Consider the following 144,179-nt stretch of genomic DNA (forward strand, 5'->3'; position numbering starts at 1 on the left):
CAGCTGAGTTCAAATTGATGCTGACATGGTGGAATAAGTGAGGGAACTGCACTGTGGAAGTGAGTCTGACTGTTAGAGCTGAAATCAATCAGTAGCGTGGAAGGTCAGTGTTATAGCGTGATTTATAACATTCTACAATGCAGATCTTCTGCGCTGCAGATTGAATCCAGCCCCTAGGGTTGTATTGATAGGTAGCCTACCTCGGGAAGCTGTCTTAGGCTGCATTTACACAGGCAGCTCAATTCTGTTCTTTTTTTTCAGCTCTTTGGCCTATAATTGGCAAAATATCAGAATTGGGCTGCCTATGTAAATGTAGCCAGAAAGAGAGAGGATGTGACGTGATTGAACGAGGGGTTAGTGGTGGAGAAAGTACCCAATTTTCATACTAGAGTAAAAGTAAAGAATAGTACCTTAATAGAAAATGACTCAAGTAAAAGTGAAAGTCACCCAGCAAAATACTACTTGAGTAAAAAAAGTAAATGTTACTGCTAAAATAAACTTAAGTATCAAAAGTAACAGTATAAATCATATCAAATATTAAGCAAACCAGACAGCACAATGTTTTGTTTTAATAAGGTACAGATAGCCAAGGGCACATTCCAACACTCAGGTATAATTTACAAACTAAGCATTTGTGTTTAGTGAGTCCGTCCGCCAGATCAGATGCAGTAGGGATGACCAGGGATGTTCTCTTGATAAGTGTGTGAATTGGACCAGTTTCCTGTCCTGCTAAGCATTCAAAATGTAAAGAGTACTTTTGAGTTTCAGGGAAAATGTACGGAGTAGAAAGTACATTATTTTCTTTAGGAATGTAGTGGAGTAAAAGTTATCCAATTATATAGAGTAAAATACAGATCCCACAAAAACGACTTAAGTAGTACTTTAAAGTATTTTACCTAAGTACTTTACACCACTGATGACGTTCAAAAACTTTACGTCACCTTTAGGCCTCAAAGTTTAAGGTGAGAAACTTTAGGTCACCTTTAGGCCTCAAAGTTTAAGGTGAGAAACTATAGGTCACCTTTAGGCCTCAAAGTTTAAGGTGAGAAACTTTAGGTCACAGAGTTTAGTGTGACACTGATGTGACCTTTACAAGACATCTGTCAAGTTATGTAATTCAACCATATGGACCTTTACTTTTCATAATGTGGGTCTACTACACTCCGAAGACTTGACTGTTATGTGAACTTCAATATCTTTTAGCTCAGGCTCTTTCTCTGTCTCTTAAAATGATTCAAACAAATACCAGAGGAGAAGGTTCCATCACATGGTGCCACGGCTATGTTGGTAAACCTCTCAACAAAGAGAAAATTCTCTCAAACTGAGTTGCATTAAGAAAGCTGCTTCAGTTCAGAAGACTCTTGTTGCCCTCTCTCTCTCTCTTTCTCTCTCTCTTCTCTCTCTTTTCTTCTCTCTCTTCTCTCTCGCTCTTCCGCCTCTCTCTCTCTTTTCCACCTCGCTCTCACCCTTCCGCCTCTCTCTCTCTCTCTCTCTCTCTCTCTCTCTCCTCATAAACAAGTATCTTTCCGTCTCTGTTCTTGACATTATACACACCTTCACAAAAACATTTGCCACCAGAAATGAGGCATCGGATTGTGAAGACCCCCGTGAATATCCCTTTTATCTTTTCTATTAAATAACTCCTTTCATTCTAAAAATCCTTCCCAACTTTTCAAAGGTGAGACAGTGCACGACAACATCACAGCCAATGAATGCTAATTAAACCAGCATGAGTCCCAGTCAACTGTGGTAGGCCTAACTGATCCTCAGTCAGTCAATAGACAGCAAGCATTGCCGATGCAGACTGTCTGCTACCACTGAAGGTTTAATGTTAATGATATGGCACTGACCTGTCTAGAAGGGAGATTCAGAGATGCAGAAAATGCTCCTGAGGCTCTGTTCTGTGTGTGTGTGTGTGCGTGCGTGCATGAGTGAGTGCGTGAGTGCGTGAGTGCATGACTGTGGAGTAAAACGTACCCAATTGTCATGCTTGAGTATCAAAAGTAGAAATCATGTCAAATTGCTTATATTAAGCAAACCAGACAGCACAATTATATATATATATATATATATGTTAACTTATGGATAGCCAAGGGCACAATCCAGCACTTAGACATAATTTACAAATTAAGCATTTGTGTTTAGTGTGTCCACCTGATCAGAGGCAGGATGGGTTGATAAGCACATGAATTGGCCCATTTTCCTGTGCTGCTAAACATTTCAGATGCAAATAATAGTTTTCTGTGTCAGGGAAAATGTATGGAGTAAAAAGTACATTATTTTATTTTAGAATGTAGTGAAGTAAAAGTAGAAGTTGTCAAAATTATAAATAGTAAAGTAAAGTGCAGGTACCCCTAAAAAATGACTTAAGTAGTACTTTAAAGTATTTTTACTTAAGTACTTTACACCACTGGTTTTGGAGCAGTAAACAACAGCTCCTTGTCTTGCTATGGCTGGACAGGGACACGGGAAACTGGCACAGGCTAAAGCACTCACAAAAGTGCTACAGGACGAGGGACTGAGAAAGTGGGGGAGAAGGTAGAGAGAGACAGAGAGACGAGGGAGAAGGTAGAGAGAGACAGAGAGACGAGGGAGAAGGTAGAGAGAGACAGAGAGACGAGGGAGAAGGCAGAGAGAGACAGAGAGACGAGGGAGAAGGCCAGAGGGACGGAAGGGGAGAGAGAAGATAAAGGGACTATAGAGAGAGAGAGAAAGCAAAAGAAGGAATGAACGAGAGGAAATAGACAGAGGGCAGAGAGCTATAAAGAGGAATGAGAAGTGTCACACTCATATCCCAGTTGTTGTTGTTTCTTCTTCAGAAGCAGCTTTAATAAGTGCTCGCCCTCTCTTTACAACAATGGTCTGAGCCAGACATAAACCCATCATACACAGTAACACAACAATAACCTGCCTGACTAGAGCTGCACTCCCTCCCTGTTCCCACACACATTCTCAAGACAATTAGTCAGCAAAAGAAGGATGTGCAACCGGAAGATTTAGACCATTTCCCCCCGCTGCACCGTTCCTTTCTGCTGCTTTTACCAACCCCCTTTCAATGCAGCCCCCCTACCCTGCAGATAGAAGGCTCCAGAAAGGTTTTGTACGGCGCAGTCATGTGTGTGGAGGTGTGCTAGCGAGTAAACAGGTTTATTAAAGATCTGCTCAGTATGCTGAAATCCCCCTGTAGTTACCTTTGTTATTCCTGAACTAAAAGCATGAGCTTCTCTCCTAGGGGGTTGCACTAACAGAGCATGTGAATCTCCAGGCACATATTTCTATGCAGATGGAACAAATCCACCTGAGGGAAAACAGATGGCCCTGGATTTGTGCGATAAAATATATGATGTTTTTTTTTCCCTTTTCATTTAATGTTGTAGTGAGATTGGAAAATGTTTGGTTTGAATTACACACACACACACACACACACACACACACACACACACACACACACACACACACACACACACACACACACACACACACACACACACACACACACACACACACACACACACACACGCAGAGGTGTGAGTGAGCGAGCAAGCACACATAGGCGTGCACAAACCCACGCACACACGACAGATCACCTCCCCTGAGGTGTGTGATACAGTAGTATAGCATATCTATGGCACATCTAGAGAACAGATACAAGGATTACAGAACAGGAGGAGGAGAAAGGGCTGCATGGGTGATAAAGGAGAGTAAATGAAAGGAGCGGAGGATGGCTTTTCGTTAAACTCCTTTCTTCACATCAAACCCTCAACCTGACATTGGATTTGCCTCAAGTCTCCGTCCAACCACAGCACTTGCCTCCCGAAGAACAGTAAAGCTTGGGGGGGACAGCAGCTTCGCTCCGGGGGGGTAGAGAATTACGCTCCATTCCCAGTACACTGCACCATGAAATGAGATTCAATGTTGTGGCAGCGGAGCAGAGAGGTTTTCTGCTGTAGTACCGTAAAGCAATCTTCTGATGAGGAGCTCTGTTGTATATGAACCCAGGGCCAGTGCTTTCTGGAATAACATTGGGAACAGTTGGGAATAACTTCAGAAAATGACTTGGGAAGGAGGGGTCACTGGGAGGTCAGCGATCACAGGTGTGATGTATCGAGATTGGATAATATACACGAATGACATCTGTGCAGGGGCAAAAATAACTACTCCAAATCGGTATGCAAAAGCTCCTGTATCTGCTGTGTGCTTTCATCATCATACATCAACACAACCACAACACATGTGTTTTGTCTGGAGCAGGGTGATTAAAGGTATTTCTTCATTGTGTTACATTGTCCACAGAATAGGGCCCTGTTCCAATAACATTCACTGAGCCCTTCACTTCTTTACTTTTGTCACTTGAACTACTGATCTAGTGTGTTGGAGCAGTGATTACTTCAAGGCAGAGGGGATGGTTAAGGATGACGTTAAGTTTGAATGATTCGACTTTAGCCCGGTCCAACTCCATCTCCTTCTGTCTCTCCTTCCGTCTCTGTAGCTCTGCAAGGCCCAAGACAGGATATAGGTGGCGGATGTCCCATGAACTGTGTTTCAGTTCTCCGTTCCTCTCAGAAGCCTAGAGGGAGACAGCAGCACCTGTCTCCCCCCTGCTGTCCACCAGCATTACGCTCTAACCAACTCAATCAACACTGTGAAATTAGACTTCATCAAAGCCATGCCATGATCAGACGTTTTGCATCAAAAAGTCAGGTTTCTGGTGTACAAATCTGAATGTACGAGAATCAAATTGTTCAAAGATAATTACTTTGCAAACTTTCCTGCTTTGACTAAATGACAAAGAACATTTTTTATCAAACATCAATTAGTTTTAACAAGATTTATAGCATCAACTGTGTGTTCGTGCATGTGTAACCGATGTGAAATGGCTAGCTAGTTAGCTGTGGTGCTCGCTAATAGCATTTCAATCGGTGACGTCACTCGCTCTGAGTCCTTGAAGTAGTTGTTCCCCTTGCTCTGCAAGGGCCGTGGCGTTTGTGGAGCGATGGGTAACGATGCTTCGAGGGTGGCTGTTGTCAATGTGGGTTCCTAGTTCGAGCCCAGGTAGGGGTGAGGAGAGGGACGGAAGCTAAACTGTCACACATGCATGCTTGATCCTAAACATTTCCTGGGTATAGTTTTATCAATGCAATGGTCAGACAATGGTGAAACGGTGGTGATTTGAAATATTCTCTAAGGATTTTTTTGACCCAAACTTTATTTTGCAGTCCCCTCAGATTCTGCTGTGTCTTGGTCTGGGCTGTGGTAACCCAGGTTGCTGGCTATAAGTGGGCACAGTAGGTTCTGGCCAGGTCCTGGATCCGGTCGTAACCGGCCTGGGCCGTCAGCTCCTGCATCCAGAGAGTACCAGTGGTGTAAAGAGGGGGTGATGGGATGATGGGGGTGGCACTGCAAAAAGTCTGGTTGCCATTTGACCAGATGGTCAGGAGTCTTATGGCTTGGGGGTAGAAGCTGTTTAGAAGCCTTTTGGACCTAGACTTGGTGCTCTGGTACCGCTTGCCATGCGGTAGCAGAGAGAACAGTCTATGACTAGGGTGGCTGGAGTCTTTGACAATTTTTAGGACCTTCCTCTGACATCGCCTGGTATAGAGGCCCTGGGTGGCAGAAAGCTTGGCCCCAGTGATGTACTGGGCCATACGTACTACCCTCTGTAGTGCCTTGAGGTCGGAGGCCAAGCAGTTGCCATACCAGGCATTGATGCAACCATGCCCTCGATGGTGCAGCTGTAGAACCTTTTGAGGATCTGAGGACCCATGCCAAATCTTTTCAGTCTCCTGAAGGGAAATAGGTTTTGTCATGCTCTCTTCACGACTCTCTTGGTGTGCTTGTACCATGTTAGTTTGTTGGTGATATGGACACCAAGGAACTTGAAACTCTCAACCTGCTCCACTGCAGCCCCGTAGATGAGAATGGGGCGTGCTCAGTCCTCTTTTCCCTGTAGTCTACAAACATCTCCTTTTTGTCTTGAATTGATGATGATTATATGTACTATTATTATTGCTACTGAAAATAACTGTATTTCATTATCCTCATTGCATTGTACTGTATTTGCCTAAATGCTGTACCACTATATTGCTTTGGCAATATCTACAAATTGTATTTCATGCAATAAAACAGTTTGAATTTGAGAGAGAGAAAGACAATAGACTGTGAGTGTGTCAGAGAGAGAGAGAGTACACTATCACATTTCAGGTGGAGACAAGCACAAGGACAGGTGAAACAGATCAGGGAGTGACATACACAGCCAGTCCAGAACTCTTCACACTTTGTATCCAGACGGGCCCTTGACACCAGCCGGCAGCAATATTAGAAGAATTAACAGATTTATTCATCTGTATATTTACTTTGTGGGGACAGAGAAAGAGCCCACAGACTGGATGAGACACAGAGACCAGACAGACACACAGAGACTGGCACGAGTCATGAGAGATAGGAAACTAAGCATCCTGCCATTTCTCTCTTCTATCTGGTCTGTCAGAAGACTGTTTATTGCCTTTAGGAGAGGCTGGCACCAGGATGTCAGCCTGAGACTTAGACAGAGCCATTGTTTAGAAGTTCAGACCAAGGTTGCTCAAACTAACCCTGCCAGGGCTGGTGGGCTGCAGTCTTTAACTCCAGCCAAGCAGTAGCCTGCCTGATGATACTAATCAATGAATCATAGTCTTCATCGGCAACGGCAATGAGAAACTGTCTAAGCAGATGAAGAAAATATCCAACGATGTCAAAAAACATCTTGTTGTCTTAGGTATTCAGCATTCTGATGAGATACAACCTCCACTGTCACACCTGTTGTCTTTACAAGTCTGTATATCTGATATTTGATTGGAGGTTAACTTTACAGTAATGCGATTGGTCAACAACTCAACTTAATCCCTTACAATTTAGATGTTATAAATGGGTCTTAGATTCATTGCCCCTCTCTCTTTTTTGTTCCTGAACTGCTGTGGTGAGCTACTCTTTCTTTCTTTAACTCTTTCTTTCTTTAATTCTCTCTCTCTCTCTCTCTCTCTCTCTCTCTCTCTCTCTCTCTCTCTCTCTCTCTCTCTCTCTCTCTCTCTCTCTCATATGAGCTATGGCTCAAGCCATGGTTTCTTTGTCTCCATCTCTCTCTGACCATGCTGAGAATAATGCCTTGTAATGCTTGTTAATGTTTTGTAGCTTAAGCGTATGCCTGGTATAATGTTAGATGGACTCAGATAAAGATGATTAATGTAATGTACTAATTGCTTAGTGTTATTACGAGTCACATGTGAGGTATATATAATATCTTACATATCAAATATTACCTCACTACATGATTGACCCTGAGAGGGCTAACTTCTTCCTTTCCTTCTGCAAAAGAAAAAGAAAACAAGAGGTAGGCCTATCACGCTGGCCAGGACAAATGATCAATATAGGCCTATACTTTAGAAGTGTTTCATCTGTCTCAGAAGGCAGAACCAGCCCTAGACAGGACACTTTAATAAGAAGTACTATATTTACTTCACAAACACTAATTATAGAAGTTGACTGCACAGAGCAAGGACACATAGTGCTGACATTCACTCTGCAGTGGTTGGGAATGGGAGCTGAACACACTGCTGATGACTCTTTGAAAACATTTATAACAATACAATTAGTCTCCAAGATACAAATAACTATTTTATAATGATGGGGGACTACAATGCAATTTGAAGTACGTCAATGGAACGTAAAGGCAATCAGACTACCAACTATCACCCTTTGGTGCTCAAAGAGATTACGAATATTAAGGACATTTGGAATCGATGGAGGCTGAAAAACCTGTATCTCTAAAGATATATTTTCAGGAGGCTTCATCAAGCTAGTCGGATTGATTATTTTCCGGTATCCTTTTCTATGGTGCCAAAAGTGAAAAGAGTATGGATTGAGGATCGAATGCAATCAGAACAACAGCTTATAGCCCTCCATGTAACTACGACAGGCATTCCACGAGGGCGGGGATATTTGACCAGGATTTATTGACTGACACTAAAAAGAAACTAAGGAATCCATAAGACTTTTCCTGCACAATACAGGTTCAGTGGACCTACTTATCATATAGGATGCCTGTTAGTGTGCTTTTGGAGGCCGTTCAATTCAATATTCACCCCAAAAACAAAAACGGCCAACAGAGAAAAGACACAGTAGAAATAGAATGTCTAACATTACACATCAATGGTGTAGATAAATGTACTACAGAAGCAGTGAATAACTTTGTCTGATGACTCTAATGTGAAGGGGGGGTCGAATGAGACAGGAAACAGTCACCACTGCCACGAGTTGACCATGCTTTCACCATGCGCGTTCACAGGGGAAGGACCTGTGTTCCACCGGTCATCTGAAGTCATTCTATTTCTCCGGTTGGAACGTTATTCAAGATATATGTAAACAACATTCTAAAGATTGATTCAGTACATCGTTTGACATGTTTCTACTGACTGTTACGGAACTCTTGGACATTTCGTCACGTTATAGTGGACGTGCTTTGTGACTTTGGAATTGTTTACCAAACACACTAACTAAAGTAGCTAATTGGACATAAATAACGGACATTTCGAACAAATCAAACATTTATTGTGGACCTGGGATTCCTAGGACTGCATTCTGATGAAGTTATTCAAAGGTAAGGAAACACTTATCATGTATTTTCTGGTTTCTGTTGACTCCAACATGGCGGCTAATTTTGCTTCTGTTCTGAGCTCTGTCTCAGATTATTGCATGGGTTGCTTTTTCCGTAAACTTTTTTTGAAATCTGATACAGCGGTTGCATTAAGGAGAGGTATATCTATAATTCCATGTGTATAACTTGTATTATCATCTACATGTATGATGAGTATTTCTGTTGAAACGATGTGGCTATGCAAAATCACTTGATGTCTTTGGAACTAGTGAATCTAATAAGCCAATGTAAACTCAGATTTTTTTATATAAATATGAACTTTATCAAACAAAACATGCATGTATTGTGTAACATGAACTCCTATGAGTGTCATCTGATGAAGATAATTCAAGGTTAGTGATTCATTTTATCTCTATTTCTGCTTTTTGTGAATGCTATATTTCGCTGGAAAATGGCTGTGCTTATTGTGGTTTGGTGGAGACCTAACATAATCGTTTGTAGTGCTTTTGCTGAAAAGCATACTTGAAATCGGACACTTTGGTGGGATTAACAACGAGAATAGCTTTAAAATGGTATGTTTGAGGAATGTTTAACATGTATGTTTGAGGAATGTTAATTATGAGATTTTTGATGTTTTGAAAATGGCGCCCTACACTTTGACTGGCTGTTGTCAAATCGCTCCCGTTAACGGGATTGCAGCCACTTGGCCTTCAGACGAGATGACTGAAAATGTTGTTTTGTTGATTGATGCAAGAAACCACGTAATAAAAAAATAAATAAATGAGTTATTATTCCCATACCATTATTACAGAGAATCAGACAAATTATGCTACCCCCTGCCTATTTGCTACTTAGCTTATTCAAGCTTGTCTCAAAATAAAACACTGCCCCTTTAAGACAAAAAAAAATCTTTATCTGACTTGCTTTTCAAAGAAGTCTAGAAATGTACACGTTTTGTACTCTTATTTATAGGAAGCAAACACTGCCTTATTGTTGAATACAAATGATCTATAACTGGGCTAATAACTCACTAACAAAAAATATTAACAAAGTGTGCACACATGGCTACATGCAGATCTCGCTTTGATCCCAAAACAAGTGCATCTACTCAAGACTGTTCATGCTGTAAACAGTCCAGTTCAGAGTAAATGGAACAGATCCATATATAGCAATGACCTACTTGCATATAAGCCTACTGCAGCTCTGATTGGTTATGCCGCAATAGAATACCACTCCGATGCGCTCTGCCTTCAAAAAAATCTCTTGAGTAGTTAGTTTTGCATACTAAGTATTGCATAGTTTGTTTTGTTTCGGTATGTTGCACTGAAAGTGACTAATATTACATTGATTCGATCACAATTCCCACAGGAAAGGAAAACGTTGATAGTGTTAACTAAGGGGGAAAACTCTAGAAATTTGAGTGAAGTTCCATCTTGTGCAAGCACACATCTTAGTTGGAGCATTGGAGACCGGTAGCCCTTCTTTCTTTTCTTTCCAAAATACTTGAGCGTGCTGTCTCTGACCAACTCTCTTGCTATCTCTCTCAGAACAATTTTCTTGACCCTAACCAGTCAGGCTTCAAAACATCTCACGCAACCGAGAATGCTCTTCTCTGTGTCATGGAGACTCTCCATTCTGCCAAAGCTGACTCTCTCTCCTCTGTTCTCAACCTCCTAGATCTATCCACTGCCTTCGACACAGTGAACCATCAGATCCTCCACCACTCTCTCAGGGCTGAATGCCTCAGGCTTTGCACACTCTTGGATTGCATCCTACCTGGCAGGGCGCTCCTACCAGGTGACGTGGAGAGGATCTGTGTCTGCACCACATACTCTCACTACTGGTATTCCCCAGGGCTCGGTACTAGGCCCTCTCCTCTTCTCTCTATACACCAAGTCACTCGGCTCCGTCATATCCTCACATGGTCTCTCCTATTATTGCTATGCAGATGACACTGAACTACTCCCCCCCCCACCCACCCTTCTGACACCCAGGTGGTGACACACGTCTCTGCGTACCTGGCAGATAACTCAGCTTGGAAGTCGGCCCAGCACCTCAAGCTCATTTTCAACAAGATGGAGCTGATCTTCATCCTCAGGAAGGCCTGCCAGCTCCAAGACTTCTCTATCAAGGTTGACAACTCAGCGGTGTCCACCTTCCTGAGTGCAAAGAACCTTGGCGTTACCCTGGACAACACCCTGTCATTCTCTGCAAACATCAAAGCAGTTACTCGCTCTTGCAGGTTCATGCTCTACAACATCAATAGAGTATGACCCTACCTCACACAGAAATCGGCACAGGTCCAAGTGCAGGCAGTCATCTTTCGTCTGAACCAGCTTCCCCCTGAAGCTAGGACAGCAGAGTCCCTGCCCATCTTCCGAAAACATCTGAAACCCTAACTTGTCAGAGTATCTTTGAAAACTACCACCCCCCTTTAGGATGGGACCCTTTTTTTTCAATTTTCGCCTAAAATGACATGACCTAAATCTAACTGCCTGTCGCTCCAGACCTGAAGCAAGGATATGCATATTCTTGATACCATTTGAAAGGAAACACTTTGAAGTTTGTGGAAATGGGAAATTAATGTAAGAGAATATAACACATTAGATCTGGTGAAAGATAATACAAAGAAAAAAATGTTTTTTTGTATTGTTTTTGTTCCATCATCTTTGAAATGCAAGAGAGAGGCCATTATCTGACTTAGGACTCTAGGTACAATTTATTTCTTGGCCACTAGATGGCAGCAGTGTATGTGCAAAGTTTTAGAGTGATCCAATGAACCATTGCATTTATGTTCAAAATGTTGTATCAAGTCTGCCCAAATGTGCCTAATTGGTTTATTGATACATTTTCAAGTACATAACTGTGCACTCTCCTCAAACAGTAGCATGGTATTCTTTCACTGTAATAGCTACCGTAAATTGGACAGTGCAGTTAGATTAAATATATAAATAAAAAAGTATTTTGTGAACTAACACTCGCACTTGACTCTTTTCCCTGTTACTATCTCTGACAATGCTGAGAAAAATGTCTTACTATGACTGTGAAATGTGGATGTCCCACCTATCTATCTTACAATTTTGTGCGTCAATCTAATTAAAATAATACAAAAATCCCCATCAAAATCCGGCAATTTAAGATAGAAATATCTTGGGCTGCGTCTCAATCCACCACATCCTCATTTGTGGTGGAAGGTGGCCGAGCTACAGCAGTGTTTGTCAGACCATGTGGCATCCAGAAAATCATTATTCTCGTAAAAACGTCCGAACGGTTTGGCCTACATTTTATGACCACTATGGAAAAGGGAGACTCTCACGGACACAATGTTGTTCTCCGTTTTGCTCTACAACACCTAGAAGTGTCAACCCCCACACAAACAAATGGAAGTATGGAGGTAGTTCTGTGTCAACAAAAAGAAGGGGTTAAATATATGTCCCAATTTATTTATGTTTTTACCCTGAGCTTTACTATATCTCCTAGATATAGGATAGACACTTCAAAACCTTACTCCTTATGATACATCTTTTTTTGCCATTTATGAGTGTTCTTTATGTTAAAACAATTCCATATGTTAGAATTAGGAAAAACGAATTTAAAAAAATGAAACAATCTAGTGTTTGTGTGAGAGTCAGATAAAGAGAGAGAGGGAATGTTTGCTGTGTGTGTGAAAGAAATACAGGAGGATGTGTGTACGTGTGTGTTAAAAGCTTTCTGATCAGTGAGAGGAATCACAGAGACTGAGACATACTTTTTTTATGAGCAGTCTCCTCTCACTGACACCTTCACAAACACAATGAGATGAAAGACGGACGAGCAGAAGGAGGGAGAAGAGGTGTGACCCATTAGCCAATCAATACAACCATGGCTCGTTCAGATAGCAGTGGATCAGACCAGCCAATAAATCAGTAATCAATCAACCACGACACACACCGGTATGTGAGCTCACACACACACACAGCAATATGTAAACACCAGTGGAGGCTCCTCAGAGGAGGACCATCCTCCTCAGCGAATTTCATAAAAATAAAAATAGTTAAACATTACAATTTTTATCCTTTTTAGATAAAACTATACTAAGTATATTCATGTCACCAAATAATTTATTAAAACACACTGTTTTGCAATGAAGGTCTACAGTAGCCTCAACAGCACTCTGTAGGGTAGCACCATGGTGTAGCCAGAGGACAGCTAGCTTCAGTCCTCCTCTGGGTAAATTGACTTCAAAACAAAACCTAAGAAGCTCATGGTTCTCACCCCCTTCAATAGACGTGCACAGTAATTATGACAACTTCTGGAGGACGTCCTCCAACCTATCAGAGGTCTTGCATCATGAACTGACATGTTGTCCACCCAATCAAAGGATCCGAGAATTAATCTACTACTGAAAGAATACGCTACAGCTAGCTAGCACTGCAGTGCATAAAATGTGGTGAGTAGTTGATTCAAAGAGAGAGAAAGACAATAGTTTTGAACAAATACGTTTCTTCCAAAACGAAGAAGGAAGAGAGAGCTAGCTATATTTCTTTGTATTTTTTCCCCCACTTTCACTTACTTAGCAAGCTAATGCAGCTAGCAAATTTTGCCTACTCAAACATCCAGCTCAAACCGAGGGATGCTGTGTTAGCTAGCTGGCTATGGCTATCCAAAACTGGACGTTTTTGGTTGTATTAATTTATTGCTGTACACTGTACTGCATGATTTTAGGTGGTTTACTAACGCATTAGTTCTAGTAGCTATGTTGACAATGACGTTAGCTAATATGGTGCCAATGATGTAGGCTGTGTGTAGTGGTTAGCAGTTAAGGTATGAAGGTTTGGCTTGGAAAGGTTTTTTCACCTGGTCACAGACAGCTGTTGTATTGTGCACTGAAGTCCACAAGCGAAGGGAAAAGTTGAGAGGAGTAGAGAGTGTAGATGCGAGAAGGAATTAGCTATATATACCATCAAGCAAGATGATCATGCTGTTTGTATGTGGCTGCTAGCTCTGTGTTTGCGTGTGATCAGGTGTGCATTCATTCCACCAGTTCTGTGGAAAAAAGTTTTTTAAACAGAGAAAATGGATCAAAACGGGGATGAACGTACCTGAATTAGTCCAATATAAACTCTAATTTGCAACTGTCGGACTAATAATTAAAACCTAGATCAGCTAGATGCAGGCAAGAGTGTGCAAGGTGGTATTGAATGTGTCACTCTGTCCCCTTGATTACTCAAATGTATCTCTCAACCTGTTGTAGCAACCTCATGATGGGTACATGGGAAATGTTTGTATCATTTAGTAGCGTAAACCTATCGATGTTAGATTGAGCTGGGTGAAGGGAATATGAATGAGAGTCATCCAATATGATGTAATAGAAATAAGGCCATGCTCATAAAAAAGATGATCATCCTCCCTCATCTTAAACAGCATCGAACGCCACTGTTACACATATACACATAAATCAGGACCTGTATCATTTGTGTGCTTGTTTCACCCACTCCTCCTCACCAGACAGCCACTGTGTGATGTTTTGCTGGTGAAGGATTTACTCAGTGTAATGTGAACAGTCTGTCTGGCCGAGCCCTTCCCCCAGAGATCAAGCTGCAAGGACTAACACAACACTAACACAATACTCAGCAGATACCCCTGCTCCACATTGCAGCAATAACACTACACTGTCAATCACCTCTCCACCTCTCACAGCAAACCGGAATGAAATAAAATTCAATTCACGTCTGTCCTTAACTCCATTAGTCAGGTCATTACCAATGGATTATATATTCATCAGGATTAACAAAGCTTGGCTGTCTCAGAGACCAGTGTACTGGACTTTCTGTAATGAATGTCCTTTTTGCTTTACCCTTCACCAGCACCCTCTAATCTAATGCATAGATCATGTGTTTATATATCAGTAGACATGGAAGTTAATAAAGTAAGTTAAAAGGAAACTTTAGACATTTTAGAGCTTTTCAATAGGCAGAAATCTCTTTCAGATAAAGGACCAGTGCCCTCTATGGGAGATTCAGGGGTAGGGAACATTACATCCTCTTATTTCCTGCCTTCTACCATTTTCTGATCCACAATCTTCTTCTCTCTTCTCCTTGTCGTTCATCCTCTTCTTTCATCCTGTGCCTTCTCACATCCCCTCCATCTCACTCATCCTCTCCTTCTCTTCTCTCCTTCTCTTCTCTCCTCCCCTCCTCCTTCCATCATCCACCATCCTCTCTCCTCCCACCATCCTCTCTCCTTCGCTCCTCCGCGCCCTCTTCCACCATCCTCTCTTTCTCTCCTTCCACTCCTCCATCCACTATCCTCTCATTCTCTCCTCCTTCCACCATCCTCTCTCCTTCTCTCCTCTCCTCCTTACACCATCCTTCTCCTCCTCTCCTTCCCCTCCTCCTTCCAACATCCTCTCTCCTTCTCCTCCCCTCCTTCCAACATCCTCTCCTCTCCCCTTCCTCTCCTCCCCTCCTTCCACCATCCTCTCTCCTTCTCTCCTCCCCTCCCCCTTCCATCATCCTCTCCTTCTCTCCTCCCACTATCCTCTCTCCTTCCCTTCCACCATCCTCTATCCTTCTCTCCTCCCATCATACTCTCTCCTTCCACCATCCTCTCTCCTTCCCTTCCACCATCCTCTCTCCTTCTCTCCTCCCCTCCCCCTTCCATCATCCTCTCCTTCTCCCCTCCCACCATCCTCTCTCCTTCCACCATCCTCTCCCCCACTTTCTCTTAATGTGGGGATTTAGCTGCTGTAGTGAGAGTACCTGCTGTCGTTACAGTAACATTTTGTTTTTGAAATGAAGCTACAATTTCACACCATGTGTTGACAACTAACAAACCCCTAATCCATGTCTGACAAAGTTGTGGGTGTAAATGTAGAAAAGAAGTTGGCTAGTCTGTTCATTTACCCTCTCACAATCATCAACATAATTTGTACTGGTGATGGGGGCTGACAGCGTGTCTGTGAGGGAGCTAAAGTATTAGTCATATACTCTGATCAGATTGAGGCAAGCGAGTCCAATCAATCAAGTCAAGCTGCATGTTGACAGCTAGGTGTCATCAGATCCGTGGCAGACCGTGTCAATCCATTATCGATTGGCCTGAGTCAATCGGCAGCCAGCCAGACTGCATTTAAACAGCCAGACAGATCTATGGTGATAACCAGAGCCATTTGAGCATCCTTTTTTAAGTAACTGCACATTAAAAGTACTGCACATCCGTGCATCTCCTCAAGTTCAACAGACATGTGAGTAAGTTCAACAGACATGTGAGTAATGTGTCCCTGAACAAAGGGGGGTCAAAATCAAAAGTAAACAGTCAGTATCTGGCCTCCCGGGTGGCGCAGTGGTTAAGGGTGCTGTACTGCAGCGCCAGCTGTGCCATCAGAGACTCTGGGTTCGCCCCAGGCTCTGTCGTAACCGGCCGCGACCGGGAGGTCCAAGGGGCAACGCACAATTGGCCTAGCGTCGTCCTGGTTGGGGAGGGCTTGGCCGGTAGGGATGTCCTTGTCTCATCGCGCACCAGCAACTCCTGTGGCGGGCCGGGCGCAGTGCGCGCTAACCAACGTTGCCAGGTGCACGGTGTTTCCTCCGACACATTGGCGCGGCTGGCTTCCGGGTTGGATGTGTGCTGTGTTAAGAAGCAGTGCGGCTTGGTTGGGTTGTGTATCGGAGGACGCATGACTTTCAACCTTCGTCTCTCCCGAGCCCGTACGGGAGTTGTAGCGATGAGACAAGATAGTAGCTAATAAAAACAATTGGATACCACGAAATTGGGGAGAAAAAAAAGAGGTAAAATAAAAACACAAAAAAACAGTCAGTATCTGGTGTGGCCACCAGCTGCATTAAGTACTGCAGTGCATCTCCTCCTCATGAACTGTGCCAAATTTGACAATTCTGCTGTGAGATGTTAACCCACTTTTCCACTAAGACATCTGCAAGTTCCCAGCCATTTCTGGGGGTAATGGCCCTAGCCCTCACCCTCCGATCCAACAGGTCCCAGATGTCCTCAATGGGATTGAGATCTGGGCTCTTCGCTGGCCACACTGACATTTTTGTCTTGCAGGAAATCACGCGCAGAATGAGCAGTATGGCTGGTGGCATTGTCATGCTGGAGGGTCAGGTCAGGATGAGCCTACAGGAAGGGTACCACATGAGGGAGGAGGTCTTCCCTGTAACGCACAGCGTTGAGATTGCCTGCAATGACAACAAGCTCAGTCCGACGATGCTGTGACACACCGCCCCAGACCATGACGGACCCTCGGTGTAATCTTATTCCTTCGACGATAAACACGAATCCGACCATCACCCCTGGTGAGACAAAACCGCCCCTCATCAGTGAAGAGCACTTTTTGCCAGTCCTGTCTGGTCCAGCGACGGTGGGTTTGTGCCCATAGGCGACGTTGTTGCCGGTAATGTCTGGTGAGGACCTGCCTTACAACAGGCCTACAAGCCCTCAGTCCAGCCTCTCTCAGCATACTGCGGACAGTCAGCACTGATGGAGGGATTGTGAGTTCCTGGTGTAACTCAGGAAGTTGTTGTTGCCATCCTGTACCTGTCCCACAGGTGTGATGTTCGGATGTACCGATCCTGTGCAGGTATTGTTCCATGTTGGTCTTCCACTGTGAGGACAATCAGCTGTCCGTCCTGTCTCTGTAGCACTGTCTTAGGCGTCTCACACTACGGACATTGCAATGTATTGCACTGGCCACATCTGCAGTCCTCATGCCTCCTTGCAGCATGCCTAAGGCACGTTCACGCAGATGAGCAGGGACCCTGGGCATATTTCTTTTGGTGTTTTTCAGATTCAGTAGAAAGGCCCAAGTTTTCATAACTGTGAGCTTAATTGCCTACCGTCTGTAAGCTGCTAGAGTCTTACCGACCATTCCACAGGTGCAAGTTCATTCATTGTTTATGGTTCATTGAACAAGCATGGGAAACAGTGTTATAACCCTTTACAATGAAGATCTGTGAAGTTATTTGGATTTTTACTAATTATCTTTGAAAGACAGGGTCCCGAAAAATGTCTGTTTCTTTTATTGCTGAGTGTGTATTTTTCAGTCATGATTCTATGGAGAAATTGACTGCACATGCATTCTCAATGAAGTAAGCGTCACATGACAATAATATAGAAGAGCCAACTGAAGAGTGCAACAGAATATTTATTATTGCTCCCATCTGTCACATGGACTTATGTTAGCGTTTTCAAAAGCTTTAAAACTGGCAGCGATGATGTTCAAAGTAGTCCAACCTACAGAATAAACCATCAGACCACTTCAACTACATTAACATTCTCAGTAATGGTTACAGATCTGTATTTTTTCTTGTTATGACTGTGATATGTTTCTATACCTTAGTTGAACGCAATGACTGTCAGTCGCTCTGGATTAGAGTGTCTGCTGAATGACCAAAATGTAAACGTAAAAACAAATACTTGTAAAGCATACTGGTATTATTCGAATGACCTCCGCCACATACAAATATGGTCAGTGCGGACCAGATTCAAATCTGAACAAATCATAGACGGCTGTTTCCCAAGATTGAACTTCACATTACAGTACAGCAGTTTAGTACAGTAGCACAGTACAGTATGGTACAGGACAGTCAAGTTTTATTCAGTAGAGTAGATTACAGTAGAGTACAGTTTAATTCAGTAGAGTACAGTACATTACAGTACAGTAAAAACAGTATAGTACAGTACAGTTTAGTTCAGTAAAGTACATTAGAGTAAAGTAGGGTACAATCCAGTACCATACTGTACTCTGTGCTCTACGTTTCTTTACTGTGCTCTGCTGCGGTGCTTTACTGTACAGTGGACAATGGACATTGAAATCAAGGCCGGTCCAAACCGGACCAAATCTGAACCAAACAGAGGTCTATGATTAGTTCCAATTTGGTCCGGACCAAGAATCAACGTCCTTGGACAATGAAATGAAAGCCGGTCCAGACTGCCCCCCAAAAAATACGACCCCAAAAATATGGCCAAAAGACATGGGTATCGGTAAATGCTAAGTGGGAAGTGTAGGCCTATACTTGTTCACTACAGTACTCCCCACAAATCTAAAAGGAGGATACGTGGAATTCTGGGCTAGTAGGAGATTTCACCATATTGCTTAGGCTACCAGTCATGATGTTAAGGTCATAGCTGCCAACCCATTTCGGACACCAATGTAGCGACAGACAAACCCGGGTTGTGGCGTGAAAGGCAAACACCATACTGGACCAATCATACACGTCTATATTTGGGTCAAATCAAGGCCAATCCGAACCAATCACAGGTGTCTTTTTTGGGAGGTCAAATCAAGGACAAATATAGACGACAAATCAAGGCCAGTCCGGACAGCACCCCCCCAAAAAAAACACCACCGGTCAAGACAAGACAACAAAAAAAAAGCCGTCCAGAAGACATCGCCTAATGCTTAGTGGGCAGTTACATAGCAAGATATAAATATTCCCCATGTAATGTTAACGGGGCGCCAACATGGTTGAAATAGAATGTTATAGTGTCGTGTAAATGCATCATAATGCAGAAACCTCAATGGCAACTAGGTAAATACATGGCTCTGATGGTAACTATAGGGGAGAATAATAACGTGTTGTATCCATTCACTCCCAGAGACCAGCAACAATCACCACTTGTCGCACAGTACAACATCCGAGGCAGAAAGTGTAGACGCTGCCACACAGCCCATGATTTGAGTTAATTCTGCAAAAACTTTTATTGAACAAAAGTATTATAATTCCCACCACATCATTAGCGGCACAGTCCCGTAGGTTGGATCGAAATGATTCATATTACGTACCTCATCTTCTTCTGAATATATACATACAGTGGGAACAAGAATGAATTAACAATGCTCAATAACATTCAGATATATCAACTAGGAAAAGCTGAGAACCCCATGATCGATACATTGGTAAACAGACGCACAGAGCAAAAAGCAAATCAAAACAACAGTCAAAGTACTCTTGAATTAGTGCCTGCCGTCAGCTACATAAACACATACAGTGCATTCAGAAAGTATTCAGACCCCTTGACTTTCACATTTTGTTCAGTTACAGCCTTATTCTAAAATGGATTCAATAGATATAAATATTCAATCTACACACAATACCCCATAATGACAAAGTAAAAACAAGTTTTTAAAAATGTTTGCAAATGTAATACAAATAAAAAAACGATACCTTATTTACACAAGTATTCAGACCCTCCACTACAAGACTCGAAATTGAGCTCAAGTGCATCCTGTTTCCATTGATCATCCTTGAGATGTTTCAACAACTTGATTGGAGTCCATCTGTGGTAAATTCAATTGATTGGTCATGTTTTGGAAAGGCTCACACCTGTCTATGTGGTCCCACAGTTGACAGTGCATGTCAGGGGGAAAAAAAGTCATGAGGTGGAAGGAATTGTCCGTAGAGCTCCAAGACAGGATTGTGTCGAGGCACAGATCTGGGGAAGGGTACCAAAAAAAATGACTGCAGCATTGATTGTCCCCAAGAACACAGTGGCCTCTATCACTCTTAAATAGAAGAAGTTTAGAACCACAGAGACTCCTCCTGGAGCTGGCCGCCCGGCCAAACTGAGGAATCGGGGAGAAGAGCATTTGTCATGAAGGTGACCAAGAACCCGATGGTCCCTCTGACAAAGCGCCAGAGTTCCTCTGTGGAGATGGGAGAACCTTCCAGAAGGACAACCATGTCTGCAGCACTCTTCCAATCAAGCTTTTATAGTAGAGTGGCCAGACCCTCCTCGGTAAAAAGGCACATGACAGCCAGCTTAGAGTTTGCAAAAAGGTACCTAAAGATTCGCAGACCATGAGAAACAAGATTCTCTGGTCCGATTAAACCAAGATTGAACTCTATAGCATCATGTCTGGAGAAAACCTGGCACCATCCCTACGGTGAAGCACGGCGGTGGCAGCATCATGCTGTGGGGATGTTTTTCAGCGGCAGGGACTGGGAGACTAGTCATGATCAAGGGAAAGATGAACAGAGCAAAGTACAGAGAGATCCTTGATGAAAACCTGCTCCGGAGCACTCAGGATCTCAGACTGGGGCGAAGGTTCAGTTTCCAGCAGGACAACGACCCCTAAGCACACAGCCAAGACGACACAGGAGTGGCTTCGGGACAGGTTTCTGAATGTCCTTGAGTGAACCAGCCAGAGCCTGGACTTGAACGCGATCGAACATCTTTGGAGAGACCTGAAAATAGCTGTTCACCAACGCTCCTCATCCAACCTGACAGAGATTGAGAGGATCTGCAGAGAATGGGAGAAACTCCCCAAATACAGGTGTACCAAGCTTGTAGCGTCATACCCAAGAAGACTAGAGGCTGTAATCGCTGCTTCAACAAACTACTGACGGGTCTGAATACTTGATTTCAGTTTTCAGTTTTTTATATTTAATACATTTACAAACATTTCTACAAACCTGTTTTTACTTTGTCATTACGGGGGTATTGTGTGTAGATTGATGAGGGGGAAAAAAATAATTGAATATATTTTAGAATAAGACTAATGTAACAAAGTGTGGAAAATTCAAGGGGTCTGAATACTTTCTGAATGCACTGTATATAACTTTGAGAGTAAAACGCCTGAAGACCTGATCTTCATTGGAAAACAGCACTAGGGCCGGGGAATGAGTGAGTGAGGAAGTACAGTAAGTGTCGTGTAGAGCTGGAGACAATCAAATAGAAGTAGTGTAGAGCTGGAGCCAATAGAACATCAGAACAGTAAGTGTCGCGTAGAGCTGGAACCAATAGACTAGCAAAACAGTAATGCTGCTTCTGGACTGTAACACCAGCGTTACACTAGTTAGTGTATACAGCCTAATGTTATACTAGGGAAATGATGTTTCCATAGCTAGGGCTGACAATGAAGATTTGTGAAGAACTGAATACACAACCTCTGCATAATCAAAACAGTTGCTTTGTGAGAAGGTGTTAAAGTTCAGTTAGCCATTTATGTAAATGCCAGCTGAAAAGTTGCCAGCTGTTATTGGCCCCAAATGAGAGCAGGACCGCCGGAGCCATGGCCCAGTGAGACACGGGTGCCGGCCCGAGTAGAGGGAAACAGAAAAGTCTGAACCTTGTGTGTAAAACACTGGTGAACCTTGACTGGAAATGTGCCATAAGTGTAGTGTAGAGCTGGAGCCAATAGAAGAGCAATACAGTACGTGTTGTACATTGACAGACACTCAAACTCTCCACTCTTTTCAATTTGCTCTCTCGCTTTCTCCTACTTCTCCTCGATGATAGAGCGATGAAGAGGAGGTAGAGGTGGAAGAAAATGACTACAGTTCTGAGGAGGATGAAGGCAGAGAAGAGGAGAAAAGGCAAGAGGGTGTTTACAAATGGTCACTTAGTGAAGTCATTACTTCCTTTAGAAATCATCGGAACCTCTGGAGAGGGTTTTAAATGAGTTACAAAAATGTGGGAATTCCAAACAAACAGAAAACCTCAAACCAAAGAAAGGAAACAGAACCAAGACCAGCAATGTGACTAGGCTAAAACAGACTAAGTTATCTCCCCAAGTTCAGCATGTTGAGGATTGCTGGGATATGGGCATTTGGTGGAGTGCATATGTGTGTGTGTATATGCATGTCTGAGTGCCTGTGTGCGTATATGTGTTCATGTATGTGTGTCACAGCAGAGGTTTGACCAGGTAGAGCTTGTCTCCGTGTTGGCTGGTGAAGATGGGGGCTTTCTTGTAGTGTTCCACCAGTTCATCAATGGAGCTGAACCTGCGCTGGCCGATACAGTAGACCTCCTCTGAACACTGCACCTTGAAGTGCTTGTTCTTCCCAGGTGCCTTCAGAGACACAGAGAAATCACTGGGCTAGAGGGAGAGAAAGGGAGAGTCAGTTCATTTACTCACCAATTTGTCTCCAACAAACATGCTTTCCTTTACTAACGCTACTCACTATCCACCAGCAGAGGGCACAATGACTTCATTTATAAATCACAGGTCAATATTTCTGCTGTTCATGTGTGCAGATCTCCTATTCTCCAACTTATTATTCTACTCTTCCCTCCATCCTGCTCCCTTAACACTCCTTTCCTCCCACTATCCTCAATCATTCCTTCATCCTCTCTTCCCCCACTCACCGATGACTCGCTGTCCCGTATGAGGAAGTCCCCCTCCTTTCCCCGCTCGTTGAGGACCAGTTCTGCCTGGTGTCTGGTCACCCCTCCATAGTACCAGTCCCTGCCTGCAAACTTGCCCACGATTGCCGGCCCCACGTAGCGGATCTGTGGGGAGCCAGGGGGCGACTGCGGCAGGGCGGGGAGCCCGGGAGGCCCGTCAGCATCATTCAGCACCAGCACGTAGTTCTTAGGCACTAGGCCCACCAGGCCTTGGGCGTTCCTGCAGCGCCACCACTCTGGGTCATTCTCTGGTTTCTCCACAACCTCCATCACCTCTCCCTTCTCAAAGTTCAGCTCTTCCTCCGTCACTGAGCTGAACGGGTAAATAGTCTGGACCAGATGAAGCGCACCACTTCCCTCTCCATCCCGGCCGCCACCACCACCACCTCCCGCCCGCCCGTTGGTCATCGTGGCCCCCCTGCCCTGCCCTGGATAACCTGGAGAGTCCCTTCCTCCTCCACCCCCCTCGCCCTCTCTCTCTGCGGGGTCCTCCAGGACATAGTTGGAGGGGAACCAGCCCACGCGACCTCCCTGACTGCCCCGCCACCAACCGTCACTGCACTTCTCCATCACAGTGACCCGGGACCCCTTGGCTAGGGTCAGCTCATCCTCGCGCTCCGCCATGTACGAGAACTTGACAACGGCCAGGATGGTGAGGTCGTAGATGCGTTCGGCACCGCCTCCTCCTCCTCCCCCATTCCCATTGGAGGGGTACTCTGCATCCATGCTAGGTGTGGGAGAGGCATCACGGGCACTCTGCTTCCTTCTGCCCTTACCCAGTCCTGAGAGAGAGGAGAGAGATGGGGGAGAAAGGAAGAGAACGACTACATCAGTATGTTAAGCTAACATGGCCTGACATTTTATTTCATTTTAAACAGCCAGTGAAAGACAACAGTCTGTTGTTGCCAGTGGAATGAATCAAAAGCATTTCAGGTTTCTTCTAGCAGGTGGCAGAAAATGGTACTACAACACCTGTGTAACCAGACACTAAATCTACATTTTTACATTTAGCAGACACTCTTATCCAGAGCTACTTACAGGAGCAATTAGGGTTAAGTGCCTTGCTCAAGGGCACATACCGTAATTGAGGCTGCAGGCTGTACTTTAGGCCCAGTGGAGAGGTCAACACTTAAAATAGAAGATTGAGGAGGTCCTCAAAGAGCTGATAGAGGGCAAGCACACACATACTATAGTTCACAATCACATACATACAGTACAAGATCAGACTCTACATACACAGAAATTCTCTCCACCTACATACAGTAAATGCACCCAAGTGACAGACACACAGACACACTCCCTCGGTCACAACTGTTAGTGTATTTGTCACAACTCACATCTCCTCATTAAACCAGGTGTTCAGCACCACTCAGCTACCTGCGTCTCCACGCATCAAAAGGATGAAACTAGTGCATGCTGGCTGGGGAGGAAAGTGGAGCAGACAGGGTGTCTGGTGCGTGGCTCTGCTGTGGTCCTGACTGACAGGCAGGCAGGGGATCAAAGGTTCCTCTCCTCCTACCTGTCTCCTTGCCTCTTTCTGCACAACAAAAAGACAGCAGGCAGCAACAACAACAAAGCGCTCGTCTCCTCCATGCTGCTTGGTTACCCGTCCTGTAACCCACGTGGGAGCGCTGGCCGGGGCCAATTAAGAGTTGTTCTGATGCGTTCATCTGCCGGACCCAGAGAGACGGATGACTGGCATACAGATGTCTCATGGCTCAGGTGGTTGATTGGAACATATCAGACAGACCTACATCCGGGCATCTCTTACTGTACAAGCCAATTACATCTGACAAATGTAACCAAACATACTGCATAACTAAAGTAAGCACAATTACATTCCACTGCACACAAAAATTCCCAATGCTGTCATTTGTTTAGTCACAACACAGGGAAAAGTGACAAGTGTGTGTGTGTTGCAGTGTAGATAGAGCTAGGTCACATCTGTTTAGATGACTGTGTGAGTTAACTCAGGAAGTTATTGGGTTCACACAGAGTGGCACTAAACTTCCCTGCTGTTTTGTTGTGTGAGAGCGGAGATGGGAGCAGGAGAGGAGTCCCTTGGCAGCTGTTACTAACACACAGAAGACCAGACATCACAGGGCAGAGCTGACAGAAAGAGAGAATGAAAAAGACAAAGGGATGGGCAAATGCAAACAAGACAGAAATATTGAACAGACCATAATGTTTAATAGAATAGTCAAGGTCCATGTTAAACAAGGGTTATGTGAGAGGCTTGTTTTTCAGAGCGCCTGAGAAGTGACAACAGTGAAGGAGACATAAGACACCACAAACATACATCACACACGGAGTGAACAAAACACCTTCCTAATATTGAGTTGCACCCACTTTTAGCCTCAGAACAGCCTCAATTTGTCAGGGCCTGGACTCTACAAGGTGACAAATGCGTTCCATAGGGATGCTGGCCCACGTTGACGCCAATGCTTCCCACAGTTGTCAAGTTGGCTGGATGTTCTGGGGGTGGTGGACCATTCTCGATACAGACGCTTAAGAATGAAAGACCCATCTCAATTGTCTCAAGGCTTGAAATTCCTTTAACCCGTCTCCTCCCTTACACTGAGTGAAGTGGATTTAACAGGTGACATCAAGGGATCATAGCTTTCACCCGGCCAGCTTGTCATGGAAAGAGCATACAGTGTCTCACCCTCTGTGTGCTATTCCAAACAGTACGTAATCATCTTCGTGTGTGTGTCTGTGTGTGTTTTTTGCAAATGTATATAAAAAAAAAATATCACATTTCCATAAGTATTCAGACCCTTTACTAAGTACTTTGTTGAAGCACCTTCAGCGGTGGTTACAGCCTCGAGTCGTCTTGGGTATGATGCTACAAGCTTGGCACACCTGTATATGGGGAGTTTCTCCCATTCTTCTCTGCAGATCCTATCAAGCTCTGTCAGGTTAGATGGGAGCATCGCTGCACAGCTATTTTCAGGTCTGTGGAAAATGTGGGAAAAGGGGAAGGGGGTCGGAAAACTTTCCGAATGCACTGTGTGTGTGTGTGTGTGTGTGTGTGTGTGTGTGTGTGTGTGTGTGTGTGTGTGGCCCCACTTGATGTGACCCAACTTGAATGCTCTCCTCCGGGGTCTACTTCAAGCCATCCCGTGGAGAGACTAAGCTGTCGACTGTCATAGGATAGAGAGCAGAGATATGCAGGGAACAGCAGACATAAAACTCCCCTGAGACCCACACAGCCCAGCTGAATCGTGTGCACACACACACTTTGTTTTGCTTTCGCTCATTTCCACTTCAAGGCTCTGGCCTGCTGGTTGGCAGGGGAACAGTCTCAATTCACTCCTCCCACACTCCCTCTCCTTCCATCCCTCCATTCTCTCACCGCCCTGGACACAGAGACCTCATTCAGCACTGGAGCCTGACCCAGGAGACTCCTACCTCAGCATGTCTTTATAAGAACCCAGGGGGGCATCAGAGTTTGGCATACCAATACACAGGACCACCTGACGGGGTCACAGGGAGCAGTACAATGAAACCCAGGGGAGTCAGAGGTAATATAGTAACAGGTGTTATGAGAGGTAGTGGATGAGGTAAGCCCCCCCCCACTTTCAGCACTTGGAGAAACACTATACATCCAACCCATAAATCATCATCATCATCATCACCATTCTAGTTTGCATACCGCTACAAATGAGAAGCTATTAACAGTTAACAAGCACTTTAAAAAAGAAATGGTCATATATTTTCCATTTCCTGCACTGTAAGGTTACCGCCTGTCATAACATTATGTTAGCAGGGTGCTATTAACACAAAGCACTACTGTAGCTCAGCGCCCAGTCTATAAAACAGTCCATAAACGTCCAGCTGTTTATGTCTTCACAAACATTATGGGCAGGCAGCGTTGGCACGGTGACAGTGTGTACTGTGCACCCTGTAAATCTGTCAGATGGACTAAAGCCAAGGGAACCATTTTGATTCAGTCTGGAGATCATTGGTTTCCCTGTATTGGCCTGCAGTAGGTGTCACTGGATGAGTGAGCACAGCCATTTTGGATCACTGGGGAGATGGTTGCCCTGTATTGGCCTGCAGAGTCTGTCAATGGCACAGCCATTTTGAGTCAGTGTTGCTGAGCTTCTATTCCATTCAAGAAGAGCAAAGAGGAACCCAGTCCAACCATAACTTATAGAGCGCTGACTTCACACACACACACACACACACACACACACAGAACTGATTCAAAATAAGACACATTAGAAGTTACTGCCAAGCCCGAATCTTAACTATCCGAGTACAGATTCATGATCAAATACAACATATTGAAATGCTAGGGGTTGAATAGGAACCTGGGCATAATGTATAACTCAATAACAGATGGGGATGATTCGTTGTTCCGTAGTTTCGCCATGGGCTGTAACACCATTAGGCTGGTGAGTGGAGCACTGTTCAATGCTCTAATGGATGGGGAACAGCATGGCTGTGTTAGGGGCCTCACTACAACCCTGGTTAGGTTCACTGGCCTGCACACATGACTCATCCTTTAATGGAATATACAGACACACTTCCCTTTAATTATGGATGGACACTCATAGTGGTGTCAGAATAACAGAGTACAGGGGATAACAGAGTGAGATTAGAATGTTTGTTGAATGATGGCTCAGTGCCTCAAGGGCAGGGATGGGTAACTGGCCCTCGGATAAAACACATTTTTAGGGAGGTGGGGTTGGGGGAGAAAGGGATGGGTAACTGGCCCTCGGATAAAACACATTTTTAGGGAGGTGGGGTTGGGGGAGAAAGGGATGGGTAACTGGCCCTCGGATAAAACACATTTTTAGGGAGGTGGGGTTGGGGGAGAAAGGGATGGGTAACTGGCCCTCGGATAAAACACATTTTTAGGGAGGTGGGGTTGGGGGAGAAAGGGATAGGTAACTGATGTGATGTGGGTACGCTGACCCACAAGCAAATGCAGCCGCTCATGATTGAAAGGTTCAAAGTTGCCCACCCCTGCTCTAGGAGTATGTGAAATGTTCTTATTGATAGTTATTAAAGATCTGAGCATGCCGCACACAACCACACACAACGTGCTGCTGGTGAATGAAAGTGACAGGCTGTGCAGTGTTGGCCCACACAGTCTCATGGAGCTCCTTTTGGGGGCAGAGGTCCACGGAGCAGAGAGGAATCCCTGTGACAGTAACAGACTCTACCCACCCCCTCGCATAGCCTCCCCTCCCCTCACTCTGCCCTCCCCTGCACTCCCTCACTCTGCCCTCCGCTCCCCTCACTATGCCCTCCTCTCCCCTCACCTCTGCCCTGCCTCCCCTCACCTCTGCCCCCTCCCCTCACCTCTGCCCTGCTCTCTCCTCACCTCTGCCCTGCTCTCCCCTCACTCTGCCCTGCTCTCCCCTCACTCTGCCCTGCCCTCACTCAGCCCTGCTCTCTCCACCCCTCCCTCCCCTCACTCTGCCCTGCTTTCCCCTCCCCTCACTCTACCATGCTCTCCCCTCACTCTGCCTTGCTCTCCCCTCCCCTCACTCTGCCCTGCTCTCCCCTCCCCTCACTCTCCCCTCCCCTCCCATCACTCTGCCCTGCTCTCCCCTCCCATCAGTCTCCTCTCCCCTCCCATCACTCCGCCCTGCTCTCCCCTCCCATCACTCCGCCCTGCTCTCCCCTCCCATCACTCCGCCCTGCTCTCCCCTCCCATCACTCCCCTCCCCTCCCATCACTCCCGCCCTCCCCTCCCCTCCCATCACTCCGCCCTCCCCTCCCATCACTCCGCCCTGCCCTCCCCTCCCATCACTCCGCCCTCCCCTCCCCTCCCATCACTCCGCCCTCCCCTCACTCCGCCCTCCCCTCCCATCACTCCGCCCTCCCCTCCCCTCCCTCCCTCCCTCCGCCCCCTCCCTCCGCCCTCCCCTCCCATCACTCCGCCCTCCCCTCCCTCCGCCCTCCCCTCCCATCACTCCGCCCTCCCCTCACAGACTCTCTCTTTCTCTGTATGTTTGTCTCTCTGCCTCTCTCTTTGTAAACTTCACACTCTCTCTCTAACCAGCAGCTTACAAATTCCATTAATGTCTGTTGACAGTCTACAAACAAGATTTAATTTAATTACTCACAACTGACAGGAACAATAAGGCATGTGTGCTCAGCTTCATATGTTACTCTCTTTGAAGCAGGCAAGAAATATTGACTGATTCCTGAAATTTGCAGTTCAGAAAATGTACAGTGGGACAAAAAAGTATTTAGTCAGCCACCAATTGTGCAAGTTCTCCCATTTAAAAAGATGACAGGCCTGTAATTTTCATCATAGGTACATTTCAACTATGACAGACAAAATGAGAAAAAAAATCCAGAAAATCACATTGTAGGATTTTTAATGAATGTATTTGCAAATTATGGTGGAAAATAAGTATTTGGTCAATAACAAAATTGTATCTCTTATATACCCTTTGTTGGCAATGACAGAGGTCAAACGTTTTCTGTAAGTCTTCACAAGGTTTTCACACACTGTTGCTGGTATTTTGGCCCATACTTCCATGCAGATCTCCTCTAGAGCAGTGATGTTTTGGTGCTGTTGCTGGGCAACACGGACTTTCAACTCCCCCCAAAGATTTTCTATGGGGTTGAGATCTGGAGACTGGCTAGGCCACTCCAGGACCTTGAAATGCTTCGTACGAAGCCACTCCTTCATTGCCCGGGCGGTGTGTTTGGGATCATTGTCATGCTGAAAGACCCAGCCACGTTTCATCTTCAATGCCCTTGCTGATGGAAGGAGGTTTTCACTCAAAATCTCACGATACATGGCCCCATTCATTCTTTCCTTTACACGGATCAGTCGTCCTGGTCCCTTTGCTTCACAGTAGGTATGGTGTTCTTTGGATGCAACTCAGTATTCTTTGTCCTCCAAACACCAAAAAGTTATATTTTGGTTTCATCTGACCATATGACATTCTCCCAATTTTCTTCTGGATCATCCAAATGCTCTCTAGCAACTTCAGATGGGCCTGGACATGTACTGGCTTAAGCAGGGGGACACGTCTGGCACTGCAGGATTTGAGTTCCTGGCGGCGTAGTGCGTTACTGATGGTAGGCTTTGTTACTTTGGTCCCAGCTCTCTGCAGGTCATTCACTAGGTCCCCCCGTGTAGTTCTGGGATTTTTGCTCACCGTTCTTATGATAATTTTGACCCCACGGGGTGAGATCTTGCGTGGAGCCCCAGATCGAGGGAGATTATCAGTGGTCTTGTATGTCTTCCATTTCCTAATTATTATAGTGGAGTTTGGAGTGTGACTGTTTGAGGTTGTGGACAGGTGTCTTTTATACTGATAACAAGTTCAAACAGGTGCCATTAATACAGGTAACGGGTGGAGGACAGAGGAGCCTCTTAAAGAAGAAGTTACAGGTCTGTGAGAGCCAGAAATATTGCTTGTTTGTAGGTGACCAAATACTTATTTTCCACCATAATTTGCAAATAAATTCATTAAAAACCTACAATGTGATTTTCTGGATTTTTTTTCTCATCTTGTCTGTCATAGTTGAAGTGTACCTATGATGAAAATTACAGGCCTCTCTCATCTTTTTAAGTGGGAGAACACAATTGGTGGCTGACTAAATACTTTTTTGCCCCACTGTATGTATAAGAAAGTATAAAAAAAGTTACTGAAAAATAACATCAGTGGAATAAGGAGACAGAGAGACGGAACATGCAAGAGTTTCTCTCCAGTCTCCACCAGCCATTTGATAACCCTAGCGCACACACACACACACACTAATGTGAGGACCTACAGACACCAAGGTGTGGCAGCTCAGAGCGATGGCCAACCGAACACAGTCCTTGGGGTGCTGGTGGAGAGCTCCTCTAAAATAGCACAAAGGCTCACATCCACACACCCGACCCCAGTACCAGACCCTGTCAGCTAGAGACCGAGTCAGGGCGGGATGACACACACACCCCAGTACCAGACCCTGTCAGACAGAGACTGAGTCAGGGCGGGATGAGACACAACCCCAGTACCAGACCCTGTCAGACAGAGACTGAGTCAGGGCGGGATGAGACACAACCCCAGTACCAGACCCTGTCAGACAGAGACTGAGTGAGGGCGGGATGACACACACAACCCCGGTACCAGACCCTGTCAGACAGAGACTGAGTGAGGGCGGGATGAGACACAACCCCAGTACCAGACCTTGTCAGACAGAGACTGAGTCAGGGCGGGATGAGACACAACCCCAGTACCAGACCTTGTCAGACAGAGACTGAGTCAGACAGGACTGAGTCAGGACGGGATGACACACACAACCCCAGTACCAGACCCTGTCAGACAGAGACTGAGTCAGGGCGGGATGAGACAACCCCAGTACCAGACCCTGTCTTACAGAGACCGAGTGAGGGCGGGATGAGACACACACACAATTCAGGATAGATGCAAATAATGAATTCATGCATTTCTAGCTGGAGTTTAGAGGAGGATGAAAAAATAGAGGCGGAGGGAGTCAAGAGACGCTCCACTCTTCTCTGCTGATAAACTACCAACAACATACTCTACGACCTCTCCATCTTCAGCCCTTCTTACACAGCCCCACCCCTCTCACCCAGCCCCACCCTTCTCACCCAGCCCCACCCCACCCTTCTCACCCAGCCCCACCCTTCTTACCCAGCCCCACCCCACCCTTCTTACCCAGCCCCACCCTTCTTACCCAGCCCCACCCCTCTTACCCAGTGTGTCTTTGAGGTTCTTGACCAGCGATGCCTTCTTCACCAGGCTGTTCTTGCGCTCCACGTAGTTAGAGGGGACGTAGCCTGTCTGGTTGGAGGCGTTCCTCACCCTCCACCACGTCTTGCTGTCGTCCAGCAGGGTGAGCCGCTCATTCTTCCGGATGTCAAGTTCCTGGTCCTGCTGGGCCGTGTAGTCCCACTTGGCTACAACTGTCACCTCCTCCATCATTTTTCATGGAGTCCCCCTGGCAGGGGGGTGGAAAGGAGAGGGAGAGATGGAAAGTTACACATCGACCCCAAATAAGACGAGAGACAGAAAGACAGAGAGTTGTCTAAATGTTAGCCAAAGCATTAGCCACCTATTATCACGGGAATGTGCGATGAACTGATCTTAATGCTAGAAATAAATTAACGATGAGACAATTATGGTAATGGGGAGATAAGTGTGTGAGAGATTGAAAAAAAAAGCAGAAAAACACACGAATATATAGAAATCATACTAATGTAATCCTCTCTCCATTTCACACACGCCAGAATTACGACGTCAGATAAGATAAATCACTACTACATTCACATTAGATCATCAGCTTTACCATCTAACTACAGACCACATCTATCCAATCACACCGCAGGCATGAGGGCACTGCTTAGTGTGTGTGTGTGTGTGTGAGTGACAGGGATTAAGCATGCTCTATTTCACAGTGCAGGAGAGGAGTCAGGTGAACACAGTTTTACAGCACCACCTTAGCTACTCTGTGTTAGCACGAGAATGTAAATGAAAGTGTGTGCGCATGTATGCGCGCATCCGTACATGTACATACAGTGCATTCGTAAAGTATTCAGACCCGTTCGCTTTTTCCACATTTTTACGTTACAGCCTTATTCTAAAATGGAGGAAAATGTTTGTTTTTTTAGAAACGTTTGCGAATATATTACAAATAAAAACTGAAAAATCACATTTCCGTAAGTATTCAGTGCTTTGTTCACGCACCTTTGGCAGTGAATACAGCCTTGAGTCTTCTTGGGTATGAAGCTACAAGCTTGGCACACCTGTATTTGAGATTGAGATTCTCCCATTCTTCTCTGCAGATCCACTCAAGCTCTGTCACGTTGCATTGGCAGCTTCCCTGCACAGCGGTTTTCAGGTCTCTCTAGAGATGTTAGATCAGGTTCAAGTCCGGGCTCTGGCTGGGCCACTCAAGGACATTCAGAGACTTGTCACGAAGCCACTCCTGCGTTGTCTTGGCTGTGTGCTTAGGGTCATTGCCCTGTTGGAAGGTGAACCTTTGCCCCAGTCTGAGGTCCTGAGAGATCTGGAGCAGGTTTTCATCAAGAATCTCTCTGTACTTTGCTCGTTCATTTTCCCCTCGATCCTGACTAGTCTCCCAGCACCTGCTGCTAATAAACATCCCTACAGCATGATGCTGCCACTACCATTCTTCTCCATACCTGACACTTGGAAATCAGGCCAAAGTGTTCAATCTTGGTTTCATCAGACCATAGAATCGTGTTTCTCATGGTTTAAGAGTCCTTTAGGTGCCTTTTGGCAAACTCCAAGCGGCTGTCATGTGCCTTTTAGTGAGGAGTGGCTTCCGTCTGAACACTCTACCATAAAGGCCTGATTGGTAGAGTGCTGCAGGGATGGTTGTCCTTCTGGAAGGTTCTCCCATCTCCACAGAGGAACTCTTGAGCTCTGTCAGAGTGACCATCAGGTTCTTGGTCACCTCCCTGAACAAGGCTCTTCTCCCCCGATTGCTCAGTTTGGCCGAGCGGCCAGCTCTAGGAAGAGTCTTGGTGGTCTAAACTTCTTCCATTTAAGAGCGATGGAGGACAGTGTGTTCTTCGGGACCTTCAATGCTGCAGAAACTATTTGGTACCCTTCCCTAGATCAGTGCCTCGACACAATCCTGTCTCGGAGCTCTATGGACTCCAATCAAGTTGTAGAAACATCAAGGATTATCAATGGAAACAGGATGCACCTGAGCTCAATTTCAAAGTCTCATAACAACATGTCTGAATATTTATGTAAATTAGGTATGTTTTTTACTTTAAATAAAATGTGGAAAAGGTCAAGGGGTCTGAATACTTTCTGAATGCACTGCAAGTGTGCCTGTATGTGTGAGCGGCTGTATGTGTGAGCGGCTGTGTGCATGCAATGAGCACTATATTATTTGTATAGTAATAAAAAGCACCAACAAGAACTTAAATCATTGTGAATCCAGCACAATCCCAGGCTGGATGTGCTCAGTCTAACAGTTCTGTCCCGTCAAGCCCTCTGACAGCCTAATGATATTCTCTGGGTCCCACAGTGCCAGTGGAACGAAAAGCATCCTCACAATTCAGTGTCTATGTGAGAACATACACTAACGTTCCAAAGTTTGGGGTCACTTTGAAAGAAAAGCACATTTTTGTCTAGTAAAATAACATAAAATTGATCAGAAATGCAATGTAGACATTGTTAATGTTGTAAATGACTATTGTAGCTGGAAACAGCTGATTTTCTAGAATATCTAGGCGTGTCCTCTTGATCAGTTGTGCACTGGGGCCTCCCACTCCTTTCTATTCTGGTTAGAGCCAGTTTGCGCTGTTCTGTGAAGGGAGTAGTACACAGCGTTGTACAAGATCATCAGTTTCTTAGCAATTTCTCGCATGGAATAACCTTCATTTCTCAGAACAAGAATAGACTGCCGAGTTTCAGAAGAAAGGTATTCGTTTCTAGCCATTTTGAGCCTGTAATCGAACCCACAAATGCGGATGCTCCAGATACTCAACTAGTCTAAAGAAGGACAGTTTTATTGCTTCTTTAATCAGGACAACAGTTTTCAGCTGTGCTAACATAATTGAAAAAGGGTTTTCTAATGATCAATTAGCTTTTTAAAATTATAAACTTGGATTAGCAAACACAACATGTCATTGGAACACAGAAGTGATGGTTGCTGATAATGGGCCTCTGTACGCGTATGTAGATATTCCATTTTTTAAATTTGAAATCTGACATTACCAGCTACAATAGTAATTTACAACATTGTCCACACTGTATTTCTGATCAATTTGATGTTATTTAAATGGACAAAAAATGTGCTTTTCTTTTCTTTTTAAAGGACATTTCTAAGTGACCCCAAACTTTTGAACGGTAGAGTTGAACCACTGCAGATGGGAAACTGAACATTCAAATAGATTAAGGAAGCGTTGCCTAGTTAACATGAAACAGCGATGATCACTAAGAGGAAAAAATAATGAATGTTCTCCAATAGTCAACATTGTCCAACTGTTAAAGGAGAACACTAAAAATATGTAAAAGTTAACTTGGGATGGGCATTTTAAATGATTTCACTATAAGAACATCATGAATAATTTTATGATATCCAGATCGTATAAATATTAGGGATGCACGATATAATCGGTGAACATATCGGAAATCGGCCGATATTAGCTAAAAATGCCAACATCGGCCCGATATCTAGTTTAACGCCAATGTGCAAAACCAATGTCAAAGCTGACGCCCATACCTATATATCGTAAGTACATGACGTAATGACGCCATGTAAAATGTTGCGCTACACGTGCAACACAGCATTCCTAAACTAGCCCACAATGTCTGCTGTGAGGATCGAGCAGTCAACAAGTCAGGCAGTCATTTGAAAGAGTAAGAACCTTTCAGTGAGACAACTCATAGTTGAAATCCATTAATGGCAAGATAATGGAATTCATTGCCCTTGACAATCAACCGTTCTCAGTCGTGGGTGAAGTTGGCATTCGCCGACTGGTCAAGCACCGATACACACTACCAAGTGAGCTATTTTTCAGATGTTGCCCTCCCGGAGTTACACAGTAATAGCGTCACTGCTGAGATTTGCACCAGCAATGTCAACCCCATGAGCATGCTGAGTCTGACAGCACAGTGGGTCCATGGGGATGTTGTACTGAGGAAAGCCGTATTGCTCAATAATGTGCTGGTTCTCATACCGCTGCTGCCATTTCAATGGCATTTGAAAACATGTTTGAAACTTGGACACATGAACACACTAGCTAGCTCCATTCAAACAACAGACTGGAGAAATAAGCTCATCAACTGTGCCTGCAGCAGACGTGATACCCTCTGTCATGGCATTGAAACGCCTGCTCAACAAAAATGCAGACACAGGCTGTGAACAAGCGATTTGGTGGTATTCTCTCTTTACTGTGTTGCCACCATGCTCCATGCTATGTACAAGGACTGCTACTTCGATGCAGACAAGTGCATACGGCCCAGTACATCACTGGGGCCAAGCTTCCTAAAAATCCAAGTCATAGACCGTTTTCTCTGCTACCACACGGCAGGCGGTACCGGAGCGCCAAGTCTAGGACCAAAAGGCTCCTGAACAGCCTCTACACCCCCAAACCATAAGACTGCTGAACAATCAAATGGCCACTGGACTATTACATTGACCCCCCCCCCATTTGTTTTGTACACTGCTGCTACTCTCTGTTAATTATCTATGCATAGTCACTTCACCCCTACCTACATGTACACATTACCTCTAAGCTGTACCCCCGCACATTGACTCGGTACCAGTACTCGCTGTATATAGCCTCGTTATTGTGTTACTATTTATTATTTTTTACTCTACTTTCTTTAGTAAATATTTTCTTAACCAACAGTGCAGTTCAAGAAAAGTTAAGGGCTTATAACATTTCACGGTAAAGTCTACACATGTTGTATTCCGCGCATGTGACGTATAAAGTTTGAAATGTTTTACATACATAGCTGGACAAGATGGAAATGGACACAAAGTGACAGTGCGCACCGAGGAAGAGAAGCCAGGAACAGACAGCTGAAACTTCACTGCTTGACATGCATGATGAAATCCTGGTTGAGAATGAAACAACTGAACAAATGAACAACGAAACAGCAAAGCAAGTAAGGGATAAAAAATAGGTTTTACTGGAAATAGGGACATGGGTAAATGCCAACAAAATAACTTTTTGGTCAGCGTGTGTGTAACCTTTATTTAACTAGGGAAGTCAGTTAAGAACAAATACTTATTTACAATGACGGCCTACCCAGGGCAAACCCAGACAACGCTGGGCCAATTGTGTGCCGCACTATGGGACTCCCAATTACGTCTGGATGTGATACAGCCTGGATTCGAACCAGGGACTGTAGTGATTCCTCTTGCACTGAGATGCAGTGCCTTAGACCGCTGCATCCATGATGTGTGTGTGTGTGTGTGTGTGTGTGTGTGTGTGTGTGTGTGTGTAACTATTTAACTGTACTAGAATGCTTAAAAGGCTGCTCAAATTTTAAATATTGGTTATCGGTATCCTTTTTTGGGGGGACGGCAAGGAAAATATTGGGAATCAGCCGAAAATGTAATATCGGCGCATCACTAATAATATATGTATTCCTTTGCACTTCAATTGGGACTTACTTGCATGACTCAGGAGAGGCACTCTGCTTGTTGTTTCAGTACACATGGGTGGGGGAGGGGCACAATAGAAGCAGGTGTGTCTCACAAGGAGGGAGAGAGAGAGAGAGAAAGTAGCCAAACCAACTCGCTCATGTTATCTAGACAAACTTGTTGCTGCAATAGATTAACATCTCATCTGGTAGTGTCTATCTTGACTGCATCAAATCCATGCATAGAATCCAGGCTAGCTACTATATTTTTTCCCCCAAAAAGTGTTGTTGATTTTTTAACATAAAGACAAAGCACCAGCAAATCAGCATGTTAATAGAGAAATACTGTCCCAATCAAAAGTTGACACCTACTCATTCCAGTCTTTATTTAGACTATTTTCTACATTGTAGAATAATAGTGAAGACATCAAAACTATGAAATAACACATATGGAATCATGTAGTAACCAAAAAAAGTGTTAACCTCTCTAGGGTAGGGGGCAGCATTCGGAATTTTGGATGAAAAGCATGCCCAAATTAAACCGCCTGCTAATCAGGTCCAGAAGATATGATATGCATAAAACGGGTAGATTCGGATAGAAAACACTCTACAGTTTCTAAAACTGTTAAAATCTGTGAGTATAACAGAACTGATTTGGCAGGCGAAAACCTGAGAAAAATCCATTCAGGAAGTATTTTTGTTGTTGTCTGTTTTGTAGTTCTATTCAATGCCATTACAGTATCCATTGACGTAGGTCTCAATTTGCAGTTCCTATGCCTTCCACTAGATGTCAACAGTCTTTAGAAATTGTTTCAGGCTTTTTGGATATAAAGAGACTATCGAACAAAAGGAACATTTATTGAGTAAATTAATGTCTTCTGAGTGCCACCATATGAAGATCATCAAAGGTAACGGATTAATTTTATCTCTATTTCTGAGTTTTGTAACGCTTCTGCTTGGCTGGTTACTGTGTCTTAATAATTTGTCAACTGATCTATGTTCTGGGCTAGGTATGTTCTGGGCTAGGTATGCTTTCGCCGAAAAGCATTTTATAAATCCGACACCGTGGTTGGATTAACAAGAAGTTTATCTTTAAACCTATGTAAAATATGTTTTGTTTTCTGAATTTTTATAATGAGCATTTCTGTATTTGAATTTGGCGCAATCTCACTGGATGTTGGCCAGATGGGACGCTAGCGTCCCACATACCCTAGAGAGGTTAAACAAATCAAAATATATTTTATATTTGAGATTCTTTAAAGTAGCCACCTTTTGTCTCGATGACAGCTTTGTACACTTTGCATTGTCAAAATCCTTGTTCTTGTGTTTTTTGAGGTGGAACAACCCAGTGGGAAAAACAGAATGCTGCTACAGTGTGGGTGTGTGTCAAAAAAACTGGAGTTGAGACAGACAGACAGACAGGACAGACAGACAGGACAGAGACACACACACACACACAGCAATAAATGACAAAACATCCAGTCCCACAAAAGAGAGACACTAGGGATCACACATTTCCTTTCTCATATCGTCTTCTACACTTTATTCTTTAATGAGGGCAATTCACAGATGAAGCTCCGCCACAAAGGACCATATAACTCACGAGAAGAGTAGCCACACAATTACACCACATAAAAGATTCCATTACCGCTGGAAAGATAAATATCTTCAGATATAGACCACTGTATTTCATAAATGCAAATGGATTACTCCGAGACTCGGGCGTTTAACACAGGATATTAAACTCCACTTCAATAAGGCCAGATCCACAGAGAGGCTGAAGAAATTCTATACAACTATCCCCTATGAATGCTATCCAGGACAGGCTCATCTCTTAATGCAGTGTCTACGGGTGTTTTAGCTAAATGTGTGGGTCATTTGGGGTGTCAGGTAGCCTAGTGGTTAGAGCGTTGGACTTGTAACCGAAAGGTTGCAAGATCAAATCCCCAAATCTGTCATTTTGCCCCTGAACAAAGCAGTTCCTAGGCTATCATTGAAGATAAGAATTTGTTCTTAACTGACTCGCCTAGTTAAATAAAGGTCAAATATAAATATCATTTATAGTATATCAGACCTCCTACTGTCACACTAGACTCTTGTCACAGCCTCTGGAGTAGAGGTCGACCGATTATGATTTTTTTCAACGCCGATACCGATTATTGGGGGGCCGAAAAAGCCGATACCGGTTAATCTGCCGATTTTTTTTGTTATTTATTTGTAATAATGACAATTACAACAATACTGAATTAACACTTATTTTAACTTAATATAATACATCAATAAAATCAATTTAGCCTCAAGTAAATAATGAAACATGCATACCAGTTCAATTTGTTTTAAATAATGCAAAAACAAAATGTTGGAGAAGAAAGTAAAAGTGCAATATGTGCTATGTAAGAAAGCTAACGTTTCAGTTCCTTGCTCAGAACATGAGAAAATATGAAAGCTGGTGGTTCCTTTTAACATGAGTCTTCAATAATCCCAGGTAAGAAGTTTTAGGTTGTAGTTATTATAGGAATTATAGGACTATTTCCCTCTATAGCATTTGTATTTCATTAACCTTTGACTATTGGATGTTCTTATAGGCACTTTAGTATTACCAGTGTAACAGTATAGCTTCCGTCCCCCTCCTCGCTCCTCCCTGGGCTCGAACCAGCAACACAACGACAACAGCCACCATCGAAGCAGCGTTACCCATGCAGAGCAAGGGAAACAACTACTGGTGAGGTTTGAAACGCTATTAGCGCGTGCTAACTAGCTACTAGCGCGCACTAACTAGCTAGCCATTTTACTTCGGTTACACCAGCCTCATCTCGGGAGTTGATAGGTTTGAAGTCAGAAACAGCGCAATGCTTGACGCACAACGAAGAGCTGCTGGCAAAACGCCCGAAAGTGCTGTTTGAATTAATGTTTACGCGCCTGTTTCTGCCTACCACCGCTCAGTCAGATACTTAGATACTTGTATGCTCAGTCAGATTATATGCAACGCAGGACATGTTAGATAATATCTAGTAATATCATCAACCATGTGCAGTTAACTTGTGATTATGATTGATTGTTTTTTATAAGATAAGTTTAATGCTAGCTAGCAACTTACCTTGGCTTACTGCATTCGCGTAACAGGCAGTCTCCTTGTGGAGTGCAACGAGAGAGAGGCAGGTCGTTATTGCGTTGGACTAGTTAACTGTAAAGTTGCAAAATTGGATCCCCCGAGCTGACAAGGTGAAAATCTGTCATTCAAATCAAATCAAATCAAATCAAATTTTATTTGTCACATACACATGGTTAGCAGATGTTAATGCGAGTGTAGCGAAATGCTTGTGCTTCTAGTTCCGACAATGCAGTAATAACGAGCAAGTAATCTAACTAACAATTCCAAAAAAAAAAAAAAAACTACTGTCTTATACACAGTGTAAGGGGATAAAGAATATGTACATAAGGATATATGAATGAGTGATGGTACAGAGCAGCATAGGCAAGATACAGTAGATGATATCGAGTACAGTATATACATATGAGATAAGTATGTAAACCAAGTGGCATAGTTAAAGTGGCTAGTGATACATGTATTACATAAGGATGCAGTCGATGATATAGAGTACAGTATCAGCGTATGCATATGAGATGAACAATGTAGGGTAAGTAACATTATATAAGGTAGCATTGTTTAAAGTGGCTAGTGATATATTTACATAATTTCCCATCAATTCCCATGATTAAAGTGGCTGGAGTAGAGTCAGTGTCATTGACAGTGTGTTGGCAGTAGCCACTCAATGTTAGTGGTGGCTGTTTAACAGTCTGATGGCCTTGAGATAGAAGCTGTTTTTCAGTCTCTCGGTCCCAGCTTTGATGCACCTGTACTGACCTCGCCTTCTGGATGACAGCGGGGTGAACAGGCAGTGGCTCGGGTGGTTGATGTCCTTGATGATCTTTATGGCCTTCCTGTAGCATCGGGTGGTGTAGGTGTCCTGGAGGGCAGGTAGTTTGCCCCCGGTGATGCGTTGTGCAGACCTCACTACCCTCTGGAGAGCCTTACGGTTGAGGGCGGTGCAGTTGCCATACCAGGCGGTGATACAGCCCGCCAGGATGCTCTCGATTGTGCATCTGTAGAAGTTTGTGAGTGCTTTTGGTGACAAGCCGAATTTCTTCAGCCTTCTGAGGTTGAAGAGGCGCTGCTGCGCCTTCCTCACGATGCTGTCTGTGTGAGTGGACCAATTCAGTTTGTCTGTGATGTGTATGCCGAGGAACTTAAAACTTGCTACCCTCTCCACTACTGTTCCATCGATGTGGATGGGGGGGTGTTCCCTCTGCTGTTTCCTGAAGTCCACAATCATCTCCTTAGTTTTGTTGACGTTGAGTGTGAGGTTATTTTCCTGACACCACACTCCGAGGGCCCTCACCTCCTCCCTGTAGGCCGTCTCGTCGTTGTTGGTAATCAAGCCTACCACTGTTGTGTCGTCCGCAAACTTGATGATTGAGTTGGAGGCGTGCATGGCCACGCAGTCGTGGGTGGACAGGGAGTACAGGAGGGGGCTCAGAACGCACCCTTGTGGGGCCCCAGTGTTGAGGATCAGCGGGGAGGAGATGTTGTTGCCTACCCTCACCACCTGGGGGCGGCCCGTCAGGAAGTCCAGTACCCAGTTGCACAGGGCGGGGTCGAGACCCAGGGTCTCGAGCTTGATGACGAGCTTGGAGGGTACTATGGTGTTGAATGCCGAGCTGTAGTCGATGAACAGCATTCTCACATAGGTATTCCTCTTGTCCAGATGGGTTAGGGCAGTGTGCAGTGTGGTTGAGATTGCATCGTCTGTGGACCTATTTGGGCGGTAAGCAAATTGGAGTGGGTCAAGGGTGTCAGGTAGGGTGGAGGTGATATGGTCCTTGACTAGTCTCTCAAAGCACTTCATGATGACGGATGTGAGTGCTACGGGGCGGTAGTCGTTTAGCTCAGTTACCTTAGCTTTCTTGGGAACAGGAACAATGGTGGCCCTCTTGAAGCATGTGGGAACAGCAGACTGGTATAGGGATTGGTTGAATATGTCCGTAAACACACCGGCCAGCTGGTCTGCGCATGCTCTGAGGGCGCGGCTGGGGATGCCGTCTGGGCCTGCAGCCTTGCGAGGGTTAACACGTTTAAATGTCTTACTCACTTCGGCTGCAGTGAAGGAGAGACCGCATGATTCCGTTGCAGGCCGTGTCAGTGGCACTGTATTGTCCTCAAAGCGGGCAAAAAGTTATTTAGTCTGCCTGGGAGCAAGACATCCTGGTCCGTGACTGGGCTGGGTTTCTTCCTGTAGTCCGTGATTGACTGTAGACCCTGCCACATACCTCTTGTGTCTGAGCCGTTGAATTGAGATTCTACTTTGTCTCTGTACTGGCGCTTAGCTTGTTTGATAGCCTTGCGGAGGGAATAGCTGCACTGTTTGTATTCAGTCATGCTGACTTGCTTAGTTAAATAAAGGTGTCAAAAATTTTAAAAAATGTGTTATGAAAACTTGAAATCGGCCCTAATTAAATCGGCCATTCCGATTAATCGGTCGACCTCTACTCTGGAGTGCCATGAATCTGACAAGAGAGTACAAGCATTTGTGTAGCATTGAAATACAATGAACGTGACCCTGCTTGCACACCCCAAAGCTGCACAACAGGATTCCTTCACAGGCCTGGGAAGGAAGGGAGGAGGTAGAGGAAGGGAGGAGGAGGGACTTTGGGAGGAGAGGAGCAGGTCAAATCTTGCCTGTGATCCTTGCCCTGGGAGGAATGTAGAAGGATGAGTTAGTGAGGTATAACCAATGTGGCTTACAGAACAGCTGTATGTCACAGTTACACACCAATTTTGTCCCCAGGCAATAATGGGGCGGAAGTGTCTGGTATCGAGATTACACACACATCCAATTGCAAATCAACCGCACACACTCGTGTAGATTTGCAAGGATCCGACAGGCAAAAAGAGTATTACAATAAACCACCTGTATCCCTCCCTTCTCTCTCCTCTCGTTCTCCCTCTCCTCTCTCGCTCTCATTTATCGCCCCATTTATCAGCATTCTAATACTGACTCATTCTCCCTCAGAGTGATGGCCCTGCCTCCCTCCGTATCCACGATGATTATTCAGTCTCCCCAATGACCGTGCTCATTAGGGAGAGTGATGGGGATGCCACTCAGAATCACATCAATCCTCCTCGCTGGACGCTCACACACACGCCAACAGGCGGCAAACACACCATCAGTCACACACGATCAGCTTACCTCAGTTCTGTGTGAGATGTGTTACAGCTCACACTTCTGGTCTCCAGGCAGTGCTGTAGTATATAACTCTCTTAATTCAATTACTGACTCTCTTTCCCTACAGCCATCTAGCTTTAGCTGCATTGCCATGTGTGCCTGCCTGCTATTGTTGAATTTCGTCTGTAAAGGATCAATCTGGGAGAAACCAAGGAAGGGAGACATTGAGGTAAACAAATGTAAAATAAAAAAAGGAGGTAGCGGGAGAATAAAGGGGAGAAAGAGAGGGAGTCTCTGCTCACCCCATCCCTCTATTGAGAGAGTTAAAAGGAGAGAAGCGCGACAGAATGCTGAGTTGAATTCCTCCTGGACTTCACAGCTCCTCATTGAGGGGGAGAGAAAAAAGCTCCCAGGCCTTTTCAGCACAACACAAAGAGAAAGGGATAGTAAAAGAGGATTAAAGAAAATAAAAGTTTTTTTTTAAAGAGAAAAAGACTAACACAGTTCTCTGTTTGGCATTCAGGTCAAAAACACAGTAAGAGAAAAAACCAATGGAACAAACTGTTCTCCTCCTTCCCTTCTTTTCCCAGTACTCTCATTTGTTTGATGCTGTTTGCTTTGAGTTGTTTCTCAGAGTAGGAAGCTGGTTAATATCCATTTGGACCATCCTGAATAAATACACTGCAGCATACAGAAACAGCCCCTGGTACTCCCATAGACCAACCAGTTCACTGTGATCTGAAAAGGCCTAATACAAGCACCCACAGCAGACTGCTTTGGCTGGTTGTGAATGGCTGCTGAAAACAGGTCAAAGCCCTCGTCATCGGGGCCAAATGAATTGGAACACTGTCAATGTTAATGATCTGTTTTATAGTGAGCCCAGTGCCACTGTCATGCCAGAGCATTCTTTCCACACCTGCCCTGGTATGCAATGCAGTTGGCTAGGCCCATCTCTCTGACAGGGTTCAGGTTGAGCGGTGGAAAATTACTATCATGTTTGAAGTCATCAAAGAGTGAAAAATGTCAGACCGAATGTTCTGATGGTTCAGGGAGGTCCGAAGGCAGACGACATCATGCCGTCCTTTCAACTGCCTACTCAAAATAAACCCTCAGGAGATAAGCTACTGACAGAACGCTCTGACCACAGAACGAGAACCACTCCTGCAGTCACTTAGCCAGCCACTTCATGGTGATATCATAGGGACTGAAGAAGCTACTGCAAGTCCTGATCAAAGCAACTCTGATTAAACCATATCACTGACAAAACCCTGTTTGGCGAAGTGGATTGGATGGAATGTAAGTGTTAGACTGAAATAGTCAGATTCCCTTCTCTTCCTCATCATTTCTACAAAAGTTACACATCAAAGCTACACCGTTTCTAAATCAGGATATAGTCTACTTTCGGTGAATGCTTTCCCACTCAGTTAGTGCTTCAGAAAGCAGCGATGTGATTATTTTCTGACAGTATCACTCCCCACTCCATCTTTCTCCTCTGCACAGAGAAAATAGTAGCATGGGTTCTTCTGTCCACCCACATTTTTGTAAGCAGCCTTGGACAGCGTTTGGACAGCGCTTTCACACGTATGCCCATCTTCATTAAACAGCTGACTACAGAAATGAGGGATTGCTCCCTTTATGGTTGTCCTCCCCCCTACTTCTTTCCTCCATTCACATCACTCGTTTTCTGTCATTTCTTTCCCTCCCCCTGAGTGGGAGAGACATTGTTTAGTGAGTTTCCATGGTTCCACTTGGTCCTATATCAGACTGGTCAGACTGCAACTGGTCCCCCCCCCCTCTGAAATCCTCCTTTCTCTCCTCTGCTGCTCTTCTATTCTCGCTCTATGTTCATTCTTTCCATACTTATTCTTCTCCATTTAATGGCTCCTACATCTCCTGAGTTTTCCTTCCTCTCATTACCTCCCACGCTACCATCTCTTACTCCCCTCCACCCACACCCCCCTTTTCCACCTCTCCTGATCATCCATCATGAATATGTCTATCATAAAGATAATTTGACCCTTGCATTCCATTACTATAAACATACATTTATAAACATTACCTCCCTGCATCCTTGTGTCCCACCATCTACATAGGACAGGACTTCCCAAACTCAGGGTTTTGCCCTAGCACTACACAGCTGATTCAAATGATCAACTAATCATCCAGCTTTGATAATTTGAATCAGCTGTGTAACGTTAGGTCAAAAACCAAAACATGCACCCCTTGGGGTCCCAAGGACAGAGCTCGGGAAACGATGACGTAGGAGATCAAACAAAAATGACTTACGTTTGGGGTCCTGGGACAAAAATATTTGTAATAAAGCTATGCCTGTACACTCAGAAAGTATTCAGATCGGAGTTGGATTGAAATCGGAATTTTAAAATGTGGTCAACCAATAAAGGTATAGGTGCTGGAGAAAGTTGATTTATTTACATTACTAGTCTCAACCCCTCCCTTTCCTTTTCATGACTCACTACCTCAGGGTTCTATTGTATGACCGTTGTTTAGTTCCTGTTAATCTCCCCTTCTTTGTTCATTTCTTACCGCTTCAATGGAAGTGCACCCGACAACAGTGTTAATCATGTTCTCTCTATTTTTACTCCCGGAGAGGTGAGTCTGGCCGCTTGCGCCATGTCCCTGGGCACAGCATCACAAAGCACACAATACAAAGCAAATGACAGGCAATGGACTGAAAATAACAGCTTTGATGTACAGATCTGTTTGTTAAGTCCTGTCTGGAGGAGTAACGCTGTGGTTTGTGAGTTCGGGTAAATGCCTGTGCGTGTGTGTGTGTGTGCCACAGTGCCAATGTAATCAGCCATAGGGTCAACCAAAGGGGAAAATACAACAGAAATGCCTGTAGGCTAAAGCCACTGCACTGTATTGAACATCACCATCATTGAATATAGTACTACACGCTCTCTCTCCCCAGCACACTCCAACACAATCCTTATCACTTTACTTATGCAAACTCCTTTGTGTTGGTGTGAGTGACCGTACAGGAACGGGTTCTGTGGCACAACCACCTGGAGCAAATATGACTCCTGGGGCATCTGAATTGTCTAGCTAGGTACTCATAGAATTAGACACAATGTGAAGCACTTTGAGACTCTCCCTTATCCTTGGTGTAATAGTCTAGTGATTTTACAGCCCGAACGCCGTTAGGAGTCTGGACGTGTACCGCAATCTCAAAAACATGAACAAAAAAACGAGGCAAAGATGGTGGCGTTTGTCGTCCAGCCCGCCAGTAGAGGAACAACAAATTAGGGTAGTCGGTCTGCAAAGAGAAAGGGAGCCCACCGACCCAGCTGACTAATGAGGCTTAGAGACAGATCATGTTTCTCGTCTGAAACACATAATAAGGCCAGCCCCTCCACTGACCTCCTGTGGGTTAGCGGTGTGATTTAACATGAGTTGATTACTTTCCCTTTCGGTGGAACAGCAAGGACAGGAGTGACAGAGTAGCTAGACGTTGGCCCAGCCTAAGAACTGATACAGGGACAGATACGTATCATATTTCTCTGATGACAACAAATAGTTGACTTGTCAAATCAAGTGTGCTTAATGTTCGAATAGAACAAAGACGTGGAATGTGGCGGTCCTCAAGGACTGGGTTGGGATATATAACACTTATAATGTAACGGCAGTAATGTAGGCAACACTTATAATGTAACGGCAGTAATGTAGGAAACACTTATAATGTAACGGCAGTAATGTAGGAAACACTTATAATGTAACGGCAGTAATATAGCTAACACTTATAATGTAACGGCAGTAATGTAGGCAACACTTATAATGTAACGGCAGTAATGTAGGAAACACTTATAATGTAACGGCAGTAATGTAGGAAACACTTATAATGTAACGGCAGTAATATAGCTAACACTTATAATGCAAAGGCAGTTGGGTTGGGAAGAGCCCATCTACCACTGCTAAACACCAGATGCCCATGTCCTTAGTTTGTTTAAGGTACTATGCCATCTCAGTATTACCCCTGGAATTTAGACTGCTTAGATGCCTTGAGTTAAAGACTGAAACAAAACCAGAGAAGCAGAATGATTAAAGCACAGGAGGAAATCATGGCTTATGTAAAAACCCATCCCCTGAACATCAACAAGATTACTGGTTCTGTTGATCACACACAAACGCACGCTGCACAACCCTCCACGCTGCACAACCCCTCCACACCCCTCCACGCTGCACAACCCTCCACCCCCCTCCACGCTGCACAACCCTCCACCCCCTCCACGCAACACAACCCTCCACCCTCCACAACCCTCCACAACCCCTCCACGCTGCACAACCCTCCACCCTCCACAACCCTCCACAACCCCTCCACGCTGCACAACCCTCCACGCTGCACAACCGTCCACCCTCCACAACCCCTCCACAACCCTCCACGCTGCACAACCCCTCCACGCTACACAACCCCTATACAACCCCTCCATAACCTCCATGCTACACAACCCCTATACAACCCCTCCACAACCCTCCACGCTGCACAACCCCTCCACGCTACACAACCCCTATACAACCCTCCACGCTACACAACCCCTATACAACCCCTCCACGCTACACAACCCCTATATAACCCCTCCACACTCCTCCACGCTGCACAACCCCTATACAACCCCCTCCACACTCCTCCACCCCTATACAACCCCTCCACGCTGCACAACCCCTCCACGCTGCACAACCCCTATACAACCCCTCCACGCTACACAACCCCTATATAACCCCTCCACACTCCTCCACGCTGCACAACCCCTATACAACCCCCTCCACACCCCTCCATGCTACACAACCCCTATACAACCCCTCCACACTCCTCCACGCTTCACAACCCCTCCACAACCCCTCCACGCTGCACAACCCCTATACAACCCCTCCACACTCCTCCACGCTTCACAACCCCTCCACGCTTCACAACCCCTCCACAACCCCTCCACGCTGCACAACCCCTATACAACCCCTCCACACTCCTCCACGCTTCACAACCCCTCCACGCTGCACAACCCCTCCACAACCCCTCCACGCTGCACAACCCCTCCACAACCCCTCCACGCTGCACAACCCCTATACAACCCTCCACGCTACACAACCCCTCCACGCTACACAACCCCTCCACGCTACACAACCCCTATACAACCCCTCTACGCTACACAACCCCTCCAGGCTGCACAACCCTCCACAACCCCTCCACGCTGCACAACCCCTCCACACTCCTCCACGCTTCACAACCCCTCCACGCTGCACAACCCCTATACAACCCCTCCACGCTACACAACCCCTCCAGGCTGCACAACCCCTCCACAACCCTCCATGCTGCACAACCCCTATACAACCCCTCCACGCTTCACAACCCCTCCACGCTGCACAACCCCTATACAACCCCTCCAAGCTACACAACCCTTCCACGCTACACAACCCCTATACAACCCCTCCACGCTACACAACCCCTATACAACCCCTCCACGCTACACAACCCCTCCAGGCTGCACAACCCTCCACGCTGCACAACCCCTAACAACCCCTCCAAGCTACACAACCCCTCCAGGCTGCACAACCCCTCCACGCTTCACAACCCCTCCACAACCCCTCCACGCTGCACAACCCCTATACAACCCCTCCACGCTTCACAACCCCTCCACAACCCCTCCACGCTGCACAACCCCTATACAACCCTCCACGCTGCACAACCCCTCCACGCTACACAACCCTCCACGCTACACAACCCCTATACAACCCCTCCACGCTACACAACCCCTATACAACCCCTCCACGCTACACAACCCCTCCAGGCTGCACAACCCCTCCACGCTACACAACCCCTCCACGCTACACAACCCCTCCACACTCCTCCACGCTTCACAACCCCTCCACGCTGCACAACCCCTATACAACCCCTCCACGCTACACAACCCCTCCAGGCTGCACAACCCCTCTACAACCCTCCACGCTGCACAACCCCTATACAACCCTCCACGCTGCACAACCCCTATACAACCCCTCCACGCTTCACAACCCCTCCACGCTGCACAACCCCTCCACAACCCCTCCACGCTACACAACCCCTATACAACCCCTCCATCCCCTCCAGCTGCACAACCCCTCCACAACCCCTCCACGCTGCACAACCCCTCCACAACCCCTCCACGCTGCACAACCCCTATACAACCCCCTCCACGCTACACAACCCCTCCACGCTACACAACCCCTATACAACCCTCCACGCTACACAACCCCTATACAACCCTCCACGCTACACAACCCCTATACAACCCTCCACGCTACACAACCCCTATACAACCCCTCCACGCTACACAACCCCTATACAACCCTCCACGCTACACAACCCCTATACAACCCTCCACGCTACACAACCCTCCACGCTACACAACCCCTATACAACCCCTCCACGCTGCACAACCCCTCCACAACCCCTCCACGCTGCACAACCCCTCCACAACCCCTCCACGCTTCACAACCCCTCCACAACCCCTCCACGCTTCACAACCCCTCCACAACCCCTCCACGCTGCACAACCCTCCACGCTTCACAACCCCTCCACAACCCCTCCACGCTGCACAACCCCTATACAACCCCTCCATGCTACACAACCCTCCACACCCCTCCAAGCCACACAACCCCTCCACAACCCCTCCAGGCTGCACAACCCCTCCACACCCCTCCATGCTACACAACCCCTCCACACTTCTCCATGCTGCACAACCCTCCACAACCCTCCACAACCCCTCCATGCTGCACAACCCCTCCACACCTCCAAGCTGCACAACCCCTCCACGCTACACAACCCCTAATAACACCTCCAAGTTACACAACCCCTCCACAACTCTCCACGCTGCACAACCCCTCCACAACCCTTCACGCTACACAACCCCTCCACGCTGCACAACCCCTCCACACCCTCGACGCTGCACAACCCCTCCACGCTACACAACCCCTATACAACCCCTCCATAACCTCCATGCTACACAACCCCTATACAACCCCTCCACAACCCTCCACGCTGCACAACCCCTCCACGCTACACAACCCCTATACAACCCTCCACGCTACACAACCCCTATACAACCCCCACGCTACACAACCCCTATATAACCCCTCCACACTCCTCCACGCTGCACAACCCCTATACAACCCCTCCACACTCCTCCACCCCTATACAACCCCTCCACGCTGCACAACCCCTCCACGCTGCACAACCCCTCCACGCTGCACAACCCCTATACAACCCCTCCACGCTACACAACCCTATATAACCCCTCCACACCCTCCACGCTGCACAACCCCTATACAACCCCTCCACACCCCTCCATGCTACACAACCCTCCACATCACAACCCCTCCCCTGCACAACCCCTATACAACCCCTCCAGGCTGCACAACCCCTCCACAACCCTCCACGCTGCACAACCCCTATACAACCCTCCACAACCCCTCCACGCTGCACAACCCCTCCACAACCCCTCCACGCTTCACAACCCCTCCACAACCCCTCCACGCTGCACAACCCCTCCACAACCCCACAACGCTCACAACCCCTCCACGCTACACAACCCCTCCACGCTACACAACCCCTATACAACCCCTCTACGCTACACAACCCCTCCACGCTACACAACCCTCCACGCTACACAACCCCTATACAACCCCTCTACGCTACACAACCCTCCAGGCTGCACAACCCCTCCACACCCCTCCATGCTGCACAACCCCCTCCACACTCCTCCACGCTTCACAACCCCTCCACGCTGCACAACCCCTATACAACCCCTCCAGGCTGCACAACCCCTCCACAACCCTCCACGCTGCACAACCCCTATACAACCCCTCCACGCTTCACAACCCTCCACAACCCCTCCACGCTGCACAACCCCTCCACAACCCCTCCACGCTCACAACCCCCTCCATAACCCCTCCACGCTGCACAACCCCTCCACGCTGCACAACCCCTCCACAACCCCAACGCTTCACAACCTCCACGCTACACCCCTCCACGCTACACAACCCCTATACAACCCCTCTACGCTACACAACCCCTCCACGCTACACAACCCCTATACAACCCCTCCAGGCTGCACAACCCCTCCACAACCCCTCCACGCTGCACAACCCCTCCACACTCCTCCACGCTTCACAACCCCTCCACGCTGCACAACCCCTATACAACCCCCTCCACGCTACACAACCCCTCCAGGCTGCACAACCCCTCCACAACCCTCCACGCTGCACAACCCCTATACAACCCCTCCACGCTTCACAACCCCTCCACACTGCACAACCCCTATACAACCCCTCCAAGCTACACAACCCTTCCACGCTACACAACCCCTATACAACCCTCCACCCACAACCCCTATACAACCCCTCCACGCTACACAACCCCTCCAGGCTGCACAACCCCTCCACGCTGCACAACCCCTAACAACCCCTCCAAGCTACACAACCCTCCAGGCTGCACAACCCTCCACGCTACACAACCCCTATACAACCCTCCACGCTACACAACCCTATACAACCCCTCCACGCTACACAACCCCTATATAACCCCTCCACACTCCTCCACGCTGCACAACCCCTATACAACCCCTCCACGCTACACAACCCCTCCAGGCTGCACAACCCTCTACAACCCTCCACGCTGCACAACCCCTATACAACCCTCCACGCTGCACAACCCCTATACAACCCCTCCACGCTTCACAACCCCTCCACGCTGCACAACCCCTCCACAACCCCTCCACGCTACACAACCCCTATACAACCCTCCAAGCTTCACAACCCCTCCACATCCTCCACGCTGCACAACCCCTCCACAACCCCTCCACGCTGCACAACCCCTATACAACCCCTCCACGCTACACAACCCCTCCACGCTACACAACCCCTATACAACCCTCCACGCTACACAACCCCTATACAACCCCTCCACGCTACACAACCCCTATACAACCCCTCCACGCTGCACAACCCCTATACAACCCCTCCACGCTACACAACCCCCTATACAACCCTCCACGCTACACAACCCCTATACAGCCCCTCCACGCTACACAACCCCTATACAACCCTCCACGCTACACAACCCCTATACAACCCTCCACGCTACACAACCCCTCCACGCTACACAACCCCTATACAACCCTCCACGCTGCACAACCCCTCCACAACCCCTCCACGCTGCACAACCCCCTCCACAACCCCTCCACGCTGCACAACCCCTCCACAACCCCTCCACGCTTCACAACCCCTCCACAACCCCTCCACGCTGCACAACCCCTCCACGCTTCACAACCCCTCCACAACCCTCCACGCTGCACAACCCCTATACAACCCCTCCATACAACCCCTCCACACCCCTCCAAGCCACACAACCCCTCCCAACCCCTCCAGGCTGCACAACCCCTCCACACCCTCCACACACCCCCTCCACTTCTCCATGCTGCACAACCCCTCCACACAACCCCCTCCACGCTGCACAACCTCCACACCCCTCCAACCCCTCCACGCTACACAACCCCTAATAACACTCCAACAACCCTCCACAACTCTCCACGCTGCACAACCCCTCCACAACCCTTGCTACACAACCCCTCCACGCTGCACAACCCCTCCACGCGCACACAACCCCTCCACGCTACACAACCCCTATACAACCTCCCCTCCATGCTACACAACCCCTATACACCCCTCAACCCTCCACGCTGCACAACCCCTCCACGCTACCCAACCCCTCCACGCTACACAACCCCTCCACAACCCCTACACAACCCCTATATAACCCCTCCACACTCCTCCACGCACAACCCCTCCACCTCCTCCACCCCTCCACCCCTGCACAACCCTCCCCTCCACACCCCTCCACGCATGCTGCACAACCCTCCACGCCACTGGCCCTATATAACCCTCCACGCTGCACAACCCCTATACAACCCCTCCACCTCCTGCACAACCCCTCCACACTCCTCCACGCTCACAACCCCTCCACGCTGCACAACCCCTATACAACCCCTCCAGGCTGCACAACCCCTCCACAACCCTCCACGCTGCACAACCCCTATACAACCCTCCACGCTTCACAACCCCTCCACAACCCCTCCACGCTGCACAACCCTCCACAACCCCTCCACGCTTCACAATCCCTCCACACCCCTCCACGCTGCACAACCCCTCCAACCCTCCACGCTACACAACCCTCCACGCTGCACAACCCCTATACAACTCCTCCACCCTCCACGCTACACAACCCCTCCCACAACCCCTGCACAACCTCTACGCTACACAACCCCTCCAGGCTGCACAACCCCTCCACACCCCTCCACGCTGCACAACCCCTCCACACCCCTCCACGCTTCACAACCCTCCACGCTGCACAACCCCAACCCCTCCAGGCTGCACACAACCCTCCACGCTCCAACCCTATACAACCCCTCCACGCTGCACAACCCCTCCACAACCCCTCCACGCTGCACAACCCTCCACGCTGCACAACCCTCCACACGCACGCTGCACAACCCCTCCCTACACAACCCTCCACGCTACACAACCCCTATACAACCTCTACGCTACACAACCCTCCACGCTACACAACCCCTATACAACCCCTCCAGGCTGCACAACCCCTCCACAACCCCTCCACGCTGCACAACCCTCCACACTCCTCCACGCTTCACAACCCCTCCACGCTGCACAACCCCTATACAACCCCTCCACGCTACACAACCCCTCCAGGCTGCACAACCCCTCCACAACCCTCCACGCTGCAACCCCTATACAACCCCTCCTACAACCCCTCCACACTGCACAACCCTATACAACCCCTCCAAGCTACACAACCCTTCCACGCTACACAACCCCTATACAACCCTCCACGCTACACAACCCCTATACAACCCTCCACGCTACACAACCCTCCAGGCTGCAACCCCTCCACGCTGCACAACCCCTAACAACCCCTCCAAGCTACACAACCCCTCCAGGCTGCACAACCCTCCACGCTGCACAAACAACCCTCCACGCTACACAACCCCTATACAACCCTCCACGCTACACAACCCCTATATAACCCTCCACCTCCACGCTGCACAACCCCTATACAACCCCTCCACCTCCTCCACAACCCCTCCACGCTGCACAACCCCTCCACGCTGCACAACCCTATACAACCCCTCCGCTACACAACCCCTATAACCCCTCCACACTCCTCCACGCTGCACAACCCCTATACAACCCCTCCACACCCTCCATGCTACACAACCCCTATACAACCTCCACACTCCTCCACGCTTCACAACCCTCCACAACCCCTCCACGCTGCACAACCCCTATACAACCCCTCCAGGCTGCACAACCCTCCACAACCCTCCACGCTGCACAACCCCTATACAACCCCTCCACGCTTCACAACCCCTCCACGCTGCACAACCCTCACAACCCATCCACGCTTCACAACCCCTCCACAACCCTCCACGCTGCACAACCCCTCCACGCAGCTGGCCCCTATACAACCCTCCCACAGCCCCTCCACGCTACACAACCCTCCACGCTACACAACCCCTATACAGCCCCTCTACGCTACACAACCCCTCCAGGCTGCACAACCCCTCCACAACCCCTCCACGCTGCACACCCTCCACCTCCTCCACGCTTACACCCCCTCCACGCTGCACAACCCCTATACAACCCTCCACGCTACACAACCCTCCAGGCTGCACAACCCTCCACAACCCTCCATACAACCCCCTATACAACCCTCCAGGCTACACAACCCTTCCACGCTACACAACCCCTATACAACCCCTCCACGCTACACAACCCCTATACAAGCCCCTCCACAACCCCCTCCAGGCTGCACAACCCCTCCACGCTGCAACCCCTAAACCCCTCCACCCCTCCAGGCTGCACAACCCCTCCACGCTTCACGGCCCCTCCACAACCTCCACGCTGCACAACCCCTATACACAACCCCTACCCCTCCACAACCCCTCCACGCTGCACAACCCCCTATACAGCCCCTCCCGCTCACAACCCCTCCACAACCCTCCACGCTGCACAACCCCTATACAACCCCTCCATGCTACACAACCCTCCACACCCCTCCAAGCCACAACCCCTCCACGCTGCACAGCCCCTCCACGCTACACAACCATCCTCCACAACCCCTATACAACCCTCCACGCTACACACAGCCCCAACCCCTCCACGCTACACAACCCCTCCATGCTGCACAACCCCTCCACACTCCTCCACGCTTCACAACCCTCCACGCTGCACAACCCTATACAACCCTCCACGCTGCACAACCCCCACAACCCTCCACGCTGCACAACCCCTATACAACCCCTCCACACAACCCCTCCACAACCCCTCCACGCTGCACACAACAACCCCTCCACCACGCCCCTCCATCCTCCACGCTGCTGGCCCTCCACAACCCCTCCACGCTGCACAACCCCTCCACAACCCTCCACGCTGCTGGCCCCTATACAACCCCTCCACGCTACACAACCCCCTCCCCTCCAGCCCCTATACAACCCTCCACGCTACACAACCCCTATACAACCCCCTCCACGCTACACAACCCCAACCCTCCACGCTACACAACCCCTATACAACCCTCCACGCTACACAACCCCTATACAACCCCTCCACGCTACACAACCCCTCCACGCTACACAACCCCCCTATACAACCCCTCCACGCTGCACGACCCACTACCACAACCCCTCCACAACCCCTGCACAACCCTCCACAACCCTCCACGCTTCACAACCCCTCCACAACCCCTCCACAACCTTCACAACCCCTCCACGCTGCACAACCCCTATACAACCCCTCCCACACAACCCCTCCACACCCCTCCAAGCCACACAACCCCTGCACAACCCCTCCAGGCTGCACAACCCCCTCCCCCTCCATGCTACACAACCCCTCCACACTTCTCCATGCTGCACAACCCCTCCACAACCCTCCACAACCCTCCACGCTGCACAACCCTCCACACCCTCCAAGCTGCACAAGCCCTCCCGCTACACAACCCCTAATAACACCTGTTACACAACCCCTCCACAACTCTCCACGCTGCACAACCCTCCACAACTCTCCACGCTGCACAACCCTCCACGCTGCACAACCCCTCCAGGCTGCACAACCCCTATACAACCCCTCCACGCCCTCCACAACCCTCCACGCTACACAACCCTCCACGCTACACAACCCTAATAACCCCTCCCAGCTACACCTCCACAACCCTCCACGCTCCACAACCCCTCCCGCTGCACAACCCCTCCACGCTACAGCCCTCCACGCTACACAACAACCCCTCCACGCTACACAACCCTCCACGCTGCACAACCCCTCCACGCTACACAACCCCTCCACGCTACACAACCCCTATACAACCCTCCACGCTACACAACCCCCTCCTACCCCCTCCACGCTCACAACCCTCCACGCTGCACAACCCCTATACAACCCCTCCATGCTACACAACCCTCCACAACCCTCCACGCTGCACAACCCCTCCAGGCCACAACCCTCCACAACCCCTCCACGCTGCACAACCCCTATACAACCCTCCACGCTACACAACCCTCCACAACCCCTCCAGGCTGCACAACCTCCACACTTCTCCACGCTGCACAACCCCTCCACAACCCTCCACAGCCCCTCCACGCTGCACAACCCCTCCACACCCCTCCACGCTGCACAACCCTCCACGCTACAAACCCTAATAACCCCAGTTTACAACCCCTCCACAACTCTCCACGCTGCACAACCCCTCCACGCTGCACAACCCCTCCAGGCTGCACAACCCCTCCACGCTTCACAACCCCTATACAGCCCCTCACAACCCTCCACGCTGCACAACCCCTCCTCCAACCCTAATAGCCCTCCTGCACAAGCCCCTCCACAACCCTCCACGCTGCACACCCCTCCACGCTGCAACCCCTCCACGCTACACAACCCCTCCACGCTACACAACCCTCCACGCTACACAACCCCTCCCACAACCCTACACAACCCTATACAACCCCTCCACGCTACACAACCCCTATACAACCCCTCCACGCTACAACCCTAACCCTAACGCCCCTCCACGCTACACAACCCCTCCATGCTACCCCTAACCCTCCACGCTGCCCTATACAACCCCTCCACGGCTTCTGGCCCCTCCACAGCCCCTCCACGCCACAGCCCCTCCCCTCCACGCTGCACAACCCTCCACGCTTCACAACCCCTCCACACCCCTCCACCTGCACAACCCTATACAACCCCTCTCCACCCCGCTGCACAACCCCTCCACGCCCTGCCACACAACCCCTCCACAACCCTCCACGCTACACAACCCCTATACAACCCCTCACGCTACACAACCCTCCACGCTACACAACCCCTCCACGCTACCCTATACAGCCCCTCCCTACACAGCCCCCCAGGCTGCACAACCCCTCCACACCCCTCCATGCTGCACAGCCCCTCCACACGCTTCACAGCCCCTCCACGCTGCACAACCCCTATACAACCCCTCCACAGCCCCTCCTGACCCTCCACGCTGCACACCCCTATACAACCCTCCACGCTTCACAACCCCTCCACAACCCCTCCACGCTGCACAACCCCTCCACAACCCTCCACGCTTCACAGCCCCTCCCAACCCTCCACGCTATAACCCTCCACGCTGCACAACCCTCCACGCCCCAACGCTTCACAACCCCTCCACGCTACACCCCTCCACGGCACGCCCTATACAACCCCCTCTACGCTACACAACCCCTCCACGCTACACAACCCTATACAACCCTCAGGCTGCACAACCCCTCCACAACCCCTCCACGCTGCACAACCCCTCCACACTCCTCCACGCCACAGCCCTCCACGCTGCTGGCCCTATACAACCCCCTCCACGCTACACAACCCCTCCAGGCTGCACAACCCTCCACAACCCTCCACGCTGCTAACCCCTATACAACCCTCCACGCTTTCCACAACCCCTCCACACTACCCCTATACAACCCTCACGCTACACAACCCTTCCACGCTACACAACCCCTATACAACCCTCCACGCTACACAGCCCCTATACCCCCTCCACGCTACAAACCCCTCCAGGCTGCACAACCCCTCCACAACCCCTCCACGCTACACAACCCCTCCAGGCTGCACAACCCCTCCACGCTACACTGGCCCCTATACAACCCTCCACGCTACACAACCCCTATACAACCCTCCACGCTACACAACCCCTATATAACCCCTCCACAGGCTGCACAACCCCTCCACCCTCCACCCCACAACCCCTCCACGCTGCACAACCCTCCACGCTGCAACCCCTATACAGCCCCTCCACGCTACACAACCCCTATATAACCCCTCCACACTCCTCCACGCTGCACAACCCCTATACAACCCCTCCACCCCTCCATGCTACACAACCCCTATACAACCCCTCCACACTCCTCCACGCTTCACAACCCCTCCACAACCCCTCCACGCTGCACAGCCCCTATACAGCCCCTCCAGGCTGCACAGCCCCTCCACAACCCTCCACGCTGCACAACCCTATACAACCCTCCACGCTTCACAACCCTCCACGCTGCTGGGCCCTCCTGGCCATCCACGCCACAAACAGCCCCTCCCGCTGCTGGCCCCTCACAACCCTCCACGCTGCACAGCCCCTATACAACCCCTCCACACAACCCCTCCACGCACACAACCCCTATACAGCCCCTCCTACACAACCCTCCAGGCTGCGCCCCTCCACACCCCTCCACAACCCCTCCACTCCTCCACACAACCCCCTCCACGCTGCACAACCCCTATACAACCCCTCCAGGCTGCACAACCCTCCACAACCCTCCACGCTGCACAACCCCTATACAACCCCTCCACGCTTCACAACCCCCTCCACAACCCTCCACGCTGCTGGCCCTCCACAGCCCCTCCACGCTTCACAGCCCCTCCACACCCCTCCCGTGCTGGCCCTCCACGCTGCTAACCCTCCACAACCCCACAACGCTTACAGCCCCTCCACGCTACACAGCCCCTCCACGCTACACAACCCCTATACAACCCTCTACGCTACACAGCCCCTCCACGCTACACAACCCCCTATACAACCCCTCCAGGCTGCACAACCCCTCCACAACCCCTCCACGCTGCACAACCCCTCCACACTCCTCCCGCTTTACAACCCCTCCACGCTGCACAACCCCTATACAACCCCTCCACGCTACACAACCCCTCCAGGCTGCACAACCCCTCCACAACCCTCCACGCTGCACAACCCCTATACAACCCTCCACGCTTCACAACCCCTCCACACTGCACAAGCCCTATACAACCCCTCCAAGCTACACAACCCTTCACGCTACACAACCCCTATACAACCCCTCCACGCTACACAACCCCTATACAACCCTCCACGCTACACAGCCCCTCCAGGCTGCACAACCCCTCCACGCTGCACAACCCCTAACAGCCCCTCCAGCTACACAGCCCCTCCAGGCTGCACAACCCTCCACGCTACACAACCCCTATACAACCCTCCACGCTACACAACCCCTATACAACCCCTCCACGCTACACAACCCCTATAACCCCTCCACACTCCTCCACAACAACCTCCCTCCACACAGCCCCCCGGCTGCTGGCCCTCCACGCTGCACAACCCCTATACAACCCTCCACGCTACACAACCCCTATATGGCCCCTCCCTCTCACGCTGCACAACCCCTATACAACCCCCTCCACCCCTCCATGCTACACAACCCCTATACAACCCCTCCACACTCCTCCACGCTTCACAACCCTCCACCCCTCCACGCTGCACAAGCCCTATACAGCCCCTCCACGCACACAACCCTCCCGCTGCACAACCCCTATACAGCCCCTCCACACAACCCCTCCACGCTGCACAAACCCTCCACTCCATCCACGCTTCACAGCCCCTCCATAACCCCTCCCGGCTGCACAACCCCTCCTACCCCTCCACGCTGCTGGCCCTATACAACCCCCTCCACGCTACACAACCCCTCCACGCTACACAACCCTCCACGCTACACAGCCCCTATACAACCCTCTACGCTGCACAGCCCCTCCAGGCTGCTGGCCCCTCCACAACCCCTCCACGCTGCACAACCCCTCCACCTCCTCCACAACCCCTCCACGCCACAACCCCTATACAGCCCCTCCACAACCCCTCCAGGCTGCTGCACAACTCCTCCACCCTCCACGCTGCACAACCCCTATACAACCCCTCCATGCTACACAACCCCTTCCACGCTACTGGCCCTATACAACCCCTCCACGCTACACAACCCCTATACAACCCTCCACGCTACACAGCCCCTCCAGGCTGCACAACCCTCCACGCTGCACAACCCCTAACCACCCCTGCTACACAACCCCTCCAGGCTGCTCAACCCTCCACGCTTACAACCCTCCACAACCCCTCCACGCTGCTGGCCCCTACAACCCTCCACGTTTACAGCCCCTCCACAACCCCTCCACGCTGCACAACCCCTATACAACCCCTCCACGCTTCACAACCCCTCCACAACCCCTCCACGCTGCACAACCCTATACAACCCCTCCATGCTACACAACCCTCCACACCCCTATACACAACCCTCCACGCTGCACAACCCCTCCACGCTACACAACCATCCACGCTACTGGCCCTATACAGCCCCTCCACGCTACACAACCCCTATACAACCCTCCACGCTACACCCCTCCACACAACCCTCCACACTCCTCCATCCACAACCCCTCCACGCTACAACCCTCCACGCTGCTGCCCACAACCCTCCACGCTGCACAACCCCTATACAACCCTCCACGCTCACAACCCTCCACAACCCCTCCACACCCCTCCACGCTACAACCCCTATACAACCCCTCCACGCCACACCCCTATACAACCCCTCCACGCTGCACAGCCCCTCCACATCCCTCCACGCTGCACAACCCCTCCACAACCCCTCCACGCGCCCTCCACAACCCCTCCACGCTGCACTGGCCCTATACAACCCCTCCACGCTACACAACCCCTCCACACTACACAACCCCCTATACAACCCTCCACGCTACACAACCCCTATACAACCCCTCCACGCTACACAACCCCTATACAGCCCCTCCACACAACCCCTGCACAACCCTCCACGCTGCACAACCCCCTATACAACCCTCCACGCTACACAACCCTCCAGGCTACACAACCCTATACAACCCCTCCACGCTGCACGACCCCACCACAACCCCTCCACACCCCCTCCACGCCCTCCACACAGCCCCTCCCCTTACAAGCCCCTCCACAACCCCTCCACGCTTGGCTGGCCCTCCACAGCCCCTCCACGCTGCACAACCCCTATACAACCCTCCATGCTACACAACCCCTCCCACCCCTCCAAGCCACACAACCCCTAAGCCCTCCAGGCTGCACAACCCCTCCACACCCCTCCATGCTACACAACCCCTCCACACTTCTCCATGCTGCACAACCCCTCCACAACCCTCCACAACCCCTCCACGCTGCACAACCCCTCCACCCCTCCAAGCTGCACAACCCTCCATGCTACACAACCCTAATAACACCTCCAAGTTACACAACCCCTCCTCCACGCTGCACAACCCCTCCACAACTCTCCACGCTGCACTGGCCCCTCCCGCTGCACAACCCCTCCAGGCTGCACAACCCCTATACAACCTCCACGCTTCACAACCCTCCACAACCCCTCCACGCTACACAACCCTCCACGCTACACCCCTAACCCCTCCAGGCTACAACCCCTCCACAACTCTCCACGCTTCACAACCCCTCCACGCTGCACAACTATACAACCCTCCACGCTACACAACCCTATACTGGCCCCTCCACGCTACACAACCCCTCCACGCTACAACCCTCCACGCTGCACAACCCCCCCTATACAACCCTCCACGCTACACAACCCCTCCAACCCTATACAACCCCCTCCACGCTACACAACCCCTCCACGCTACACAACCCCTATACAACCCCTCCACGCTACACAACCCCTCCACGCTGCACAACCCTCCACGCTACACAACCCTCCACGCTGCACAACCCCTATACAACCCCTCCATGCTACACAACCCCTCCACACCCCTATACAACCCTCCACGCTGCACAACCCCCCTACACAACCCTCCACGCTACACAACCCCTACAACCCCTCCACGCTACACAACCCTATACAGCCCCTCCACGCTACACAACCCCTCCACACTCCTCCACCCTTCACAACCCCTCCACGCTGCACAACCCCTATACAACCCCTCCACGCTACACACCCCTCCAGGCTGCTGGCCCTCTACAACCCTCCACGCCCACAACCCTCCCGCACAACCCCTCCAGCCCCTCCCGCTCACACAGCCCCTCCAGGCTGCCCTCTACAACCCTCCACGCTACTGGCCCCTCCAACCCTCCACGCTGCACAACCCCTCCACAACCCCTCCACGCTGCTGGCCCCTCCTGGCCCCTCCCCTGACCAACCCTCCACGGCCCTCCACGCTGCACAACCCCTATACAACCCCTCCACGCTACACAACCCTCCACACTACACTGGCCCTATACCCCTCCCGCTACACAACCCCCTATACAACCCTCCACGCTACACAACCCCTAACAGCCCCTCCACGCTACACAACCCTATACAACCCTCCACGCTACACAACCCCTATACAACCCCTCCACGCTACACAACCCCTCCACGCTACACAACCCTATACAACCCTCCACGCTGCCACGACCCAACCCCTCCACGCTTCACAACCCCTCCTCCACAACCCCTCCCACAACCCCTCCACAACCCTCCACGCTGCCCCTCCACAACCCCTCCCGCTGCTAACCCTATACAACCCCTCCATGCTACACAACCCCTCCACACCCCTCCAAGCCAACCCCTCCACAACCCCTAGGCTGCACAACCCCTCCACACCCCTCCATGCTACACAACCCCTCCACACTTCTCCACACAACCCCTCCTGACCCTCCACAACCCCTCCACGCTGCACAACCCCTCCACACCCCTCCAAGCTGCACAAACCCTCCATGCTACAACCCCTAATAACACCTCCAAGTTACACAACCCCTCCACAACTCTCCACGCTGCACAACCCTCCACAACTCTCCACGCTGCACAACCCCTCCACGCTGCACAACCCCTCCAGGCTGCACAACCCCTATACAACCCCTCCACGCTCACAACCCCTCCACAACCCCTCCACGCTACACAACCCCTCCACGCTACACAACCCTAATAGCCCCTCCAAGCTACACAACCTCCACAACTCTCCACGCTCACAGCCCCTCCACGCTGCACAACCCCTCCACGCTACACAACCCCTCCACGCTACACAGCCCCTATACAACCCCTCCCGCTACACAACCCCTCCACGCAACCCCTCCACGCTACACAACCCTCCACGCTACACAACCCCTGCACAACCCCCTATACAACCCCTCCACGCTACACAGCCCCTCCACAACCCCTATACAACCCCTCCACGCTACACAACCCCTCCACGCACAACCCCTATACAACCCCTCCACGCTACACAACCCTCCACGCTGCACAACCCCTCCACGCTACACAGCCCCTCCACGCCTATACAACCCCTCCATGCTACACAACCCCTCCACACCCCTCCACAACCCCTCCACGCTGCACAACCCCTCCACGCTACACAACCCTCCACGCTACACAACCCCTCCACAACCCTCCACGCTACACAACCCCTAACAACCCTCCACGCTACACAACCCCTCCACACTCCTCCTCCAACCCTCCACGCTGCACAACCCCAACCCCTCCACGCTACACAACCCCTCCAGGCTGCACAACCCCTCTACAACCCTCCACGCTGCACAACCCCTATACAACCCTCCACGCTGCACAACCCCTATACAACCCCTCCACGCTACACAACCCCTCCAGGCTGCACAACCCTCTACAATACAACCCCCTCCCACCCCTCCACGCTGCACAACCCCTCCACAACCCCTCCACGCTGCACAACCCTCCACAACCCCTCCACGCTGCACAACCCCTCCACAACCCCTCCACGCTGCACAACCCCTATACAACCCCTCCACGCTACACAACCCCTCCACACCCAACCCCACAACCCTCCACAACCCTATCACAACCCTCCACGCTACACAACCCCTATACAACCCCTCCACGCTACACAACCCCTATACAACCCTCCACGCTACACAACCCCTATACAACCCTCCACGCTACACAACCCCTCCACGCTACACAGCCCCTATACAACCCCTCCACGGCTACAACCCCTCCACGCTACACAACCCCTACAACCGCTCCACGCTACACAACCCCTCCACGCTGCACAACCCTCCACGCTACACAACCCCTCCACGCTGCACAACCCTAACAACCCTCCACGCTACACAACCCCTATACAACCCTCCACGCTACACAACCCCTATACAACCCTCCACGCTACACAACCCCTCCACAACCCCTCCACGCTTCACAACCCCTCCACGCTTCACAACCCCTCCACAACCCCTCCACGCTTCACAACCCCTCCACAACCCCTCCACGCTGCACAACCCTCCACGCCACAACCCCTCCACGCTACACAACCCCTATACAACCCCTCCATGCTGCACAACCCCTCCACAACCCCTCCACGCTGCACAACCCTCCACGCTTCACAGCCCCTCCACAAGCCCCTCCCAACCCCACAACCCCTCCAAGCCACACAACCCCTCCACACCCCTCCACGCCACACAACCCCTCCACGCTGCACAACCCCTCCACGCCACCCCTAACAACCCCTCCCAGGCTACACAACCCCTCCACGCTACACACAACCCTCCTCACAACCCCTATACAACCCTCCACGCTACAACCCCTCCACAACCCCTCCACGCTTCACAACCCCTCCACGCTGCACAACCCCTATACAACCCCTCCATGCTACACAACCCCTCCACAACCCCTCCACGCTGCACAACCCTCCACGCTGCACAACCCCTCCACGCTTCACAACCCTCCACAACCCCTCCACGCTGCACAACCCCTATACAACCCTCCACGCTACACAACCCCTCCACAACCCCTCCAGGCTGCACAACCCCTCCACACTTCTCCACGCTGCACAACCCCTCCACAACCCTCCACAACCCCTCCACGCTGCACAACCCCTCCACACCCCTCCAAGCTGCACAACCCCTCCACGCTACACAACCCTAATAACCCCTCCAAGTTACACAACCCCTCCACAACTCTCCACGCTGCACAACCCCTCCACGCTGCACAACCCCTCCAGGCTGCACAACCCCTCCACGCTTCACAACCCCTATACAACCCCTCCACGCTTCACAACCCTCCACGCTGCACAACCCTCCACGCTACACAACCCCTAATAACCCTCCAAGCTACACAACCCCTCCACAACCCTCCACGCTTCACAACCCCTCCACGCTGCACAACCCTCCACGCTACACAACCCCTCCATGCTACACAACCCCTCCACGCTACACAACCCCTGCTGGCCCTACAGCCCCTCCACGCTACACAACCCCTATACAACCCCTCCACGCTGCACAACCCCTCCACGCTACACAACCCCTCCATGCTGCACAACCCCCTAACGACCCCTCCACGCTGCACAACCCCTATACAACCCCTCCACGCTTCACAACCCCTCCACAACCCTCCACGCTTCACAACCCCTCCACAACCCCTCCACGCTGCACAACCCCTCCACGCACAACCCCTCCACAACCCCTCCACGCTGCACAACCCCTATACAACCCCTCCAAGCCACACAACCCCTCCACGCCCCTCCAAGCCCACAACCCCTCCACGCCCTCCAAGCCACACAACCCCTCCACAACCCCTCCAGGCTGCACAACCCCTCCACAACCCCTCCACAACCCCTCCAAGCCACACAACCCCTCCACAACCCCTCCAGGCTGCACAACCCCTCCACAACCCCTCCACAACCCCTCCAAGCCACACAACCCCTCCACAACCCCTCCAGGCTGCACAACCCCTCCACAACCCCTCCACGCCCCTCCAAGCCACACAGCCCCTCCACAACCCCTCCAAGCCGCACAACCCCTCCACAACCCCTCCACGCCTCTCCAAGCCACACAACCCCTCCCAACCCCTCCAAGCCACACAACCCCTCCACAACCCCTCCAGGCTGCACAACCCCTCCACACTTCTCCACGCTGCACAACCCCTCCACACCCCTCCAAGCTGCACAACCCCTCCACGCTACACAACCCCTAATAACCCCTCCAAGTTACACAACCCCTCCACAACTCTCCACGCTGCACAACCCCTCCACAACCCTCCACGCTACACAACCCCTCCACGCTGCACAACCCCTCCACACCCCTCGACGCCGCACAACCCCTCCACGCTGCACAACCCTAATAACCCCTCCAAGCTACACAACCCCTCCACAACTCTCCACGCTGCACAACCCCTCCACGCTGCACAACCCCTCCAGGCTGCACAACCCCTCCACGCTTCACAACCCCTATACAACCCCTCCACGCTTCACAACCCCTCCACGCTACACAACCCCTAATAACCCCTCCAAGCTACACAACCCCTCCACAACCCTCCACGCTTCACAACCCCTCCACGCTGCACAACCCCTCCACGCTACACAACCCCTCCACGCTACACAACCCCTCCACGCTACACAACCCCTCCACGCTACACAACCCCTCCACGCTACACAACCCCTATACAACCCCTCCACGCTGCACAACCCCTAACAACCCTCCACGCTACACAACCCCTCCACGCTGCACAACCCCTATACAACCCCTCCACGCTACACAACCCCTATACAACCCCTCCACGCTGCACAACCCTCCACGCTACACAACCCCTAATAACCCCTCCAAGCTACACAACCCCTCCACAACCCTCCACGCTTCACAACCCCTCCACGCTGCACAACCCCTCCACGCTACACAACCCCTCCACGCTACACAACCCCTGCACAACCCCTATACAACCCCTCCACGCTACACAACCCCTATACAACCCCTCCACGCTGCACAACCCTAACAACCCCTCCACGCTACACAACCCCTCACAACCCTCCACGCTACACAACCCCTCCATGCTGCACAACCCCTAACAACCCCTCCACGCTGCACAACCCCTATACAACCCCTCCACGCTACACAACCCCTATACAACCCCTCCACGCTACACAACCCCTATACAACCCCTCCACGCTACACAACCCCTATACAACCTCTCCACGCTACACAACCCCTATACAACCCCTCCACGCTACACAACCCCTATACAACCCTCCACGCTACACAACCCCTATACAAGCCCCTCCACGCTACACAACCCCTACAACCCCCCACGCTACACAACCCCCTATACAACCCCTCCACGCTACACACCCCTCCACGCTGCACAACCCCTCCACGCTGCACAACCCCTCCACGCTGCACAAGCCCCTCCACGCTACACACCCCTCCACGCTACACAACCCCTATACAACCCCTCCACGCTACACAACCCCTCCACAACCCCTCCACGCTACACAACCCCTCCACGCTACACAACCCCTCCGGTATGTAGGAAAGAGTAAGAAACAGTGGAGCAGAACACAGATCTGCTGGTGTAAGCAAAACAGTTAGCTCAAAGGGTAAACTCAGCTGTCTGTAGCTTATACACACTCAGCACACAGAGGGAATGTGATGCCACTAGTGTCCAGTTACCTGCAGGTTAGTCTCCCACTACTGTTTACCCTGCCATTTAGTACAGGTCAGGCTGTGTCCTTCTCCTGTGATTGGCTGCTAAAACACCTGTCAAAACATGATGCATGTGTTCTCTGATTTAGTAGAGCTCCACCTAACTATCTGTCACTCAACACAATGGAGACCACTACGCCAGCTGAATTGAACACACACACAGCAAACACGTATAGGGGGAAAACATTGTCTGAACTTCAGAATCAATGTGGAGGAAGATTTAGCTTCAGATGCCACAAACTCTCTCGTTCGCTGTTCACAAGTACGTGAACAGAAACACGAACCTCCAAGCTACTCCTGTTAGTGAACTGTTCCTGTTTTGCTCATTAGTACCGGTGCCGTGCCTACCTGGGAGAACAGATGCAGCAGACCAGTGTGCACGTGGGTGTTCATGTTACGAGTTTGAGTTAAGACACGTAGAAGCCTTAAAAGGGGGGTGAAGAGGTCTGGTACTACAATTGGGCTGGGCAACATGTCTGAATAGGGCTGGACAACACGTCTGACTAGGGCTGGGCAACATGGCCTAAAAAAATGGTATCTACATATTTCAAATTGTCTCTCTAAATAAGCTTTGTTCTACAATTAAAAAGGTCAAATAAACTGCATTTCAAACTGTCAGCAATAATTGAATGAATTAAGGGTGTGTGAAATTACACTAAATATAAGCCCCACTAATCATTTTATCAAAAATAAGCACTGATCTGGCATTGTACAAAATCAATTTTCTTCCCTTTTTGTTACAAATTGACCCAGAACTATGCATAATGCACATTCACTAATAATAACTTCTTGTGGTAGGTTTTACAGAACATTAACACAGGTCTCATCTCTCTAGCACAAGCCCACATGCTAGTGAGTAGCCAGCTAATCTTTATATTTCAAGTTTAGACACATTTGATCTATTTACTAGAACAAGGTGGAACATTTGAATTGTTATGAACAAACCCTTCTGTCCATCTCCAACTGTTTGAACAGCGTGTCAGACTGTCCACTTCGTTCAGATGTTGAACTCAAGTGGTCTACCTTATTTCTCAGAATGAGAACGAGTTGACAATTCCTTATATAATTGTGTGTTATGATTATTGTCCATTTCTAAAAACAGACTAGACAGCTAGTATAACAGACGTTGGCTGAAATGCAGCTAGTGGTATGTGCAATGCCGCGAGACAAACTGAGCATACTTTTTCCAAAATCAATGTTCATTGATACTCTTGTTTTAGTAGTGTCTGCTCTGCGCGCAATTGGATTAGTTGAGACAAAAAAATTCTAAATGAAATGAAACCGTTCCACAAAAATGTGCATCTGAAAACCATAACTGGCACGCAACGCAGATCGGTAGAAATGGTCAGATAAATTGCCATTCCACATGAGAAAGGTTGGAGACTCCTCATGTAGCCTATTACGCGCAACTTCAGGAGAGTAACGGCAGAATCTTCAATAACCAGTAGGAGGGTATATTTCCTGGTTATCTTGATCTCTGGCTCCCTCAAGTCATGTGTGTCTGATTTCATCAAACACCCTTAAATTGTATTTATTTATTGTTATTGAACCTTTAGTTAACTAGGAAAGTCAGTTCAGAACTAATTCTTATTTACAATGAAGACCTACCGGAGAACAGTGGGTTAACTGCCTTTCTCAGGGGCAGAATGACAGATTTTTACCTTGTCAGCTCGGGGATTCAATCCAGCAACCTTTCGGTTACTGGCCCAACGCTCTAACCATTAGGCTTCCTGCATCAGACAAGCTCAATGCATATATAATTGATTTTATTAAAACGCATAGGGTGTGTCTATGAAAAAATACAGGTTTTATCATTTAGACCATTCGATTGGTCGATACAAGATACAAGACCTTCGTTCGACCAAGTTATTTTTTAGTCGGGGACAGCCCTACCTCTATTACAGTAAAATAATGTCTCAATGTTTGTTTCGGTATCTATATGACCGATTCTGTTGGGCCAAACCTCAAACGCAAATGTCAGAGAGGAAGAAGTGATATCTAAACTTAAATTGGTGTGAGTGGCAGGGGGAGGGGCTTGGTGTGTGTGTATAAAAAGAGAGAAGTTTCTCTCACCAAAATCGATCCAAAAGAAGCCCAATGCGTTTCTATGGGATTATTTTGGACCTAAGCTTGTCGCCTGCCTTCCCGCCTTTGGGACAACGACTCCCATTGTTAAGGTGGGAGACATGAGCATCTCGTCATTATATGCAGATTTCTGGTGTAAATGGGAATGTACACACAGCACAGAAGGAGACGAGACTAAAAAGACGACATGAGAACAAGCGGACAAGAAACGCACGTAAAAACTAATACAAAAAAAGCTTGATTCTTGTGGAACAGGCATTTGGAACAGGCATTTGGAACAAAAACATGAATTCGATACATCTCCCAGCCCTCCATCTGACTACACAAGGCAGTCGTGTACCCTTGCAACTGAACTTCAAGCCCTGAGGAAGATGACATTACTGCTCGATGCTAATAGCCATTGGGTTCTTCAACTTTTTCAGCACGGGACCCAAGCTTAGGAAAACATGCAACTATACGTAAATATGGGTACATTACATTGCCCTTATGCCTAAAACTGTAGCAATATAGACAATAACAATGAAATTAGATACCCATATGAATAGCTATGGGTGTTTATTGTTCCCCATTACAAACACTTACATATTCGTCAAGGTTGGAACTGTTGCTGTTAAAATACAATAAGTAATTTTCATTCTGAACAGGAAGAATCTGATTGCGTCACACAGGTATCTAACAGAACACACACAGGCTCCATTTGATCGTGCAACCCTAAGTAACAATACAGATTAATGGTCAGGCCTATTGTACATCTTACTGTAGAAATGATTGTTGGAACTGTGACTTAAAATAAAATATGTCATTGTTACTATGAACTAGAATAAACTGATCACATCACACAGATGTTGACCAGAAAGACAAACAAACAAACAAAAACACTCCTAATAAGAGGTGTGTGGCTGGTTGAAGTTTTCAACAAGCAGGTCTATTCTGGGCTTCGTTTTTTAGTCTGTTTCTGTACTTGTTTTTTTAAGTGCGTCAGAGTTGAGAACCCTGACTAATTTTTTGCTTTTGTTCTATGTAGCGGTGCATTTTTTGTTGAGTCATTACAACATCTACCTACGTTATATAGGTATGCACGTCATCTACCTTCGTTATATAGGTATGCACGTCAGCTTTGACATCAGTTTTACACATCGTTAAACTAGACATCGGGCCGATGCCGGCATTTTTAGCTAATATCGGCAGATTCCGATATGCTCACCGACTATATCGTGCATCCCTAACAGCAGGCCTGATATTCTTTCATCAGTACGGTTACTTAGGGTTGAACTATCAGTAGCTAGCTAGCTAGCTTGCTTTGGCTAACGTTAGCTAGATAGCTATTAGCTGTGTACAAGGGGATTGTTTGAAAGAGAAACTCCCATCGACTACTATGAGATATAATAAGCAAAGTTAAGGGAGTACTATCAACACGTAATAAAATGATAATTCCATGCTAGCTGAAGTACTCAACTGTCCTGAAGCATTTTGCCCTGTTCTGAAAGAAGTCCCTGGGTTTACTGTCATGCTGTGGATGTTTGGTCAGGATGTATTGTTTTGGTTTGTTTGTTTTGTTTTTTATTTAACTAGGTAAGTCAGTTAAGAACAAATTGTTATTTTACAATGACAGCCTACCCCAGCCAAATCCTAATGACACTGGGCCAACTGTGCGCTGCCATATGGGACTCCCAATCACGGCCGGTTGTGATACAGCCTGGAATTGAACCAGGGTCTGTAGGGACGCCTCTAGCACTGAGATGCAGTGCCTTAGATCGCTGCACCACTCGGGAGCATCTTACAATACTAAGTACTTCCCAAACAAAACACATTGAGGGCGCTCCTAGTTATTTCTCAAAGTTTGTATGAAACCAAGAGAGAAACTTATCGCTGTATTTGCGTTTCATGACGATTGAGCTCAGTCATAACTTGTGGCTAGCTTGAGTCAATTCAATGAGCGAGATGAGTGACGGCGAGTGGGTATTTATTTTATTTATCTGTTATTTTACCAGGTAAGTTGACTGAGAACACGTTCTCATTTACAGCAACGACCTGGGGAATAGTTACAGGGGAGAGGAGGGGGATGAATGAGCCAATTGTAAACTGGGGATTATTAGGTGACCGTGATGGTTTGAGGGCCAGATTGGGAATTTAGCCAGGACACCGGGGTTAACACCCCTACTCTTACGATAAGTGCCATGGGATCTTTAATGACCTCAGAGAGTCAGGACACCCGTTTAACGTACCATCCGAGAGACGGCACCCTACACAGGGCAGTGTCCACAATCACTGCCCTGGGGCATTGGGATATTTTTTAGACCAGTGGAAAGAGTGCCTCCTACTGGCCCTCCAACACCAATGAGAAGCCAGTGGCTTCGATCAGCTACCAAACTGAGCAGACATCGCTGCTAAATAGAGACCGCTGCTGAACAGAGAGCGCCGCCGACCAGAGAGCGCCAATGTTAGCTCACTGAGCTAAAGCCAATAACTCAGGGCAAGATGATTACTTATGACGGAAAACTAACTTGGTACACAACCTCTTAAATACACAGTGGTTCACCAGAAGTAACTGATGGGTGAAGAAACATAGGGATTGAAGGAAGTCTCTAGGTTTTGCTTGCCTGAGGTAGAGTATCTCATGATAAGCTGTAGACCACACTATTTACCAAGAGAGTTTTCATCTATATTCTTCATAGCTGTCTATTTGCCACCACAAACCGATGCTGTCACTAAGACCACACTCAATGAGCTGTATACGGCCATAAGCAAACAGGAAAACGCTCATCCAGAGGTGGCACTCCTATTAGCCAGGGAATTTAATGCAGGGAAAATCAAGTCCGCTTTACCTCATTTCTACCAGCATGTTAAATGTGCAACCAGAGGGAAACACACTCTGGACCAACTTTACTCCACACAGAGATGCATACAAACCTCTCCCTTGCCCTCCATTTGGCAAATCTGACCATAATTATATTCTCCTGATTTCCGCTTACAAGCCAAAACTAAAGCAGGAAGTACCAGTGACTCAGTCAACAAGAAAGTGGTCAGATGAAGCAGATGCTAAGTTACAGGACTGTTTTGCTAGCACAGACCGGAATATGTTCCCGGGATTCTTCCGATGGTATTGAGGAGTACACCACATCAGTCACTGGCTTTATCAATAAGTGCATCGATGACGTCGTCCCCACAGTGACTGTACGTACCCCAACCAGAAGCCATGGATTACAGGCAACATCTGCACTGAGCTAAAGGGTAGAACTGCCGCTTTCAAGGAGTGGAATTCTAAACCGGAAGCTATGCCCTCCGACGAACCATAAACAGGCAAAACTAGAATCGTACTATACCAGCTCTGACGCTCGTCAGATGCGGCAGGTCTTGCAAAACTATTACACACTACAAAGGGAAGCTCAGCCGCGAGCTACCTAGTGACACGAGCCTACCAGACGAGCTAATTTACGTCTATGCTCGTGTCGATGCAAGTAACACTGAAACATGCATGAGAGCATCAGCTGTTCTGGACAACTGTGTGATCACGCAGATGTGAGTAAGACCTTTAAACAGGTCATTCACAGACAGATTACTAGGACGTGTACTCAAAGCATGCGCCGACCAAATGGCAAGCGTCTTCACTGACATTTTAAACTTGTCCCTGACTGAGTCTGTAATACCAAGATGTTTCAAGCAGACCACCATAGTTCCTGTGCTGCCGCACCGCAGGCGGTAGCCAAAAGGCTTCTTAACAGCTTCTACCCCCAAGTCATAAGCCTACTGAACAGCTAATCAAAGGGCTACCCAGACACCTCTTTTATGCCGCTGCTACGCTCTGTGAATTATCTATGCAGACACTTTTACTCTCCCTACATGTACATATTACCTCGACAAACCGGTGCCCCCACACATTGACTCTGTACCGGTACCCCCTGTATATAGCCTCCACATTGACTCTGTACCGTAATACCCTGTATATAGACTCATTATTGTTATTTTACTCCTGCTGTTTAATTACTTGTTTCTTTTATTTTCTATTTTTTACTTAACACTTTTTTTAAAAACTTCTTAAAGCATTGTTGGTTGTAAGTAAGCATTTCACTGTAAGGTCTACATCTGTTGTATTCAGCGCATGTGACAAATAAAATTAGATTTATTTTTTATTTGATTGAAGAGATCTCTCTGTGTGAGTGAGTGAGTCTGTCATGGCCTTTGGCCTGGTGAGCAGCGGGTATATACTGGGGGTGAGTCACTGCTGTCCTGCTTGCCTTGCCCAAGCATGTGTGCGTTATATATACACAAGCCCTGCTCTGACGTTGTGACAAGGCCCTCAGACCCAGGGAGTAAGTCTGACGCACAATCAGAGAGAGAAACGAAAGCAGTCTGTGTGTGGTGGAACATCTCTGGCCCAGGACAAAATAAATAAATGTCACGACTTGCTGCATCAACCTGTGTGTGCGCGTGTGTGTGTGTGTGTCTGTCGAGCTTGACATTTTTTGGTCAGGACAAACTTCTGGCATTACACCATAACAAGTAGTCACAGAATAACAACCCATGAAATAGGTTTTCCCCCTGAAAATGGCATGCTAAACAACCCAGCTCTTGACAACAGAAGTGTTTCTATGTTTTGTATTCCCAGGCAGAATGGTGATGTCTCCTTCCACGGAAACCCTGTCACACAAAACACTGAACAGCCACATTCAACAGGCATCACTGTGTCCACTGTGTATTTGTTTGGCCCTGGTAATCCCGAGGACCCTGTTACTCTTAAGCCATCCGTCTCATAAAATAGTGGTTTCGTAGTGCATCCTCAACATGTGTGAGTGTGTACGCAAAGGAGGCCATATTACACCTACATAGGGTATAGCAGGGATAGGGTATAGCAGCCACGTCAAACCCTGACAGCCATCTCATCATCATGGCTATGGCTATGTGATCCATACACAGCCAGCGGGACAGAGGATCACATCCAACACAGTAATGGGGAGGTAAGAAGAGAAGAGATGGAGTGAAAAAAACCTCTCCCTTTTCATGAGAGGAGAAATGCCATTTACACCCCCAGAGACAGAGAGGCCGTTGGACAGGTGTGAGCCACTCATGAAAGCATTCTCCATCATTTTGGGACTGAGCCAAACTGATGTCCTGCAGCAAACCCATTAAAATATCACAACACGTGTGTGTGTGTGTGTGTGTGTGTGTGTGTGTGTGTGTGTGTGTGTGTGTGTGTGTGTGTGTGTATATGAGAGAGAGATAGAGAGAGAAGATTGCAGTGTCCACTTAGTAGATATGTTGGTAGGCCCTTCATGCTCTAACTAAATCAAATTGACAAACATCACTCTTCTACCAGTTACTGTGTGTTCATAGGACCGTCCCTACCTTCCCTCGCTATTTAAATTTCAAGAACCGTGTCCTCCATCCTCCCTCCTTTAGCCTGACCTTTTCCATTCCTTGTACCCTCCATCTTTCCACTGCCTCTCTCCCCCCCATCTCTTTACCCTTCACTCGGCCTTCCCCTCTCTCTGTAATACCGGTCCAGCTCCTTGAAGGTTTGACCTCTCCTCAGAACACACGGGGGATCTGGGTTGTTATCTGAACATGACTGAAGCCAGGAGGCAGATGGGGAAAATCACAGCTCCATGCTACTTCTGGCAACCTGCCTTCTCTTAGTGACTGGCTGCTTTAAACTGGCAGCAGCATATGACTGCTGCCTCTGGGGGAGTCACACTAGTACCCCAGTGTTCAAGTTGAAAGGATGTTTTTCACAACGTTCACAGAACAGCACTGGTACGAGTTGTCAGGGAGAGTGCACGAGTTGTCAGGGAGAGTGCACGAGTTGTCAGGGAGAGTGCACGAGTTGTCAGGGAGAGTGCACGAGTTGTCAGGGAGAGTGCACGAGTTGCACGGAACTAAATTATGTTGTCTTTGTATTTCAGTTTCAGCATACATGTTTTTTTTACCTTTATTTAACGAGGCAAGTTAGTTAAGAACAGATTCTTATTTATAATGACGGCCTACACCGGCCAAACCCGGATGATGCTGGGCCAATTATGTGCTGCCCTATGGGACTCCCAATCACGGCCGGTTGTGATACAGCCTGGTTTCGAACCAGGGTGTCTGTAGTGACGCCTCAAGCACTGAGATGCAGTCCCTTAGACCGCTGCGCTACTTGGGAGCCCTACAATCAGGCTGCACCTAGGGTGGCAGGCAAAGGCAAGTGCACACACACACAGAATCCCGCCGCCCACTGTATTTCCTGTGACTAGATAGCAAGCCAAGTAAATCCAGACCTTGATGCAGCGATTACCTAACTGTGTGTGTGTGGAGGTCCTGAACTGAGGACTCTCTTTTCTCTCAGGGAGTGTTGGGTTTCGCTGCTCGCTCCGTCTTGCTCCACGGCCCAAAGTGGCAATTTTCACCGGGGTAATTCGAAGCCAGCCATGCAAACTGGGAGAGGGCACGGGAGTGCCTTCGACCCTTAATTACTCTTTAACGAGCACTTCTGAGGGTGTTTATGAATTAATGGCCTCTTGTCTGTCAGGGGATGGAGACATCAGTTCGAGGGGGACAAATAGGGAGAGTTGTGGTGGTGTGAAATCCCCCCCCCCGCCCCTGTGGAGTTTCTAAAGCTCTTGGACTTACACACTGCCAGTCTGTATACGGTCTCTGTACGTAATGTCTTCATGACGCACCAAGTTAACACATTTTTTCAGTGACTCCCAAGCATGCTCAATTTATTTTCCCTGTCCTCCAGCATCCATGGGAGAGGTCAGTCTTTTTAAGGGCCTAGTTTAAGGGGCTGGGGGTGTGGATGGGTAGTGAGAGAGACATGCCAGTGCCATCTCCCACTCCCTATACCAATCCCATTCCCTATCTGTCCCCCTCTCTGTCCATATATGCATCCCTAGAACAGGATTAGGCTGGGTGCCCAGTGGTGACACAAGGGCATTGGAGGTTCAGGTGGACTCAAGCAGAGTGAGGGCCTGAGAGAGAGGGCAAAGAGGGAGGGAAGGATGGGAGTGGGAGCATTGAGACAGAAGTGAGATAAACAGCTTAAAATCATTAATGGGAGAATGAGTGAGAGAGCGAGCCAGGGAGAGTGAGTGAGCAACAAAGAGCGACGAAGAGGGAGAGCTGGTACACTCTGTAATAAAACAGAGGAAAGGTGAAGGCTGTGAAACCATAATTGATGAGAGGGCAGAATTAAGAAGGTTCAGCCAAAGGCCAAAGACTCCTGGAACTGTCTGTGTCCGGAGAACTCTTTAAGTGTTCCAAGCTCGAAGGGCCGGTTCTTATGAAATCATGTATTGGGTGCCTATAATGGCATGAATCTCTTCAGCATTTGCTCTCCCCAGGTTATCATTAGGCTTGCAATGTGTGTGTGCACAGATCGATATGGCATACAGAACAAAACACACTAACACCACTGTCGATTGCCGTCACTGTGTCTTGTCTTCTCAATGGCACAACAAATCCTCTTTCTCTTCCTGGGTCACAGTGTGTTCAGTTCCATTATTACTGTAACGGCTGCCACGGTTAACGGCTGCCCTGCCCTGACTGCCATGCTCCAGATTACCACAATGACTAGAGGGAGAATAACAATGAGAACCATTGGGCTCCTGACCCCTCCTGTCTCAGCCTCCAGTATTTATGCTGCAGTCGTTTATGTGTCGGGGGGCTAGGGTCAGTTTGTTATATCTGGAGTACTTCTCCTGTCCTATCCGGTGTCCTGTGTGAATTTAAGTATGTTCTCTCTAATTCTCTCTCTCTCTGAGGACCTGAGACCTAGGACCATGCCTCAGGACTACCTGACATGATGACTCCTTGCTGTCCCCAGTCCACCTGGCTGTGCTGCTGCTCCAGTTTCAACTGTTCTGCCTGTGATTATTATTATTTGACCATGCTGATCATTTATGAACATTTGAACATCTTGGCCATGTTCTGTTATAATCTCCACCCGGCACAGCCAGAAGAGGACTGGCCACCCCACATAGCCTGGTTCCTCTCTAGGCTTCTTCCTAGGTTTTGGCCTTTCTAGGGAGTTTTTCCTAGCCACCGTGCTTCTACACCTGCATTGCTTGCTGTTTGGGGTTTTAGGCTGGGTTTCTGTACAGCACGTTGAGATATCAGCTGATGTACGAAGGGCTTTATAAATACATTTGATTTGGCTCCCATCACTCTATCTGCCCGTATGAAATAATCTCTCTCCATGTCCGCTGATGATCCATTCATCTGGGTCTGTGCCCATCTAGTCCACCCCTTTTGGGAAGATTAACATTTTGCAGTGGGAGAAAGAGGTCACAGAAAGATATTTTCAGCATTGGCTACTTTGCTACCAAATCAGTTGTGTTATGATGCAGTGGTTTTCCAACATGGCTTCTGATGTGGAGCTTGTTGATTTTCTCTATAACAAGCACAACAGATGAGGTTTCTTTACCATTGCATGTAGCCTATATTTTAAAAAATGTAAGAATTCGGTAGCTCGGACTTGGAGACCGCCGCATTAGAGGTTTATATGTCTAGGAGCCTGAAAGAGCCCATGTCGTCAAGGGACAAATAGTGGTTTCTCTCTCACAGTGGGGTCAATACACCCTCTCTACAAATACACCAGACCAAGTGGGAGCTCCATACAGCTCTTTTGTGTAAAATCAGATAATGTCACTGAAGGGGCACAGAGTGTACACAACAAATTCCAGAGCTCAGTAGGATGGTGGGTTGTGATAGCATTAGGCCTAAATGTTCTGGCTATTTAAGAAAGAACACTGTCCCATAGTTGTTGTGATATGACAAAGCAGGTTTAAGGCGTCAGCATGCTTCAGTTTGGCTGACGCCCAGCCGAACGAGTGTGCTCAAACTCCCTTGAAAGACCTTCGCTTGAAAAACAAAAAAAGGGGCAATAGTGCAGTTTGTCCATTTTGAGACACCGTAGCCAGTACACTTCCTCAAAATATAGTCTGAATTAATCTAAGAAAATTAATGACAGATTTGAGTTAATAAGTTTTTGCTGATGAGATCTTAGTCGCACAAATGTATATATATATTTTTAAAGGAAAATCTGCATGAAAACGAGTCGTCTCTGGTTGAATGACAAAGACTTTTGAAGAATGCCTACTGTTGACCAATCACTGATGCAGGGGCATAAACTAAAGTTCAAAGACGAAGTCTATCTCCAGAAAAAAGTGTGCTCCCAAAAATCCCCCAAAAAACCTCACCAAAGTCTGAACAAAAACGTCACAAAATGTTGTAATATATGCATGAACTCTAACAAACTGTTTCGTCTGGGATGCATGACGGTCTTTCGTTTCACCGGACGCACATGACCTGGACATTGATTAAGGTAGTCCACACACCTCTCTGATTCAGATGGGTTAAATGATGAAGACACATTTCCGATGAATGCATTCAGTTGTGCAACTGACTAGGTATCCCCTTTATCAGACCTGACGTGATTGAGTTTAAGACTGTTGTGTCGGCCTTTCTTAAAACGGTTGAGTCAGCCATAGAAAACCCAACTGGGCTAGGCTAGTGTTCGGTCTCGCTAACAAACTAATGATTTCTACTGTCAGCACTAAATGATTTAGCACCTTGATTTCCAATCAGGTTGTACAGCAGTGTTGCTCAATCTATTTCTGTATTGTAAGTTTTAAAGGGATACTTTGGGATTTTGTCAAGGAGGCCCTTTATCTACTTCCCCAGAGGTCAGGTGAACTTGTGGATACCATTTTTGTCTCTGTGTCCAGTATACGAAAGAAGAGGTAGTTTCACGTGCACACTAGCAGACACCCGTAAACTTCCAGTCACTGAGCAAACACTAGTTAACATTGACTCGCGAAACTACCTATAACTTCCTTCATACTGGACACAAAGAAATAAAAATGCTATGCACAAGTTCACCTGACTCTGGGGAAGTAGATAAAGGCCCTCATTGACAAAATCCCGAAGTCTCCCTTTAACCAGGCACTAACACACCCCTTCAACTAATCAACAGCTTGGTGATTCGTTGATAATTTTAGGCGTGGATTGAGGTTAATGGTTGTGTGCCGAGAAGACTCTGGTAGTTTCTGACTTCTGTCCTTTAGGCCACGTTTCCCCCCAACCAAAAACAAAAGTGCAGGCCACACAGAGCAGCAGAATGGCTTGCCCTTCCTCAGTCAGCAAACAGTGGTTTACATAATGCCAAAATCAAACAGGTCCCCTCCCAAATTTAACAACAGGACTACAGAGAACGCCAAACCCTGCATTCCACACACATACCTGTCATTGCAACAGCAAACCGTGTACCATAAAAACTGTGTTGCCACGGTGACCTACCTTAACACAGGGGTGTGGCGGCGCTGTGGGTGCGCCCTGAAACTACACCTTACCCCTGAGCGTCCATACTGTGTGACTGTCCCAGATAGCCTACAGTACCTTAATCTGTCATCACATAAAACTGTCTGATAAGGAGAAGAACACTGATAAACTCAGTTTCCATACAGGTCTCTTAATCCCTAGAACATGTTCATGCTATTGTCCACATCTAGGAGCGAAATGGGTTAGTTCTGGCATTTATGCGGCATTTGCAGTATAATGTGAGTAAAATAGTATTAGGGCCTGACTGTAAAGTCCAGTACCTCTCAGCTGGAACCACTTCACACATCCGGAAGCCTAATGGAAGGAATAACATTAGAGAACTGTGGGGTGTAGGTGGATAGAAACTGGAAGCTACATTAGGCTACTCAAAACCATGTGCATTTCAGGCTATCAAACCGCACATTAGTTTTTGAACTGTAGTAGACAAAAGAGTGGACACACCATGGTGGATTCTAATGGGATTTACTTACACATTGCTGTCATTGCTCTTTTGTCTGGGCTGTGGGTGAGAGCAGCCAGACTGCAAAACTGGCTACTGTATGTAAACCATGTTGGCTACAGTAGCCTACAATGTGAAGCTCTTTAATTCTGGCAAATAAACATCACTTTCTGCAATGTGTGGAGAAAGAAAAGTGTGCTATGAAGAGTGTTTAATGTCCATCTAAGCGCAGCTGTTAAAGCAACAGTGTAACAACCAGCGATACAATAGGCTAACAATAATCATCCCAACGAATATGAGCTGTATGCGGGAATTTGATCTTCGGATTGTAGACCCAGTGTGGAACAAGCCAATAGGCTATGGGATAGCATTTAGAAATTCCCCAATTGATTTAAGCACAAAACAAATTGAAACAAATGGAAAAACTGGGAAGCAATTAGAATTATTTAAAGAAAACAGACAGCCTGCGATGTAAACCAAACACGACGGTTTCAAACAGTGGAAGCACAAGTGATGTTAATGAATGAGTCGAAGGCTATAGGCTACTCGGTAATAACATATTCAAGTCTACTTAATATAATAAGTGCATTCTTTAATGTAAAAGGAAAACATTACATTTGTATGTTAACCATATTTTACTGGAAGCCTGTAATAACGCACATATAGCCTATCAACTGCACCGTGTGGAGTGTGGACACAAAGACAGTGCCCTAAAGAATCAGAAAGTGACGGTCTATACTAGTGAACGGACAACATGGTCCATGGATATTGTCCACGTCTAGGCCTTGTACCAAACAATGGATAGGCTATTTTGTATGTTTGTACCCACTGACGTGTCATAGTTTGCACTACTCCACTTGTGAAAAGAAAACACAGCAGCCATAGCCTATAGTTCACGCCACAAACATCAAGCCCGGGCGACCACACCAACTTTACGCTCAGTTGAAAATTGTCCTTACCTTGGTGTTCACTCCAACGAGAACGAGCAACGGGGACTGGAGAGCAACACACACTGGGGAAGAAACAGAAAACCTTTTCACAAACCAACCGAGTCGTGATCAAAAGCGCAACAAAACTAAATTCACGTATTTGGTTCGGTTTCTCAGAACGATTCCTTTCTCTGGCCCAGCTATTCCACTCGCTGCTTGCTAGTTCTCTCCCCCTCTAGCGCAAGCTGCCTCCACCACAATCCACTCGTCCGACTGGTGACGTCACCGCCGAGGAACAATGCGTGGTATGACATGGAGATTGATTTACTTCCACTAATCATACAATTTACGTTGTTGAATGACTGGTTATTTTGCATTCGGACGTTGCCTTCATAATCAAGGAGGAAATTGAAATAGTCTACTTTAAAGGTATTCAGCTCAATTTACACAGTGATATAACAAGTAATCAGCTTTATTCTGTTTTTATTTGCATTTGCGTGACATGTTGAGTTTCCAGGTTGCTGTGTAAAGGGCAAGTTGCTGCCTTGGCCTGGAAGCCAGGACAAGATGGCGGGAATAAAATTAGTCATATTTTTAATATAAAAATATGACTATTTTTTTCCCCACCATCTTCAACCGATTCAAGCTCACCCTCTACCTCCCTCACTCTCTTCGACCTCCTCCACATTGCAAGTACACAAAAAATGAGTCATATTTTTAGAGAAACTAGACCCCCTGCCTTTTGTGGTTTCAGGGTGGGTGAAAATGGAGTTGGTTGCTGTGGAATCGGTGAAGGTAATACGAAGTGGTCTTGTGATAATTGTTTGTGTTTCTGCCAGTCAGAGGGAGCAGGCGCTCCACGCCACACGAATGGGGTCAAGAGCTGTGGCTTGTTATGTTCTCAAAAAATAGTGCCATTGAAAGGAGTGAATACTGGGGTAGCTGTACATGAAAAAGTGGACCATCTGATGGGGAAGATTCCAGGTATTTGTGAATCTCATTGTTTGGTGTGACGCAGACAGGGTGGCGTGAGTGGTGGAACAGAAGACTCATTGAACAGAAGAGTTCTTTTGAGTTGATGTTGAGTCTTTGCCCGTTATCCCGTACGAGCTTTTCTGTTATCCCATACAAGCTTTTGTGCCGAATCCATTACGTTGTTACAGGTGTCAAGCTTATGGGCATGTGGCAGCAGTGTGTAGGAGGGAGGTAGGTGTGCAGAAGGGCATGAGACAAAGGAATGTGTAGTATTGGGGAAAGAAATGTGTTAATTGTAGGGGTGCCCATGGGGTTGGGGATCAGAAGTGTCCAGTATGAGAGAGGCAGTTTGAGGTTACCAGTGTTAGAGTAGTGCAGAGGGTGTCATATGGTGAGGCAGTGAAGAAAGTTATATATGACAACTTGTTCTCAACTGACCTACCTGGTTAAATAAAGATGAAATAAAAAAAATATTTTAAAAAGTAGAGGAAGATGGGTCAATGGGGAGGGATCCTGAGAGGATTCGTGTGAGCAGTAGATCTGTGCCAACACAGAGGGATAGGACCTTGAGTGATATATGCTTCAGTAAGACGTACTTTATAACGTTCATAGCAATAGTTAACTGTATTTCAGCGATGGAACTTCAGTTGCAGAAAATAGAGGTCGTGCGGTGGCAGCTGCAGAGAACAATTTGAGTGTACGAGATTTGATGTCAGAAGAGTTACAGGGTGTGTTGAGTGGTTGAATCCCGTCCTCCCAGGCCGTTGGCCTGAGCTAGGACCAAATAGGTTTCAATAGTGTAATAGGGTGGTGGGTTTTTAAACAACCCCATAAACCTACAAAACCCATAGACAGTGCAAAAACACATACATCACCCATGTCACACCCTGACCTAACCAAAACAATAAAGAAAACAAAGAATACTCAGGTCAGGGCGTGACACCCCTCCGTATAGGTAAGCCTGGTTCTCGACGAGGCTAAAGAACAACAAACAACTAGAACTAATCTCTGTTGCACTTCCATTTCCCTCCCTGGTCTGGTTTGGCTTTGGTTCTTTAGAAGTAAATCATTGCATTACATGCTCCATTTAATAGCATAGTGTAAACAAACATGACAACGATACAATGCAAGGAAGGAGACAATGGGAATTCCTCTAATGGAGACAATTTGAATGCGGTCATTGCAAAACGGGAGAACAATTAACTGGGTAATTGGTTCAATTAGACTGAATCGGCTCTCTCCTTAATGAGTGGTCCCTACTGTGGCAACATAGAGCCAACAAATAATCAGTGATTTGAAGAATGACTGAGGAGACCACTACATTTGGAGAGCGCTGCAGACATCGTTATGACTGTTACTATCCCCAACAGATGGAAGAACGCTCTATGATGGTAACTGATCGACTGGCATGGCTGTGGGAAGTTGTATGTGGGTGCTGTGAATATTTTGCATGGGTGGGGGGGTTATGGGAGAAAAACAATATCCCCCACGCTGCAGAAAGCTGTGTCAACCCAGATACATTTTATTTTGCACTGCAGAAGACCGCGATTGGTCCGCTAATACAGGCAGAGCTGACCCGCTCATTAGGTAGGATTAGGCGGTTTGAAGAGGGCCTCATTTTCTGAGCTAAACTGACCAAGACGCATATCCAACAACACAAATCTCACATAATTCTGGCCAAACACAATGACAGCCAGTGGCGTATGGGCTTTTTATGTGAACGCTGATGCTGTCCTATGATAAGCAGTTCACACCTTTTCAAAGACAGAGGTGCAAAATATTTATCTTGTCCATTCCCAGCGCGCCTCTCCAGGGTGCTGCTGTAGGAGAGACGATGGCGTGAAAGCTGGTGATGGTGTGAAATAGGCTTTTAGAAGTGCCATCTTTATTTTTTTACTTATCGTTAATGCTGTCTTTGGTGTGCTCACCAATGCACAATAACCTTTTTACCCCCTCCAATCACTTCTTATATCTGTGGAACAGCTTGTTGTGTTGTGGCCATAGACATATAATCCATAGAAGGGTTTTGGAACCTCTAAACCTGGCAATTTGACTGTTATCAATGTCATTTTCAGCCATTCCTGAACCTGAGACCAGAAACAGGCTACCTTAGAGCAATACCAAAACAAATGGTCTAATGATTCTGTATCCTCACAACAAAATCTGCAGAGCAGCGATGATTGTATGCCCCAAATATTCAAAATGTTGTTGGTGGCAAGAATTCTGTACAATATTTTTGCTGAAAAGCACGAAGTCTTGAATCTTGCAACATTTTATATATCAATTCATACACCCTGTACCATGGAATCGGTACATCAAAAATCTCTTCCCAACTATTTTGCAATCTGTACGGCACAGCTGTCAACATCCTGGTCCACAAATGAAACTGGTATATGCTATTTTTATTCCTCCGCCAGTTTTGATCCTTTATATTGGGCAGACAGACCAGTTCCCAACCTCCTCCCGCTGCCACCTGTCCTCCATTTTTGGGGTAACGCTGTTATCAATTGGATGTAATTTTGGATTGAGCAGTCCTTCCTTTACAATTCTGATAACTCCATGAAAGACATAACTCTACCATTCCAATTTCAAATATAATTTAAAAACAAAATACCCTTTTCAAACAAAAAATACTATTTTCCATAAATACAGGTATTTTATTAACCAATACATTAGAGTTTAGCCATAATATTTGTTGTAATGTTTGTTCTATCTTTTCAGGGGGAGGAAATTGAAATTCTAGCCAGTTCTGCAATGCTTGTTTGAAAAAGAGAGATACTTTGAAAAAAGTTTCATTTTCAATTAATCAAACATGAGACATGGCAATCTGAATAAAGGCAAAAAGGACATTTTTAACTTCTAATGGCTGGGGGCAGTATTGATAAGCTTGGATGAATAATGTGCCCAGAGGTGCCCAGAGTAAACTGCCTGCTACTCAGTCCCAGTTGCTAATATATGCATAGTATTAGTATATTTGGATAGAAAACACTCTGAAGTTTCTAAAACTGTTTGAATGATGTCTGTGAGTGTAACAGAACTCATATGGCAGGCAAACACCTGAGAAAAAATCCAACCAGGAAGTGGGAAATCTGAGGTTGGTCGTTTTTCAACTCATTCCCTACTGAAGATACAGTGGGATATTGGTCATGTTGCACTTCCTAAGGCTTCCACTAGATGTCAACAGTCTTTAGAACCTTGTTTGATGCTTCTACTGTGAAGGGGAGAGGGGAGTCAGAGGTCTGCCAGAGAGCCACGAGCTGGTGACACTCGTTCACGTGAGAGCGAGCTCTGTTCCATTGGATGTCTACAGACAAAGGAATACCCCGGTTGGAACATCATTGAAGATTTATGTTAAAAACATCCTAAAGATTGATTCTATACATAGTTTGACATGTTTCTACGGACTGTAACGGAACATTTTGACTTTTCGTCTGCTCCTAGTGAACGCGCGTCATGAATTGTGATATGTGAACTGAACGTGCTAACAAAAGGAGCTATTTGGACATAAATTATGGACATTATCGAACAAAACAAACATGGATTGTGGAACTGGGATTCCTGGGAGTGCATTCTGATGAAGATCATCAAAGGTAAGTGAATATTTATAATGCTATTTCTGACTTCTGTTGACTCCAACATGACGGGTGTTGTTTTGGGCTCTGAGCGCCATACTCAGATTATTGCATGTTTTGCTTTTTCTGTAAAGTTTTTTGAATCTGACACAGTGGTTGCATTAAGGAGAAGTTTATAATATGTATAATGTATAATATATATATATGTATAATACTTGTATTTTCATCAACATTTATGATGTGTATTTCTGTAAATTGATGTGGCTCTCTGCAAAATCACTGGATGTTTTTGAAACTACTGAACATAACGTGCCAATGTATACTGAGATTTTTTTATATAAATATGAACTTTATTCGAACAAAACATACATGTATTGTGTAACATGAAGTCCTATGAGTGTTATCTGATGAAGATCATCAAAGGTTAGTGATTAATTTATCTCTATTACTGCTTTTTGTGACTCCTCTCTTTAGCTGTTTTTCTGTGAATAGGCACTCACCTAACATAATCGTTTGGTGCTTTCGCTGTAAAGCCTATTTGAAATCGGACACTGTGATGGGATTAACAAGAAGTGTATCTTTCAAATGGTGTGAAATACTTGAATGTTTGAGGAATTTTAATTATGAGATTTCTGTTGTTTTGAATTTGGTGCCCTGTACTTTCACTGGCTGTTGTCATATTGATCCCGTTAAAGGGATCTCAGCCATAAGACGTTTTAAACAATGGATGAGCTTTTCTTAGTAATCTAGTTGAGAACCATTTAGAGTTCAAGTAAAACTTTTGGATAAGTAAAGTTTTTAGAGAGAGGTTTAGTGCTTTTATATTTAATCATCTGAACCAACCCAGTTCATATTAATTATATAGATAGGCACGCTTTATTTAGTCTGGTTTAGCATCCCAGATAAAGCTAAATATTTGTTGCTAATATGATTTGAAAAACTAATCATCAGGAGTAGGCAGTTCCATAAGTAAGTAAGTAAACTGAGATATGACTAAGGTATTAATCATGGCAATTTCTCCATAAATAGACAGGTATTTACCTCTTCGTGATTGCAGGATCTTGTCTATTTTTATACCTTTTCTATTGAAATTGAATGTGGAGAGCTCATTTATATATTTTGTGATATGAATACCAAAAGTATGTCTACTTCACCATCAGCCCATTTTATAGGTAAACTGCAGGGTAATGTAAAAGTTGTATTTTTTTAAAGATCCAATATGTAATATTGTACACTTATCATAATGAGGTTTTAGTCCAGAAAAGTTACCTAGATCTTCAATGAGACATTGCAGGGATCTAGCTTGCAGACTTAATATAAAACTTGAGTCATCGACATACATGGACACCTTTGTTTTTAAGTCTTGGATTTCTAATAGTTTGTTGTTATTTGATGGCTAGCATTTCGATGGCCATAATGAATAGATATGGGGACAGCAGACACCCTTGTTTAACTCCTCTTGACAATTCAAAACCCTCTGAGCAGTAGTCGCTATTTGCTATTTTACACCTGGGGTTGCTATACATTACTTTTACCCATTTCATAAGAGAATCACTGAAATTGAAACAATCGAGGCATTTATAAATAAAATGTGGTCTTACTTTAGAGAAGGCCTTTTCAAAATCCGCTATAAATACCAGGCCTGGCTTCTTAGATGTTTCATGGTGTTCTATTATTTCTAGCAGTTATCGTATACACGGATGGTACAATGATTCTTTACACTATACTATCTTATTTTGTCACATAAAGGAAATTAGGCGAACTATTATAGTTTTAGCAACCAGGAAATGGTGGAACAATTTCTGCATAGTGCAACTCTAAATTAAGACCAAAAAGCACATTCTTATGATAACCAATTTTGACTTTTGAAGCTGTAATAACTAGTATCTGCTCTCTCATTCGCTAGAATGGTCCCACCTGTTCTTGCCTCCTTCCGACTGCCTTCCATAATCTATGTCTATGGTTGATTGCCGCTGTCATTTGTCTTTTGCAAATTTCAAAATACCAATTGTGCGAAAAACATTGTTTGGGGAAAAAATGCTGTCATTAAATGTGTCATGTGATAGGTATTGTTATTTATATTGCAGATAGATTGTGGCTTCCATCAATGTAATTGTCTGCATAATTTCCAATCCCCCATATTTTATTTTGTCAATATTCCATCCTTCAGCTCCACTCAACGCCTCCCATCTATCTCTAAATACCAGTTTTGATTTCTATTTGCCATATATTTTTTAACTGTGCTGTGATGTTTCACTAAAGTTCTGAACCTTTCTATTCTCATAGATTCTACATATTGTAAATTAAAGAAACACTTCTGCTAAGAGTATTATTATATTATTGATTGATTGACTATTACTTTTTAAATCACCCAACAGTGGTATTAGTTCTAGGTAAATGTTGCTATTCTTCAGCCATTCCTCAACCTGCGACTAAAAACAAGCTACATATGCACAGTACCAACACAAATGATCTAATGATTCTGTCTCTTCGCACCAAGAGTCTTGAATGTTAGTTTGCAGAGCTGGGATGGTTGTGTCCCCCATATATATATACAGTGCCTTGCGAAAGTATTTGGCCCCCTTGAACTTTGCGACCTTTTGCCACATTTCAGGCTTCAAACATAAAGATATAAACTGTATTTTTTTGTGAAGAATCAACAACAAGTGGGACACAATCATGAAGTGGAACGACATTTATTGGATATTTCAAACTTTTTTAACAAATCAAAAACTGAAAAATTGGGCGTGCAAAATTATTCAGCCCCTTTACTTTCAGTGCAGCAAACTCTCTCCAGAAGTTCAGTGAGGATCTCTGAATGATCCAATGTTGACCTAAATGACTAATGATGATAAATACAATCCACCTGTGTGTAATCAAGTCTCTGTATAAATGCACCTGCACTGTGATAGTCTTAGAGGTCCGTTAAAAGCGCAGAGAGCATCATGAAGAACAAGGAACACACCAGGCAAGTCCGAGAAAAAGATTTCCCAAGCTTTAAACATCCCAAGGAGCACTGTGCAAGCGATAATATTGAAATGGAAGGAGTATCAGACCACTGCAAATCTACCAAGACCTGGCCGTCCCTCTAAACTTTCAGCTCATACAAGGAGAAGACTGATCAGAGATGCAGCCAAGAGGCCCATGATCACTCTGGATGAACTGCAGAGATCTACAGCTGAGGTGGGAGACTCTGTCCATAGGACAACAATCAGTCGTATATTGCACAAATCTGGCCTTTATGGAAGAGTGGCAAGAAGAAAGCCATTTCTTAAAGATATCCATAAAAAGTGTCGTTTAAAGTTTGCCACAAGCCACCTGGGAGACACACCAAACATGTGGAAGAAGGTGCTCTGGTCAGATGAAACCAAAATTGAACTTTTTGTGTGTCTTCATGTCTTCACTATTATTCTACAATGTAGAAAATAGTAAAAATAAAGAAAAACCTTGGAATGAGTCGGTGTGTCAACTTTTGTCTGGTACTGTCTGTACTAAGTATAAAAAGTAAATGTACTTGCTAAAATGTACTTAAGTATCAAAAGTACAAGCATAAATCATTTCAAATTCATTATTAAGCACAGCAGACCGACACATTTTCTAGTTTTTTTGTATTTACGGATAGCCAGAAGCACTCTCCAACTCTCAGACATAATTTACTGAGTTCTCCAGACCAGAGGTGGTAGAGATGACCAGGGATGTTCTCTTGATAAGTTTGTGAATTAGACCATGTTCCTATTCTGCTAAGCATTCAAAATGTAACAATTACTTTTGGGTGTCAGGGAAAATGTATGGAGTAAAAAGTACATTATTTTCTTTAGGAATGTAGTGACGTGAAAGTAAAAGTTGCCAAAAATATAAATAGTCAAATACAGATACCCCCAAAACCTACTTAAGTAGTACTTTAAAGTATTTTTACTTAATTAAGTACTTTACACAACTGTATTATTACACTTGATCTTTCTTGAATAAGGTCCTCAATTTATTTTTGTTTTTCTTCTAACTTATTCTGTGCCTCTAGGGTATAGTTTTTATTTCTATCTACCTGCACTGCTAGTCCTTCCATTCCTGTCACGTTCTGACCTTAGTTCCTTTGTTTTGTCTTTGTTTTAGTATGGTCAGGGCGTGAGTTGGGGTGGGCAGTCTGTTCTTTTTTCTATCATTTGGGATTTCTGTGTTTGGCCTGGTATGGTTCTCAATCAGAGGCAGCTGTCAATCGTTGTCCCTGATTAAGAACCATACTTAGGCAGCCTGTTTTCACCCTTGAGTTGTGGGTGATTTATTTTCTGTTCTGTGTTTTGCTTCACCGTTCAGGACTGTTCGGGTTTGTCGGTTTATTGTTTTTGTTCATGTGTTCAGTATTCGTATTAAATACAATATGGACACCTACTACGCTGCACATTGGTCTGACATTTTTTACTCCTCGTCTGAGGAGGACGAAGACAAGCGTTACAATTCCCTTTGTTAATATGGACTCTTTTGACCTAAATTGCTTTTGTTTTAGAGCTGAGTACTGAATTGCATGGCTTCTAAAGGCACATTTAAAAGTGTCCCATATAATAAGGGGACCTGTTGTACTGTACGTATGTTATGTCGGGAAAGGTCAGTTATAAATGATTCTGTCTTAACTTGTTTTTATCATCCAATAGGCTTTGATTAAATTTCCAATATTCTCACACCCGTGGAAATTATTTAATGGTCCGACCGCATTCTGTCCCCTATCAACATTTTTTAAAACTTTTGGTGCCAGCGAGAAGCACATAAGAAAGTAGTCAAGACGATTAGCTTGATTGAGCCTCCTCCATAGGTATTTTATATGTAGGTATTTTAACATTACAATTTTTTTACACACTTTTTTTTTTAAATCAATAAAATATTTTCAGTCATCTTCCTCAAATGAAGGGGATGAGGACACAATCTTTGCGAGGGGGAGGGTATCTGATTTCATTGGTCCACAATTCATGGCTCAGACACTTCATTTAGGATAATTGGAGTTAGCTCTGTTAGCCTGACCCTGAGAAAGTTAGTTCTGAATGATTCGATGTCATAGAAGTTTACCTGACAAACTCATAGTTGACCAAAGTTACCTCATTAACTCCTCAAACCTGCTTCATAGGATACCCCTCTTATCTTCAAGAGACCTTCTGTGTTCATTTCAAACTGAAACCTTCCCTTCATATTATTTGTTTTCCCAGTAATGGCACTGAGCATTTGGCAGAACCCTGTATTTTTAGCTTGTTTTCAGTAGTAGTAGGGCAGAGTGTAGAAATGTACATGAAACCTAGAGAGCAACTGCCCCTAAAAACCTAATCCCTTTGAAAATGGCGTATGTGGCATCAATAAGAGTCATTTATTGTAGTGTCAACATTGACTACAAAGTGTACTTTAAGTCTCAAATAAAACAGAGTTTTGTCACAATGACTAAATGAAGATCTGGTTTGGATTAAAATGATGTCAACTTCATCATGCCCCCTTCTGCCAAACTCAACATGCAAATCGGCCATCTGCCCACTTCTCCTCCCTTCATTGAGTGGGGCTCCATTGTTTCAATGCCCCAACGCATTCAAAAGATCACATACATTTTTTAGACTGAAAAGCCATATACAGATTGACCATGCAATGCATGCTTCTAGCAGTGTTCACAGCCAACTGGTTTGCATGCCCTACCAAAGGACCCTATCATGCACACTAGGTGGTTGGAGTTTGTTGGTTCCCAGTGGTGGAGAACATACCGGTAGCTAGACCATAGACGGCTGGTTATGCATATTGTGATAATCATTATTGTTTCAATATGATTTGTGTTGTAGTCATGACAGACAAAGATATATAGTTTAGCAAACTTTACTATGCATGTTGTTAACCAGCACTTAAGTACATGAAGACGGTAAGTAACAACTGGTTTCCATTTCCTGTGTAACATCAATATGAGTATCATCAATATTGCTACAAGTTCTCTTTTTATTTACTTTTTATTTTTACAAAGGCAGACTCCACCTAACTCTGGCTTGTAGTCCATGTCTGCAATCAACTTGAATGTGAACTGAATGTTTGTTTAATGTCTCTGACTGTCCATTACATTATAACTTTTTAAATGTACATTCACACAAAGTCTTTCAGGTCTGATCTTCGGATGGCCCTACCAGACCTTGTGTGAGGAGTGTTGATTACATCTGGAGGTGCTTGACCTGAGATGTTTGAATCTTCTTGTTGAGGTGCAGCGTCCACCTCTAGGTTGTGTTCCACACCCTTCCGGGCATCAGTTGGTGCTCTGTCCAGGCTCCTCAACAGTGGGTAATCCTCCTCTATTTCTCTGCTCTTTCTCAGGTGTCTCCTGTTCCTTCTGAAGACCTGTCCCTGTTCTGTCTTCACCTCGTAGGACCTTTGCTCCCCAGGTCTGACTACTGTGGCTCTCTGCCACCACTGTTTCTGTTCTGTGAGTGGCTGAACTCTCACCCTGACATCTCATCGGCAGCTCTGTAAGATCCTTAGCAGAGGTGTTGTAGTACTTTGCCTGTCTCTGCTGTCTTTCTTTGAACTTCTCCTGCTGACAGTTTGTCATCACCGGTCCCAGCAGATTTTCACTCATTAGCAGTAGTGTCTTTGTACGTCTTCCCATGAACGCCATTGCAGGGCTGCTGTCTGTTCCCTGTGATGGGGTATTTATTTGATCTAGCATGGCCAGGTATGGGTCAACACCTGCTCTCTTTGCTTTTGCCATTAGTCTTTTGGCTGTTTTCACTGCCGATTCCACTTTCCCATTACTTTGCGGGTATCCTGGAGAATATGTTTTTTGTTTAAAGTCCCAAGCCTTGCTGAAACTTCGGAACTTGTCTGAAGAGTACTGGGGGCCAGTCTGAGTAAAGCATTTTAGGTATCCCATAGCGTGCAAAGTGTGTCTTCAGTTTTTGAATGACCGTTTTCGAATGCGTGTTCTCCAAATGGTCCACTTCCCAGAGGTTTGAGAGATAATCAACTGTGACCATGTAGTCTCTGTCGTTGAAATGGAACAGGTCAGTCCCTATTTTTCCCCAGGGACGCTTTGGTGCTTCGTGTGGCCTTGGCGTCTCTTTCTGCTGCTTCACACCCCATGCAGTGCAGGTGCTGCATTGTTCTATGTATGTTCTCAGCTGTGCATTCATGCCCGGCCAGTAGACACACTCACAAGCTCTTCTCAGACATCCCTCGATTCCTATGTTAGGAATGGATTCTCTGCATTATCTCTGACCCGAGGGCAGCATGCATGACGACTTGCTCACCTCTGAAGATTTTGCACACTCAGCTCATCTTTGTCGTGAAAATACATGGCTACTTCCAAGGGTACATTCACTTCAGGTCACCCCTGCAGGTTCACATTTTTCAATGTCTGGAGCTCCTCAGTTGCTGGACCAGATGACCTTTTGTCTCTCGCTTGACACAGGCAGGTAGTGTACCATGTTGATTGATTCCACTTCTACCTCTACAGGGCCTCTGTTGTCTTGTTCCCTCTTTCCACTGGGATTCTCTGCCTCTAACCCTATTACAGGGGCTGAGTCACTGGTTTACTGGGGCTCTCTCATGCCGTCCCTGGAAGGGATGCGTCACCTGAGTGGGTTGATTCACTGATGTGGTCATCCTGTCTGGGTTGGCGCCCCCCCTTGGGTTGTGCCATGGCGGAGATCTTTGTGGGCTATACTCAGCCTTGTCTCAGGATGGTAAGTTGGTGGTTGAAGATATCCCTCTAGTGGTGTGGGGGCTGTGCTTTGGCAAAGTGGGTGGGATTATATCCTTCCTGTTTGGCCCTGTCCGGGGGTGTCCTCGGATGGGGCCACAGTGTCTCCTGACCCCTCCTGTCTCAGCCTCCAGTATTTATGCTGCAGTAGTTTATGTGTCGGGGGGCTGGGGTCAGTTTGTTATATCTGGAGTACCTCTCCTGTCCTATTCGGTGTCCTGTGTGAATCTAAGTGTGCGTTCTCTAATTCTCTCTTTCTCTCTCTCTCTCGGAGGACCTGAGCCCTAGGACCATGCCCCAGGACTACCTGACATGATGACTCCTTGCTGTCCCCAGTCCACCTGGCCGTGCTGCTGCTCCAGTTTCAACTGACCTGAGCCCTAGGACCATGCCCCAGGACTACCTGACATGATGACTCCTTGCTGTCCCCAGTCCACCTGGCCGTGCTGCTGCTCCAGTTTCAACTGTTCTGCCTTATTATTATTCGACCATGCTGGTCATTTATGAACATTTGAACATCTTGGCCATGTTCTGTTATAATCTCCACCCGGCACAGCCAGAAGAGGACTGGCCATCCCATATATGCTCTCTCTAGTTCTCTCTTTCTTTCTCTCTCTCGGAGGACCTGAGCCCTAGGACCATGCCCCAGGACTACCTGACATGATGACTCCTTGCTGTCCCCAGTCCACCTGACCGTGCTGCTGCTCCAGTTTCAACTGTTCTGCCTTATTATTATACGACCATGCTGGTCATTTATGAACATTTGAACATCTTGGCCATGTTCTGTTATAATCTCCACCCGGCACAGCCAGAAGAGGACTGGTGTCACGTTCTGACCATCGTTCGTATGTGTTTTCCTTGTTTTAGTGTTGGTCAGGACGTGAGCTGGGTGGGCATTCTATGTTGTGTGTCTGGTTTGTCTATTTCTATGTTTGGCCTGATATGGTTTTCAATCAGAGGCAGGTGTTAGTCATTGTCTCTGATTGGGAACCATATTTAGGTAGCCTGTTTTGTGTTGGGTTTTGTGGGTGATTGTCCTTAGTGTCCTTGTTCCTGTCTCTGTGTTAGTTTACACTAGTATAGGCTGTTTCGGTTTTCGTTACGTTCTTTGTTTTGTAGTGTTGAATATTGATTCGTGTTTTACGTTTGTTCATTAAACATGGATCGCAATCTACATGCCGCATTTTGGTCCGACTCTCCTTCACACCTAGAAAACCATTACAGAATCACCCACCACAACGGGACCAAGTGGCGTGTTAACAGGCAACAGCGGGAGGAAATCCTAAATGGAGAAGGACCCTGGGCTCAGCCTGGAGAATATCGCCGCCCCAAAGACGAACTGGAGGTGGCGAAAGTGGAGAGGCGCCGGTATGAGGAGGCAACACGGCGACTCGGAAGGAAGCCTGAGAGTCATCCCCAAAAATGTATTGGGGGGGGGGGCTCAGGGAGAGTGTGGCAGAGTCAGGAGTCAGACATGAGCCAACTCTCCCTGTTTATCGTGAGGAGCCAAGGAGGAGACCAGAACCAGAGCCGGTGTTGGAGGTGAGCGAAGCAGAGACTGTGAAGGAGTTAATGGGGAAATTGGAGGAGAGAGAAATGAGGGAGTTGCTGTGTTGGTGCTTTTTGCATGGAATTCGCCCGACGGAACATGTCGGGGATTTGATGGCACCTGGGTCAGCGCTCCATACTCGTCCTGAGGTGCGTGTTAGTCGGCCAGTGAAGTTGGTGCCAGCCTCACGCACCAGGACTCCTGTGCACATCCCTAGCCTTGCACGTCCTGTGCCAGCACTGCTCTCAAGATCTCCAGTACGCCTTCACGGTCTAGCCCATCCTGTGCCACCTCCACACACCAACCCTCCGGTGGCAGCTCCCCGCACCAGGCTTCCTGTGCGTGTTCTCGGCCCAGTACCACCAGTGCCAGCACCACGCATCAGGCCTACAGTGCGCCTCGCCTCTCCAGCGCTGCCGGAGTCTCCCGTCTATCTAGCGCTGTCAGAGCCTTCCTCATCTCCTGCGCTGCTGGAGTCTCCTGCCTGTTCAGCGCAGCCAGAGCTGCCAGCCTGCATGGAGCAACCAGAGCTGTCAGCCTGCATGGAGCAGCCAGAGCTGTCAGCCTGCATGGAGCAGCCAGAGCTGTCAGTCGGCATGAAGCAGCCAGAGCTGTCAGTCTGCATGGAGCAGCCAGAGCTGCCAGTCTGCATGAAGCAGCCAGAGCTGCCAGTCTGCATGGAGCAGCCAGAGCTGCCAGTCTGCATGGAGCAGCCAGAACTGTCAGTCTGCATGGAGCAGCCAGAGCTGCCAGTCTGCATGGAGCAGCCAGAGCTGTCAGTCTGCATGGAGCAGCCAGAGCTGTCAGTCTGCATGGAGCAGCCAGAGCTGTCAGTCTGCATGGAGCAGCCAGAGATGTCAGTCTGCATGGAGCAGCCAGAGCTGCAGTCCAGAGCTGCCAGTCTGCAAGGAGCTGCCAGTCTGCAAGGAGCTGCCAGTCTGCACGGAGCTGCCAGTCTGCACGGAGCTGTCAGTCTGCAAGGAGCAGTCTGTCAGTCTGCACGGAGCTGCCAGTCTGCACGGAGCTGCCAGTCTGCACGGAGCTGTCAGTCTGCAAGGAGCTGCCAGTCTGCAAGGAGCTGCCAGTCTGCACGGAGCTGCCAGTCTGCCAGTCAACCGGACTCTTCCAGATCCGCCAGTCAACCAGACTCTTCCAGTGCCGCCAGTCTGCCTAGTGCCGTCAGTGCCACCAGTCTGCCCAGCGCCGTCAGTGCCGCCAGTCTGCCCAGTGCCGCCAGTCTGCCCAGCGCCGCTAGTCTGCCCAGCGCCACCAGTGCCGTCAGTCTGCCCAGCCCTGCCAGTGCCGTCAGTCTGCCCAACGCCGCCAGTGCCGTCAGTCTGCCCAGCGCCGCCAGTGCCGCCAGTCTGCCCAGTGCCACCAGTCTGTCCAGCGCCGCAAGTGCCGCCAGTCTGCCAGGATCAGTTAGATCCGCCAGCCAGGATCCGCCAGTCTGCCAGGATCCACCAGTCTGCCAGGATCCGCCAGTCAGCCAGGATCTGCCAGAACTGCCAGTCAGCCAGGATCCGCCAGTCTGCCAGGATTCGCCATTCAGCCAGGATCTGCCGGAACCACCAGCCAGCCAGGATCTGCTAGATCCATCAACCTGCCGGAGCTTCCTTTCAGTCCTGAGCTTCCCCTCAGTCCTGAGCTTCCTCTCAGTCCTGAGCTTCCCCTCAGTCCTGAGCTTCCCCTCAGTCCTGAGCTTCCCCTCAGTCCTGAGCTTCCCCTCAGTCCTGAGCTTCCCCTCAGTCCTGAGCTTCCCCTCAGTCCTGAGCTTCCCCTCAGTCCCGAGCTACCCCTCAGTCCTGAGCTACCTCAGTCCGGAGCTGCCCCTCAGTCCAGTGGGGTCCGTTGTTAGGTTTCCTAGGCCAAGGTTAGCGGCGAGGGTCGCCACTCAAGGGACGCTAAGGAGGTGGACTAAGACAATTATGGAGTGGGGTCCACGTCCAGCGCCAGAGCCGCCACCGCGGACAGATGCCCACCCAGACCCTCCCCTATAGGTTTAGGTTGTGCGTTCGGAGTCCGCACCTTGGGGGGGGGGGGTCAGAACTGTCACGTTCTGACCATCGTTCGTATATGTTTTCCTTGTTTTAGTGTTGGTCAGGACGTGAGCTGGGTGGGCATTCTATGTTGTGTGTCTGGTTTGTCTATTTCTATGTTTGGCCTGATATGGTTCTCAATCAGAGGCAGGTGTTAGTCATTGTCTCTGATTGGGAACCATATTTAGGTAGCCTGTTTTGTGTTGGGTTTTGTGGGTGATTGTCCTTAGTGTCCTTGTTCCTGTCTCTGTGTTAGTTTACACTAGTATAGGCTGTTTCGGTTTTCGTTACGTTCTTTGTTTTGTAGTGTTGAATATTGATTCGTGTTTTACGTTTGTTCATTGGATCGCAATCTACACGCCGCATTTTGGTCCGACTCTCCTTCACACCTAGAAAACCGTTATAACTGGCCACCCCACATAGCCTGGTTCCTCTCTAGGTTTCTTCCTAGGTTTTGGCCTTTCTAGGGAGTTTTTCCTAGCCACCGTGCTTCTACACCTGCATTGCTTGCTGTTTGGGGTTTTAGGCTGGGTTTCTGTACAGCACTTTGAGATATCAGCTGATGTACGAAGGGCTATATAAATAAATTTGATTTGATTTGTTCTGTGAGCCTCTGTTGTCTTGTTCTGGGGAGCAAAGGTCCTAGGTGAAGACAGAACAGTTCTGTGAGAACAGGCAGTTAACCCACTGTTCCTAGGCCGTCATTGAAAATAAGAATTTGTTCTTAACTGACTTGCCTAGTAAAATAAAGGTTAAAAAAAATAAAAAAAATAAAAAAAATGCCCTTCTCAGGGTGTCGGCCAGCACCACATGTTTTCCAGGAACGTATCGGAAACTGATGTCATAGTTTTGAAGTCTCATGAGCATGCACTGTAGACGCTGTAGCTGAGGAGAGGCTGTGTCATGTGATCTGACTGCACTTCCACAGTTCATCCATATGTGAATTGGTGGAACCTCTCCTCAGCCAAACACCACTCCAAGCAGCTCCTTCTCTATCTGTGCATGCTATTTTTCAGTCTCTGCCAGGGCTCTACTGGTGTATGCTATTGGTTGTCCTCCCTGCATCAAGGCTGCTCCTAACCCACTTTCTGAAGCATCACATTGTAGTACAAGCTGCTCTGTTGGGTTGTAGTATTTCAGTACCGGGGTCTGTGCAATGGTATCCCTGATTTTATTGAAAGCCAGCTCATGTCTCTCTGACCACTCCCACAGTGAGTCCTTGTGTGTTAGCTGTCACAGTGTAATCTGCAATGATTTGGACTCCTGGAAGACCTTCCATTGCCTGGTTCAACTTCCTCTGAAAGATCTCTGGGGTTGGACTGATTCCCATGGGAGTAGAGAATGTGGTGTGGTAGCTGGATTCCTCTTCCAGTTCTACATGCCAAAATCAGTTTTTTACATCACAAACTGAGAACACGCATGCTCTTTTCAGGTCTGGCAGCACGTCTTCAACAGCGGGAACCTTGTTGAACCCTGTTTAGCACCTTGTTGAGAGGTTTTGGATCAGTACACACGTAGTTTTCCAGACGGTTTCTGCACTATGATCAGGCTGCAAATCCAATCTGTGCTTTTTTCAATTGCTTTTATCTTCCTTCTTTTCTGTAGACCACTGAGCTCCTCTTTGAGTGGTTTATATATTGCTACTGGCACTCTTCTCTTTGGCAGCTGAACAGGCTCCACTCATTCATCCAGCTTCAGTTTGCTGGGTAAGCAACCATCTCCATGGAATACATCAGTGTAATCCTGTTTTAGTTGCTCTTTAGTCCAGGATCCTGTTGTTTTCTCGATTACCAGGATGTTGTGATGCTGCACTGTAATCAACTCCATTGCCTGGATAGCCTTACTGCCTAGAATTGACATGTGCATGTTCTTGTTGACTACGATGAACTCCACTCTGTAGGTTTTCTTATTGCGTGGATAGATCACTTTAAGTGTGCTTTTCCCCTGTGGTGTCAGAGTACTCTTGTTATCACCAACACCTGACTGCAGGGCTCTAGGTGACTGGCTTTTGTGAGGTTTGCAGGGATAACATTACAACTAGCACCACAATCTAGCTGAAATCTGACTGACTTTTTGTTGACCAGCATGGTTGCAAAGGGAGCTGCATTGGGATCTGTGGTTTTCTCTTGTACCACGTTGATGCTATCAGACTTTGGCCCTTGAACATCCTCACCGCTCTCTGAGTCACCTGACACATTTTCCGCATGTGCAGGGCATTTGACATGTTTTCTCTCATGTGTCCGTTCACTGTATCTGCATTGTATAATGATCTGTCCCTCTGTAGGGTCTCCTCTCCCTCTCTGTCTCTCTTTCTGTGTTACTGCATGCACTGCTACAGGGCCCTACACATTTATGACTTTAGCTTTCTGCCTGGACAGTTCTGCAGCTCTTAAAATCTGTATGCATTTCTCTAAACTGAGATCAGTAACTCTGAGGAAAGGGCTCTCTTTAGTGTGTGTCACACAGCGCACACACAATCCTGTCCCTGATAAGAGAGTCTGTGATTACTCCAAAGTTTCTGTTGGCCACTAGAGTCCTCAATTCAGTGAAATATTTGTCTAAACTCTCATCTTGGCCCTGGCTGCGCATTAAAAAATAACACCTTTCAGTTGTTTCATTTTTGTTGGGATCACACAATGCATCCAGAGCTGCAATTACTTCCTCAACAAAGAGATTGTCTTTTGTACTGCCCACACTGAGGGTCTCATAAATCTCTCTGCCGATTTCCCCAATGAGAATACAGAAGCTTCACTTTGTAGTCATCATATTTTTCTCCCATTGTAAGAGCCATGTACACGTTGAATTCCGCTTTCATTTTTTCCAGGTCAGTGCTAAATTGAAATCATCAGTCTATTTTCCCTGGAGGTTTCAGTGCATTTTCCATGGCATTTTATTTGTAAAATGGAATGGTAGTTACTCACAAATCTGCTTGTGTCCAATAGCCAGTTAGCTTTTAGCAAAGAGTCACTCACGATAGCCAGCTAGCGTCGACATTCGGTGCGATGACTAGCTTGTAAACGTGGCACTTTTTCAAACTGCCGCCTGGGATGTATTCTTCATTTACATCGATGAGATCCAGGTTCTTTTTCAAACTGCTGCCTGGGATGTATACTTAATTTACATCGATGAGATCCGGGTTCTTTTTCAAACTGCTGCCTGGGATGTATACTTAATTTACATCGATGAGATCCGGGTTCTTTTTCAAACTGCTGCCTGGGATGTATACTTAATTTACATCGATGAGATCCGGGTTCTTTTTCAAACTGCTGCCTGGGATGTATACTTAATTTACATCGATGAGATCCAGGTTCTTTTTCAAACTGCTGCCTGGGATGTATACTTAATTTACATTGATGAGATCCAGGTTCTTTTTCAAACTGCTGCCTGGGATGTATTCTTCATTTACATCGATGAGATCCGGGTTCTTTTGAGAACCGCTGCCACCATGTTTCAATGGTGGCACTAACTAGTAGCAACAAACCCAGGGCCATAGCAAAACGTGTCACAGTTGGTTGCATAGTGTAACGTGTCACCGGCTTGAATCTAATCCAGTCTGGAGCCAGTCAGTCTACATCTGTAAAGCATAGAATTAGCGTCCAAACGAGAGATCTTGAGAAATAATGTTATGTTATAATTGAGGGATGAGGACAATTGTTGACCTTGTTTTTCTGTTAGTCAAAGTGCACAGTTGGCTGCCAGACTGAACCCCTGGTCATGAACGCTGCCAGACTGAACCCCTGGTCATGAACGCTGCCATACTGAACCCCTGGTCATGAACTCTGCCAGACTGAACCCCTGGTCATGAACTCTGTCAGACTGAACCCTGGTCATGAACGCTACCAGACTGAACCCCTGGTCATGAACGCTGCCAGACTGAACCCCTGGTCATGAACGCTGCCAGACTGAACCCCTGGTCATGAACGCTGCCAGACTGAACCCCTGGTCATGAACGCTGCCATACTGAACCCCTGGTCATGAACTCTGCCAGACTGAACCCCTGGTCATGAACGCTACCAGACTGAACCCCTGGTCATGAACGCTGCCATACTGAACCCCTGGTCATGAACTCTGCCAGACTGAACCCCTGGTCATGAACGCTGCCAGACTGAACCCCTGGTCATGAACGCTACCAGACTGAACCCCTGGTCATGAACGCTGCCAGACTGAACCCCTGGTCATGAACGCTACCAGACTGAACCCCTGGTCATGAACGCTACCAGGCTGAACCCCTGCAATGCTGCTGGGTTTTTCATGCTCAAGTTTCCCGTATGTATCAAGAATGGTCGATCATCCAAAGGACATCCAGTCAACTTGACATAACCGTGGGAAGCATTGGAGTCAACACGGGCCAGCATCCCTGTGGAACGCTTTCGACACCTTGTAGAGTCCATGTCCTGACAAATTGATGCTGTTTGGAGGGCAAAACGGGTGCAACTCAGTGTAGTATGTCACTGTCAGAGGCCCTCCCAGTCAACATCACCTCATAAGATGGCCTGCTGCAGTTCTAGAGATGTCCAGTTTGCATGCAGCATAGAGAAGACCAGCAAGTAGGTCCTCATCATCTTTATGCAGACATGCCCTTGCTGTGACCATCCCTAAAAGCACTAAAATGGCCCCCGAAAGGTTCTTCCAAGAACCCCATACAAGGTGGGGTTCATCGAGGAACCTCCTTAGTTGGTGGGGGTTCTTGCAGGAACCTAAATGCCTAACAGAAACATTTGAATTTGAAAGAGCAGCAGGAGAAGGCACTTAATTTAAGGTAAGGTTTGTCAATTGTATGATCTAAATTGATGTTGTTTTATGATGATACCATCTTTTCCAATTTGTGCAAATCTTTCTAACGCAGAGAATGGACACAGTTCAGGGGATATCAGTCAACAAAGAGGTAGGAATATGTAGGCCATAAGAATATGTTGAAGGCTAGCTGTATTGGGTTCAGGTGACTGAACTGCTCACTTTTGTGTCTGTAGGTTTCCAGACGAGGAGGCATATTTTTATTTATTTATTTAACTGGGGAAGTTAGATAAAGAACAAATTCTTATTTTCAATGACAGCCTAGGAACAGTGGGTTAACTGCCTGTTCGGGGGCAGAACGACAGATTTGTACCCTGTCAGCTCGGGTTTGAACTTGCAACCTTTCGGTTGCTAGTCCACCACTCTAACCACTAGTCTACCCTGCCACCCCAATAAATATCCCATAGGCCTCTACATTATGGACAAGGTACGTGTATGAAAACCATTATCAAAACAGTTTTTTTCATTCACATTCACCACAAAAACCAAGGTATGAATACTGTCGTGTGTTTTGTTAATCATCTGTATATTTACATTTTTGGGGATTCACAGACTTCACCCTCCCCACACCTCTGATGAATATAACAGGAAACCTGTTAGATCACCATCACTGCAAAATCATTCTGGCTATGGATACAGAGAACATCAACACATTAACATCAACAAGCCAGAGGATATACCCATTGTGTTATTGTTGTTATGCATATTATTATTAATATTATTATTGATAATAATAATAATAATAATAATAATGGGATCGGGGTAGTTAAAAAATGAACCCCAAAAGGTTCTACAAAAGGTTCTTTGAGGATCCATTAAAAGGGGTTCTTGAAGAACTTAGGGGTTCCCCCCACATATTCAAATTGAACAACCCCTAAAGGATACTCCAGGAACCTTTTTTTTTTCAGATTGTATAATGGCCGCCAGCGTTTCTTGATGAGCCAGAAAAGCCAGAAAACGAGGCCAAATCAGAGGGACCAGTTCCCCTTTAAATGATTCCATAAGATATAATAATGACAGCATTATCACCCCATGTAATACAATAACACAACAGCAGTAGGCCTACAATTGAGAAAGAGGTGAGTTTTCAAATCTGTCAACTCACACACTGGTATGTTTTTTGTCCAAAAGCGTCCCCATGTGTTTGTCTTTAATACTCACACTCAGCGGTTTTCCTAGGTCAGGTCATGTGATCAGAAAAACTCCTAGATTGTAGTTGTAGTACATCTTTACACCAGAAGAGGGGAAGACGTCTGGTATTCCTCCAATCGCTTACAAGCATTTCTTGGAACAATGTCAATTTTCAAAACAGAGTCGACAACACATAGAGCTCTGGCCTATTGCTATAATATTCTTTGTCATCACTAATTTTTTATTTAACTAGGCAAGTCTGTTATGAACAAATTCTTGTTTACAAAGACAGCCTAGGAACAGTGGGTTAACTGCCTTGTTTAGATATTTAACTTGTCAACTCAGTGATTTGATCTAGCAACCTTTCAGTTATTGGCCCAATGCTCTAACCACTAGGCTACCTGCCACCCCTCTAAATCATGATGATCAACTATCCAAGGTGCAGAATATTGGCAATTGCTCTCCTTTTATGAATGTTTCAAACAGATTCCTACATATCAAATATTATAAAATATAGACGCAGATTCTGTGCAGGATTCATTTATCGGTAGCTTCACAATAAAATTCCACATATTAAATACGTAGGCTGGTTTGCTCATAGTTTCGTAGACTTTCCAGTGGCGCACAGAAACCCAATCCACAATAGAAATAAGGAAAATTGAATACAACGGAGGTACACAAGTGATATGAATGTATAGGCCTCAATCCACACCAAAGGAAAGCACTATAATGTAAGGTCACAGTGCTGGAGATGATGACTTAACCTAACTAGAAGAAAACCCAACTTCATTTTCTGCATCTTTGCATATCAGAAATATCATACAAATTCTACAGTCCCCATTGTCTAGATCTTTCCCTATATAGTACATGGTATTACACTGATGGGGTGATTTGGACTTGGTGCACTAGTATTTACTATTTACTGATTGCTGGAAACAGTGAACACAATTGCACACATTTCTCTTCCAATGAAAACCATGTGCTAATATTCTGTGAACAAACACTTAGCAGTGATTTATTTTGTTCATGGATGACATTAATATTTAAAAAGTTCAGCAAAAGGGGGTCTAAGATATGCTGCTCAAGCACAAAGGCAAGAAAATGATCAGAAGTTCGGTAGATGTATTTGAACATTTGGTCATTGCTGTAGATACATTTCAACACAGATCCCCAAAATGCTTCGATCAAGAAAAACTTTACCGCATTTAAATTATTTCAAAAATCAACACTTTGTTTTCATTGCACCTCAATGCAATTCACTCAGCACCTTGGAAGAATATTGATGATTGTATTGTCTCTGCAGAATACACACTAATAATACATACACCCTGACAGAGCATTTACAATATTTTGTGTAATGTACACCAATGCCTACAGAGTGCACTATACTCTAACTATAAACCGAGATTCTATTTGTGCTGGACTTGTCCAATTATTTGCTTTAGTTGACAGAGGGGGTAAACATTTTTTATTAAATCCTAACAAAGCCAAATTGGTCACAGCTTACTCTGCTTATCCTTCCCTCTCGTGATGCATCACAACAGGGAAGGATGGGATGATTAGATCTTGTGGTTACTATTGGTCCATTCCTATGCCCTGATACATTCTAGTGGCAATGAGACGTAATTACAAAACATTTTACTGCAATAGTTTAATAGATGGACAACTAAAGCAAATAATTGGTTGATTTATCAAATTCATATTGGTGTAATTGGGGTGCATGCGTTCATGCATGCATGGGTGTGCGTGCGTGGGTGTGCGTGTGCATCAGTCATAGTTGTGGCCCCTCTTCACCTCAAGCCCCTCTGCCCTTGGGGAACCTGATAAGGATCGACCAATTAATAATAGTTGAGTAACTAATTTGGCCCACGTCAACACCTGCCCTCCCATGGCTGTATCCTAGTAGGAGATCTTCCATTTCATACCCATCCACCACTGAGCAGCTTCTCCAAATCACCTCACTGAGTGACTTCTGGGAGTCCAGCGGCTAACTGCAGCTATACTTATGGTTTGGCCAGGCTGGACACCTGCTTTGGCACCAAGGAGCCCATACGTCTTTGGGTGGTGACATACACCCTGTCCCAATGGGAATGACTGACTGGATATGATACAATCTACTCCACTGGAGGAGATTCCCTCTCCAGTTCCCAGTTATGGCAAATGCTATTTGGCTGAATATTTGACAGTATACATAGGGGAGGGCACTCTCATACATTAGAGCTCTGGGCTGACCAAGATGCCAAAGTGTCCAGTAAGAAGTTAAAGTCTATAAGCAGAAATCAGATCTTAACTAGCAGCACTCTGGAATCCATGACAAAATCATCGAGAGACTCATCCTTCTCTCTTACTGTATGTTAACCTCTTTACCCCCTCTGCCCCTTCCTTTGTATTCTTGTCCTGGAGTACCTTTTGTGAACTTGTCCTATTTAGGGAAAGGGCCTGTTGCATTATGGTAACAATAGAGGAGGGAAAGTGAATTAGGAATTAACATGTGTTTGTGTGAGATTCAGTTATCTGTGTATCTAAGCGTGCTGGTATGTGGGATTCAACACTGAGTGTACAAAACATTCCGAACACCTTCCTAATATTGAGTTGCACACTGTTTTCCTTTTCAGAACAGCCTTAATTCGTCAAGGCATGGACTCTACAAGTTGTCGAAAGCGTTCCACAGGGATGCTGGCCCATGTTGACTCCAATGCTTCCCACAGTTGTGTCAAGTTGGCTGGATGTCCTTTGGGTGGTGGACCATTCTTGATACACACGGGAAACTGTTGAGCATGAAAAACCCAGCAACGTTGCCGTTCTTGACTCATTCAAAACAGTGCGGCTGGCACCTACTACCATACCCTATTCAAAGGCACATAAATATTTTGTCTTACCCATTCAACCTCTGTACGGCATACACACACAATCCATGTCTCAGTTGTCTCAAGGCTTAAAAATCCTTCCTGAACCTGTCTCCTCCCCTTCATCTTCAAGTGGATTTAACAAGTGACATCAATAAGGGATCACAGCTTTCACCTGGATTAACCTGGTCAGTCTATTGAATGACAAGAGCAGGTGTTCCTAATGTTTTGTACAGTCAGTGTATATGTCCACACATATCTGTTTCTTGTCACAATTACTTGAAACTGCAGTTCTCTGAATAGTTTGTAAAATGGACTTTATTCCATGACCAAATTTAATCTGGAGATAGTGTTCCAACTAAAGAACATCTGGTGGCAGGTCACAAAGGGAATTCCCCTGGATGAGGTGTCGCACCACATCTATGGGCATATAACTGGGTACTTCCAATTGATGAAAGGGAGTACTTCCAATTCCTTAAGAAAAACGATCGAAAAATATTACTGAGTTAAGTATTGTTTAGTTAGATACTTTGTTTCTCTGATTAAGACATTTAGAACCTCTCCTTTATCAGTACAGTGGACTCATGATCAATGCAACGTCTCGGGACTGTGGTGAGTTTTGATAGTGTCCACTAAATAGGAGCATGCCACTATTAGGGGCAGTTAAAGTTTGTCATTGAAATGGAATTGGAAAAACTGCACTTAACCTACATACAATCCACTGTGTGTGCCTATAGGATTGTTTCGTTCTGTCCTAAGGTAGGAGAGGACTATTAGCATGGCCCTACGTGCACAGCCTGAACCTTGACGACATTATCCACTATTAGCTACACATACAAATATATTCTGTAACTCCATACTTACCTACCTACCCTCAGGCCTGTCGGCACTCTCTACTTATCCGTAAAGCGAGACCGAGAGGGGGATGAATATGGAGGAGCATGAAATGGTATGAAATACCCCCCCCTCTCTCTTACAGTACCACCATAGCAGGGTTCTTCTGTGGTATATGGGTATACCCCTGTCCTATTCCTGTTTTGGGGTACTAGTGAGACCTCCTAAGATCATTTCACTATGCCAGAAGCCACAGAGAAGGGACAGAGGTATATCCCTGCCTCTATGCCCTACTTAGGAGACTCAACTCACACAGCAAGGTTACAGTTATGACGCAAAGGGATCCAACCCTCCAAATCCCATCCATCAGTACCCCACCCACTCCACACACCGTCCCACAGCGTCTCCAGGGATGGCCTCAAATGATCGCCTCCCGTCTCCACCACTCTGTGAATGGGCAGGTGGGGATCCTGTAGCTGGCCTTGTGCAGATGGAAAATACTCGTTCAATTCGGCCTCTAGTGTCAGTGAGCTCCTCTGGTTGCAGAAGTTATACAACCATATGGTGTGGCTGTGATAGTCTGTCTGGTGATAGGCTACACAAGAGAAACCTCCAATAGGATCGTGCATGTAGGAGTTTGGCTCGACTCCAGAGAACAGGGGAAGAGGCTCTGTAGTGAGTCTAGCTGCTTACTCAGACTAAAAGCTCATTCATGTAAGTCTGGTGGTTATCTTCATGTAATTTTGCTCCTCAAGGATGGATAATATTGCATCTAATTACATCAAGATATATTTCCACAAAGAACAAGGTATTCATTCATTCATTCATCAAATCGAAAAGATCTGATTGGAGCCAATTGACCAACGGAATGAAAGGGAAGTTGATATACCCACTGGATGTGTGTGCGTGGGTGCGTCTGATGCTTCTGGCTCAATCACATCATTTGTTAAGGTGGTGTTTGTTTTTTCAATGTCTAAATCTTGTCTGTCCACCACACGACTACATGCCAAGGTAAATGTACTTTGACCTGGTCCAGTTTATTAGATGTAGGGCACACTAATTAGATTGCCCTAGATTAGGTTGACATAAAATTGTAAAATTACTCTCAAGACTAGGCCAGACTTGGTGGCCATACTGAAGCATGAGATAAAAATGAGTGCACCTGAGTGGTAAAGTTAGTTTGTTAGGAAGAGCAGTGTCATGTTTAACAGTCTTGGTTATGCTTCTGGTGGCACAATTGAGACATTCATGGAAATCATTCATCTATGGGAGACGTTGAACAACTTTTTAGTTAGTCAGTGCTGCCCATTAAACAAAATAAACCATCAAACAAGTACAGCATTATATAAATAGTGCATTGAATAAACTAGTCAACACGCACACACAAACACCTATGCATAACTTCAACAACGACAGTCTCAATACCAACGTTTGAGGCCGCCTCTTCTTCGAAAGCGATAGCAAATTGGTCAAATGTGATTGTGCTTTAGCTTCAAGAAAACAAGTATAATTCTCTGATGAGTTAGGTGGCAGGGTTCTATTTCAGCAAACCTGTCTAGATCTTGAATTCATTTGGGCAGGCCCCTGTAAGAACCGTATTCAGGTGCACTTGCACAGTAAATGCCCTGTTCTGAAGAGGAGAGCAATAGTAACATAGTGATTAGGTCCAGTCTGAAATCCCCTGGAAATCAGATGTTCTCTGCTGAATGTGCTCAAATCTATTTTCTTGAAAAAAATGTAACTCTCTGGAAGCCAAGATTTGTCATGAACACTATGTATTGGCCTCCTTGCTTACAACTCTTCAATCATGTTGCATCAATATAGCAAGGAGGGGAGCAAGATGGAGAAAATGACCTCTGAAAGTTCTGAAACATGGCTGAAGACCATATGGATGGCCCTCTCCTTAGCCCATATACATACTACACAACAGCCCCTACACTGGGTCAATGTAATATAATGATAACACTATAATCAATGCCGTGCAGCCAGAGGTTGCGTCCACACTAGTAGCAGTACAATTGGAGAAGCGTGGGGTATATTAGGTGAGTGGGGGATGGGGATAGGATAAGGACTTGACGAAAAGGGAAAGGAATGCTATGCTACTGCGTGTGACCTTTACATTCCTCTCCCCTCATGACTGACCAATAATTAGGGTGGTGATCCTAATCAATGCTGACCTTTATGGTGTTGTTTTCACTGCCAATGGACAGGAAGACTCAATGTGATCAGGAGCAGACGCCTCGGACCACAGACTACTTCTGTGATTGATTTTCTGTGGGTGGCTCTTATGTTTCAGTCTCCAATGATGTGCTGATACCACATCGCAAGAACACAAACAAACCCATTATCATGATGAGGCATCATTTTACCCAGTCATTCCAGAACAAACTATTCAGAGAACTGCAGTTTCAAGTAATTGTGACAAGGCCAAAACTATCCTTCCATCACTAACCACCCCAACTCTTCCACACTCTCCACTAAAATAGTAGGGGGTGAAGAGGGGCAGTCAAATCAAATCAAACTTTATTTGTCACATGCGCCGGATACAACATCACCTTACAGTGAACTGTTTACTTACAAGCCCTTAACCAACAGCGCAGTCCAAGAAAGAGTTAAGAAAATATTTACCAAATAAACTAAGGTCAAAAATGATAGTAACACAATAAAAAGAACAATAACGAGGCTATATACCGGTAACTAGTCAATGTGCAGGGCTTAGTCGAGGTAATACAGTATGTACATGTAGGTAGGGGTGAAGTGAATATGCATAGATAATAAACAGCGAGTAGCAGCAGTGTAAAAACAAATGGAGGGGGGTCAATGTAATAGTCCAGTGGCCATTTGATTCATTGTTCAGCAGTCTTATGGCTTGGGGGTAGAAGCTGTTAAGGAGCATTTTGGTCCTAGACTTGGCGCTCCGGTAGCGCTTGCCGTGCGGCAACAGAAAAAAACAGTCTATAACTTGGGTGACTGGAGTCTTTGACAATTTGTTTTCCTCTGACACAGCCTAGTATATAGGTCCTGGATGGCAGGAAGCTTGGCCTCAGTGATGTACTGGGCCGTACGCACTACCCTCTGTAGCGTGTTACGAACAGATGCCGAGCAGTTACCATACCAGGCAGTGATGCAACCGGTCAGGATGCTTTCGATGGTGCAGCTGCAGAACTTTGAGGATCTGGGGAACCCATGCCAAATCTTTTCAGTCTCCTGAGGGGGAAAATGTGTTGTCGTGCACTCTTCACAACTGTCTTGGTGTGTTTGGACCATGATAGTTTGTTGGTGATGTGGACACCATGGAACTTGAAACTCTCGACCCGTTCCACTACAGCCACATCGATGTTAATGGGGCCTGTTCGGCCCGCCTTTTCCTGTAGTCCACGTTCAGCTCCTTTGTCTTGATCACGTTGAGAGAGAGGTTGCTGTCCTGGCGCCACACTGCCAGGTTTATGACCTCTTCCCTATAGGCTGTCTCATCGTTGTAGGTGATCAGGCCTACCACTGTTGTGTCGTCAGCAAACTGTGTTTGGCCATGCAGTTGTGGGTGAACAGGGAGTACAGGAGGGGACTCCCTGTTCACCCCTGAGGGGCCCCAGTGTACCACTTGGGGGCAGCCTGTCAGGAAGTCCAGGATCCAGTTGCAGGGGGAGGTGTTTAGTCCCAGGCTCCTTAGCTTAGTGATGAGATTTGTGGGCACTATGGTTTTGAACCCTGAGCGGTAGTCAATGAATAGCATTCTCACATAGGTGTTCCTTTTGTCTAGGTGGGAAAGGGCAGTGTGGAGTGCGATTGACATTGTGTTTTATGTGGATCTGTTGGGGCGGTATGCGAGTTGGAGTGTGTCTAGGGTATCCGGGAGGATGCTGTTGATGTGAGCCATGACCAGCCTTTCAAAGCACTTCATGGCTACCGACATGAGTGCTACTGGGCGGGAATTATTTAGGCAAGTTATCTTCGCTTCCTTGGGTACAGGGACTATGGTGGTCCGCTTGAAACATGTAGGTATTACAGACTCGGTCAGGGAGAGGTTGAAAATGTCAATGAAGACACTTGCCAGTTGGTCCACGCACATCCTGGTAATCTGTCTGGCCCCGAGGCTTTGTCGTTTGATGACAGGCATAAGAGGGCCCTCCACCGCCCCATCCAGCCCCCTGCATCTCTCTCTCATCCACCCCTCCTCTCACTTCTCTCCTCCCCATCTCCTTACCCTCCGCCTGTCATCTCCACCCCTCCTCCTCCCCTTCTCTAACCACTTCCATAGCTTTGGGGCATCCATGTCCTCTGCGTTGGACCTTGTTCCCAGTGTGTCACCGCCCCAGCTGTCCTCGCCTCCCAGCAGACAGAATTAGTAAGATAAACGCAGGCTGAGACGTGGGGGGGGCTGGCTACCCTCTGCACCAGACGTGTCAGATGGCCCAGACAGAAGGTTAGGGACTGGGACCTGGGGCAGGGGAGAGACAGAGAGACTAGGGGAAGGGAGAGAGAGAACTGGGATTTGGGGCAGGGGAGAGACAGAGAGATTAGGGGAAGGGAGAGAGAGAACTGGGATTTGGGGCAGGAGAGAGACAGAGAGACTAGGGGAAGGGAGAGAGAGAACTGGGATTTGGGGCAGGGGAAGGGGAGAGACAGAGAGACTAGGGGAAGGGAGAGAGAGAACTGGGACCTGGGGCAGGGGGAGAGACAGAGAGACTACCTGGGGAAAGGAAGAGAGAGAACTGGGACCTGGGGCAGGGGGGGAGAGACAGAGAGACTAGGGGAAGGGAGAGAGAGAACTGGGATTTGGGGCAGGGGAGAGACAGAGAGACTAGGGGAAGGGAGAGAGAGAACTGGGATATGGGGCAGGGGAGAGACAGAGAGACTAGGGGAAGGGAGAGAGAGAACTTGGGTCTGGGGCAGCAGGGAAGAGGGATAGAGAGAGGGAGAGGGAAGGACAGGAGAAGAGGGGGAAAGAGAAGAGAAGGGATACAGGAAGATAGGGAGAGACAGAGAAGAGAGAGCGATGTCTTAATATGTGTGGGCCTCTTCTTTGTGTCTGACAAAGGGAACAGCATCTATAGTAATTGGCAGCACTGTGTGTTCCTAAATAAAGCATCCAACCAGCTGCAGAACCATTCCACCAATCTAGCCAGGGATTTAACAGACAGGGAACACAATGCTGGGTTAAATGACCAGGGCTTTTCTCCTTCATTTATAGACCTCCACCACTTTACTGCAGCATCACAACGACAGAAAAAGAAAGGAGATTTGACTAGAAAAGAGATATGGAGATGTGTGTACAGTCGTGGCCAAAAGTGAGAATGACACTAACTTCCACTAACTTTGCTGCTTCAGTGTCTTTAGATATTTTTGTCAGATGTTACTATGGAATAATGAAGTATAATTATAAGCATTTCATAAGTGTCAAAGGCTTTTATTGGCAATTACATGAAGTTGATGCAAAGAGTCAATATTTGCAGTGTTGACCCTTCTTTTTAAAGACCTCTGCAATCCGCACTGGCATGCTGTCAATTAACTTCTGGGCAACATCCTGACTGATGGCAGCCCATTCTTGCATAATCAATGCTTGGGGTTTGTCAGATTTTCTGGGTTTTTGTTTGTCCACCCGCCTCTTGAGGATTGACCACAAGTTCTCAATGGGATTAAGGTCTGGGGAGTTTCCTGGCCATGGAACCAAAATATTGATGTTTTGTTCCCCGAGCCATTACCTTCTCCTTATGGCGGGGTGGCAGTGTAGCCTAGTGGTTAGAGCATTGGACTAGTAACTGAAAGGTTGCAAGTTCAAATCCCCGAGCTGACAAGGTACAAAATCTGTCGTTCTGCCCCTGAACAGGCAGTTAACCCACTGTTCCTAGGCTGTCATTGAAAATAAGAATTTGTTCTTAACTGACTTGCCTAGTAAAATAAAGGTTAAAAAAAATGGCAAGGTGCTCCATCATGCTGGAAAAGGCATTGTTTGTCACCAAACTGTTCCTGTTGATTTGATTTGGGAGAAGTTGCTCTCAGCGGATGTGTTGGTACCATTCTTTATTCATGGCTGTGTTCTCAGGCAAAATTGTGAGTGAGCCCACTCCCTTGGCTGAGAAGCAACCCCACACATGAATGGTCTCAGGATGCTTTACTGTTGGTATGACACAGTACTGATGGTAGCGCTCACCTTGTCTTCTCCGGACAAGCTTTTTTCCGGATGCCCCAAACAATCGGAAAGGGGATTCATCAGAGAAAATGACTTTACCCCAGTCCTCAGCAGTCCAATCCCTGTACCTTTTGCAGAATATCAGTCTGTCCCTGATGTTTTTCCTGGAGAGAAGTGGCTTATTTGCTGCCCTTCTTGACACCAGGCCATCCTCCAAAAGTCTTCACCTCACTGTGCGTGCAGATGCACTCACACCTGCCTGCTGCCATTCCTGAGCAAGCTCTTTACTGGTGGTGCCCCAATCCCGCAGCTGAATCAACTTTAGGAGACGGTCCTGGCGCTTGCTGGAATTTCTTGGGCACCCTGAAGCCTTCTTCACAACAATTGAACCGCTCTCCTTGAAGTTCTTGATGATCCGATAAATGGTTGATTTAGGTGCAATCTTACTGGCAGAAATATCCTAGCCTGTGAAGCCCTTTTTGTGCAAAGCAATGATGACGGCACGTGTTTTCTTGCAGGAAACCATGGATGACAGAGGAAGAACAATGATTCCAAGCACCACCCTCCTTTTGAACCTTCCAGTCTGTGATTCGAACTCAATCAGCATAACAGAGTGATCTCCAGCCTTGTCCTTGTCAACACTCACACCTGTGTTAACGAGAGAATCACTGACATGATGTCAGCTGGTCCTTTTGTGGCAGGGCTGAAATGCAGTGGAAATGTTTTTTGGGGATTCAGTTCAATTGCATGGCAAAGAGGGACTTTGCAATTAATTGCAATTCATCTGATCACTCTTCATAACATTCTGGAGTATATGCAAATTGCCATCACACAAACTGAGGCAGCAGACTTTGCGAAAATTAATATTTGTGTCATTCTCAAAACTTTTGGCCAAGACTATATATGATATACGAGTATCCTGTTGGGTATCCCTGTTTCAGGGCTGATGTCCTCTCTGTTGTGGTCAATCCTGAAAGCATCCTGAAAGCATTCATATAAACACCCATTTACTAATAGGGATCTAATTCAAATCTAAAGTTAGGGAATTTCTATTAGGGACTTTCATAGCTGAGTCGTTCCACAGAAAGATTGCCCTTTGTATCATGTTGATATCATAAGTAGAAATTGTGCACCAATATTGAATTTTAAAAGCCTGTTATATAAAATTAAGTGCCCTCTACTAGACCACATGGAGAATTCAATAAATCTTATTTTTTATATGAAAAAAAGCTTGCTGAAGTGCCAAAATGAAGCATTTGGACATCTCTCTCCATCAACCCTTTGTCACTTCTAGGAGGATTAACTTAATCCCCAAATTTCTCCATCATTGTAAAGCCCTAGTTATTTTGTTGCTTTGACAGTCATTTCTGAAGATGATTATTTATTTCATGTAATTAGTGATTTATTTACATTTGTCCCTCATTTTAAGGTCAACCCTGTTACATGAACAGAACTCTCATTTTAATATGGTGAAACTATTCCTTTTTAAATATTTTTTTCAAAAGAAACATTGAACATCTAACAGTCAAATCATAGTGTAAAAGCAGGCGTGCTGGTTTTACTCTTTTGGCCATTTTCTGGTGTTTTGTGGTGGAAAACTGACCGGGTTGTGGACAATCTCCAACCTAGGAGTCATGTTTAATCCTTCTCTGTCCTTCGATGCCCAAATAAAACAAATTTGTAAAACATTTTTCCGTCTTAAAAACAACTCTCCCAGGACCAAGAAGTCAAATCACATCACCCCAATCCTGGCCCAACTCCACTGGCTACCGGTCAACTACAGGATCGACTTCCAAATCCTCATGCTCGTATTTAAAGCCCCACCTAGATCAGCAACCTTATCTCAATCAGCGAGCCCCCTCGCACTCTCCACTCAAGCCACTACGTACTGATTCAAGTCCCCAAGACACGTTTCCGAACTATGGACCGAGTCTTCTGTTTCCTTTCCACTCGCTCATGGAATCCCTGACCATCTGAGAGCCACTCCTTCACTCTGAACTTTTAAAATGGGACTTAAAACCCACTTCTACAGACTCTTTTTCATAGTCCTAGTCCCAATCTAAAATGTATTTAGCCCCTAGCCCACTATTGCTTTTTTACCTGGCTTGATTCTAAATGCATGTCGTTTTTATTGTATATAATGTTCGTTTTTTTCCTCTGAGCTTTGAGATAACTCTGTAATGAAAAGCACCTCTACAAATTACATGTATTATTATTATTATTATTATAATAACACGTCAACCCTGTTACCCGTAGATAGACAGGCTAGAAAAGTTTTGCACACAACACAACAAGGAATTACCCCTGTCAAGAGGGGATTTATAGCTGATTTAAGATGAAATCGTCAACCCTGTTACTTTATTTGGCACTTAATAGGCACTTAGTATAGCATTTTCTTTTCCATTTGTATACATCTTGAGATAGGAGAAGGTGTTTTTTTATGAAGTTGAACATGGGCTTTTTATGACCGAATTTTAAAATGAGGAGAAATCAAATTTTTATTCATACCAAGTTACACTTCTGAATGAATTGCCACATGCCTTTGTTTGTGTTGTGGCTGTAGGAGGAGCTCCCCTTCCAACAAAGTGATTCAATTATTTATATCCGGCATAAATTCTTACGGAAAAAACGAAATCAAGTTACATGAAATTATGCCAGCCATATGAGGTGGCCATATTATGAGACTGTCCTGTTTTGACTTGACCACTTCTATCGGGACAAATCTAATGTCAAAGCCATTATGTGTTTGTTACCCGCAGCCTGATGTAGATGATTTCATTTAATCTATGTTTTTAAGAGACATGTTTGTACAGAGAGAACACCATTTGGCATGAAGCTAGAAGTGGATACAATGCTCAGTATACATTGATACACCTGATCACGAGGGACTGTTTTGCAGCTTGCAAGCTAACTAGCATGCAACATATTTAGCCTTTGTTTAGCCCTTATAGACTGATGAGCATGATAGATTCAGGAAAGCAATCTTACTCTGTTAGGGCTGGTGTAGGTGTAGGCTTGGTGAAGGTGAGGGCTTGGGGTGGGTGCAGACTTTTGCTTCAGCCAAGTAGTAGTACATCTGATTCTACTCATCTTTAATTAAACGCTCATGCCTGGAACAAAGGCCCGCACCCACCCCAAGCCTGCACCCACACCAGCCCTCTCAAGGTCATGTTCTCCCCGAAATGAGTTCCTCAATCTTTATCACCTCTGATTGCTAATTTTGTCCCTCCTCCTTGTGACATGACAGGACCATCAAAGCCATCTCTGGGAAAGGATCCATGTCAGTGTGGTGGAGCTCTGGACCTGACGCCGGTTCAAAGGTTCTCTCCTTCCAGAGGATCAGCTGGGCTCTGGTGTGACCCGTAGAGGGTCCGGGGAGGGTCCGGCTCCATGGCCCTGTTGGTGGGAAATGATTAATGGTGGGCTGGTGATGACGGGGGCTGGGTGACCTGACCTTTCTATCCTGGTTGTATTTGTGGGGGTGGTAAGCGCCAGGCTTTAAGAGCACTGTAGACCCTTGTAGTGCCCAGACAGCTGCAGCGTTATGCCCCTGGCCGGGCTTATCGGCTGGGCTGGGAGCCCAGGGATGTGGGCCAGCGATGGGATGGGGTGATGGGTGATGGGTAGGATAGGGGTTAGAGGAAGGAGAGGGAGGCAATGAGGGCTGGGACGAGGATGCATTGGGCTGGGGACTAGCGAAGAGGGGTGGGGAGTTGAGGGGTTGGGAATAAGATGGGTGGACTGGACCTGGGGTTACAGTAAGGGCAGCCAAGGACTGGGACTGGGGCTGGGACTGGGGCTGGGACTGGGGCTGGGACTGGGGCTGGGGCTGGGACTTAAGGGTTCAGGGTTGACATTTGGGAGTGATGGTGAGAACGTGGTAGGCAAGCCATGAGAGCCACAATACTACACTTGTGCTTTGAGCGTTAACTGGCAATATCCAAAACAGTTTGGTTACAGCTACACCATGTGAATTGTCTCCTGTTTATATAATACACGCATGCTGGTACTGGCAGCAATAAAACATGCCATAGAATCTATTTGTGAGTGTTGCAATCGGTTTGACTTTAATTCACATTTATCTAACTACTGCTTGTGTGACTAGGCCCATAGTTCTTTATTGATGTACATTGAGTGATCCATGTGTGGGTAGTTGGGCACAATCAGGTGAATTAGATTAGATCCCAGCCCCCCTGAGCTGTGGCTCCTAACATGACAACAGTACTGGAGGTAAAGACTATCATCTGACTTCAATTTCCCTCTACCATTCCCTTCCACACAACAGTGATTCTCAGCATAGTTGTCTAATTCAAACAGGGGCAGATTAGCCATCTGGCAATTCTGGCAAATGCCAGATGGGCTAGACTATTTTTTAAGCTGGGTGGGCTGGTTGAAATTGGTACACACAAAAACAAAAGAACATTATGGATGGCCCCATGGTATTTTGGTATTTTATTAGGATCCCCATTAGCTGTTGCGAAAGCAGCAGCTACTCTTCCTGGGGTCCACGCAAAACATGAAACATTACATGATACAGAATATTAATAGACAAGAACAGCTCAAGGACAGAACTACATACATATAAAATGGCACACAGCCTACATATCAATACATACACACAATGTCTAGGTCCAATAGGGGAGAGGCGTTGTGTCGTGAGGTGTTGCTTCATCTGGTTTTTGAAACCAGGTTTGCTGTTTATTTGAGCAATAAGAGATGGAAGGGAGTTCCATTCAATGGCTCTATATAATACTGTACACTTTCTGGAATTTGTTCTGGAATTGGTGACAGTGAAAAGACCCCTGGTTGCATGTCTGGTGGGGTAAGTGTGTGTGTCAGAGCTGTGTGTAAATTGACTATGCAAACAATTTGGAATTTTCAACACATTAATGTTTCTTATAAAAAGAAGAAGTGATGCAGTCAGTTTCTCCTCAACTCTCAGCCAAGAGAGACTGGCAGCATAGTATTTATATCAGCCCTCTGATTACAATGAAGAGCAGGACATGCCGCTCTGTTTTAGGCCAGCTGCAGACTAACTAGATGTTTCTTTGCAGCACATGACCAAATGATCAAGGGCCTGTTAAGATTTTTGTAAGATTTTCTCTGATATACTAATCTATAATGAGTACTGTTATAATCTCCACCCGGCACAGCCAGAAGAGGACTGGTCACCCCTCAGAGCCTGGTTCCTCTTTACATTTCTCCCTAGGCTCCAGCCTTTCTAGGGAGTTTTTCCTAGCCACCATGCTTTTTTAAATTGTATTTTATTTAACCTTTATTTAACTAGGCAAGTCAGTTAAGAAAAAAATATTATTTATAATGACAGCCTACCAAAAGGCAAAAGGCCTCCTGCAGGAACGGGGATTAAAAAAATAAATAAGTACAATATAAATATAGGACAAAACACACATCACAACAAGAGAGACAACACAATACTACATAAAGAGAGACCTAAGACAACAACATAGCAAGTCAGCAACACATGACAACCCAACATGGTAGCAGCATAACACATGGTACAAACATTATTGGGCACAGACAACAGCACAAAGGGCAAGAAGGTAGAGACAACAATACATCACACAAAGCAGCCACAACTGTCAGTAAGAGTGTCCATGATTGAGTCTTTGAATGAAGAGATTGAGATAAAACTGTCCAGTTTGAGTGTTTGTTGCAGCTTGTTCCAGTCGCTAGCTGCAGTGAACTGAAAAGAGAAGCGACCCAGGGATGTGTGTGCTTTGGGGATCTTTAACAGAATGTGACTGGCAGAACGGGTGTTGTATGTGGAGGATGAGGGCTGCAGTAGATATCTCAGATAGGGGGGAGTGAGGCCTAACATGTCTATAAGCACCACAGTCTTTACAGTGGTCTACAAATAGAGCACTTGAGTCACACAAGGGGTCTCTGACACATTCGCTCCCTTCTGGACAGTGTGCAGTGGCCTCCAGGACAGGAAAACCAACTAGCATCACAGGGGGAGAGAGGTCCGGGGTCAGATGTGGGTACTCCAGTGGTACCTGTCAAACTGGGAGGTGGCAGATTTGGATTGCAGATTAAGGATAGGGTGGGGAAAAGGGGAGGGTGTTGCTAAGTAAAGTTATAGAATTCATCTCGTCAATCAAACAACAGGTTAAAGGTCCAATGCAGTGGACAGGAGAGTGTGAAGGTGCGAAACATAGCGCTACAATTTTCGTAGAAACCAAGCGGGTGGCTATCATTACCAGTCAGGGGGAGAGAGAAGGACTGGCAGAGAATGTGAGAGAGGTGGGATGGATAGGGAGACACGGCAAGAGCGGGACAGATTCTCTGAAAGCTATCTCAGAGGAGGAGGGTGCTCTATGACATTTAACCCATGGCATACTTTCCATCCTAACATCATCAAAGAGCCACAATGTCATGGAGTGCACAACAGTAAAGTGTGTGTGTGTGTGTGTGTGTGTGTGTGTGTGTGCGTGTGCGTGTGCATGTGCGTGTGTGTGTGCGCATCAGGACAAGGCCTTGGTAATATTACACAACAGTAAAGTGTGTGTGTGTCTGTGTGTGTGTGTGTGTGTGTGTGTGTGTGTGCGCATAAGGACAAGGCCTTGGTAATATTACACAACATTTTGTACTTGGGGATAGAAAAAAAGACCAAAACTGTTTAAATGACTCTACTGTTGCAATCTGGGCTCAAATCTAATGAAAAACCTCTCATGACAGGAATGTTCTCTGTGAAAACAAACACTAAAACAAAGTAAAAGTCGAGGGAGGTTTGTGAACTTGGATTCCGAAGCAATCCTGGGATATTTGTTATTTCTGGCTTTCCTCTTTGTGAAAAGGGGTATACAGAGTTAGTGGGGGGAAGAGAGGATGTTAGAATTAGGATGAGGCAGGGTTACTGCAGGGATAGAGGGAGAGAGAGGGGCGTACAGGGATAGAGGGAGAGAGGTGAATGTGATACATTTCAGCACCACAGGGGTGATAAACTATAGACCAGGGCTCTCCAACCCGGTTCCTGGAGAGCTACCATCCTGTAGGTTTTTTCTCCCAACCCTAATCTATCACACCTGATTCTAATAATTAGCTAGTTGATAAGCTGAATCAGGTTAGTTACAGCTGGGGTTGGAGAGAAACCCTACAGGAGGGTAGTTCTCTAGGAACAGGGTTGGAGAGCCCTGCAATAGACACTGAATATCCTGAGCAGTTGATCTCATCCGTGTGTGTGTGTGTGTGTGTGTGTGTGTGTGTGTGTGTGTGTGTGTGTGTGTGTGTGTGTGTGTGTGTGTGTGTGTGTGTGTGTGTGTGTGGTTAGTGAACATCAATGCATTGCCTTACAAGGCCACAGGGCTGTTGGTGTGGCTGAGTGACTGCATTAGTGAGAAAGTGAGTGTGTGTGTGTATTTATAGCCCATTGAAAAAGAAAAGAGACCCCTGTCCCCTCCTACCCCTCTCCTCACCCACTCCCCAATTAGTCGTCTATTGGTGGGGTAATCCAATCAGGAGTGACTACAGCTCGCACTCCGTCGCCCGTCTCAGTCTGAGCAGACTCCTCAAAGGCACACACCCTCCACAGACAGAAAGGTAAGACTCAGCACTGTCCACTCATCCATCCATCCCTTTTCACTCCTCTTCCACTTCTCTAGCACTCCCTCTCTGGCATCCTCTTCCACGTCCATTCTCTCTCTGCACCTGCGCTCTTACCTCTACTTAATAATGTTCTCTTTCTTTCCACTGTTCAACTAAGCCCGTCTCCGTCCATCCCATTACCTCTTCTTCTCTACCACTGGAAACTATCCCCCTCCACTCAGCCCAAACAATATCACTCACCCTCCTCCTAAAACTCCACATCTCTCTCTCTGTTTATGACTCTTCAGACTTTTATCACCTTGCACAGAATGACAGAATTTTGGCATTTAAGCGTGACATGTGACCTAATTTCTCCACTGACTAACTCAAAGGTGGCTTGATCGATAAAGGTAAATCCATTGTATGTCATCAGTAGTTGACTTAGCTGTCTTTATTTACTATTTTTAAGACCCAATTGTCACTTTGAGCTTCGGTAGGGAACATTAATTTTTTCATGATACAGATGACATGATCAAAGGAGATCCAATAATTGTTCTCGGGCCCTCAGAAAGCCTGACTCTATTGCCCTACATTCACTGTGCCTCAGAGAAAATGATTAGGGTTTTAGTGGACTTTGTTTTAAATGCTCAAGGTGATCCTTTCAGCAGGTTAACATTGTCACAGTGCAGATCCAAGATCTGTGTGTGTGTGTGTGTTGAACTTTAAACATAGACAGTTTGTATGCTGGGGGAAGGCTGTCTATGCTATGTTGTGATATCTAATCGATGATTTATATATACACTAGATGACTGACAGGGGCCCTGTGTTGAAGCCACCGTGCCCCCATCTTGGTACTACCTCACTGTTGTAAAAAAATATTTTGGAAGCTATAGAAATGCATTTATTTACATTTATTTTTCCACATTTATTCTATTACAGACAGCTTAATGCACACTTTAAATTATATGATCTATATAGATATATATATATATATATATATATTCCCTTAAAGTATAAGTACTAATGTTACTATCTCCACTACAACAGAAAAATACTTAGACATTTAATTTTGTCCTTACTGTAGAATTCCATTGATTCCTATGGATAACTGCTCCTTAAATATGACCAACCGGTGGCTTCAAAGCCTCTCATTGGCAAATACATATCATCTGCAAATCAGGGTTTATATACATCATTGTATCTAATGCTGGAGGACAAGTGGGGGTGTTTTCAGTGTGTCTGGATAAAGTGCTGATGGACAGGGCAGATAGGTTATATTCTCTATGCCTTTGTGCCAAGTATCTACACCCTATTGTTAGGGAAGAGGTGGGGAGTGGTGTGGGAAAGGGGGGGTACATTTAGGGAAACAAAGTTCCACCCCTTTAGGCTAGGAGGTATTAAGTGCAGACATGGTGTGATGGAGCCAATGAAATAGTCCCAAAGGTGCAAACCCTGCCACTCGACTTATCTAGAAGACTATATGTGTATGTGTGACGGACTGTGCATGTCTGTAGTAGTTTGACATTGAGCTATTTTGAACCTGTCTAAACCTCTCTGTCGTGGCTCTTGAAAGCATTCCAGTTTGCTGGGAGGGCACTGGCTATCATTAGAGATGCGTGTCACTGTGGGCCACTTCCGTCATTGTGGCTCAAGCCTAGTGCGATAGATCCCCTGTCAGCACTGACAGAGAGAGAATACCTGTCCACTGTTACTGACTCAACATTAAGGAAATCTTTGACTACGTACAGACTCAGTGAGCATAGCCTTGCTATTGAGAGAGGCCGCTGTAGGCAGACCTGGCTCTCAAGAGAAGACGGGCTACAGTATTTGCACACTGCCCACAAAATGAGGTGGAAACTGAGCTGCACTTCCTAACCTGCCAAATGCATGACCATATTAGAGACGCATATTTCCCTCAGATTACACAGACCCACAAAGAATTTGAAAACAAATCCAATTTTGATAAACTCCCATGTCTATTGGGTGAAATACCACAGTGCGCCATCACAGCAGGAAGATTTGTGACCTGTTGTCACAAGAAAAGGGTAACCAGTAAAGAACAAACACCATTGTAAATACAACCCATATTTATGCTTATTTCTTTTCCTTGTACTTTAACTATTTGTACATCATTACAACACTGTATATAGACATAATATGACAATTTAAATGTCTCTATTCCCTTGGGGGGGCGGGGTCAGATGTGGGTACTCCAGTGGTTCTTGTCAAATTGAGGAAGAGGGGAGGGGTGTAGGATCTTTTTCTTGCTAAGTAAAGAAATATAATTTATCTCAAGTCAATCTAACAACAGGTTAAAGGTCCAATGTAGCCATTTCTGGGTAACATTGAAGTACGGTTAGGTACACGTTGGAGCAACGACAGTCCTTTTTCCGCGAATGTGCACCGCTTCGATTATATGCAATGCAGGACACGCTAGATAAATTAGTAATATCATCAACCATGTGTAGTTATAACTAGAGATTATGATTGATTGTTTGATTGTTTTTTATAAGATAAGTTTAATGCTAGCTAGCAACTTACCTTGGCTTCTTACTGTATTCGCGTAACAGGTAGGCTCCTTGTGGAGTGCAATGAGAGGCAGGTGGTTAGAGCGTTGGACTAGTTAACCGGAAGGTTACAAGATTGAATCCCGGAGCTGACAAGGTAAAAATCTGTTGTTCTGCCCTGAACAAGGCAGTAAGGATAGGCGGGACACAAATGTCTCAACTGGCCAATTGCCAGGGGAAATGCAGAGCACCAGATTCAAATAAAATGCTATAAAATTCAAACTTTCATTAAATCCCACATGTAAAGATACTCAATTAAAGCTCAATTAAACACTCGTGAATCCAGCCAACATGTCAGATTTTAAAAATGCTTTTCGGCGAAAGCATAAGAAGCTATTATCTGATAGCCTGCACGGTCTACACTAGCAGTGAACAAAGGAGCTAGCATATTTACAACCCTGCAGGCGCTACACAAAACGCTGAAATAAAATATAAAACATGCATTACCTTTCAAATCAAATCAAAATCAAATCAAATTTATTTATATAGCCCTTCGTACATCAGCTGATATCTCAAAGTGCTGTACAGAAACCCAGCCTAAAACCCCAAACAGCAAGCAATGCAGGTGTAGAAGCACGGTGGCTAGGAAAAACTCCCTAGAAAGGCCAAAACCTAGGAAGAAACCTAGAGAGGAACCAGGCTATGTGGGGTGGCCAGTCCTCTTCTGGCTGTGCCGGGTGGAGATTATAACAGAACATGGCCAAGATGTTCAAATGTTCATAAATGACCATCATGGTCGAATAATAATAAGGCAGAACAGTTGAAACTGGAGCAGCAGCACAGTCAGGTGGAAGTTGAAACTGGAGCAGCAGCATGGCCAGGTGGACTGGGGACAGCAAGGAGTCATCATGTCAGGTAGTCCTGGGGCATGGTCCTAGGGCTCAGGTCCTCCGAGAGAGAGAAAGAAAGAGAGAAGGAGAGAATTAGAGAACGCACACTTAGATTCACACAGGACACCGAATAGGACAGGAGAAGTACTCCAGATATAACAAACTGACCCCAGCCCCCGACACATAAACTACTGCAGCATAAATACTGGAGGCTGAGACAGGAGGGGTCAGGAGACACTGTGGCCCCATCCGAGGACACCCCGGACAGGGCCAAACAGGAAGGATATAACCCCACCCACTTTGCCAAAGCACAGCCCCCACACCACTAGAGGGATATCTTCAACCACCAACTTACCATCCTGAGACAAGGCTGAGTATAGCCCACAAAGATCTCCGCCACGGCACAACCCAAGGGGGCGCCAACCCAGACAGGATGACCACAACAGTGAATCAACCCACTCAGGTGACGCACCCCCTCCAGGGACGGCATGAGAGAGCCCCAGTAAGCCAGTGACTCAGCCCCTGTAATAGGGTTAGAGGCAGAGAATCCCAGTGGAAAGAGGGGAACCGGCCAGGCAGAGACAGCAAGGGCGGTTCGTTGCTCCAGAGCCTTTCCGTTCACCTTCCCACTCCTGGGCCAGACTACACTCAATCATATGACCCACTGAAGAGATGAGTCTTCAGTAAAGACTTAAAGGTTGAGACCGAGTTTGCGTCTCTGACATGGGTAGGCAGACCGTTCCATAAAAATGGAGCTCTATAGGAGAAAGCCCTGCCTCCAGCTGTTTGCTTAGAAATTCTAGGGACAATTAGCAGGCCTGCGTCTTGTGACCGTAGCGTACGTGTAGGTATGTACGGCAGGACCAAATCAGAGAGATAGGTAGGAGCAAGCCCATGTAATGCTTTGTAGGTTAGCAGTAAAACCTTGAAATCAGCCCTTGCTTTGACAGGAAGCCAGTGTAGAGAGGCTAGCACTGGAGTAATATGATCAAATTTCTTTTGGTTCTAGTCAGGATTCTAGCAGCCATATTTAGCACTAACTGAAGTTTATTTAGTGCTTTATCCGGGTAGCCGGAAAATAGAGCATTGCAGTAGTCTAACCTAGAAGTGACAAAAGCATGGATTAATTTTTCTGCATCATTTTTGGACAGAAAGTTTCTGATTTTTGCAATGTTACGTAGATGGAAAAAAGCTGTCCTCGAAATGGTCTTGATATGTTCTTCAAAAGAGATCAGGGTCCAGAGTAACACCGAGGTCCTTCACAGTTTTATTTGAGACAAAATATATAGTGAAAACAATAGTGGTCCTAAAACGGAACCTTGAGGAACACCGAAATTTACAGTTGATTTGTCAGAGGACAAACCATTCACAAAGACAAAAATCTTTGACAGATAAGATCTAAACCAGGCCAGAACATTTCCGGAGACCAATTTGGGTTTCCAATCTCTCCAAAAGAATGTGGTGATCGATGGTATCAAAAGCAGCACTAAGGTCTAGGAGCACGAGGACAGATGCAGAGCCTCGGTCCGATGCCATTAAAATGTCATTTACCACCTTCACAAGTGCCGTCTCAGTGCTATGATGGGGTCTAAAACCAGACTGAAGCATTTCGTATACATTGTTTGTCTTCAGGAAGGCAGTGAGTTGCTGAGCAACAGCCTTCTCTAAAATTTTTGAGAGGAATGGAAGATTCGATATAGGCCGATAGTTTTTTATATTTTCTGGGTCAAGGTTTGGCTTTTTCAAGAGAGGCTTTATTACTGCCACTTTTAGTGAGTTTGGTACACATCCAGTGGATAGAGAGCCGTTTATTATGTTCAACATAGGAGGGCCAAGCACAGGAAGCAGCTCTTTCAGTAGTTTAGTTGGAATAGGGTCCAGTATGCAGCTTGAAGGTTTAGAGGCCATGATTATTTTCATCATTGTGTCAAGAGATATAGTACTAAAACACTTGAGCGTCTCTCTTGATCCTAGGTCCTGGCAGAGTTGTGCAGACTCAGGACAAAAATCAAATCAAATCAAATTTTATTTGTCACATACACATGGTTAGCAGATGTTAATGCGAGTGTAGCGAAATGCTTGTGCTTCTAGTTCCGACAATGCAGTAATAACGAACAAGTAATCTAACTAACAATTCCCAAAAAACTACTGTCTTATACACAGTGTAAGGGGATAAAGAATATGTACATAAGGATATATGAATGAGTGATGGTACAGAGCAGCATAGGCAAGATACAGTAGATGATATCAGTACAGTATATACATATGAGATGAGTATGTAAACCAAGTGGCATAGTTAAAGTGGCTAGTGATACATGTATTACATAAGGATGCAGTCGATGATATAGAGTACAGTATCTACGTATGCATATGAGATGAATAATGTAGGGTAAGTAACATTATATAAGGTAGCATTGTTTAAAGTGGCTAGTGATATATTTACATCATTTCCCATCAATTCCCATTATTAAAGTGGCTGGAGTAGAGTCAGTGTCATTGTCAGTGTGTTGGCAGTAGCCACTCAATGTTAGTGGTGGCTGTTTAACAGTCTGATGGCCTTGAGATAGAAGCTGTTTTTCAGTCTCTCAGTCCCAGCTTTGATGCACCTGTACTGACCTCGCCTTCTGGATGACAGCGGGGTGAACAGGCAGTGGCTCGGGTGGTTGATGTCCTTGATGATCTTTATGGCCTTCCTGTAGCATCGGGTGGTGTAGGTGTCCTGGAGGGCAGGTAGTTTGCCCCCGGTGATGCGTTGTGCAGACCTCACTACCCTCTGGAGAGCCTTACGGTTGAGGGCGGTGCAGTTGCCATACCAGGCGGTGATACAGCCCGCCAGGATGCTCTCGATTGTGCATCTGTAGAAGTTTGTGAGTGCTTTTGGTGACAAGCCGAATTTCTTCAGCCTCCTGAGGTTGAAGAGGCACTGCTGCGCCTTCCTCACGATGCTGTCTGTGTGAGTGGACCAATTCAGTTTGTCTGTGATGTGTATGCCGAGGAACTTAAAACTTGCTACCCTCTCCACTACTGTTCCATCGATGTGGATGGGGGTGTTCCCTATGCTGTTTCCTGAAGTCCACAATCATCTCCTTAGTTTTGTTGACGTTGAGTGTGAGGTTATTTTCCTGACACCACACTCCGAGGGCCCTCATCTCCTCCCTGTAGGCCGTCTCGTCGTTGTTGGTAATCAAGCCTACCACTGTTGTGTCGTCCGCAAACTTGATGATTGAGTTGGAGGCGTGCATGGCCACGCAGTCGTGGGTGAACAGGGAGTACAGGAGAGGGCTCAGAACGCACCCTTGTGGGGCCCCAGTGTTGAGGATCAGCGGGGAGGAGATGTTGTTGCCTACCCTCACCACCTGGGGGCGGCCCGTCAGGAAGTCCAGAACCCAGTTGCACAGGGCGGGGTCGAGACCCAGGGTCTCGAGCTTGATGACGAGCTTGGAAGGTACTATGGTGTTGACAACTGAGGTTTGGAGGAATACGCAGGTTTAAAGAGGAGTCCGTAATTTGCTTTCTAATAATCATAATCTTTTCCTCATAATCTTTGACGAGCTTCTTTTGTTGGCACTCCAATATGTCCCATAAACATCACAATTGGTCCTTTTGTTCGATTAATTCTGTCCATATATATCCAAAATGTCCATTTATAAAGCGCGTTTGATCCAGAAAAAAAACGTCTTTCAAAAACGCAACGTCACTACAAAATATTTCAAACTACTTTTGTAATACAACGTTAGGTATTTTTAAACGTTAATAATCGATCAAATTGTAGACGGGCAATCTGTATTCAATACAGGAAAGATAACAAACCAGCGCTGCTTTTCACGTCTTGCGCAACTCACAAAAGTGTCCCCAGTTCTGAGTTGGCCTACTTCTTCATTGCACAAAGGAATAACCTCAACCAAATTCCAAAGACTGGCGACATCCAGTGGAAGCGGTAGAAACTGAAAATAGGTTCCTATGAAATATCCCATGGCAAAGACAAGAGGGAACAGAGAGGGGGAAAAAAATCTGAACAGTTAGTCCTCGGGGTTTTGCCTGCTACATAAGTTCTGTTATATTCACAGACATGATTCAAACAGTTTTAGAAACTTCAGAGTGTTTTCTATCCAAATCTATGAATAATATGCATATCCTATATTCCTGGCATGAGTAGCAGGAAGTTGAAATTCGGCACGCTATTTATCCAAAAGTGTCCAAAAATACCGATTTCCAATTGTTATGAAAACTTGAAATCGGCCCTAATTAATTGGCCATTCCGATTAATACTGTGTATGTCTCTCTAGGACAAGGTGACCTCCCCTTATGGGCTCTATAAGCTGCATGCTCCTTCCTACCTACCAGTTTAGTTTGTGTTTGATGCCTTCTTCCTGCCATTGGGTGTGATATGAAGTAAGTGCCCTTTGTTATTATACTGTTTGGCGAATGTAAGTCCTAAATTATATATTTGTTACCTTTTTGTTATATCCCATGCTTGACTTGGACTGAAATAGGTTCCTGTACTCATTTTGCCGGTATAGTTTATATTTAGGTGCAGGAGCTCCACAATACCTTTTGAGCTAATATTCTATAAGAGGAACAGTGCTGGTACTTAGCTCCGGTGAGCTCCTGCACAAATCAAGCACTGGTTATATCCTTTGTATATACATGCCTTCGGTTTGCTAATGGTGCTAAATGCTATGGCTTCTTTGTTTATGATTGTCAGTCTCCTCAGTTTATAGTTCATGTTAAGCTCATATTCAATTGGTGCTACTTTATGATTCATGCACCTTTTGATGTTGTGTTCCTAATGTTTCCCTTTTGTATCTCCATTCCAGAACACCACATCCTTGTTATCCAATCGATCTCAAGACCTTACAAGCCACACCTCCTAACACATCCTTCCTAACCCTACCTACCAGCCTTATAAGACAACAGAATCTGGAAGCATCTCCCCCCCATCTTTGTCTTTGCAATGTGTGAAATAAATGTGATAATTGTACCATCTCCTCCTTGCATTCTGACTGATGCACCATGGGAGCAGAAACAGTCCTGAACCTAGCTTAGTCTGTCCTAATTCGTTTCTTCGGTCCCACCAAACATACACAGAATGTGGGTGCCATGTTCTCAGCTCTGTTATTAAAAGTACACTCAAGAAAAACCTTTATTGATCCTAGTGGTTAAGGAGTAACATTAAATGGGTTAAATGCCCCACCAACATTATAAAGAAAGCCCTTCAATTGCTGAAGTACATGGCAACACACATTTCAGCTAATCAAGGCCAGGTCTAAATTGTTTACAAGGTTACCATAAATTGTTTTATTTGTTATATTAAATCAATTATGGCCATCAGTTTTATCGGCATTAAGAAACAGCTAGGCATTGTCTACCAACATCTGAGAACTGCTAGCTAACTGGCAAGCACAACAATTGTGAACTTCGGTAGTACAGCCCCTGAGAAATCATCCGACTGTCAAATGTACAGTCCGAGGAGAGAAATTGAGACCATGGTCTGATTAACGGATAAATGACACAGACATGGTGGAGTAGCAGGAAGATCAGAATGTATTTAACCTAGAGGTTGAGTTCAAATCCTACACTGTAAACCCCAATGTGCTCTCATTACTCAACTTGAGGAAATCCATTGCACTTAATATCTGAGTACAGTTACTTTGTTGATTTTTGTAGTCATTGCTCAAACTGAGAGTCACTGTGACCATGTAGAGGGTCCAGATTTGAATTATATCAGTTTGATGTCTCCAATATAATTTCCCAGTGTGCCTTGCATTTGAGTGAATTGTAGAGTTACCACTCATGACTATTTGTTAGTGACAGAGACATGGTTGTCTGAATTCATTCATTTTCACCAAGTGAGTTCCTAGGGGAATATTATCATTATAATTACTCTATGACAATACATTAGATATCTCATAAGGACTTGGTTCACAAGCCACATTAGGCCTGCAAGTAGGGTTGCAATATTCCAGTAACTTCGGTCAAATAAAATCCAACTTGGGTTTTTGGAAAACCTGGAAAATGGCCAAACATTTTAACAATCCTACCTGCAGGTCCCATTATGCTGTCTTGCAAACAGATGTGTAATTCCTGATATAATCTAGCCAGAGTTAGGATATCCAACATTTGCACTGTTTATTCTCCCGAACCTGCGTTCAGAATTACTGCCAGGTTTAAGAACAGTGTGAGGAGACTAGCTAAGACATCTAAACTGGAACAACCATTTCAGTAATGGGTGCAAAAATATCTAACTAAATGATTGGATTTGTTTAGAAAAATGTGTTATTTATCTTTGTGTAAGAGTGCTTAATGTACATGCAAAAATGGATATTAAAAACAATTCCAAAAACTTAACCTGCAGTAGAGCATGCTGGGTAAAAATATAATTGATCATAACTTAAAGTGAGTTGATGTGACTTCTCATTTAGTTTGGAGTCAGTACCACATACAGTTAAGTAATAATGACTTTTCATTTACTCTGAGTTCAACTTACTAGAAGTATTTGAGTAAAAAATGTCTTGGCGTTTTACACGCTGAATCAAAATTACTGTATAAATGAACACGCACAGTGTAATCATTTATGTAAAAGTGTGTAATATTGTAAGCTGAAAACACCATGTTAAAAGCACTGTCTGTGTGTGTGTCCAATTTTAGATGAATGTTCCAATGAAACATGTCTAGAACATTAAATATTGGATATTCTGAGAACATGACAACCATGTTCTGGGTAAGTTCTGTTTTACATTTAGGGAATGTTATCCTAACTAACGCCAAAACTGGACACAAACATCTGAGGAATATTATGGGTCACATTACAAATAGTTCTCTCTCCCTAGAACTGTTAGCTGGGAAGCAATATTATCAAAAGACTTGATAGGTGCCCCTTGGTGCCTTTGAGTCTCCAGATGTATTAGTCGGCCTTTATTTCGCTTGCCGTTAGTGTTGCTGGGACGGATGACATCAAAGAGAACACATAAAATAGCTGAAAATTTGATTAGGGTAGAGTTAATTTTTAACATTTTGGGAACAAGATGCATCCTGATTTAAGCTAGGTAAGTTAGAGCGATGGAGAGACATTGTGAAGAGGGGTTAGAGAGGGAGAGTAAATATTACTGGTAGATAGGATAGTAAATATATTCATTCCTCTTTCAACTGAAAGACAGAGAACAGAGAATTCCTTTTTCGACAGTACACCAAGACCTTTCTCTAGCCCTTTTACTAAGCACTCTTGTCCCCCCTACTCTTGAGTAAGCGGTGGTATATCTGAGGTCCTTATGCACAAAGACCATACATAATGCAATGATATCAGGAACATACCACGATACTACAGGGGGTTTAGTCCAGAGAAAGGGGGACCGAATGAGGAAATGTAAAAACAACCCATTGGGTTTGAAAAGCAATGGAAAGCAAATGGAGAGAAAGACAGAGTGGGGGGTGGGGCAGGGAGCGAGGGGGAGAGAGAGAGATGAGGGCAGCTGGATGAAGGAGTTTTGTTGTTGAAAAAGCTAAAGAGAATAAGATGGGAAGAGAGAAGGAATTTAAGAGAGTGAGGGGGGACATTCTCTAGTTTTCCAGCTTTTCTTTTGCCTCCTTATATGGTCAAATGATGACTGTGGAATCAGTGGGCAGAGGGGAGTGGGTCGGAACTCAGAGAGTAAGAGAGAGGGAAAGAATGAGAGGAGAAAGAGGTGAGAAGTGTAGAGGAGAGGGGTGTGCAGTGTCGTGTGTTTGGGACACTGGGGACTTCCACGAGAGGCAGCCGGACACAAACCACTGGTCAGCAAAGCGAGAGGCATAACCAGGAATCTTATCAGGGGCTAAACTGCTAACAGCTGCAGAGCGTGAGTAGCCATTATTCTGGTGTGCCGTCATACACACACACACACACACTGCGGGATGCTGAGCTGTGTAGAGGTCTGGTGCGTGATACTGACAGCTGGAGGTGTGGTTATGGATTGCTAACTGCAGGGTGATATAGTGAGTGTTGGTATGCGCAGGAGCGAAAGTCCCCTGTCCCTCTCTAAGCATGCCTGATAGAGCTATTAATATCCCTCTCATCTGTAACCAGGTGGCTGTCACGCCAACAGACAAGACTGGATGCTGATAGACACACAGAGACTAAACCCTAGAGAGAGTCATACTGTACACAAAAGTATAACTTGATACTACAACTGTCGGCAATATAACACTGTCTCAAAAGATGACAGTCAGGTGGCTATTGAGATGTCCTTAATGTCTTATCAGAGATCTCCATTGTACTTGTTGTTGTGCTTGTGTTCCCTCCACTCTGCTTAAATGTGAAATGCACTTGTGGATATTCCATTCATTGCAGTAACAGGCAAGTCAATTTAGATCCAGTTCTCATTACCTATAACAGACTGATTATGATGTATGCTCTCTGCTACTACTCAGTGTCAGGGAGCGGATATCTCTGTATAAACACTGGCACACAGACAAGGCAAACAGACAGACTTGGTTCCTCCAAGGTGGATTCTGTTTACCTAGCTGAACTCTTAGAAACCTAGGCTACTTACAAATGTACGGTATGTATGCAGGTCATGCATCCGGGTTCTTGACCATAACTTGAAGAAACCCTTTTTATACAGTAAGACAATTGTCATTCCCAAACTCTCCCCCTCCCCTCTCCTCAGGTTAGCGGGGTGGGATTCCCGGTGCCAAGATGACGGAGCGCTATGATTGCCACTACTGTAAGGAATCCCTGTTTGGTAAGAAGTACGTCCTGAGAGAGGAGAACCCATACTGTGTCAAATGCTATGAGAGCCTGTACTCCAATACCTGTGAGGACTGCAAGAAACCCATCGGCTGCAATACCAGGGTATAATACACACACGCACAAACCACTAACACTGTCTCATTTTTTAGCCCCCATCCAAGAACATTGTCAAAGCGTGCCGTCTGATGTTCAGATTTGGATTGTCCCTCTGTTGTCTCCGTAGGACCTGTCCTATAAGGACCGCCACTGGCACGAGGAGTGTTTCCAGTGCTTCCAGTGTAAACGCTCTCTGGTGGACAAGCCCTTCTCCACCAAGGATGACCAGCTACTCTGCACTGAGTGCTACTCCAATGAGTACTCCTCCAAGTGCCACGAGTGCAAGAAGACCATCATGCCTGGTGAGAACCTTCACCTAGATCCATCATTTCTATACTAGACCCACACAAAATCGGATGCATACATGTGGGCAGGCACACACAAACAGGCGTGTACACAGTCTACTCTTGCACTATCACAGATGACACAAACCTTCAATGGTTGCAGACACCATTTGGATCTGTCAAAATACCAACACTCACAGCCCCTTATGACATAATAATCCATTTAACGTTATAATGCTCCATAAATGGATATTCAAAATGAAATCATCTTTATCAGAGCAGCCATGAAATGTGTTGATTTGTTTGAACCAGGGTCCATATTAGTAATATAATTTTTATCGTTATTACACGCACACACATTAATCACTGTCGTAGTATGCGACTAGCCAGGACTAAACTCAAACGTTTTTGGATGATTCTAACTAATCTACATGTACTTGAATGTCCTCATTCACATAAGCCCTTGCCTAGTTAAATAAAGATGAAATTAAATAAAATAACAAAAAAAATGCTTTCCCCCGACAGTCAGTGTAACTATATTCTGAGGTCTGGAGTGCAGCCAGAACACTGAACGTAGATCGAAATGACTTCCAGACCTCCTCTCTGTCCCCACTCTGTTTCAACACAAAGACCACCACGCAGTATTTAGAGAGTGAGGGAATGTGTGTGTAACCCAAGGACTGAGTAGAGTGTGTGACCGTTTTCTCACTCTCCATCCTTTCTCCTTTCCTAATTTCCCCTTATTAATCTACCTCTGTCTCTCCATCCCTCTCTTATTCACTCACCCTCCCTCTGCTCCCTCCCTCTTTCCTTCCCTCACTCTGTCCATCCCTCCCCTCTCTTGCTTCATCTCCTTCATGCAGGCTCCAGGAAGATGGAGCATAAGGGTAACAGCTGGCATGAGACTTGCTTCACCTGCCAGCGTTGCCAGCAGCCCATCGGCACCAAGAGCTTCATCCCCAAGGAGAACCAAAACTTCTGTGTGCCCTGCTACGAGAAACAGTTTGCCATGCAGTGTGTGCATTGCAAGAAAGTAGGTCAAAGGTCATGACAGTGTAAATACTGTAGTGTTTTTTCTAAAGTTTTTCTGACCTCTAAATTGATGTATACAACATAGAAAATGTTGGATATCAGCTGAAAGTCCTGCTGTGTCTGGCAGACAAGACTATAGGAACATCGAGTAGCACTTGATATGTATATAAATGCTATCAGTATCTATACAAGTGGCAATTTACTAAATGGATTGCTGTAACCACGAAGATCTGGTATCTGGATGGCAGTACTTGGTGTGTTTGTGCGTACTTGTGTGCACACGTATGTGTGTGCATGGTCAAATGTGTGCCTGTATGCCTAACCCTTTCTCTCCCCATTAAATAGCCAATCACTACTGGTGGGGTGACCTATCGCGACCAGCCCTGGCATAAGGACTGCTTCCTGTGCACCGGCTGCAAGCAGCAGCTGTCAGGCCAGCGGTTCACCTCCCGTGATGACTTTGCATACTGCCTCAACTGTTTCTGCAACCTGTACGCTAAGAAGTGTGCCTCCTGCACCACCCCAATCAGCGGTAAATTATCTATCTATGTGGGTGTGTTACAGATACACGTTTTCTGCTCAGGTCATGCACAGATTATCAGAGGCCAGAAAATGGCGCCGATAGTGAGGGCCGCTGAGCAACTAGCCCCTAGTCAACTTTGCAGTATTTAGTTTTTTATTTCTTACATTATTAGGCCAGAACATTTTTTGTGTTATTACTTACAGCCGGGAAGAACTTTTGGATATCAGAGTGACGGTAACTCACAAGCATTACCAGCATTACAATCAGGAATACGACTTTCCAGAATCGTAACCTTGGTTCGTACCACCCAGGCAAATTGAACTGATTCCAGTGGCTGACCCAAAACATCGCCAGTGAAGAAGAGGTACTCGGAGTGGACCTCCAGTCCGACTCAGGAGGAGCACACACCACCTACCGCTTCCGGATATATTACTCGCTAATGTTCAGTCTCTGGATAATAAAGTTGATGAGCTGAGAGCGAGGATTTCCTTCCAGAGAGACGTCAGGGATTGTAACATACTCTGTTTCACAGAAACATGTCTCTCTCTGGATATACTGCCTGAGTCCGTACAGCCAGTTGGGTTCTCAGATCATCGCACAGACAGGAATAAATCTCTCAGGGAAGAAGAAGGGCGGGGTTGTATGTTTCATGATTAACTACTCATGATGTGATTGGGATAACATACAGGAACTCAAGTCCTTTTGATCACCCAAACTAAAATACCTCACAATCAAATGCCGACCGTATTACCTGCCAAAATAATTATCTTTGGTTATAGTCACAGCTGTGTATATTCCACCTCAAGCCAACAGCTCTCAAAGAACTTCACTGGATTTTATGCAAACTGGAAACCACATATCCCGAGGCTGCATTTATTGTAGCTGTGGATTTTAACAAAGCAAATTTGAGGAAAACGCTACCGAAGTTTGACCAACACAATGCCTGAGGTACTCGACCCCTGCTAAAACACGACCACTGCTACTCCAACTTCCGGATGCCTACAAGGCCCTCCCCCGCCCTCCCTTTGACAAATCTGATCACGACTCCACTTTGCTCCTCCCTTCCTATAGGCAGAAACTCAAACAAGAAGTACCCGTGCTAAGGACTATTCAACGCTGGTCTGACCAATCGGAATCCACACTTCAAGATTGTTTTGTTCACGTAAACTGGGATATGTTGCATGTAGCCTCAGAGAATAACATTGACAAATATACTGATACGGTGACTAAGTTTATCAGGAAGTGTATAGGAGATGTACCCACTGTGACTATTAAAACCTACCCTAACCAGAAACAATGGATAGATGGCAGCATTTGTGCAAAACTGAAAGTGGAAACCATCGCATTTAACCATGGCAAGGTGACTGGGATTTATGGCAGAATACAAATGGTGTAGTTATTCCCTCCACAAGCAATCAAAACAGGCAAAACGTCAGTATAGAGACAAAGTGGAGTCGCAATTCCACGGCTCAGAAACAAGACGTATGTGGCAGGGTCTACAGATAATCACGGACTACAAAAGGAAAACCAGCCACGTTGCAGACACCGACGTCTTGCTTCCGGACAAGCTAAACACCTGCTTCGCCCGCTTTGAGGATAACACAGTGCCAACAATGCGGCCCGCTACCAAGGACTGCGGGCTCTCCTTCTCCGTAGCCAACGTGAGTAAGACATTTAAGCGTGTTAACCCTTGCAAGGCTGCCAGCCCAGACGGCATCCCTAGCTGCATCCTCAGAGCATGCGCAGACCAGCTGGTTGGTGTGTTTACAGACATATTCAATCTCTACCTATCCCAGTCTGCTGACCCCACATGCTTCCGGATGGCCACCATTGTTCCTGCACCCAAGAAAGCAAAAGTAACTGAACTAAATGACTATCGTCCCAGAGCACTCAGTTCTGCTATCATGAAGCGCTTTGAGAGACTGGTCAAGGATTATATCAACTCTACCTTACCTGACACCCTAGACCAGGGCTGCCCAACCCCCTTCCTGGAGATCTACTGTCCTGTAGGTTTTCAGTCCAACCCTAATTTAGCCTATCTGATTCAGCCAGTTAAGGTCTTGTTGAGCAGCTAATTAGTAGAATCAGGTGTGTTAAATTAGGGTTGGACTGAAAACCCACAGGACGGTAGATCAGGAAGAGGGTTGGGCAGCTCTAATATAGACCCACTTCAATTTGCTTACCGCCTTAATAGTAGAGGTTGACCGATAATGATTTTTCAACACCGATAACGATTATTGGAGGACCAAAAAAAGCCGATACCGATTAACCGGACAATTTTATTTATTTGTAATAATGACAATTACAACAATACTGAATGAACACTTTTATTTTAACTTAATGTAATACATCAATAAAATCAATTTGGACTCAAATAAATAATGAAACATGTTCAATTTGGTTTAAATAATGCAAAAACAAAGTGTTGGAGAAGAAAGAAAAAGTGCAATATGTGCCATGTAAAAAAGCTAACGTTTAAGTTCCTTGCTCAGAACATGAGAACATGTGAAAGCTGGTGGTTCCTTTTAACATGAGTCGTCAATATTCCCAGGTAAGAAGTTTTAGGTTGTAGTTATTATAGGAATTATAGGACTATTCATCTCTATACTATTTGTATTTCATATACCTTTGACTATTGGATGTTCTTATAGGCATTTTAGTATTGCCAGTGTAACAGTATAGCTTCTGTCCCTCTCCTCCCCCCTACCTGGGCTCGAACCAGGAACACATCTAAAACAGCCACCCTCGAAGCATCATTATCCATACAGAGCAAGATCGAATCCCCGAGCTGACAAGGTAAAAATCTGTAGTTCTGCCCCTGAACAGGCAGTTAACCCACTGTTCCTAGGCCGTCATTGAAAATAAGAATGTGTTCTTAACTGACTTGCCTAGTAAAATAAAGGTACAAAAATTCAAATAAAAAAACGTCCACAATCGGTGTCCAAAAATGCAGATTACCGATTGTTATGAAAACTTGAAATCGGCCCTAATTAATCAGCCATTCCGATTAATCGGTCGACCTCTACTTAATAGATCCACAGACAATGCAATTGACATTGCATATAAATATAAAATAAACACAATGAAATAATTTTTTATTAATGTTTAATGTCTATTGAACAATTTGTTCAGATGGTTCTAATCTTTGTTTCTTTAGCTATTGATAACTAGAAGGATAAATGGTTTTATAAAAGCCCTATCCCATCTGAACAAGAGGAATACCTATGTAAGAATGCTGTTCATTGACTATAGCTCAGCAGTAAACACAATAGTACCATCCAAGCTCACCACTAAACTTGAGGCCCTGGGTCTCAACCCCGTTCTGTGCAACTGGGTCCTGGACTTCCTGACGGGCCGTCCCCAGGTGGTGAAGTTCGGAAACAACACCCCTACTTCGCTGATCCTCAACACTGGGCCCCCAAAAGGGTGCGTGCTCAACCCCACAGGGGTGCGTACTCCCTGTTCACCCATAACTACGCATGCCTCCAACTCAATCATCAAGTTTGCGGATTACACAACAGACAGCAGGTAGCCTAGTAGTTAGAGCATTGGGCCGGTAACTGAAAGGTTACAGGATTGAATCCCCGAGCTGACAAGGTAAAAATCTGTCATTCTGCCCCTGAGCAAGGCAGTTAACCCACTGATCCCTGGGTGCCGAATATGTGGATGTCAATTTAAGGCAGCCCCCCACACCTCTCTGATTCAGAGGGGTTGGGTTAAATGCGGAAGACACATTTCAGTTGAATGCATTCAGTTGTACAACTGACTATGTATCCACCTTTCCCTAGTAGGCTTGATTACCAACAATGATGAGACAGCCTACAGGGAGGAGGTGAGGGCTCTTGGGAGTGTGATGCCAGGCAAATAACCTCTCACAAAACAAAGTAGATGATTGTGGTCTTCAGGAAACAGCAGAGGGAGCACCCCACTATCCACATCGACGGGCCCGCAGTGGAGAAGGTGGAAATCTTGAAGTTCCTTGGCGTACACATCACTGACAAACTGAGATGGTCCACCCACACAGGCAGTGTGGTGAAAAAGGTGCAACAGAGGCTGCAGAAACCACAAACTTTTACAGATGCACAATTGAGAGCATCCTGTCGGGCATGTTTACAACATGTGGAATAGTGCTTAGTGTATCTGGAACTACACTAACATGATAACACAATCCAACCATCTGTGCAGACCTGCGATGAGATTGTGTGTACCAGAACGCACCCTGTGTGTATCTAACAGAGTGTCAGTCAGTCAATTAGATGCTCACTTCCATCAGTTCTAACTTCTAATGATTCAGTCACTTATTCACTCACTCACATCACGCCACACACTGTGCCTTGTTTGAATCCTTACGGTCTCCTTTCCTCCCTCCCCAATCACAGATCTATGTAATTTGATAAGAGAAAGTAAGGTATATCTGTCCTACTGTTTCCTCCACTCTGATCTCTGACAACTTCAATGAAGGATGCATTTATGATTTAGGATGTCGAGACCTCTCTCACCTTTGGATAACAGTATGTTTTGATCTCTCCCTGTCTCTCTCAGGTCTGGGTGGCAGTAAGTACATCTCCTTTGAAGAGCGTCAGTGGCACCATGACTGCTTCAACTGTAGGAAGTGCTCCGTCTCCCTGGTGGGCCGGGGTTTCCTCACCGAGCGCGACGACATCCTGTGCCCCGAGTGTGGAAAAGACATCTGATTGGCAAGCAGCGAGTGGCCGACGAATCTGATTGGATAGCAATGAAACAACCAGGAGGAATGTTTTAAAATAATACATTTGAAAGAATCAGCCAGGAACTGTAGCAATGAGTCCCAACAACAACCCGTCAGAGCACAACTGGAAATATATATATAGCACAATATACTATCAGGCTACTAACCCAATATGCTATTTGAGTTCTAAAATAGACATTTGACAAACATAGGTTTTTGTGTCATTGGTCTTAGATTTGTTGGTGTGCAACAGCAAATATTGCTTTCTGTGAACCCTGGCTTGATATCCAATATCAGTTTGAGGTATTGCGCAAGAATATCTGCTGTCCTAATCTATTATATGCTGTTAAGATTCACATATTCAGAGTTTATGTATTTAGAAAGGAAAGTCCACCCAAATTACACAATTACTGCAGTCTATGGAAACATATGTAATTCTGTAATTTGGGTGGACTATCACTTTATGTTTTGAAAGGCTATTTTGTGGTGTGTATGAAGGAGAACAAGTTTCTAAGTAAATGAGCTCCAAAGTAAATGTAAACTAACACAATGGAACAGGTTTACCGGGCTTTTACACTGGTGCAAAGTTTGTAATGTTATTCAGATGGGAATAAAACATAAGCTACAACTAAAGAAAAATACTAAATGTTAATAACAGAAGTGTAAATATTGACAGTTTGATAAGCTCAATTTATCATGCCCAATAAATAGCAAGTATACATTTAAGGCTGGTGGAAATGCCTGGTAACACTGACTCTAAGTGCTTATAAACGTGAGAGCCGACACAGCACTGTCTATATAAGTCATTTTCCAAGGGCACCGATGAAAAGTCTGTATTTGAAATCCAAATAAAGAACTACAAAAAGACCCATTGCTGTTCACCTTGTATTACTGTAAGGAAAGGACAAGAAGTTAACAACAATGTCATCATTTTCTAAAGGAGGTGGTAGAAGTTGCCCCAAACTACTGGTCCAGGGTTAGATATCAGTGGCGGTCAGTGCCATTTATTTAACAAGGCAAGTCAATAAAGAACAGATTCTTATTTTACAATGACAGCCTACCCCAACCAAACCCTCATGGCCGGTTGTGATACAGCTGGGGATCAAACCAGGGTTTGTAGTGACACCTCTGCACTGAGATACAGTGCCTTAGACCGCTGAGCCACTCAGGAGCAGTGATGCTTAAGATGAGGGAGGAGGATACATTTGTTTCATGAGCATGGCCTTATTTCTATTAAAACATATTGGATGATTGCCGTACATATTTCATTCACCCAGTTCAATGTAACAGTGAGGCTACCACGATACTCAAATTTTCCCTATACCCATCATGAGGTTGCTACAACCTAGCCTATGAATTAAAGTTTAGCAAAATAGGTGCACACGGGTCAAGAGAACAATTTGAGGTGACAGACAGTGACACATGGATACTTTCAATACACACTCTTGCCTGCATCTAGCTGATATAGGGTGTATTCATTAGTCCAACAGTAGCAAACGAGAGTTTCTATTGGACAAATTCAGGTTATCCCCGTTAGGTTCTGTTTAAGAAAGATTTTTCAACAGAATCGTCGGAATGAGTACACCCCTGAACATGCGTTAACACAGTTCACTTTCATAACAGCCGTGTTGTATTCCTTCTCTCATCTATGTGCTCTCCTCCTGGCATATTTTCCCTTCGTCGCTTATGGATGTCAATACACAACACATCAGCTGTATGTGGCCAGGCAAAAAAAACTTTACAAGTCAAACCATATCAAGCAGTCATGGTGCCATATCACCATATCACCTCTACACACAGCCTACATTTTTGTCACCATATTAGCTAAAGTAGTGTCATAGTCAACATAGCTAATACAACTAATGTCTTAGTTAACCTGCTACAATTGTGCCATAACATTACAGTGTACAGTCAGTAATCAGTTTAGCAGTTACACCGGCGGGCCCAGTGGAAATATATTTGAAAAACCAAAAGCTTACCTTGACTTGGAAGAGTTCCAGTGTTGTGTTGGATAGTCATAGCCAGCAAGCTAACACCCTCTGTTTGAGCAGGGTGTTTGAGTAGGCTAAACTAGCTAGCTGATTTTGCTAGATAAGTAAGTGACACTGAACTTTTTCTTTAAAAGGATGAAATCTCTCTCTATCTCTCTCTTGCTTCTCCTTCATTTTGGAAGAAATTAATTTGTTAAAAACTGTTCATTTATTGTCTTTCTCTCTCTTCGAGTCAACTACTCGCCACATTTTATTCACTGCAGTGCTAGCTAGCTGTAGTTTATTCTTTCTGGACTAGATTAATTCTCTGATCCTTTGATTGGGTGGACAATATGTCAGTTCATGCTGCAAGAGCTCTGTCATAATTACGTGTCATAATTACTGTATAAATCTATGAAAGGGGGTGAGAACCATGAGCCTCCAAGGTTTTGTATTGAAGTCAATGTACCCAGAGGAGGATGGAGCACAGAGTGCTCAGAGTGCTGTTGAGGCTACTGTAGACCTTCATTGCAAAATAGTTTGTTTTAATCAATTATTTGGTTATGTGATTATATTTATTATAGTTTTATTTAAAAAGGACAACTTTTTCTTCTGAAAATCATTGAGCCAGATGGTCCTCCCCTTCTTCCTCTGAGGAGCCTCCACTGTCAGATATACTTGAATATGCTAATAGTTAAGGGTATGATTCAAGGTTGGCTAATCTGATCCTAGATTAGGAGCAATTTCTTTCTTGTGCATTTGCAAATCATGCAGGACTGATTCTCTTGCACCATCTAGTGGTGTAATTCTGTTTTATTCAAATGGACACACATGAGGCAATTCACACGAGCTAAACATCTCATTACGAATTACAATGTCAGTCACAGCACTAATACATTAACAATCGGTATCAAAACCCTTAAAAATCCATAACCTGTCATGACCCACTGTGTTCGCAATACATGTGGATTGGGTACCGGTACCCTGTGTACATAGCCTCGTTATTGTTATTTTATTGTGTAACCTTTTTTATGTTTTTTACTTTAGTTAATTTAGTAAATATGTTCTTAACTCTATTTCTTGAACTGCATTGTTGGTTAAGGGCTTGTGAGTAAGCATTTCACGGTAAGGTCTGAATACCTGTTGTATTCAGCGCATTTGATTTGGTACAGTACGGCTACGGCCACACACAGACGCATGAAGATGTATGAAAAGGCATATATGCATTCAGCTTTACATGACCTTAAGTTTTCCTATTACGCTTTAAGTACCATCCGCCTCCATCACTCTAGCTCTATAACCAGCACTGGGAGACTGAACGCTGAAACAACTACTGTAAGAGGATTTCAGGTAGGTGGCAGCATCACAGAAGTATAATGCATGGAGTAGCATAGAGGGTTAAACTGCGTATTCCTCTCAAAATACCTACTTATTTCACAAAGTAATCCTGGACATATATTGTGGTGCCATGTCTGCAGTAGGAGTCAGAGTCACAGTTCGCTCTAGCTCCATGGGAGGGTGCTGGGGGACAGGAGAACTCACTGTAAGGACACACAAGGGTAAGGTAAAGGGTCAGAGAGAAGTTCTAGGGTCTAGGAGGACAGGTATGTCGATGAAGACACATGTCACCACCCCAATGTTGGTATTGTTGTGTGGCTGTCCTGACTGGTCGAGAATCCCCCACGGTGTGAGGCTGCTCCTCTCCATAGTGGGCTGGTGGGTCTGTAGGATCAAGTATCAGGGCCATTTTGCGTTTTTTATATTTTTCTTCACCTCTGGAGATTTGAGTTCTCCCTTGGAGGAGACAGTGACATTTACGGAAGACATTCACAGATCAGATTGACATAACAACAACATTCCCAAAAGTTCTTCAGGACAGTAAACAAACCCTGGTGCTGGAGAGCTACTGAATGTGTGAATCAATTGTTTTAGTGTTGGGCTGGTATAGGACTGTTATGGTGACTGTATTACCACCACACCGGCGGTCACGAGTCATGGCGGCGATCAAATTCCAGGTGACCATTTAGTCAAGGTAATTAGGCTTCTCCAAGCTCTGATGCTGCTGATGGTCATTAGTAACCTACCAAACTTGCTAATTGCCTGGTACTCAGCACTTTACTGTCCCTCTAATCACTGTGACATAAATGCAAATGTAATCCAAAATCTATCTTCATGAGAGCCTATGAGCTCATGTTGCAGCAACATTTCTATAGGCTATGCAATTGCATGAGAAAACAGAGTGATGGCCTCTATTAAAAAGAGGAGGATCCCATCAGCGTTTTATAAGCTAGGCCTACTATATTTATTAATCAACATTCCTAATATTAAGCACATTGCTTCTCTTTACAACAGGAGTATAGCCTACCTGGCTGAAATGAACCACGGGAAAAGCATCCTCCATTCGCTATTTAAGTGCATAGATGGCATATTTTTTCCGCTGCCCCTGTTTCGAGACAGGTGCATGATAATGGTCCATTCTAAATCATAACAAATTTCACATATATATTATTTAGTATATGTAAAGACAAGACTAAATCAAGAATAGTGTGAGGGGTGACAATATTAGCCTATCACTTGTGAATGACACCCAGCCTAGTTGCACACCTCATGTAGCCTAGCCCATAGGCCTATATATTTTGATACGGTTTGTATCACAGCTAAAGGCCAAATAACTTCTTAAAATGA

General features: G+C 46.3%; 2 protein-coding genes across 5 annotated transcripts; one reads left to right on the forward strand and one right to left on the reverse strand.

The window, feature by feature from the left end:
• Window positions 1-21,071: 21,071 nt before the first annotated feature.
• Window positions 21,072-81,935, reverse strand: LOC112225355 (cytoplasmic protein NCK2-like). Of its 3 annotated transcripts, XM_042306530.1 has the most exons (5): window positions 81,667-81,935; window positions 80,529-80,562; window positions 31,434-31,678; window positions 22,712-23,532; window positions 21,072-22,442 (listed from the first exon to the last, which is right to left on the reverse strand). In XM_042306530.1, the coding sequence occupies exons 3-5, from the start codon at window positions 31,660-31,662 to the stop codon at window positions 22,248-22,250; spliced, it is 1,245 nt and encodes a 414-aa protein (XP_042162464.1). In that variant the 5' UTR covers window positions 31,663-31,678; window positions 80,529-80,562; window positions 81,667-81,935; the 3' UTR covers window positions 21,072-22,247. The 3 variants fall into 3 exon arrangements, with proteins under 3 accessions (XP_042162464.1, XP_042162465.1, XP_042162463.1); XM_042306531.1 differs by lacking the exons at window positions 80,529-80,562; window positions 81,667-81,935 and adding an exon at window positions 43,062-43,350; XM_042306529.1 differs by lacking the exon at window positions 80,529-80,562 and having other exon boundaries at window positions 21,073-22,442.
• Window positions 81,936-120,619: 38,684 nt separating this feature from the next.
• Window positions 120,620-140,391, forward strand: LOC112225356 (four and a half LIM domains protein 2). 2 transcript variants are annotated; one of them, XM_024389266.2, is made up of 6 exons: window positions 120,620-120,771; window positions 132,799-132,983; window positions 133,105-133,279; window positions 134,125-134,294; window positions 134,639-134,825; window positions 139,359-140,391. In XM_024389266.2, the coding sequence occupies exons 2-6, from the start codon at window positions 132,828-132,830 to the stop codon at window positions 139,508-139,510; spliced, it is 840 nt and encodes a 279-aa protein (XP_024245034.1). In that variant the 5' UTR covers window positions 120,620-120,771; window positions 132,799-132,827; the 3' UTR covers window positions 139,511-140,391. The 2 variants fall into 2 exon arrangements, with proteins under 2 accessions (XP_024245034.1, XP_024245035.1); XM_024389267.2 differs by lacking the exon at window positions 120,620-120,771 and adding an exon at window positions 131,731-131,988.
• Window positions 140,392-144,179: the final 3,788 nt, after the last annotated feature.

The sequence above is a fragment of the Oncorhynchus tshawytscha genome, linkage group LG26 (genome assembly GCF_018296145.1).
Source record: "Oncorhynchus tshawytscha isolate Ot180627B linkage group LG26, Otsh_v2.0, whole genome shotgun sequence".
Classification (NCBI taxonomy): domain Eukaryota; kingdom Metazoa; phylum Chordata; class Actinopteri; order Salmoniformes; family Salmonidae; genus Oncorhynchus; species Oncorhynchus tshawytscha.

Excerpts from the sequence above, each read along its gene's own strand:
- LOC112225356 (XM_024389266.2), top strand. The coding sequence starts at position 132,828 with ATGACGGAGCGCTATGATTGCCACTACTGTAAGGAATCCCTGTTTGGT. Across the intron at positions 132,984-133,104 it reads CCATCGGCTGCAATACCAGG|GACCTGTCCTATAAGGACCG; the intron begins GTATAATACACA and ends TTGTCTCCGTAG. Across the intron at positions 134,826-139,358 it reads CTGCACCACCCCAATCAGCG|GTCTGGGTGGCAGTAAGTAC; the intron begins GTAAATTATCTA and ends TGTCTCTCTCAG.
- LOC112225355 (XM_042306530.1), bottom strand. The coding sequence starts at position 31,662 with ATGATGGAGGAGGTGACAGTTGTAGCCAAGTGGGACTACACGGCCCAG. Across the intron at positions 23,533-31,433 it reads GAACCTCAAAGACACACTGG|GACTGGGTAAGGGCAGAAGG; the intron begins GTAAGAGGGGTG and ends CCTCTCTCTCAG. Across the intron at positions 22,443-22,711 it reads TACGGGACAGCGAGTCATCG|CCCAGTGATTTCTCTGTGTC; the intron begins GTGAGTGGGGGA and ends CTCTCCCTCTAG.